The sequence below is a fragment of the Odontesthes bonariensis genome, chromosome 8 (assembly GCF_027942865.1).
Source record: "Odontesthes bonariensis isolate fOdoBon6 chromosome 8, fOdoBon6.hap1, whole genome shotgun sequence".
In the NCBI taxonomy this organism is placed as follows: domain Eukaryota; kingdom Metazoa; phylum Chordata; class Actinopteri; order Atheriniformes; family Atherinopsidae; genus Odontesthes; species Odontesthes bonariensis.
This window is the reverse complement of record NC_134513.1, coordinates 20,758,509-20,902,687: the sequence shown is the minus strand read 5'-3', so window position 1 is coordinate 20,902,687 and position 144,179 is coordinate 20,758,509. Positions and strand designations below refer to the sequence as shown.

Below are 144,179 nucleotides of genomic sequence, written 5' to 3'. Positions count from 1 at the left end.
AAAATATCCGTCCCTAAATGATTTATACCGCGCGTGTAAGAAGAGCATGTCATGATAAAAAAAACTAGCACATGCATGATATGGTCATGTGAGATTGGTACGGATAAAGAGTTTGGAGCCAGTACCAACTAGCTAGCTTACCTCTCCGGGTGTCTCCGCTCCAGGTGTCTGGTGAACGTTGATGTGGTCCCGGCTGTTTCGGTGAGAGACACTTTGCAAAACTTGCATTTTGCAGAATGCTTCTTCCTGGCCCCTGGACTGCAAATGTCTTTATGGTCCGTGAATCCAAATTTGATGATGGCGGAATTCGCTGACATTATTGTTAGGTTACTAGGTCTGACAGAGACTGAGCTACGACGTAAACCTAAAGTTTCGCGCTGGCTCTACACTTGCGTCTTTTGATTGCCTGGATGAGCGCCAGTTTCTTAATCACAACAAAATACATGTATGTCATTGATTGGTTGCATTTGAAGGGTGTGAAAGGCGAAATAATTTAATGTTGCATTATCGAATGTTTTGTTTTGTATCATGGACATTATTTGTTACAAATCTCCCGAGACCAAGACAGTGAGACCAAGACAAGACCGAGGGATCCGAGACCAAGACAAGACCAAGACCAAAGACGGTCGAGACTGTGACAAGACCGAGAACACGTAAAAGTGGTCTCGAGACATCCAACTCTAGGGCTAAGACAACCTCATGGCTTGTGTTAAAAGATACATGCACACCATAAAAATCTGTTCAGCAAATTTGTTGAACACAAAAAAACAAAACATACATGACTTTAAAGGAGAAAAAAATATGCACAAATAATGTCCATTACCATGAATACAAAGATTGTGGTTTTGGTTTCTCTTTTCAAATTTACCATAGTGCCAGGTTGTATGATATGAATGAATTTGGGTATGACTTAGGCTAAATTCAAATGTTAAATCTAAATGCTGGATAATGAACCTCACTGTTAAAGCTAAATGTAAAAGTATATTTCTTTGTTTCTGAAATGTCATTGTGTGAAGTACATTTGAGTAAATGTACCTCTGCCTGCAGTAGAGGTCAGAGCCCTCTCAGTTTGGAGAATCAGAAGTCTTGTCTTTTCAGTCTTGTCAGTGTCTTGTTTTTTGTTTTTCTCCAGCTTGATTTTTTTTGTATTTGCGGCTTTATATTTTAGCCTGGCGACGCCATCCTACGTACTTCCGCCCAAAGATTTTGGCTCCGCACATAGTCTGGCCAAATCCCCCTACCTCGGTTCCCTCAGTGTTTTGCCAATCAGCAAACAGTTGCGAGTGGTGACGCAGAACTCACGCGCGGAGTCCATTGTAGTCCATATGATTGTAGTTCAACCGCAGCGGAAATAAACATGGCGACGGAAGAACGCTAGAAGCTATCCATGAAGTTGTCTCAACCCTGGAGATCATTACACAATTAAAACGAGAGCAAGAGGAATGCCTCGTCAATTTTGTTAGTGGCAAGGATGTCGTAGCTCTCCTTTCAACTGGCTTTGGGAAAAGTTTGATTTATCAAATGGTACCGGTATAATGAAAGCGGATGTGGGAAGCGTGATTCGCGAGCTAGAGCCTCGCGAGAGTAAGCATGAACCTCGGCGCATAACCTACGTCCTTTCTAAACATTACTGATTGGTTAAGGGAACTCCAATGAATTTAAGTTGCTGAGTAAGGTCCCACCCTCCATGGAAACGGATTCCTCTTGGGTTTTCCCAGACTGTTTGACGGAGTCAACAGTCGGCTTTCGCCCAGGCTATTTATATTTGGCCCTTGTTTAAGAATAAATAGTTTCCTTTTACTTTGCCTCTTGGCTCTCGCTCTGTGTCCACACCTGGGTCCTCCTTCCTCGCCACCTTCAACCCGTCACAATTAGCTCAAGAGCAGTGCGTAGAGAGCCTCATGGAATGGGTTTCCATGACCGAGCAGCTGCATCCAAGCTAAACATCAGCAAGTGCAATGCAAAGCGTCGGTTGCAGTGGAGACGCATTCTCTGGAGTGACGTCTTCTGGTGGCCCTGTTCAGATTAACTATTAGCTTTACAGAAACAAACAACCATTCACTCAAGCTCACATCCAAGGTCTATTTATAATCAATAATCACTCGAACCTAACATGCATGTTTTTGGATTGTGAGAAGAAGCCGGCGTACATACAGAGAAAAGTCCCCATAGATGGGCCACCGCTGAGAATGACAGTGTAGTTCAACGTTAGAAAGTGTTTAAAGCAAAACTAAAAATGAAATCTAGATTTCAATGAAAATTAAAAAGCGCATATGTTCTTAATAAATTTAAATGACTTTCAACATTCAGGTAACTGGTTCAAAAAATGGTTAATATCAAACATTTCCACAAAACAGTCACTTAAAAAAAAATTTTATCCCACAAATCTAGGATTACAGAAAGCTTCTTTAAAAAGATGTTGACCGCTAAGGCACAGATGGAAAGAGGACTCTTACAAGATGCAACGTGGTGCAATTCTGTCGTTTTCCCTTTTCTGCGTGTGTTTTCAGCCTCTGGCTAATTCCAAGCTTGTTCTGATATGTCTCAACTCTTTCTCTCTGAGAAGTAAATACCCCAGCTTCCATTATCCCATACACAACAACCTTCTGTTCTTCAGCATCTGTTGCTTCTCATTAAAGCGCAACATTCATTTGGATTAAACTTCAAGTTTCAGTCAAGCACAGGTGAAACAAATTTCATTAACAAGGTTCCATCAAATGTCCCAGTTACGTACAATAGAGCTCCTATAAAACTAGCTCACCTAACTGGAATTCATTAAATTTGAATGTCACCAATTACAGTTACGAGTTACAGCACGTCGAAACATCTGCCACAGCAATGATCTGTGTCCAACCAACATAAAAAGGGAAATTCTGCCATGCTAATAGGTCTGGAAAAGAAAACGAGGAAGAACAGTCTGTTCACAGAGAAGGTGCGATCAGCAGAGCAAAAACACCAGTGTGAATTCATTTTGTGTGTGTGGATGAGAGCTTTAGGGACACTGAATGGTGACTTCAAACACTCACAGACAAAAAGGTAAACAGACAAACAAGCCATTATAGTGAGTAAATCAAATGAAGAGCTTTACTTGAAAAAAGGAAAACTGCCTCTTTCAATAGTGGATGTGATGACGTCATCCGTTATTAAGCACTTGGCAAAAGCCACGATGATCATGATAACAATTATAATCTTATTGGGTTGTAGAGGCATCCCCCACCCAATTCACATTCTTTGCTCTTGTTGTTCGACCCCATGTTCAGAGTTTAGAAAACTAATCGAAAGAAATTTGACCCAATTAGAGAACTGAGCTGCATGTTTGACAAATCAGCTTACTTGGTTGAAGCTCTAAAGTACTAGAGTGAATGGAACCGGAAATAAGACATGTTTAAGGCTTTCTTTTGTGCGGTCGATCACGAAAAATGACCAGGATTCTTTTTAAATGGCAGATAAAATTGAATTGTGAATATTTTCACACTAAATTGACTGCATGCACCAACAGTACTAATGACTTGGCAAAAACAGAGCAACTGTTAAAATTGGCTTTGTTCTTGGACATTCTGAATGAAATAGTCTCTGTACTTTTCCATGATGACCTAAAGTGATCCGGGTATAGTGAGAAAAAACAATTAGCCTGGGAAAGCAGGTGCAGGATTCACACACACACATTGTTTTGGGCTAATCCAGAGAAAATGACGGAGCATGTTAAACCTACTCATGTCCAATCATACTCGGTTGAGTGTGAGTCCATCCTATGTGAAATAATGAGGATATAAATACAAATGATACCCGGAAATCGAGGCTCAGTCTGACGGATTTCCCGTGGGAGCTCTGTTCCACTGAGCCCAGCGCTGATATGCTTGACGTGTGACGACCAATAAACACTTTGTTTAACTTGAGATTCCTCCGGCTTGTTCTTGAGCTTCCAATGAAAGAATTGAGCTAACAATCTGGTGCCCTGACCCGGATGGCTGACTCTGAGGACTGTGAGCTTCCAATGAAAGAATCGAGCTAACAGCAACCAAAAGGGGATGAGGAGAAATTGTCCACCACCAAATCCAAGGAAAATGAGAAACATCTTGTAAATGTTTAAAGTGAGAAGATTTGTGTTGTACATTGGGCAGAGACGGGGCACGGATGTGTTCGTGCTCACATACATCTGCGTTCTCAGGCTACTTTTTACTTTGCATTGAAAGTCACATACTTCTTTTTCCATCTGACATCCAGTTCCTCCGCGTCTCACCTCTTTTCGTCTCTTTCAACGTCTTTTGTCTTTTTAACATACTGATGAAAGACTGATGAAAGATGAAAGATTGATGTGAATTCTTTCATGAGTCTAATGGGCCCTTAGCCAAACCTTGAATGCACACACACGACCGGTCACCACACACGCTTATGACTAAGAATGGCTAATCGTGCATGTGGACAATATAGTACATTTGCACACTTGTAGAAGAATGTTTGCACATAAAGCAGGAACTTTAACACCCACACTCATTCAAATGCACACACATAGGTAGAGATCGCAGCTGGGACACACCCTATTGTCAGCCCATCTGTGTAAATACATTAACTTTGAAGTGTGAGACGAGGGCGTGTGTGTGTGTTACTGCAAGTCTTCTGAGAGTTTTGCCTTCATTCCTGTCTTTCTACTCCTTCCTTCCCTTCCTCACTGCGGTAAGTAGACATAAAACAACCCCGCAGGCATTCCAATAATTGTAAAAAGCTCATTTCTTGTGGGTAACACGGCTGTCATGTTTTATTTCAATCAATACAAAAGCACACATGTTTAAGATTACCTGCAGAGGCAAGTTGTTCGTAGAATAAATAAGTCGTGCTTGTGGGTGACGTTGACTTCCAATCAAAAGTGGTCAATCTAGATGGATGTCGAGACGCATTACAATACCAGGTGAAAACTTCACTTCACTTCACTCCACTACACTTCAAGACATCTGCTGTTGAATAATATGGCAAAGCTTCACCTTAATATCATGTGTAATATCTCAAAGCATATTTAATGCATGATTGGTTTATTTTCATGGGACAAAACTGAACATGTCTCATGAGGAGAGAGTTTAATCCGTTACCCATTCACACGGACAGCAATATTCCAATATTAAGCAATTAAGCACTAATCGAATTAAGCCACTTGGAGTATTCTAATTTTAGTCAAATTATGTAGACAAGTATAAAACTTGATGACGTCATATTGTCCTCCCTGGGCTTTTACAGCATTTCCAACATGTAAAAATCAGAGAAAACACCCGCAGAAGTCACATTTCTGAGTTGGAAGCTTAGACAAGGTTAGTCAACCCTGACACCCGTTTACATAATTCTCCAGAAACAGTGAACGCAGAGTATGAATTGTACAATGTACTTATTTTTTTGTTAAATGTATTGTTAATAGCAAAGAGAAATGGCTATTTATCTTCTTTTAACTTCCACTGACCGCACAAAGGATGCGTTTGGGAAAAAATAAGAAGACACCTTTTTAAAGTGAGGGACAAACAAAGGTAAAGCTGTGATTATGCTCAGCGTAATGGTCATTTTTCCAGTAATTTGTGACATCCACACAAAGCCTTAAATGTTTAAACTGACATTCAAGTACGATGGACTCTCTCAAGGCTTCATCCATGAAAGTCACACTGCTACAAGGCAGGAGTAGTGCAAACATAACCCAGTTTCAATATATCTGCTTTACTTTTAGGGGGTGTTTGTTTATTGTAATATTGTAAGTGTACTTTCTTCTGTATTGTTCTGGTCGTACAGCTTAGAAAGAGGGGCTTTGTAATTAATTAATCAAAATTGATTGTACTTTTATCCAATAGCAACATTTGACACAATAAGCTGCATTTTTCAATTAAAGTCAATTTTAGTTGCCTACTGAATCGATGAATAGACATATACATAAACTTGACTCCGAACCCCGTCATCTGGTCTTTTGTGGGCTGGTTGCACCGTTTGCCTGTACCAGAACTGTCATGGCTAACGTTAGCGCCGGTGTCCACACTCACAGCAACATGTTTTGCATTGAGGTGATACCATAGGGTTGAAGTGGAGCAGTGATAAGAAAACTCTTTGCTGCACAATTTGCACACAACCATGTTCTCAGCCAAGCTGCCATCGAAGCCAAGCAAAACGGCCTCGTCTTCCATCACTAAATACCAAAAGTCCTTGTGCGCTGACGTCACTCAATGACATCCTAGGCATCTTGGCAGTGGCTCAGTGGTTAGAGTCAGTCATCCAATAACCAGAAGATTGGTAAGTTCAATTCCCACTCTTGCCGCTCAAAAAAAGTGGAACTGACACCAATAAATCGGATCTTAATCTTCTTCGCAGCTGGCAAACAAACTTTAGGTGCATTACCACAACTTACTGACCTGCAGTGTGTGCATAGGAAGCTGTAATTAATACATTTATTGATATATATACACATAGGGCGTGTATACATAATACTAGTGGCGATTCTAGAGTCTGTGGGGGCCCCAAGCAAAAAAATCAGGCAAACGTTGCCAACAATCGCAAACACTCTGAGGGGCTAGTTCTCCGTGAACATAGCCTACAGTGAAACTTGACGTGAGTTTGACGAAGTCAACAATGCAATTATGGAATTATAGAATGGCATGTTAACTAGACAATCTTTGACTAAATCATTTAAATTTAACTGTTCAAAGAAAACATGTTCAACACGAACGTTCGCCACTGTTTGAGACAGTTTATAAAGTAACTAGACAATCTTTGATTGAATGCACCTCAGCTCTCGGGGGGCCCCCTAGTGGCTCGGGGCTCCAAGCAGTTGCCTTCCTTGCCTGTTGATAAGGTGCGCCTCTGCATAATACAATTAATACATACGTGTCATTACTTTGCCACAAACTTGTTTTTGGAGTTGAAGTTTTCTTGTCAAGTCAAGTGGATAAATCTGCTTGGTGAGTGATCTAATAACACCTTCCACCGTGCATAATACCATAATTCAATGTATGAGGAGGCATGGGATAATATATGTGTGGGTGTATTATGGAAGTTTTTCTGTGCCATCAGAGTTTGAATACGAATTTTTAATATTGAATTTTTACAGCATCAAAATCAGACTTTGAATTTGAAAAAACCAACAGTGTAAAAAAAAATCAATTTCTAAAAACAAAATTCAGTGGAAAAAAATTCAACATCTAAAAATTCAGTGGAAAAAGAACCAGACCCAACATGCGGGTAAACAGGGAGAAGCAATCGATCCCTGTCTCAATTCATCCAACGGCAGCCAATCAAGTTGCGCTCCATTGGACAGATCAGCCATGTCCACTGTTAGATCCGATTCTTTATATTGGAAGCCCAAGAAACCAGTTGGAGCAGTCTTAAGTTAAACAAAGTGTTTACCGTATTAGAAGTCACAAGTCAAGTATCAGCGCTGGACTTGGAGAGACAGAGTTCTCCCATGAAATCCGTCCGCCCAAGTCCCGAGATCTGGAAACATTTCATATTTATGTTCACCCTTATCTCAGAGGTTGTATCATTGAACACTTACTCATGCTGTGAGCAGGCCATCCACCGTCTTCGTCATGTTCTTTGGATGTGATAAGCGATGTGTGTGTGTGTGTGTGTGTGTGTGTGAGAGTGTTGTTTCAGGCGTGCATCTACTGTATCAGACCTATCTGTCCTAAGAGACGCTTTATCTGACCCAATTATTTTATCCCGCTATGTCATCTTAAAGTGTTGGTGTATGAGCAGAGTGTACCATACAAATTAGGAACATAGATTATCTAGAGAACTACAGAATATGAATACATAAAGTCTAAGAATAAAGCCAATTTATAACACCACCAACGCGGGTGATGGTGCTTCGGTGAGTGAGTTTACTTTATTTGCCATTTGTGTTAGTAAAATTGAGTAATAGATATTGTGACAGTTTTCAAAAGTATTTCATAAAAAAAAAAAAAAAAAAAAATTCTGGGGTGCCAGTCAGGTATCCCTCCTGACAAATAGGATAATTTAATTTAAATACTTTTGGTATATTATACGGCCACATAAGGAGCGAACACACAAAGGTGTCGACCTTTAATTGGTTAAATGACAAACAAAAAAAATGAACAATCAAGTCCTTAGAAAAAAAAAAAAAAACGTCTTTACGTGCCTTCTCAAAAGAGGTACAGGGTCTTGCACAACCTCTCTTCCGCTCCACAGCAAGAGAGTGTAGAATTCAGATGACATGGAAATACGAGATAGGTTCCTCCGTTTCTGTGCGGAGTTTCAGTGGTGAGGGATTGAACAGCCTCAGCGCTGTGCCAAAAATAAGAGTTCCTATCTGGAATGTACGCTTGTGACGGTTTGTAAGTATGTTTGTCCGGGTCCGGGTACTAAAGTATAATCCGTTTTTCTGTCAAAACGAAAAAACGAAAAACGGAAGTAGCTGTCCTTTTTCCTTTTTTCGTTTTAAACCAAAAACGAAAAAACGGCAAAAAAAACGGATTTTGTTGATTTCATAAAAAAACGAAAAACGAAAAAACCAAAATCAAATAACGACCCAAATTTGGTTTTTGGAAATTACTTTTTTCATTTTTCGTTTCTTACGTTCGAACATGACGGCAGGCAGACCGGAAGCGGAAGTAACGCCAAAATAAAATTAGCGTGCTAATTTAATATCAAACATATTTTCCGCTTTTTATACACCCATTGTAGGTAGTAGGCTGCATTTATTTTAGTTAAGTGAAACTACAACAGCTGGTTGTTTGGGAGAACGTGATAGCCTATATAAAATTATAATACGCTTAAAAAAAGTGACCACAGCCAAATATGACAAAAGATGAGGCTAGCCTTTCATTTCTAGCTGAACATTGCATCTACAAACCTTAAACAAAAACAACCGTCTTTTTTTTTCTTAAAAGATGTTTTATATTGTTTTCATATAATTTTCTGATGGCAATTATAGAATGCGAGTGCGTGTGTTATATTGAAAGTGAGGCTGTCTATGAATATAGACAACAGTGAGTTGTTGTTTTTTAAATGTGTTTAATTTTTTCAATAAGCAGACATACAAAAGACAAGACTAGAAAGAATAATAAAACGACGACAACAACAACAAGCTGGGAACAACAACAGAAAAATCAAAAACTCAAATGGAAGGATCAGTTTCAGATAGATGTGACAGGTACATTATACAGTATAAAGTGAGCTAGAGATACAGCGGGAGCTGAAAAAGAAGAGAGACACCCCCCCCACATGTCTTTATTAATATTTTGTTTACTTTGTTTACTCCACTTTGTCCGCACACCTGCAACATTTTGGCTTCAAAGGAGCAAAATGCAAGGTCACATTACAGGGTCTGACATGTTCACTCTTAACTGTAGGCTATGTCAGGGTGTATTTTACTGTAATCTCCAGCAATCCTGGCATGGGCCCACTGGGAAGGCCCAGAAGGAGAGAGACCGGGTCGAGATCGAGGTCCTTTTTCACAATCTTTTGCATTTCAAATAAGATATTACTCCAATAAATTTGTATTTTAACACAGGATCAGAAACAGTGAGTAAGATCACCAATTTCTGTCAGAGACTGTGGTCAGTAGCACTGGAACTCCACAAGGAACGGTGCTCTCCCCGGTGTTGTTCACCCTGTACACCACTGACTTCAACTACAACTCAGAGACCTGCCACATGCAAAAGTTCTCAGATGACACCGCCATTGTTGTATGCATTAAGGATGGGCAGGAGGGGGAGTACAGGGGACTGGTGGAGAACTTTGCCGGATGGTGCAGGTCAGGACCAACCAGCTGCAGCTGAACACCACCAAAACAAAGGAAATGGTGGTTGACTTCAGGCGAACCACCCCGCCCCTGGTGTCTGTCTCTATCGAGGGGGAGACAGTGGAGACAGTCTGCACGTACAAGTACCTAGGGGTACATCTGGAGAATAAACTGGACTGGTCTGCAAACTCTCACGCACTCTACAAGAAGGGTCAGAGCAGGCTCTACTTTCTGAGGAAGCTGAGATGTCTGCAACAGACTCCTGCTGATGTTCTACCAGTCTGTCATGGCCAGTGTGCTCTCCTATGCTGTGACATGCTGGAGGGGTAGCATTAGGAAGAGAGATGCTGGACGCCTTGACAGGTTGGTGAGGAAGGCTGGGTCTGTTGTAGGCACAGAACTGGAGGCTCTCACTACCACAGCTGAGAAGAGGACACTGAGCAGGCTCTTCTCTATAATGGACAACCACAGTCACCCTCTGTGTTTGCCAGCCAGAGAAGCCTGTTCAGCTACAGGTTCTGCGCCATCCCCTGCAGGACAGACAGGCTACGGAGGTCCTTTGTCCCCAGGGCAATCCAGCTATCCAACACCACACAGAAAGAGACTGCCATAGGTGATTGGACTGCATAATCCCCCCCCCCTCCCCAATAATCAGGAACAACTTCTCTGCACTAGGACTCTGCGCTTTTTCACTAGGACAATAGACACATACTGTGTGTGTGTGTGTGTGTGTGTGTGTGTGTGTGTGTGTGTGTGTGTGTGAGAGAGATCTGCCGTTTTGCTGAATGTATGGAAGAGCTATATGGTTGATATATGTGTAATGATGTGTGTATTGCCTTGTGTATTTTCTATTGATGTATGTTTGCTACTGGACACCTTAATTTCCCTCTGGATTAATAAATGATACTCTACTCTCTACTCTATGTCCTACTTTGCCCGGACTTCCAGTGTAGCCTAACTCCTGGCCAATTCCCACCTTCTCCACTCTTACAGCATAAGATGCCATCACTCACTTACCATGTAATACGCTGAACTACCCTAACTTCCGAATCAGTGTATTGAATGAAGCGCTGTAGCCTACACTATAAACAAATATGCTTTGCTCTTTGCTAATGGCAGTTGTGTATGTATACATGTCAGCGGACAAGCTTCACCCTTATTCCAGGGATTTATTATGTTTTGTCTTACAGCCTTGTATGATTCGGAATAAGAATATGTTGAGAAATGGATGAAACAAAGTGTCCCTGACATAAAATAACAGAGTTCCACTAATTTTTCTTATTCATGTTCAAGTTCATGTTGTTCCTTCATTTAGCTAATACTACTACTGCTTTGATTACCCACTGAAGCCTCTTCCTGTCTGCCTCAGTGCAGGTCCCAGCGGGCTCTCAATACAAGGTCTTCAGCAGTTTGGTGTCTAGATTGTTCAATCTGGACAATGTGGTGGTCCTCCTCACTGTTGGGCCCATGCCAGGATTGCTGGAGATTACAGTAAAATACACCCTGACATAGCCTACAGTTAAGAGTGAACATGTCAGACCCTGTAATGTGACCTTGCATTTTGCTCCTTTGAAGCCAAAATGTTGCAGGTGTGCGGACAAAGTGGAGTAAACAAAGTAAACAAAATATTAATAAAGACATGTGGGGGGGGTGTCTCTCTTCTTTTTCAGCTCCCGCTGTATCTCTAGCTCACTTTATACTGTATAATGTACCTGTCACATCTATCTGAAACTGATCCTTCCATTTGAGTTTTTGATTTTTCTGTTGTTGTTCCCAGCTTGTTGTTGTTGTCGTCGTTTTATTATTCTTTCTAGTCTTGTCTTTTGTATGTCTGCTTATTGAAAAAATTAAACACATTTAAAAAACAACAACTCACTGTTGTCTATATTCATAGACAGCCTCACTTTCAATATAACACACGCACTCGCATTCTATAATTGCCATCAGAAAATTATATGAAAACAATATAAAACATCTTTTAAGAAAAAAAAAGACGGTTGTTTTTGTTTAAGGTTTGTAGATGCAATGTTCAGCTAGAAATGAAAGGCTAGCCTCATCTTTTGTCATATTTGGCTGTGGTCACTTTTTTTAAGCGTATTATAATTTTATATAGGCTATCACGTTCTCCCAAACAACCAGCTGTTGTAGTTTCACTTAACTAAAATAAATGCAGCCTACTACCTACAATGGGTGTATAAAAAGCGGAAAATATGTTTGATATTAAATTAGCACGCTAATTTTATTTTGGCGTTACTTCCGCTTCCGGTCTGCCTGCCGTCATGTTCGAACGTAAGAAACGAAAAATGAAAAAAGTAATTTCCAAAAACCAAATTTGGGTCGTTATTTGATTTTGGTTTTTTCGTTTTTCGTTTTTTTATGAAATCAACAAAATCCGTTTTTTTTGCCGTTTTTTCGTTTTTGGTTTAAAACGAAAAAAGGAAAAAGGACAGCTACTTCCGTTTTTCGTTTTTTCGTTTTGACAGAAAAACGGATTATACTTTAGTACCCGGACCTGTCCGCCTCTAGCGTCAAAGGTAAACTGTCATTTAAAAAGAAAAATGAGGCGTCAACTTGAACACGGACCACTCAGGTGAGTACACGGCCGTGCTTGGGGCGTGTTCGTAATGGCATAACAATAAGAGAAACGAAAACTGTGCAACACAGCTTCAGAAATGAGCGGGTTGTCACAAGATAACTCAATATCTATTGAGCTGATCTGAAACTTCCATAGTGTGTGTGAGTACTTGTTTTTCCTATAGGAAATGAAAATACAACGTACATCAATTTATGGGGATATAAATATCAAGTTTGTCCCCAAAGTGATTATTGAGGATTAAGACTTGGTTTTGGGGGATCACTTTGCAGTTGGGACAGCAAGACATGTTGCTGCCATCAAATTCAAGAGGAACTGATGTCTTTCATAAAGTAGTGAAATGCCTCGCTTTCAACATCTGATATTTTCTATGTTCCATTGTGAATTGAATATTGCTTCATCCAAACGTACTTACACCAGGAAACTTTAAAAATAGATGTAGCCTGGTACTGCTGCCAAGTTCATGGGTGGAGTCGAGAAGTCCTTTTTTATGTTGATGAGCTTGAAGTATCTATGGTAAGAGCTTTTCTGATTTTTTTCTAAAGGCAAACAAAGAGAGCTTTGATGTTTCATTTATCTTCTTTAGCAGAGGAATACACTGAATCATCCTTTACAACAGGAAGGAAGATAATTCCATCCCACAGTTCATGCCACAAACTTTACATTGAAACTTTATTGTGGCTTCAGTACGATAGACCCACATCCCAACCTAGTTTAAGTTGAGATTCGGATCCTCATTTCAGCGTTGACAATTTTTTGCTGAGTACATCTAATTTTCTCCCACCTTTGCTTAACCCATTGAGGCCGGGAAAGCATTGCCGCATTTCTACCTTCAAGGCCGGGAAACCGTACACGTCTTTTTTCATGTATAAGGTTGTTTTGCACCAATTATTGTCCTCTGCGCCAATTAAATCTATTATAATAGACACGTGAGAGTGTCGTCATGTTCCTCGTGTCATTGTTTTGAAGTTAAGTTACATCGAACAAGCATGGAGGACTTTCAGTGGGAAGACATTTCAGACGGTAGCGATTGTGAGGAGTTTCTTGGCTTTGATGATGCTGAAGAACGTGCTGACCCAATTGATGGAGATTTATGGCTAGCACATATGTTTGAAGATGATTTTGAAGGGTTTGAATGTGAGTGGAAGACTGACAATTACCACCGTAATCGACGGAGAGATTTCAACCGCACACCAGGGGTGAAAGTCGATTTACCTGCAGATGCCACACCGTTGCAGGCATTTAATCATATTTTTACTGAGGAGCTTTGGGCGCATCTCGTTTCCGAGACGAATAGATACAGTGAGCAGGTACATCAGACTCCAGCTCGAGCAAAGATGGCAAGGTGGTCACACGTAACTGTGCTGGGGATGAAAACGTTTATTGGAATGTGTATGGGCTCCTTGTGCTGCAAGTACAAAGAGATTACTGGCGATAAAATAAATATATAAATAAATAATTTAAATATAAAATTTAATTTAATTTTATTACTGTTTTCTAATTGAAAATAGTGATGTTCCTGCACTTTACTTTTTATTTTATTTTATTACTGTTTTCTAATTGAAAATAGCGCTGTTCCTGCACTTTACTTTTTACATTTTCTATTTTCGTGAAGGTTTATGTAAATAAACTCAATATCCAAAGAAAGCCACAGGTGTAAGCTCTCAAATACTTTTTGAATTTGGTTTCTATCTGCTAGAGAGGCTGAGAAATCAATCATTTAGTAGGCGTTGACACAATTGCTGAATTTCCAGAAAAACTTCAGGTTTTAGGGGGTCTTTCTAAAATCGCCCATAGGTTTTACAGGCATTCTTTTCCAGGCGTCTTAGGCCTAAATGGGTTAAGCCCATGACATTCTCTGAGGTCAAGAAAAAGTACGGAGGGAATTATGATAGATAGAAGGTTTTTTTTTTACTCTCAGACCGAATGCTCTGTCTCCACAATCAAATTTTTGTGTTTTGTGCCACCCTGCATAATATATGTTTGACTTGGCTATTAAACGCAAACATGTTCGAGTGAATCGTCTCTGCTGGTCCAGAGACGAGATTGTTTACTGCCAGACCATCTCTGAGGATGTGAGTGAGTCTGTTATTCATATCCTGCAGACTGACCCTGAAACGTCAAGCTTCAAAGGAAGTTTCATACTTCCCTCTACCCTGATTAGACAGACAGACCCTCCTGTCATATGAACACAGGCAAAAGAAATCGCAGATGCAGGTGCAAGTGCAGCGCCACGATCACAGAAACACCCTTCCCACGGACGTATACACACTCACACAGCAACTGATCCACACGCAAGAGTTTCAGTGAGCGTGGGTGCAATAAATCCCTCACAGCCTCAACACATGTACCATTATTATTTAGACTGAATTCCAGTGAAAATATTGTTTAAATAAGGTTTTATGGCTCAAAAAGGGTTTACAGGCTTCATCCTTTTTTTCAACCAGGACAGAAAAGAACACATAAGGCAACACTGTGGTATTTCTTTTATTTATGTCTCATCGGTGATGTTCATCTGACACAGATTTTAGTCAATTTAGCTAGCTTATCTCCACTGTATCATCTTTAGAATACTTAAATGCGAAGAAGTATTTTAATATTACCTGGATGGATGAACTGTGCATTCCAAATTATTTAGGGAGTTTGGATTTTCTAACAGCTGTTTTAGGTTATACTTTTCTTCACAGTGTGAAGATTGTTAATGGTCTGCAACAATTTACACCCCAACCCAATACAAAAATGGCGGTTTCTGTGCTTTAATTGCTCCATTTAATTCAGCCAAATTAAAAATCCACAAGGAAATTTAGCTGGGCACACATGCTTATGTTGCAGTCTGAAGAACTTGATTTACATTCCCTCTAAACAAAATGTGCTATTTTAGTCAACTTTTTCTTCACGTTTAGTCCCGTTAAAAGACTCCAAGTGGAGACAGAAAATAAGAGTGGTATATCAAAAACTAATCTGTGGTCAGAACATGCCTTCTTATTCTCCATCACGGATAAAACCAAAAAACTGTTGCATCCTGCTCTTCAAACAAGTCCATCGCCCCCGACAGGTCCCGAGGAGGTAATTCCACACAGAGTTGGAAGTACAGACTTCAAAATACAAAAATGATTCAATTCAATACATATTCAGATGTATTAAATCTAGAGTGTTACATTTACCTTGTGTCTGTTGGCCTGTTAGTTGCTTGAACCGTAGGCCATAGATTCCTCAGACTAACTGTGAGGAACTGTGACACCGCCACAGGGGAAGCATGGAATGTGGAGTGGCTCAGGAGGAAGAGTGGTCATCTGTTAGATCAGAAGGTTGGTGGTTCGGTCCTTGCTTCCCTGGACCACATGTTGAAGTGTCCTTAGTCTATGGGTGTGTGAATGTGTGTGATATAGAAAGAAAGCACAGTGTAGCATGTACAATTGTATAGACTAAGACATGGTGAATGTGGATTATATTGTGAAAGTGCTTTAAGTGTTTAACTAGATTAGAAAAGCACAACAGTCCATTTAAAGCCTTTCCACACAAAATGGATGCTTGTCATCAGTACAAAAAATTGGTATGCATGAAGAATTTTATTGATCTTTCAGCAGTACGGTTATTTTCTTGCACTATATTGTGCACAAGTTCTTTCTGATGCGTTGTCTATTAAGCTTTGAACACAAGGAAAAACAAAGTTAACAAAATCTTGTGAGATGCAGAGCTCAGAGTGAACACCCACCAACGCCACCCCACCAACATGATAGTTCAGCAGGACCGTGCAAAATTAATTTAAAAAGAAAACCAAGCGGGCAAACGTAAAACAAAAAAAGAGATGATTCAAAAAGAAGAATAAAGCAACAATAAGTTAAGATCAAGTGAAATGGCATCAAGTAGCTTCTGAACCTCATCAATTCCAGTTGAACAGCTCAGTTTTGGGTACGTTTTTGCTGTTTAATTCTGGCTGATGATAATTCTGAATATGAGACATCTAACAATGTACAACCAGTGTTTCCCTGTAAGCTCATGGGGGTAATCTTAATATTTCTGAAGGACACTGCATCCATACATTTCCACTTCTTATTAATGGTTGTCCACGCCAGCCCTGCTCGGATCTCTAGTTGTGGACATGAATGAAATTAAGATAAATTAATAAATAAACAAGTAGAATTATACTTCATTTATTCCAAAGGGAAATCATGTGTCCCAAAGGTTTAGCCACATTTTCTTCACGGTTTAAACTGCTGTTCTGCACAACAAGAGGAATAAAAAGCTACCAGTTAGCTTCCAAGAACAAAATCACCACTGTGTCAACTTTAGTGCATCCTCTGTCACGTGAACAGTAACCTAACTACTGTTTCTAATTCCAAGCTTTTACATTGGGCCTCATGCAAGAACATTTTCGTATTTTTATTCTAAATTTCTCTTACTTTTTTCGTACGAAGGTCTCGTACGAACACGCCACGTCAGATTCAACAAGCGCTCTTAACTTCGGGAAAAGTGTGTAAACGACCTGCATAAATGATGAATCACACCTGTGCGTATCTTAAGTTCACGTGCACGAGGATAGTAGATTTGCATACTGCACGCCCTAAATGATACCATATAAGGCTGTGCTTCCTCTCTCCTGTGCCAGGAAGTGCTGAGAATACGGGCTCTGAGATTAAAGTTCTGCTTTCAGAGATCCAAAAAGGAAAATCTGTAATTTTTAGCAGTGTAAGCAGTGGACCGGACCTGCTAAAGTGAAGAAATGGGAAGCAATTACGAGTGCTGTTAATACCATGTCAGCGAAATAAAAAAATAAATGGTTTGATATGAAAATGGCTTAAAAAAAACGTCTCGCCATGGGCAGGCGCTCGATGACTGCAACTAAAGCCGTGCAATCAGTTGTTGCCTCATCATGATGGCACTTTGATGGGGGGTCCATGAGGGTCTTCTGGCACCACACCTTCTGGTCTGTTCAGGTAGTGGGAGACCCTCGTTCATGGCAATATTGCGCAAATCTGGCATGCCTTCTCTGGGCTATTTTGCCCCCCGCTGTATCGAGACACACCCACCTGGCCTTCAGCAGTGCGCTCCACAACAGCACGGGTGTTTTGATGCGTATATGTGTCTCGTGCTCCAATTATGATTGGCAGTCCAGCCACGGCATGAAAGTCCCTCTTAATTTGCACTTGTTGGACAGCGGTGTGTGGGAATCTGATGTACCATGGGTGATAAACTGATGAGAGCTTTGATGACCAAGGGGAGCGCACGACTCACAGAGGACTGGGACACCCCCGATCTGTCTCCAGTCTCCCTCTGAAAGGTTCCAGTAGCCAAAAATCCAAAGATGGACGTGTGGTGGAATTGGGTTTGATCAGCGTGTTTCTCTCTGGAGTTGTGGCTCTAGCAATTAAGCTGCATATTTGTAGCAGCACAGTCCTTGGCAATCTAAATCGCGATCTCAGCCATTCGTCTGTCTCCACACGCTCAAGTCAGCCGCTGGTTACGCTTCCCGTTATATACAGATTCAAATTAACCTTCGATTAGTGCATATTTTAAGTAAAACAGAATAATGTCAGCATCATTGTTGGGTATAATGTATATATTTATTTATGTTTTCTTCAAAGTAATTAAATATACAATCCATTAGTCAAGCAAACTTGATTGGAATAACAGCGGACTATTTTACGAAACTCCTACGACAGGTCTGGATCACTCGTAAATTCTGTTCGTACCTGAAAGAAAACGTAAAATACGAAAAGATTGGTGAATGCGCAAATTCTCTTATATCACTCGTACGGACGATTTAAGAACAAATCTGTGCGTACGAACGGTTGTTGCATGAGGCCCATTGTCTGCCATTAAGTGCTCCGTGCTGAGAAATTAAGCGATTCAGTTAGTTTAATTGGGAATGGTTACATTCTAACGTACCGTGGCTCTGAGCGATCAAACAACTCTCAAAAAGCATTGAACAAACCTTTTTCATTCTCAGTGACGAGCTGTTGGAAAATCTTGAACGGTTACTCATGTTGTAGCTAATCCTATGCTTACAGCAGTGACTGACAGTCTTGGCCGCTAAAACAAACGTCCACACATCTCTTTCTGTGTCCTGCGGGGCCTCTACATCCTTGTGAGGAGTTGGTCGGCGGCCTCGCCCTCCATCCCCTCCTCCTCTCCTAAAACCTTCCTTTGGAACTCCTGCAGGAGGAAAGAAGAGGAGTGTTGAGCCATGAACAGTTTATTTTGTAAATCATATCTAGTTTTAAGACACTAAACTGATTTACGGTGCCAGAAAAAAAACAGAAACTAAGGTCTGGGGCACCCTAAGGACACGAAACAAAAGCAAAGCCCAATGACGGTTTTTCAGTTTTTTCACTTTACCAAGACCAGTGGATAAACTTCAGAGAATCTATTGTTCAAAAACCTTTTGACAAGACTCTTTAACCAGCACCTGATGAATGAAACAAGATGAAGTCCATGATCCCTCTGTGACAGACTGAAAAGGCTCATCTGTGCCGCAGGAGCTTTGAAACACTAGACGTCTTGTGGCTGCTGAAGCTGACACACTGTTCAATCTCATATTGTTAACAGTACGCTTTAGCATGACAAGCATGACAAACAACCGCAGATGCTTGATTTGACATCAACAGTTGGTCTGCAGTTATGATACAGATTATGTGGAGGAAGGGCGCAGGAAGTAGAAGGGCCAAGGGGCCACTGGTCCTCCCACTCTGTGCCTCTGTTCCACATTCCTGTTAGTCACAAAAAACTGTATTCCTGTTTTGGTGATTCAAATCAACTGCAAAAAAATACGTTTAAAATAAAGCAATCAAAAACAAAAAAAAAGATATTCTTTCATTTTCAAGTGTGGTTGTTTACTTAAGGTGACCTTCATTGTTTAATACTTTACTTTTCTTTCTTCAACATCAATTCTATTCCCTCACTTTATTCCCTCACTGGAGATTTTTTCGTCTGTATAATCAATCAAAAAGGAAAACACCTATTAAAAGGGATATGTTAAAGGGATAATCCGGAGTAAAATGCACTTTAGATCAATTTACGGGATGTTCGGAGTACATACGTTCAGTTGACATCAAAATCATGTCATTCGGATGTGTTTTGAGAATTTCGATTTGACCGTTTTTAGCCAAAAGTCGTTAGCCTGGAGGTGAGAGGGGCATATGATGTCACCACTACAAAACGCTTTTTTTATACCTCTTCTACAGCTCGAAACAACATAACACTTACGTGGTAGTGAGTAGAGGGTCCCTAAAGCCAAACCGAAGTGTCCCGAGGTCTTCATGTGGTCGGATAAAGAGTCCAGAATGAATTTAATCAAGCCAGTACCTTTCCGGAAATGTTGCTGCTGCAGCTGCCGCTGATTGGTTTGATATTGGATATTCGACAGATATTCACAATAAGGAAATAAGGTGTCTTTTTTTTCAAACCAATATCAAACCAACTTCACCACAGTCTTTAGCGGCAGGCTAACGACTTTTGGCTAAAAACGGTCAAATCGAAATTCTCAAAACACATCCGAATGACATGATTTTGATGTCAACTCAACGTATGTACTCCCAAAATCCCGTAAATTGATCCAAAGTGCATTTTACCCCGGATTATCCCTTTAAGAAAAGAAAACTTCCTCTCTGCTTCAGAGCATTAGGTGTCTGAAGTTACTGCCAATTCAAAAAATTGGTTTTGTTTGGGGCACCCCAAATTAGACAATATCCCACCGAGTCAGATTTACAGTGGATTTCTATGTCCCCACTATAGCAAAAATATCTAGCCTCACCATCTGTATCTCCTACAAACCTCAACTTTTTTTGCGATCTCAAACTGTATCCTGATAAAGGGTAAAGTGTGAAATATGATTTTTTTTTTTTCTCCTCCTCTCACCTAATGTTGTTCCTTCCTTCTTATCTGGCGGTGCTCATTATGTGGGCTGCTTTGCCTTGGTCACTCATCTCCCTATTGTGTTGTTTTGTGTTGTCTGTCCAGATGGGTTGTACTAAAACTTGTAATTTCCCCTCGGGGATTAATAAAGTATATTGATTGAACTTAAAAAGCACACAGCATTTGCTGTAGCCCTGAAGTGAAAAAGTTGAAACTCTTTTGCTCTTTCTTTTTGTTTTGCTGTGAACAGCAAATTCTCAATAACTTTATTAAAGAAAGAAGTCGGATAATAAAACGTTAACCTGTCAGTGTCATTTTTTTTAAACTTTAAAAAAATGCAATGATTCTCAAATCTCATAAACCAATATTTTATTTACAGTAGAACATAGAACACCTCAAATGAAAGAAAAAATAACTCTTAAATTTGATGGCAGCAACACATCTAAAAAAAGTTTACCAACTTTACCATTGTTTAGCATTCCCTCTTCTTTTAACAATAGTAAAATGAGGCCTCTCATTTGCATGATCTTGATTTTTCTTAATTTGTTGATGGTACAGTGAACTGTGTTCTCTGACAATGATTCTGGAAGTGTTCCTGAGACCATGTACTGAATTAATGACAGAATCATGTCTGTTTTAAATGCAGTGCAGCCTGACCGCACAAAGATCATGGTCATTCCAATTTATTTATTTTTTGTTCATGTCCCATGCGTGCAGAGACGTCTTCAGATAATTTTTTACGGACTGCTGAACCTCTTCTGAGAGACTCTGCCTCTTCAAAGTGCTCTTTTTTTTACCCAATCGAGTTACTGTCCAGTTGCCAAGCTTCCTTCACCTTTAAAAGCGAGTTGCGGCCATCAAATTCAAGATGAGCGATTATTTTTCACGAAATAGTAAAACGTCTCACTTTCAACCTTCTGTTTGAATGATATATTGGTTTATGGTAATTGCAAATATTTTTGCTTATATCATACACAGCGTCTAAGTTTTCTTTAAATTGGGGTTGTATATTTTTTCTAGTCGGTTGTTAGAAATTCTTATTTCCAATTTGTCATCAAATGCACCCTCAGCGTCTCCGTCATTACTATAAAATACATTTTCAAACTCTGAGGACAAGTTTTCTGTATTAATTAATCTGAGGCATTAGCCACTAAAACCATAACAAAGAGGAATTTAACAACAGCAAAACCCAGGCTTTATGGAATCAATATGTGATGGAAGAATTATGATGAATTATGATGATATTACGGTCTGCGAGATCAGGCCGAGTTTTGGTGCAGTATTTGGTGCCTTTTTGAGTAACTCCACGACCTAAAACAGGTGAATGCAAATAGAGGTGTAAATTCATGGTGGTAAAAGGAGAAGCTGTACTGTTTGTGGTATTTTGGACAAAGCGTGTCTGGGACATTTCATCAAGTTCTCTGGGAATTGTGTTAACTTGTGGAACAAAGGACATAATATCTCTGCATGAAATAATAGCACGCCCCTTTTAAGAGCCATTCACATGTCAACTTAAGGAATTTAAAGCATTTCATTTCATTTCATTTCAAAGTGTGTTGTTTCCACTGCAAGAGATTAAGCATAATTACCAACGATTTCACTGTTTGCTGCCTTTAGCTTGACAGCTCAGCAATCAACCCTTTACAGCAAGATTAGGTGTTTGATTCCTAATCATAATTATTCCAGATAGCATGTTTGTATATATCATGTTAAGTCTCGCATATCTAATTCCAGAAATCAGTCCAGTGCCTTTTGTGCATGTGTGTGTTTGACATCCTCACCCTGAATCTCTGGAGTCTTGCCAGTCTGTCTTGCAGAGCCTTCTCTTGGCTGGAGGTAACTTCTGCTATATGAGTGCGCCACTGCTGCTCTTTCTCCTGAAACACCACAATTCAGTTTCAAAGGTGCATTCATCAATAAAATCATGAAACGATCGTCTATATTGTGCAGGAGGTCGCTTGTAGTAAGTGACACACAGACACAGTAATGTATTGCATCGTATACATCAACCCACGTGATCTAGTATATGACAAATATGACTGAGATGATGCTCCATATTAACAAGCACCATTAAACAGGATTCCTTTTTACAGCTGCAAAAAGTAAGTTGACATAGCAAACACCCACTGTCCTTCACACTTTATCCTCAATAATATGTTAAAGCCCTGTTGGATCATTTTGGAGGTTGCAAATTTCCTCTGATGCAATGATACAACAGAACATACATCCTGCTGGGGCCGCATCCAAGGGTCTCAATAGGGGTGTGTGTGTGTGTGTGTGTGCGTGAGAGAGAGAGAGAGAGAAAGATGAAAAGTCTTGGGGCTTTTGGCTGCCTATCCCTGACCTCAAATTGGACTCTCTTGGATCCAATTTCCAGCCGTGGATTTGTGTGTTTTGAAGGAAAATTTTCACATATCTCACAGAGAAAATGAGAAATCCTTTGGGCTTGTGTATAAAAGACTTGACACGGGGTACATATGAGATGGCCGAGGCCAATTGCACTAAATGAACTGTGTCTGTCATCAATTAACATTTCTGTCATACTTTGAACTTGTGAGTGTGGGTGCGTGTGTGGGCGTGTGTGGGCGTGTGTGGGTGTGTGTGGACAGCTGTAATGCGTAAGGAAGTTGATGTGAGCAAGGGACACATTTAGTTTGATGTCAGTCATTTTAAAGAGGAAGACTTAGATACAAATGGAGACAAGGTGAAAGCAATTAAACTGTTACTTCCCTAGTCAGAAGCTGAACTTCCATTTTGTCGTTTTTCTGCTATTATGGGAACCTGACATTGCCATTTATTTTCATTCCCAGCAGTAAATACTGCCATTTTTGTCAAAGCCCCTGTCTCTGAGATATACACAGTGTCTCTATTAGTTTCAATCCCTGATGCACGGGCAACAAAGAGCAAAGGGAACAAATGCCATGAGCAAGAGTTTACTTGTTTACAAGCAGTCCTCAAAAGGTAGCTGGGAAAGGGTGGAGGAAAGTCACAGGACCCCAAAACCTGAGAGAAGTGTTAACTAAACTACTTTGGGTCAGCTGAGTTTTTATGTACTACTTTTCATTCATTCAGTATTTACTTTCAATTTCACGCTTTCTTTGACTTGCTGTTTAATTAAGCTTAGGCATCACAGGTTAGGTTTAGAAGACAAACCTTCTTGTTTAGGTTAAGGAAAATACTCTATTTTCATGTTAATACAGCTCATTAGATAATGACACTGACATTCTTAGTTTCGACATGTGTACCTGGCACATGGAAATCATATATCATGGTGGATAGGGCCTGAGCCTATTCGGATGCCTGAGTAAGGGAAATGTCCTAATCCTAACCTTTACCTTAATCCCTTATCTAATCATAACCATAACTGTAAGGGCTCTCATACACCAAACCATTGATGTTCGTTTGGTGTATGGGAGCTCCTCATGTTTCGAGTATCTGGGCAAACAGAATAGTGCTTAAACTGCAACTTCACTGCAAAGACGACTTCAAACTGCCAGCCAAGACATACAATTTATGCTGTTGCAATAAGACGTTTGCCATTACAGAATGGGGCAGTAGTACGTAAGTTGTACAATAAGGGAAACCGCAAGACCACTAAGATGAAAAAATTCAAACATATCAGTGGGCGCGTAGTGTATTTCGGTACTGTCATACAATATCAATATCCCCTTGACTCATGCTTATCAGTTGGTCTTCAGTTTCTTTGTTGTTCATTTTGAAGAAATGGAGATGACAGTTGAGCAGAGATTGTGTATGACATGTTAAGTTAACTTTCGGTTGTCAATACTACTTCCCTTATCATGAACATGAGAGTGAGTTCTCTCACAATCTGACCAAACACAAACACTTTGAACTCGCTGAAAAGAGCCATTGTTAATGGAGCGATAAAATTAATGGTAGAAGCAATAGGAGAAAGACAGACACTTCAGACATTCCTGATGGTTGATTGTCAGCCTGATGTATATAGGACATTTGAACCCACTAATAGTTCCTTAAGCCCTCCATGACCCCTTAAAACTGGTGGGTTTCAGCTTCCCCACAAACCTGTTGGACCTCACAAGTATAGTGGGCTCTTTGTTCTTGGTTTTCACACACACACGCGCATACACACACTTTCAGGCAAACAGGTAGGACTTTCATTCCAAAAAACCTTTAACTGAAAATGAGCAATTGGATATCAAATTATCCCTTTTGCTCGTTTTCAGGATGCATAGTAGCACACTTTGAGCAAATTGCCTTAAATTGCTAATAACTTGCAAACTGATAAAATGAATGAATTGTTTTTTGCCTCCGAACCAGTGTTAATTTTGTCAGCTTTTTTTAATTTAGTCTTAGTCACGATGTCAAAAATCAATTTTAGTCTTAGTCATATTTAGTCATTGCCAGCCAATCTAGTCTTAGTCACAATGTTGAAAATCAATTTTGGTCTTAGCCAAATTTTAGTCATTTTGAACTAGCTACGGTTAAGTTATAGCTAGCTACCGGTTACGTTACTTGACATGGGAAGAGCCTAAACTCAACTGAACTCGACTCACTGAACTACTACTGATTGAGCCACGCGAGGCACTGTGGGACAGGCGCCGTGCAGGGACAAACAGGGCAACAGCGCGTAATCTTCTGAAGTTCAAGAAACATTTATATTAACAATTACAAATTAATTATAAACAATTACATTTTTTAATGTCCATTCGTCCGTGGCTGGTAAATTTCCTCTTGTCTTAGTCTCGTTAACGAAAATCATTTTTTATTCTCGTCATATTTTTATTTTCTGGAAGCAATTTTGTGCGTCATCGTCTCGTCATCGTCACGGGAAAAAGGGGCGTTAACGAAATATTTTTGTCATCGTCCTGGTTGACGAAATTAACACTGCTCCGAACCAGTCACAACATTATGGGACCAATTGGCCATCTGGCTTGCTGTGTATGCTGACCAGTGAAAGGGTCATCAGCATGAAAAGATAGACTGTTTGCAGGGGTTTAACCGGGATACTGGAATCCAGCAATGAAAAGCCTCGTTTCCACTATGCAGTCCAGTACGGGTCGGTTCAGAACAGTTCGCTTATTTCAGTGTTTCCACTACCACGAAAGCGTATCGGTCCCATGGTACCCGTTACCATTTTTGTAACCCTTCTGCTTGGGGTACCTAGCACACAGGACCGGTTCCAGGCTCTGCTCTCCATTGTTGGTGAGGAGGCTGTGCAGCCGGAGCTCGATGGCGCTGTGCGAAACGAAAAAGTTTTCCAGCTGATTGCCGCAAAAATTAGTGGTTTCAGCCGGACCGCGAGCCACTGTCGCATTAAGCTGAAGCAGCTTGGAGGTGGTTCTAAATTATGGATGTTATTTGTTATTTGCTGTTATTTGCTAATTACGCTTCGGCACGCACTCCGCCCACCCCTGAGGGTCCCCTTTGTACTTTAGGGAACGCAAGCTGACCCCAAAGACGTGGTGATTTTAAGGAAAAACCACTGCCTGTAAATGTGACAGGATGCCTGTTTGTACTAGCTGCGTGCTTCCATGGGCATACATCTGTCTGCATGTGTTAAAGGTTCATGTGTGTGTGTTCGAGTTGAGTTAGGGCTCAGTGGAAACTACATTCCATGCTGAGATGAGAGTGACTGTCCTCTCTGAAAACGTAAACAGTGTCATCGGCTTCCTGCCATTCCTATTTTTCTTTTTTTGTGCCGCAGCTGTATTTCGGACAGCAGCAGCAGCCCACTCCTCTTGTTGACGCAACACACTCATGTTAGAAATGGGGCGTCTGCTCAAAGCGTCCACAGCTGTTTTGTGTATGTGTACATTCCATGTCCATTAGGGTGACCATCAGTTTTGGCAACTGTGTGTGCACGTTTTTTTTCAATGAATCCACAGTATGAAGAAACAACTATTTGCTTTTTCAAAATGCCAAAGTGACCAAGTGTTTGAGTGAATGTGCGGTTCAAAGGGACTGACAAGCCTGGCAGTCTTGACATCGGGCCAGCGTTTCCATGGAACTGAATCTGATTTTGCCTTGAGCTATGAAGTGAACCTCAACAGTAAATTAACACTTATTGATCCGTAGTCACTGTACAGCCTGTCTGGTAGACTGTTTAGACTACTCCTTCCATCAGACTGAGTATAAAAGCCTGGTCTCACCAAACATTAAGCACACCTTCTTGAAATGTGAACAACAAGCTCTATTTTGAAATGTTTAACTGCTGGAAACATACACGGAGAAAAATGGGAGATTGACACTTGCTAATTGCTCAAAATTGAATAAAACAAAGTATTTCTACACATACAGTGAGTCCTGGCTTGGAACCTTGTTCTCAGGCGACAAACCACATTTTTGGCCCACAGAATGCCCCTTTAAATTTTAAAAAAAAAAACATGATATACAAAGTATCATTGTCCTGTAACCAATGAAATGCGAGTTGAAAGTGGGTTGTGACCTTTTTTCCAGGGTTAAGATAAACATCTATTTTTAACATGTTTACATCTAAATAATGTTCACATTTGTCGAAATAATATTTTGATGTGCCTAAATATGTGTCGAACCATATTTGATTACATTTTGCTTGGGCACTAACACAGATGGAGATGGATAATGGATGGAGATGTGTTGGGATGCATAATTATCACCACAATCAATGTTTTGCTTTCCTATCTACTATTACTCTCAGGAAATGGATACAAGAACATTTTATGAGTGAAAGGAACATGATCGAGCAGTGAGGCTCTTTCTTGAGTAGAGTGGACCCTAAAATAAGGTTTGAAGAACAATTAAAAAGTCAGGGGTCAGTCAGTAGAATAACATACTCTATGTAATCAACTTGTATGTATGTCAGCGTGCATCAGTGGGTGAAGAGAAGCATATGACATAATCTAATTCTATGCTTCCCGGTTTCTTTAATGGAGAAGGTCTATCTAATGATTATGAGTCTGTGGATGAAGAAGAAAGTGAAGATGTTAGTGAGGAAGATGTTCCACGCTTACCCCGATTGAGAACACCCACAATGCCAATACCACTGTTTATCAAGAATGGAAGGGCAGCATTCCAGAATCATCACGTCCCCCTTTGAATACTTCAAGATTTTTTTTTTTAAGACATTCTGGGAGTAGTTATTCTACACAGTGTGAATCAAACAAGCCCCTTAACCTCACTACTGAAGAACTGGACCAGTTCCTGGGCACTATAAGGTAATAGTACAAATGTCCCAGGTGGCTGACACCATGGCAATAAACAAATGGGAGTTCATTAAAAATAAAGGTGAAAATTTTGATCCACTACACAAGATCCGACCACTGGTCACTCAACTCAAAGCTGTGGATGATTCCAATGGGTGAGAAACTGGCTAGAGATAGATACCTGCCAGCAAAGCCAAATAAATGGGGATACAAGATACTCATCTTGGCTGGCTCTGATGGTGTCCCCCACAATTTTGAGATATATATATATATATACACAGGGAGAGTTGTGCAACCCCCTGAGCGGCCAGATGTGGGACAGAAAATACCCACACAACAGAACTACAAGCTGTTTTTGACAATTGGTTTACGGGTGTCCCTCTAATACTCTCACTTGCACAGCATGGAATTCCCTGTACCAGTATACTGTTTGTTGCAAAAGACTACCTGGTGTCAACTTAATGTGCGAGGCTGAGTCAAAGAGAACTGGACGTCGATCTTTTGAACAAAAGATGGCCATAGTTGGAGAAATCCCGCTGCATGCTGTGAAGGAGTGCGATAACCGCTCAGTCAGTCTTTTCAGTAATCACATTGGAGCACACCCAGTCACAGAGGTTGATACGTGGAATGGTAAGCGAAAAGAAATCATCAACGTCCCCTGCACTGCTGTGGTGAGAGAGTACAACAAGAATATGGGTGGGGTGTATCTGCTGGACTCTCTCATTTTACTGTACCACAACAAAATCAGGTCCAAGAAGTGGTACCATCGACTGATGTTCCAATTTTTCGACATGATCATGTTACTGCTGCTCTACATGAGAGATTGCAACAGCACTGGAAAGGAAGAGAACGGAGGACCAAATAAAGGTTTACACGTTCAAGTGGTGTGTTGTGGAAAGCTTGTGCAAAAAAAAAAATTGCTGGGAAGTATGAAAGAAAGATGAAAAAGAGGACCCACTAAACCAATTCCAGTCCCTGATGTGTGCCTGGATGCCACAGCCCATTGGATGGTCACGGATAAAAAGAAGGGGAGATACAAAGTACCAAGATGCAAAGGTACACCGAAAGCCATCCATCCATCCATCCATTATCTGCCGCTGGTCCGGGGATCGGGTCGCGGGGGCAGCAGCTTGAGCAAAGAGACCCAGACGTCCCTGTCCCCGGCCACTTCCTCCAGCTCTTCTAGGGGGGCCCCGAGGCGTTCCCAGGCCAGCCGAGAGACATAGTCTCTCCAACGTGTCCTGGGTCTTCCCCGGGGCCTCCTCCCAGTGGGACGGGCCCGGAACACCTCACCGGGGAGGCGTCCAGGAGGCATCCTAACCAGATGCCCGAGCCACCTCATCTGACTCCTCTCGATGTGGAGGAGCAGCGGTTCTACTCCGAGCCCCTCCCGGATGACCGAGCTTCTCACCCTATCTCTAAGGGAGAGCCCAGACACCCTGCGGAGGAAACTCATTTCGGCCGCTTGTATTCGCGATCTCGTTCTTTCGGTCACTACCCACAGCTCGTGACCATAGGTGAGGGTAGGAACATAGATTGACCGGTAAATCGAGAGCTTCGCCTTCTGACTCAGCTCCTTCTTCACCACGACGGGCCGGTGCAGAGCCCGCATCACTGCAGACGCCGCACCAATCCGTCTGTCAATCTCCTGTTCCATTCGTCCCTCACTCGTGAACAAGACCCCGAGATACTTGAACTCCTCCACTTGGGGAAGGATCTCATTCCCGACCCGGAGAGAGCATTCCACCCTTTTCCGGCCGGAGACCATGGTCTCAGATTTGGAGGTGCTGATGGTCATCCCAGCCGCTTCACACTCGGCTGCGAACCGCTCCAGTGAGAGCTGAAGGTCACGGCCTGACGACGCCAACAGAACCAAATCGTCCGCAAAAAGCAGAGACCCGATTCTGAGGTCGCCAAACCGGACCCCCTCGACGCCCTGGCTGCGCCTAGAAATTCTGTCCATAAAAATTATGAACAGAATCGGTGACAAAGGGCAGCCCTGACGGAGTCCAACCCTCACAGGAAACATGTCCGACTTACTGCCGGCAATGCGGACCAGACTCTGACACCGGTCATACAGGGACACCGAAAGCCAAATGCTGAAAAATGTAGCAGCCATCTCTGTTTCACATCCACCAGCCAGAAAAAGAAACACACAGCACACACAAGCTAACTCCTAAACCACTTACTGAGAAACCATTTGTGGTTGATGTTTGTTTAAATAAAACTTTTTATAATGTACAAATTACTGGTTTGCTTGTTGTCCTGAGGTAACAAAACCGTATCTGGTTTAGGGGGGCAAACTTTTTGACTGTTACATTAACAGTGACCCCAGAGCTCACGAAAACTAGGGAAAAAAAGAGGGTTAGGGTTAGACTAACCCTAACTGTTAGAAAAAAAACTGTCAGAAATATGTGTCTTTACACGAAATGATGAGGCTACTTGGTTTTGGATGTGAATAGACTTGTAGAGCATGTATCATCAGTGTGTATCATCAGTGTGTGTATGTTTATTTACCTTCTTACTCTCCTCTATTGCTCTAAGTCTGTCTTTTTCCTGCTTCTCCCACTCCAGTCGCCGACGAACCTGAAACACTTACTCATGAATATGCACCTACAGATAATAAGTGGGGTGACATATTGGTGTTGCTGTACTTGGCTAATCTCACAGATCTCTTACCCTTTCCTCCTTTTGGTTTGGCAAGTCATCTTCCAAAGCTGACCGCCCCTCTGTGGCGTATTCGGTTGTTTTCTTCGACAATCCCAGAAAGGCATAGTCCTCTTCTTTACACAAACCCCTCATTGACTACAACCAGAACAGTGGCTTGTGTCAGTATCACTCAAGAGATCTTATCTCAATAAGTCCTCTGAAATATGTTAGGCCTCGAAGGCAGAAGAATTGGCCAAGGTGGTCTGTAGACCAACAAAATCTCTTGGTAAATATCATATACGACAAATATTTCATTCACACATTTCTCTTTCCCCTTTTTGACAATACGTGGTGGTCATGGCTATTTACTGAAATACCAGTGAGAGAATGCAGCTACTGTAGTAAGACAATCATAACTACTGCTAACGTCAATCAAGTTGAGACACTACACAGGTCACTTTTTTATTTCAATTCACTTGTATTACTGAGGTGAAAAGAGATCAAAAACATCAAAATAGCTGTTTTTTTTTTAACAACACAAATTCTAACTAATTTAAACTATGGTTAAATTGACTAAAATTGTTGTCCCATACCGATTTTTAAAGTCACCACTAAAAATGAGGTTTGTAACCTTGGTAACATGTGCATAAGTTAGTTTCTATCTTATGGACAGGTGGTGTAGTGGGTTAAGCAGGTGCCCCATGTACAGAGGCTACAGTCCTCGCTACAGGCCCCGGGTCGAGTCCCGCATTAGCAGGCCCTTTGCTGCATGTCATTCCCCTTTTCTCTGCCCTCTGCCCCATGCTTCCTGTCTCTCTTGAACTGAACATTAAAGGCATTAAAGTCCAAAAAAGTTTCTATGTGTTACAAGAGCAAAAGCTGCTATCAGTGCTATCGCGAACCAAATGAGAGATGGTAGATGAATGGTAGATGGTGAGAAACTTGCTCATAGTGTAACAAACACTAACTGTAGAAGCCATTATTGGGCTGGGACAGAGCTGATATGAGCAAGCAGCACAAACTCTTATCCAGGCAGCAGAAGCTGCTAGCTCCTAGAGCAGGGCTACCCAAATCCGGTCCTCGTAATGAAATTCCAACATCACTGCTCCATACACAAACAGTGGGGATACCTTTAGTGTTTAACAGTTGTAAGCACTGTTTGTCTGTCGGCCTACTTTTCTTTGAGAAAATTAATTTATCACATGACACATCACATCAATGACATCTACACCCTCTGCGCCATCCGTGACTGGTTCTCACTACAATGTCTCCAGCAGAATGTTAGCAGGACTGTATTGACGTCAACAACAAGTTGTCATTTGGTCTCAGTGCAATGCTCTTAAAGAAACATAAATCCAACATTCAGGGATCTTCCCATTTTGGTCCAAAGGAAAAACTAACAACTTTTCTGGTAAAGCCTATATTTTTGATGGTAAGAAATATCTCGAGTTGAGATCATTCTCACAATTAACGTTTTACTCCCCTCTTTGCTTACCTCTGTCTTAGATAAATTACTATATAAGTGACTAGATTGGAGATTGGTTTGGTTAAATACCCTTTTGAAAATCAAGACTTCGACGCAACGCTTACGGCGAAAACAGGAACGGACTTGCTTTGAAAGACTACGCTGTTTTACGTCACATGAAACACACAAAAGCAGATGTAAGATTTTGACATATTTAAACAGTGCTGTGATTGTTAGAATTATTATTATTACTATTATTATCATCAAAGATAATTGGTGTAATTCAACTGGTGAATGAGTTCTGAAAGAAAATGCTATATCTGTTACAATTACCTCCTCTTTTATGAGCTTTCAACTCACTTAATTCCAGCAGTAGGCAACACACCTTTGACATTGGAATATTTTGAAACTTCTTCACATGAGTCATCTTAACCAAGGATGAGTCCACTGCCCCTGACACACAGATATTACACACAATTATGAAATCTTAGTGATATCTATACATTTGCATCAACAAGGAGGCAAATATTTCAGAGAAGAAATTACGTTTATTTTCAAAAGCTGCGGTGATAATAGTGACAATGAAAAGGAAAATGATCAGAACTGAGCTCAAGACAAAAAGAACATACTCACTTGCACTTTCACATAAATTGGGTCTTCACTCCAAAAGGTTGACCACGTATTAATGGACACTTCACTCTGAGATCTTTCTCTCTGTGTAGTCTTTTATAGGAGGTACAGATGTGTCCTTTCCCGGCCGAGTGTCCCAACACAAAGATGCAGATCGGCGTTATAGAGGCTCTTGAACAATGACAGCACGCACCTTAGACACTAGTCATTTCCACAGCACAGTGACAGAAGTGCCACTCTTCCACTAATAAAAAGCCAAGAGGCCAGTAGAGTATCTGTAGGCAGTATGTGATTGCATATCAACAATGCCTGGGTAGCCTTTTGGTTGCTGATGGAGAGTCTCAGGTCAGTCTTCTCAACAGTTTAGAAAAAGGTCAACATGAATTTTTCCCCAAAAAGTGAACTATCATTTATTAAACAGTTAAGAAAAAAGGAATTATTCATGTTTTCTATATTGAATATGGAGCAGTTGGTGCTGGGGTAAACATTATGATTAAATGCTGAAAAGTTCATCATGTCCTCCTATCATAATTGATGGCACTTTCAGGAGGCTGCTAATGGGGAGCCTGACAACCACACCAGCGGCTGGAGTGATGGATATTCAGTAAAGATAGTTCAGAGTGAACTCATTTTATCACACTGTTGTTACATAGATAGCAGGCTAAGCCACGAGAAGTTATAGCAGAGTGAATATTCTGAGTTCATTGACAGTTTCCTTTCTGTTTAAATTTAGCATTTGTACACCATCACAGCAGTCATAGTACAAGGATAAAAGCTACACAAACAAATTTAAAGGTAGGGTAGGGGATCCTGGATTTTGAGTCCAGCGAAGCTGCATTTTGAAAATACACAGGTCAAAAGTCCCAACCCCCGAAGCCACGCCTCTAGAGTACATGAACGCGCAATGCTTGTTCACGAGCACGAAGGTGCACGTGCACTGTTCTGACAGCAAGCATCGATTGGTTTGGCTAACTTTTGCTAACTTTTTCTCATGGCGGATTCACAGGTAAGAAAATACCTTTCAACATCATAATGAACCGTTTAATAATGCTAGGTGCTAGCCAAGCTGGCTCTAGTTTAGCTTCCTGCCAAGCTTCTGGGCACGCGTAATTCGTTCACGAAGAAGGGTACGCGCACAGGGAGAAGGAGGGGGAGGGAGGAGCAGATTGCAGTTTGATAGACGCATCAGAATCCAATCATCGTTAACGGTCCGTTCAGTATGATTGGATAGTGTTTTTCCTGGATTGTTCGTTCTAGAGGCCACTAAAAATTTTCATATTTGTGTCGAAACTTTTAATTAATTGGTTCCAATGGGGGTGTGAAGAGTATTTCAAGCAATATGTAAAAAAATGCTCCAGAAAAAGAACCCCTACCCCACCTTTAATGAAATGAATTCAAATGTTGAACACATTAAACACTTAATTACATACAGTCTATTATGTTTAATTCACATATTTAGTTGGAGCATGGGCCATAATAAATGGACCAAAGAAAAACAAGTATCAGATAACAGAACAGTACCATTTTCCATGTAGCAGCTCAAAAGAATTGTAAATATAAAAAAGCAATGACCGATTCTAATATTGGTGTAATTCAGCCATACATTTTTTTACACATAATGTGTCACAACTGTATGTTCAATAAAGCCCAGTTGTTAAAAAGACAGAAAGTCAGCCATAGATCTTTAAACCAGAGTGATTCTCAATAAAGCAGAAGAAATTATACAAGGTTCTGTGGAAGTATCATCATGGTAATGTGTTCACTTTCTATGCTTTCAACAATCGAGGTGCTGCTAGCTTCAGGAGCCAGGCTAACTAAAGCTGCTAAGTAACCTTGTGCACAGAGGAAGGAAAAGTCTCATGACAGAGAAGCAGCTGGCAGCTAGCAGCAAATACTCAGCTGGGCAACAATCTGAACCTAAAACTCACTCACAGGGAGCTCGCCCTGTTTCTAGGCCTTTCTAATCTTGCACTCCAGAAGCAAGCGCCTTTTGCAGCAAGCAGGTTTTGTGCTAGCTCCCAGTTTAGCTATGTTCCTGGTCCTATCGAGCATCGCATTTCCAGAGCTAGTAGCTTCTGTGGTTAGCACCTGTTTGACTAATGATTAGCAAGCAATTTCTCACCACCTCCCAGTGCTACAGTTCATTTTGCTGTGTTCTCCACCTAGGCTCTATACTTTCTTCTTAACTAGTTTCTACTCGAATCTGTTCCTCACAGTGCACACAAATGGCACTGCAAATTACACAAGAAGTGCACAGTTATGGCAACAAGAGCTGAAATCACATTTGACATTTTTTGTTTAAAGGAGACATGGCATGAAATTTTCACTTTTTAAGGTTGTTTAACATTAATATGAGTTCCCCTAGCCTGCCTGCGGTCCCCCAGTGGCAAAAAATGACGATAGACCTAAACCATGCAATGGAAATTATTCTCCGCCTTTGGTAATATGACCATGCAGATGGCCTGATCGGGAAAGCCGCCGCTTATGACGTGGAGGTCGTTTCCTCCCAGAGCCCATATACTGTATGGCTATGCCAAAACTGCCTTTCCCCGCCCACAGCTCTTTGGCCAGCTCATTGCGCTGTACATGGATGTAAAAAATCTGTTTAGAGCTCCTGCATCAGAACCTCTAAAGAGCCAGTGGACAGATTTAGTTTTTTCTGGGAATGTGACGACAGAACCGAAGAGATTTGTGTATGTGTGCGCCAAACATTTCACCTACGAATGTTTCCAGAACTTGGACCAATACCGAGCCCAAGGGAGAGCCCAGACACCCTGCGGAGGAAACGCATTTCGGCCGCTTGTATTTGCGATCTCGCTCTCTCGGTCACTACCCACAGCTCGTGACCATAGGTGAGGGTAGGAACATAGACTGACCGGTAAATCGAGAGCTTCGCCTTCTGGCTCAACTCCTTCTTCACCACGACGGGCCGGTGCAGAGCCCGCATCACTGCAGACGCCGCACCGATCCGCCTGTCAACCTCCTGCTCCATTCGTCCCTCACTTGGTGAAGGATCTCATTCCCGAGAGTAAGTAATTTAACGCTCTATTATTGTGTTGCTTTCCTGTATGTACAGTATAGTTATATAGCTTGTTACCACAAGAAAGGGTTTGTATCGTTAGCAGCTAACGTTAGCTAACGGTTAGCTATGCAGCTAATAGCATCAACTGGGCTGTTGGAGGTGTTTGCATGCCCATGAGATGGTTAGCTCGCTCATTTTAGACCAAAACCCCCTACTTCAAGCTTCCTGAAGAAAAATGAATCCGCAAATACAGTGCATTTCATCAGAATTTTGATTCATTCATGGTTCCAGCGCTAGCGCTACGTGCATCTTTGCAAACCAGAGCAATCAGATGAGAATGTCAAAATCCTCACTCCTGCTTTCCCCTTCACGCACGGCTTTTTTGCTGTGTCTTGTGTAGCACTTGTTTGATTGACTGTGTTAGGAGAGTTGTTCAGTAACTAGTTCGTCATTTTGTTAAAGTACGCTCATTTCAACAGGTTTCGCTAGTTTCACAGCATAGGGCTGCCGTGCCATCTACGTGCCATAGCGATTCACAAAACATTTGCGCAAGGTACCACGGGCGTAAGTAAGGCCACACCCCCACAAAACAGCTCATTCTGGGGATCCTAAGGAAAGCTCATTTTTGGGACTGGCTGTAATTCTGCACCAAGACAGAATTATCGGGAAAAAAACTCAGTTACAGTATTAGGGGACCACTAAAGCCTATAAAAATAAATAAAAGCCTCCATTTCTTTTCATGCCATAGGACCTTTAAGTTATTGTCAACATGTTTGGAGGAGGTCAGCATATATTTGTCTGAGTGTCTACAGCCATTTATTAAACACAATGGAGTCTCAAGCTTTGGGGCTGCATTTCAGCCAGTGGTATTAGGGATCTAGTCAGATTGATGGATTATGAATGCAGAAAAGTACCGTGAGATTTTGATCCACCCTACAAAACCATCTGAAAAAAAATTCGACTGGCAACAGCTTTGATTTGAACATTTTTATGCATTCACATGATCCCATACACACGGATAATGCAGGAAAATCATGCCTGGATAGAAAAACACGTGATGGGACAATATCAGTCGTTGATTGGCCTCCTAAGGACCTGGACCTCGATATTATCCAAGCAGTGTGGAATCATGTGACTGAAAATCAACAAAAAAGAAGCCCTTAAGAAGCCTGGAGAACTGTTCCCAAAGACTACTTAAATAACAAGAGACTTTAACAAGGGAACATGACAGCTCAGACTGTGTTGAATGATGAAGATGTTCATGCCAAGTACAAACTTTGAAGTTTGTCAGAATTGTACAAACTCTGTTATTTTTGTTAGACTTTATACTCATTTAAGTTTGCACATTTCAATTAACTATTGAACCTACTTCCCATTTTCTTGGCAATATATAAAGAAAGATAGGGTGGCTAAAAAACTTTTGCACATGTCCTAAATACTGCTACACCACAGTGTCAAGTCTGTGTGGCATAAACGTTTTAAAAAATACATGCAGCTCACTTTATTTTCTGTGGACCACAAGGAGGGACTGTTTCTCATTGAACCACACAAACAAGACTTACATGTAAATCTTACAAAATGATAGATATTGAGACTAAATAGGAAAATGGATTAGTTCTTGAGCCATCATGTTCATAGAGAGAGTGTGAATAGCTAAACTTAGTATCAAAATTCAATGTGAATTCAGTGTGTATGTTTTTGTGGGATCCAAAGGCTCTGAATTGAATGCATTGAAATTGTTCATGAGCCGCAACATGTTCATCCTCTCACTTGACAGCTGTTGTTCAGCACAGATCAACCTCGGAATCATATTCTTGTCAGACGCCACACAAAGGGTTTTGGCATTCACTTTTTCTCAAACAGAGACGGGAGCACATAGACTTACACAAGTTTAACTACTGTCTCACAACACATCACCTCGGTACATTACAGCAGCGAGCTAAAATATCTGACTTTCTGTATCTCACTGATCCTAATGCTCTTTTATCACTCCTCAACTGCTTCAGCCTTCGAATGCCTCCACCAGTGCAACAAATATGTAAAAAAAACATTAGTAAATCATAAATAGTCACAAAACATGTATTATTCTTGACCCGATGTGATTCATTCAGCCCATTTGCAATGATTAATGACCTGAATGTGTCCATCACCAATAGCAATTATATTTCATAATACAGGATTAAGCTCCATATATGGCCCATGTACTCAATCGCAGTCATTACTACCCTACTGGACTCCTTCATGCCACGGTAATCCATTTATAATAACATCGCTTTTCTTATGCCCTTATTTGGGCATGTTGTATAAAATACACAAACTACCAATACTTCCTTTTTGGCTTCATCTTTAAGCACCTGTCAAACCTGTGCAAACTCTGAGGTGCTACCACAGAACTGTTGCCTCAATTTACTCTTTTTTGATAAAACACCAATCCAAGAAATGTGCTTTTCAAAATGAGAAATTGCAAAAGATTTCATTTCAAAGTCTCTGTGTTTTTCTACCTTTAGTTATCATGTATCTGTCTGTCCTCTGCTTGGAGGGTACTACAGCAGCCACACGGTGAGGACATCGAGGGGGGTCACACACTTCATCAAGGACTACATGAACTTCTGCAGGGACACGGTGCTCCCTATGCACTGTGCGCTGCTTCCCAAACAACAAGCCCTGGATCACGAGCGACATCAAGGATGTCCTCAACAGAAAAAAGAGGTGCGTTCAAAGATGGAGATTCAGAGGGGCTGAAGCAGACACAGAAGGAATTAAAGGTCTGTCTGCGGGAGGCCAAGGAGTCCTACAGCAGAGAGGTGGAGCAGAAACTCCAACAAAACAACCTAAAAGCCCGAGTTTTAACCAGAACAAAGAGATCAGATCACATCACCCCAGTACTCAAGTCTTTACATTGGCTCCCGGTCAGATACAGAAGTTCTGCTACTCGTCTACAAATTACGGAATGGTTTACGTCCAGGATACATAAATTACATGCTAGCAGAGTATAAACCCAGTAGAGCTCTGAGATCTGCTGACTCAGGTCAGATAGTGGAGGCCAGAGTTCAAACTGGACCCGGTGAAGCAGCTTTTAGCTGTTATGCTGCACACAACTGGAACAAACTACCAGCAGAACTGAAATCAGCCCCAACTGTAAGCACTTTTAAATCCAGGTTAAAAACATTTCTCTTTCGGTGTGCTTATGGTTGAGTTTATATTTTTCTTTTTCCCCTCTTCTTTGATTGCTTTTAACTGTGTTTTTATTTTTATTCTATTTTTTTTCTCTTTAAATTTCTTGTTTTTATGCTGCTTTATGCTGTTCTTTTAAATGCCTTGTCTATATGTAAAGCACAGTGAGTTGCCTGTGGTATGAAATGCGCTATATAAATAAAGATGCCTTGCCTTGCCTAAAGAAGGTCTGGGAGGGGATGAAGACCATCAAAGGCTGCAAAAAGGGCCGCAGCACCGCAGAGGGGGACACAGAGAGAGCAAACCAGTGTAACCACTTCTTCAACTGATCTTCCCCGTATTGCTAATGTGTCTCCAAACCACCCTGCTCCCCTACCACTCTCCTCAACACCCATCCCCAGCAGTCAGTGGGAGGAAAGGGAAAACAACAGCACCCCTCTCCCCCCTACCATAACCAGACAGGAGGTAAGCCCCAGTAAAGGGCCGTGTATACTCTGGCAGCAGTGTGTCGCAGTGAGCTTGTCGCAGACATGACGCAGTTATTTTTGATTTATGCCCAATTTTGAAGCGCGGTCTGCGCTATGTTAATTCCACGCCACAACGCAAGAGGGACAATCACGAACAAGCTAGGATTGTGGGTGTGGTGGGTGGCGTGTTTCTCTTCCGGTTACGGAGGTCATTCAACAACAATGGCGACTGGACGAATGCGCACTTTGATTGAGATGCAGCTGATCGATCTAGAAATAGAAGAAATATTGCTACTACTGGAGCTGGCAGAGAGGCGAAAGAATCGTCACGGTTAGCACGGTTAGCGTCAGCCGGTTAGCAAACCGGAAATACGCACAGTGTAGAGCGGATGTAGAGTTGACCAATCAGAGGCCTCCTTTCTCTCCTCCCTGCGACGATATCTGCGGCACTGTCTGCGGTGAGTTACAATTTTGGGGAGGTGCACCAGAGTTTCTGCGGAAGGGGGGGGGGGCATGTCACGCAGACGACCTGGTTTCCGACCATAAACAGGCCTTAAAGCTGCAGGTCCGGACAGCGTGTGTCCCAGGATGCTTAAGGCCTGTTACGCCGAGCTGGGGGAGCCTCTGCAGCAGATCTATAACATGAGCCTGCATCAGGGGAAGGTGCCCTCCATGTGGAAAACATCATGTCTGGTTCGAGTCCCCAAGAAGCCACACCCGACCCAGCCAGAGCACTTTAGACCGGCGCCCGTGCCTCAGGCCCCAGGTCCAACACGCCCAGGATCCCCTCCAGTTTGCCTACCAGGAAAAGGTGGGGGTGGAGGACGCCATCCTGTACCTGCTTCATAAGACTCCCTCTCACCTGGACAGGGGGAGCGGCGCTGTGAGGATCATGTTTTTTATACTTCAGCAGCGTCTTCAACACCATCCAGCCCCTCCTACTGAGAGACAAGCTGAGTGGCATGGGAGTGGTCTCCTGGATTGTGGATTACCTCACAGAGAGACCACAGTTTGTGAGGCTGGGCGGCTGCACTTTGGACACCGTGTTCTGAAACATAGGGGCGCCGCAGGGAACAGTGGTCTCCCCTGTCCTGTTTCCTCCATATATCCAACTTACAGCACGAGTCAGAGCTCTGCCACATGCAGAAATACTGTGAGGACACTGCGATTGTTGGATGTATTGCAGGTGGACAAGAGACGGAGTAGAGGGGCCCAAGAGAGTCTGGCTGCAGACCTGCACTGTGAGGTGTCCTGGACTGTGAGGACTGGAGGTTAATTCGAAGCCTTTCAAAATAAAAGCAAGTGTACCGGAAGCTCATATTTTTAAACGTTACGACCACTTATAGGGTTATTCTACAGATAATCAATGGAGACTAGATGTTAAAACATTACTGCTCTACTCAGAATTAATTTCATTCGCAAAAACAACAGCTGTTTGTTCAGTTTGCAGCTGTCCCTGAGCTGCTCCACAAACAGACTCAAAAACTCTTTTGCCCCCTTGGCCATAAGACTGTATAAGTCTTCACTGGGTGGCCAGCGAGGATCATGATTACACCCATGTTCACATGCATATCTGTTTGCACATCAGCACATTTATTTCTTTTATACACTTACATCCTACTGTATGTTGTTACTCACTGAGTTTTTGTTTTTGTTTGCTGTTGTTGCTGCCTTCGGGCATCTATGTAGCTGCTGAATACTTTGAATTTCCCTCTAGATTAATAAAGTATCTATCTGTCTATCCTTGTTTGACCATCCAAAAAAAAAAAACTTGTGGATCCTACATATTTTCAACCGTGGTGTGTAAAGCACACATCTAATTCATAGTTCTCTGGGTTTTTTGTATCCGTGATTCTTTAGGGACAGACAGGAAGACAGAGTTAAGCTTAAAAAACACTTGACACAATACTCAGATGCTTGAACTCCTCCACAATGTGCTGCAGTTTTAGTTATAACCTGCTAAATCCAGTTCTTGATTGTAAGTTTGGTTGAAGAATGTAGACAGAATGAAAATTTACATGAAAGGGCTGAGAGGCTTGGCTCGGTTAGAAAGGGAGACAGACTAAAGCTGTCTTTGATTTGCCAACTAGTCCACAAGGAGTGCAATTTTTGTTGTTAACTGGAACTTTTCATTCAGTACAGCACAGTTGGAGAGTGACTGGTGAGATTTTGCAGCACTAGAGTGGCTGGTCTTTCTTTCTGTCTTGGAAGAAATTGGAAAATTATTCGTAATATACAGAAGCAATATTTTATACTCGTTTTTTCTGTGTAAACAGTAAACACGATAGGGAAATGCTGTATTGTAACTTGCTTTTGAAATATTGCATATGAGCTAAAATAACAGGGCTATTGTAGCTCTTTGATCTGACATAATCAATCACTTTTCATGGGTAATATTGATTCATTATTACTATATTAAAGATTGTTCTAAAGCTAGCTGCAGTCAGTGCTTATGTTGGTGTGTACAATGCAAATTTGAATAATACGGTGCTCAGAAATAGGTCTGAAAGTTTTATGTCAGTGTTGAGAAGACATGTTGATTGGGCTACAACTTGTTCTCATCCTACAAACACAAGCTTGCGCTGTTAATTGCCATCTAGTTGTACATTTCCTGCTGGCATATGTTGATGCAACATGTAACTGTGAATATCCGGTGAGTAAGTGAGCATAGCTGGATTCAAGCAGTGTTTGAAATACATCAACAGCTGGCTGTCCCATTCTCTAGTGAGTCTTCCATGACGCCAACACCATATTGTGAGTGAGTAAGTGAGCAGTGCTCTTCAAGGGGCTTGACTTGCCATTAGTATCCATCATCCAGCCTGGTTACATCCTTTTGGTGGTTCAGATTCAACCACGAGATACCTGTTTTGGTAAAAGTGCACAAATTCATAATGCTATAAAACAGGAGCAACAGCATTTACATCATTCTACATACATATGTGTTATGTCAACCAAAGGGGATTGATGTCTTAACTGTGGTAGAATGTGGGCATGACACTGTAAAGACAATCCCCTGACCTCAATCTCTGAGGGCAGGGTTTGTATGTGGGCGATTTGCTTGTATGCTGGATATAGAAGTCTTTGATAATCATGATCCTAAATCCAGCAGGGAATCTCTGTTTGCACTGGTGATGTAAATTGTGGGACAGATTTTTCCACTTAAGATATCTCATTACATTTAGAGACTATAGTTCGGGCTTAAAGGTTGCTTATTACTTTTCAGTAATGCCGTGGAAGGGCAAGACTTAACACAGCTTAAAATGCCTAAAAAATTATCCAGTTCTCCAGATTTATTTGCTTATAATCAGCAAGCAATATTGGGCACGATTTGAAGAAGAATTCCCAAGGCCATAATAAGCTCAGTGTTACTGATCTGAATTAAATGTGATAAACTTCATGTCAACAAGACTAATAGCTGACAAACTATATTTAGGAACTGTAGTGCTTTGGACTGGTGGCTATCATGAGCATGCCAACATAATTCTAACGATGCTGATTGTCTAATGTTTATTAGATAATTAGTTAATTATTAGTTGATTCCAGAATGGCGCCACCCTTGAGGCCGGCAGCCCGCTGCAGTAGCTCTGAACATACTGTGTCCTTCATTGAATCTTTCTATGAAAACACAGATTTGATACTGTGCTGCTGGTAACTCTAGCATCACAGTAACCAATAGCAACAGGAAAGTTGTTAACCTGTTGAATCAGCTAACTGCTAACAGATTTCCAAAGCCCAAGAAATGCCTGGAAAAAGACCTCAAACCAAGATGAGTTCAAGAGGAGATGACTAAGATGCAGAGCAGCAACAAAATGGAGAAAAAGGTGAAGGAGAGTTAAACAGATTCTCCCCTTGATCATCACAGTTCACTGGTAGATCAAATGGATGAGCTTGGACCCCTGATGAGGACACAGCAGGAAGATCAGGAGGAGACATGGCTGCAGGAACAACTCTAAAACCTCTCTGCTAAGCGTTCAGACTATATGGTCAGACAGAGACTGCAGACGAAGCGGTAACAGGGAAGGAGGAGGATTACAGTGCTTGTTAACAACAGATGATGTCATTCTTGACATTTCAATGAGAAGGAGCACGTCTGCACCTCAGATATGGAGGCGCTGGCTGTGAGTCCCAGTCCATGTTGTCTCCTGAGAGAGTTCACCTGTGTTACCTGCCAATGCTGCATGCGCACTCATCGGTTAAGTTGTTGTCAAGCTATAAAAACAACACCCCAACCAACTGATGGCTACACCTTCCTCTCTGCTACACTTCAACTTTCTACACATTTGTCAGCTGATTTATGCTTTATTTTGTAATCTCTGCATAGCAAAAGGATACAGTATCTTAGAAATAATACTGCCGTGATATAATTTCCCTTTGGGGATGAATAAAGAACATCTAACAAAAAATCCAACATAGTGGACAGAAAGCACTTTCCAAGCTCGTCTCTGAAAGTTACAGCAATGCATTTCACTCAATTTTTTTTTTATTAATCCAAAGTTTGTAAAAAGATAACCCTGAATTTCTGCTAAATCTACTGGTACGGTCAGTTTCATGACTCTGTTTCCCAGCCAATCAAACAGTCTGCAGTCATCCAGTCAATTTTCCTTTTGCCACTCAGCATGTCACAATGAAGTGAGAAGCTCAAATTTCTCAACAGTAGTCCACAAATTAATGCGGAGTCCCCCAGTGTCTATATCCATCTTTTATACAGTCTATGAAATTCCCAATTTCCCCTCAGTGCCTCATGAGCAGACAGTTGACAGATGCTGCAATTTACTAATGTGTCCTCAGTGTCTCACATTCGGGTAATCTGTGTAGTTGTGAAGGTCTCACAAACAACAACTTTTTTGCTAAAAAGCCCATCAAGTCTGAAAAATCTGTTGAGTAGTTGTCAATAAGTAGAAAGAACACACACAAACATTTTACATTCACACTATTTTGATCCTCCAAGTTTTGATATTGTCTCTACAAAAAGTTATTTGACAAATTCATCAGTGCTGTTTGGAAAACAGTTTAACTAGAATATAAATCTTCCAAGTTTGTCTGGTAGCCAGACTCAGTGATTTATTACGTTATCCCTATGTGAACTGAGGAAGAATTAATTACATTTTTTTTTATGGTGATAAATCGACCCCGAGAACCGATGTTGTCATTTTTTGTTTCTTAGAAAGATAAGCACAAGGTTTTATGACCAAAACTGGGGCACTGAAGCTATGAGAGAATCCAACTAGGTAGTATTTAGAGTTCCCGGGTCATGACTCCTCTTGAACATGGACTAAAATAACATTATGTCAGAGACTTATGGGAACAGGGGTGCTGTGGAGAGGATCTCTGTCTCTTCACTGGAGCTTAGAGCTCACATTACTCTCACTGTTCTGTGTGAGGGTGTGATGCCGCATGGGAAAGAGATCAGACACATAAGGCTTGACACACTGCAAAACCACCACACAGTCTTTCCAATTTGGCGAGTTCTCAACCGCAGAGATTTTAAAACAACATGTCCTGATGCCACCGAGGTTGAAAAATATCATAACAAACTTAAGGCAATGGAGGAAGGACCCCTGTGAAAACAAGTTACAGTTTGTAATGTCATTTTTCAAGGGAATCTGAGACACTGTATGAATCAGTGCTCTTGCTTTTAGAGATGTAAAGAAAACAAGAGTGAATTCCCTGTGTGCCATAAAGTAGCAGCTATTGCTGAAGTGCTCCCTGATGTATTAGCCTGCATTTATCCTGGATTCATGCTTTCAGACACTCGGTTCAAACCTGTCAGTGCAGCACATCTGCTTCTTGGGTGTATCTTATTTAGAAAATGGATTTTTAAAAGAATTCTTTTTCATTTCCTTCGGCAAAAAAAAAAAACGATTCACATCTCGTGTGCCGTTCTTCCATATTTGAAACGCACCAAAATGGTTTTGCATCACAACAACCAAGCACACACAGTTTTGAACATTTTTGCATTTTTTGATAGCTTATGCTTAGGATACAGCTGTTCTTTTGCTTTTGAAATGTTAACTTAGAATCTTGGTTGTGTGCTGAATGTGTTCGCACATTACAGATCGTAAAACTGTCATGAAACAAAATCTACTCATTTGTTTGATAGCATGGAACTTATATAATTCTGTATGAGTTCTATCAATGTGGATATGAGTACATTTTGAATTTCAAGCTTTTTCAGTTTTAGGAGGCATCAAATGTCTCTCAGTAGACCTGCATACATTTAGTCATAACCAGCTCTTACTAAACTTTAGTTGTTAACTTTAGCCTTGATATTCATTTTGGCCACATTAAGTTTGAGTCTGAAAACTTATGCTCAGGCATTAAAAACTTCATCACAATCATGGGTCCCACCCAGAGGTGGATAGAGTAGCCAAAAATTGTACTCAAGTAAAAGTACTGTTACTTTAGAATAATATGACTCAAGTAAAAGTAAAAAGTAGTCATCCAAATAATTACTTGAGTAAGAGTAAAAAAGTGCTTGGTGAAAAAACTACTCAAGTACTGAGTAACTGTTGAGTAACGTCTGATTTATTTGTTAACACAAGCATTCAATCAGACAGACAAAAATACTAAATAATCATCTTTAGGCAAATTAGAGTTCATCCAATTGATGAAATAAATTAAAATTAATTAATTAATAACAAAAAAGCTTCAATTAAAATAATCCAGGTAAATTCAAATACTTCAATAAAAAATAAAAGAGACTTAGGAAATGTTTAAAACATATGTAACCCATATGTAACCTAAAAAACAAACATTCACCTATCCACGGGGGAAACGAATTTCTGAATGCTGAAATGTGCGTTTGTTTTGGTTGACACAGAAGACACATAATGTAGCTGCTGTTTCGCACTTTTTGTAAGGTAAACATGCTTTCAGTATGAGGCCTCGTCTGCGTCTTCATTTCTGACCATTGATTCTGACATTTTTCATCTATTTCGTTTTTTGTTTGCTACGACTGTAAATTGTAAAGCTAACCCGTCCCCCCGCTGAGATCGAGTATGGTCACGTGACCGGAGCTATACTCTGCACATGACCAGACTGCACGGCTACGTTTGATTGGTGAAACACAGTCAGGTGGTAGAGCCTTTGGCGGAAGTCTCTCTCTCTGTCAAAATAAAACATTAAAATGAGGCGTACGCGGGGGGATAAAAATAATGAGGCGTAGAATACCAAAGAGGTATTACTCAAGTAAAAGTAAAAAGTATAGGGATTTGAAACTACTCCTAGAAGTATAATTTTTTCAAAAACTTACTCAAGTAAATGTAACTCGTTACTACCCACCTCTGGTCCCACCCCATCGTCATTCATACCAAATAGTTAATATATAGCTGTCTTGACAACTAGCAGTTACATATATTTTGATGGTCTATATAATTACTTATTTTATCAGTAAAATGTAGTCATGTGTTGTCTGTAATTGTTAGCATCTGAGGGTTTTCCAGTTTTTTGTTTTTCTTTGATATTCTTTATTCACACCACTGCTCCCTCCTTCCACGGCCCTGGCTTCCTCGGGTGGCTTGATTACTCATCTGACTCACCTGTGGCCGCACTGATGACCTGCTGCTTATAACCCTGGGTATGCTCCCCAGTCGGAGCTAGTTTGTCTGCTTTCATGCTGTACTGTGCGGCCAACTTTATTTAGTGTTGTGTTCTGTGAAGAGTTTTTGAGCAACCTTGTTGTCTCTCCGGTTTCTGACTTCAATAGCACCTGTATGGATTTTTGGAACACTCCTAGTTGAGGTGCTTCAAGTCTGGATCTAAGCAGCCCAGAGCTTCACAGTTTGCTTATAGAATTTAGTCAAGTCATCAGTCAGCAATTGAGTCTCTCACCAGTCTTCTCGCCACTCTGCACCGCCATTGCATTGCCACGGTTGTTAACCAAAGTTCGCTTGGAAAACCGTCCCCGGTCAGTACAATACATTTACTTAATTACATACAAACTTAATGATATATTCACCTGGAGACTGACCTGTGATCTTTACCTTTTTGTAGCCCTTTTCGTTCCATTCCCCAGGAGAATCATCTTATCAGCGTTTCAGAGTCATTTTCAACACATTCATGTGGTGGCTGTGGCTTAGGAGGAAGAGCAGTCATCTGCCAATTGGAAGGTTGGTGGTTCGACTCCCATTTTCTCCAGGCCAAGACACTGAACCCCACTTTGTCTACCAATGCGTCCATGGGTATATGAATGTGTGTGAATGCTTGAAAGAAAGCGCTGTGTACCTAAGACGTGCCCTGAGTGTATCTGTTCTCTCAATGTCTGAATGGAAAAATTTGATTGTTATTTCAACACCCTAAAAAATACAAATATACACAACAGATATTTGCACAATACAGCTGACAAAGAATTGACCTAAGTCAGTTTTCTAAACTTTTTAAAACTTTTTTTCCTACCACAAAGTTATGAATCAGCCACCTTTAAAATAAAACAACTCAGTGGCAACATAAGTGTAATTCGCTTCATTCCCCATCTCCAAAAAGCCAGACATTCTAGGTATTAGAGGATTTGAGGATTGTATTTCATAGTCATAAAACCCAACTCGATTCTCACATCCATATTTAACCAGGTCCTCATCTCATGTCTTTTTTTCTTAACATGTGTAACATCCTCTTGTTGAGGCCAGGTTTGGCTTTAACTGAACTCAGCCACCTTTGTAAAAGGAAAAAGCGTAACCAAATACCTTGAGAAACACAGTATCAAATTATGTTGATTATGGCAGGTTAAAAAGGAGAGACTCGGATAGCTGTATGTTTTTACAACCATTTCCCCCTTCCAAGTTGTAACAGACTGACACTTATCAGGAGGCGACGGCCTTGGTTTTGAATGCAGAGGGTACCCCCCAAAGCTTCGCTGTTGGATATGCAGGATTTCTCAAACTGATAACAAAACTGTTGTTGGATTTTTTTTCACCGCAGCAACTTGGAAAAAAGTCAGTTAAGCTATTTGCAACAAAATAAAACTCATTTTGCAAACCATGATATTTCCCTTACAATACACCAAGTACTTTTAGTGCATAAGCTTTATGCAGTCTTTTAAATGCCTAAACTTTACCAAGTACTTTTACTGACTGACGATAACCAAGTGTGCTAATACCTATCAACAACAAAATAAATACCAAAATGAAAAATAATTACAAAAACGGGGAGGCAAACAACCGCAGTGTCAAGATTTGACTAGAAAACTTTTCACATACTTCCGAATCTCCTCCACCCTCTAACCATCCCATATGGCTCCTTGCCTTGAGATGACATTTGTTGAAATTTGGCGCTATATAAATAAACTGAATTGAATATGATGAGTGTTAATTGTTGAAAAGGTAGCACAATTTTACTATTGGTGTCACCCCGGACGTAAAACTGGCAATATGCAGTTGTACAGCAGTTAACCTGCGAGTCGGAAACTGACTGGAGGGGCTCTTGACCAAGCGACAGCACAGACTGATTAGTGTCTTTGAATGACAAGCAAGAATTGTAGCAAATATTGGAAAGTCGAATTAAATGAATTGCCTCAGGCTTAGTTGTATTCTAAGTGTATCTGTATTCTTTCAGATCTTCATTTCTGAAATTTCTGGAATACACCATGTTCTTCGCTTTCGGTTTAGTGTTCCTCATTTCTCACCTCAGACTCTCCTAAAGACAAGGCTTCACAGAGTCTGCTCTTCTCTCCCGTGGGGGATCTTAGTAACACAATGAAGGAAGAAAATGAAGAAATATTTATACATAACTCTGAGCTGTACAATAAACCATATGACACACTTTTAGTCCCATCATCCTTCAGTCCCAGTGCGTTTGTGTTCAGAATAGTCTCAATGTGAAACATGAAATAGTCATGAAACTGAAAACTTTGTATTCGAACCAGAATGAACAACAATTCTTTCACGACTTTGAAAGTTATGTATTTTGGCTTGAAATCCAGCGAAATTGATATTTTGATATCCAAAAACAAACATGGTTTGGACAGTCATGTGTAACTCCACCACAAAACGACTCTGACCTTCAAAATTAAGATTTTGTTGCCTGATGATGGAACACTTATGTGAGTTTTTCATTAAAAAAACTGTGTGACACAACCAAATTAAATTCTTATAGCCTTGAGAAATGCCTACCATTTCTCAGATTAGTCAGAAAACTGAATCCTTTGGCTTGAAATGCTCATTGCAGAACTCAGAGGACTTACTTGGCTCCTTGAAGCTACCTCCCACTGTCTCCTCCACTATTCTCCTTGGGAAACCTTCATTGTGTGAGAGGTTATCCAACCAGTAGAATACTGTCAGATTCATACCAACTCAGTCTCTTGGCCAAGCAGCTCGCCAAGTTGTACTTAATCATACAAACTAGCTTTGAGGAAAACACTACTCACAGGTAGCAAGCTAGCTCTGCCGCTTACTGTCAGTGGACTGGCGCTTGTGGCCAACAAACTAACTTTAAAAATAATGCTGTAATAGCCTCATAAATAAAACAATGCTTATTTTTAATTTTGAAAGATAATTGGTTCGATTAGTGCAATGTTTTGTGAAGCCGCACAATTTCCAGGCACCCTTTTCCCATTCAATCTTGTAAAAGTTCTGATAAGTTACCCTGTACGATGTGCTGGCGACATCAACATATGATCCAGTGACTGGTGCATTTCTATGGTGGTGATAGTCAAAATTCACACCTCCTATTTACCGACTGCGGTGTAGATCCATTTGTGAAGCTTTGTTGATCATGTGGGCAAAGGTACTCTCATGATGTTGGTGGATGTGCCATCAAATCAGCTGCTGGTATGTGTCAAAACTACCCATCGTTCTCCTCACAGTTCCCAAATACAAATTCACGTTATGTGTAACAAACCATCTGGCATGTCAGATTAGCACCTCATTGATATTGCTGCTTTTTGACATCCTGTCTTCTCGTTAGTCGTAAACCCCCTCAAAAATCTTGAGTTTTGTAGTTGCCGAGACATGCAACTGCAAAACTCAAGAACAGAAGCAGAATTAACTAGATTTGGTTAGCTTTTGGGGTAAAAACTTCAGATCTTTCCATCTTCTGAGTGTTTGCTGCTTGTATACATTCTTCCTCTGGTTCATTGAGAGCATGTTTTAAACCTGCAGAATGGTTTCCTCACAATATTTCATTGTAGCTTCAAGTTTAGCTGAGGTGCTTCTGAAGCAACACAAAGATTTTCCGATTCAGGTTTTCGGCCAAGAAAACGTTCACTGACATGTTTTTGTGTTTCAAGCTGTTGATTGCACATCTGTCCATTTAAGTTGGGCTTAACAGAACAAAACTGCAACTCAAAGTTAGATTTTATAAACAGACCTGAGAGAGTCTATATGTGTCTGTGTTTGTGTGTACGTTCCCACCCCTCCTCTGGTAAGAACCCGGTGTGAAGGAAACCACACTCCTTATCGAGCCAGTGTGCTCCAAAAACATAGCAACTCTTTTCTCCCCTGTCAACTCTGCCTGCTCAAACACACACACACACACACACACACACACACAGAACATAGGCGAAGTGGGTGGTCAATGCTGCATTTAACTCCAGATGTTCACACTGTGGGCCAGCTACCCCGCACCTCAGGAAATTTCACCTGCCAATCTTTTTAGTGAGCAACAGCAACATCGCATTTCCTCTTTTTCCTCTTTTCTTGTCCGCTGATGTGTGAGTGTGCAGCAACATGCACTCACCCGCTGCCATTTTCACAGACTTCCCATTGTCACCTAATTAAATGTCTGCATGTAGCCTCTCGCAACCCCTGCCAGTGTCAATACCGAATGTACTGCAGCTTTAAAATGCTGTTTCCTCCCCACCACCAACTTTTGATCAAATCTTTGGCAGTGCTTCTGTTTTTCTTTCGCCTTCCAAAGTAAATGTCAGCCAGCGCTGACCCTGTCTGACATGCTGATTGGGAGAAAAACACATTATGGGCAAAGAACTGTATACACCCTTCGTATTGCGGTTCTTTGAAGGCTGCAAATGTTGACCATTAGATTTAATTGGTCAAAATTGCATAAGGCATAGAAAGCAAGACAATGCCACAGCAGATTGTTTGCCGTATTCCTACTGTAACTTTAAATGTGTTCACATTTGCAGATATGAAATGACCCAACTCAAAATGAGTTCTCTTTTCAAAACAATATTTTAAGTGTTTGAGCTCACGTGTAAGAATTACTGCAGAACACATCTATTCTTGGCAGTACTGTGATTTGGGAGTTTAAGGAGAACCATATAAGAACTTGCAACTTGAAATACAAGAAGTTTAAAAACATGATGTGACCAAGTTCTTCAAAGTAATTTTGTGGACTGTCTCTGTTTAACAAACTTCTTGCCCTGGGCAAGACCTGGCCCCTCTAATGCACTGTTCATTCCTTGGAAACTCAGAGATTTAGCATGGCAATTCACTGCACAGATGCAGCAGTTAGGGAATATGAGCAAATCAGCATGAGATACAGGGCATTGTGTCCTCATTCAAATTCATTTTTGTCATTCAAATTAATTTTGTTTAGGCTAAACATTTTAGGATAGAATGTTGAATTGAAGAATACCTAAATCTTTACACAAATTTGAAAGGTATTGTCTTTATTTTTGTCTTGAAAAATCCCTTCCTCCCTAACAAAAAATAAGGGCAGATTCTAATCATGCTGATGGTTCGCGGTAAGACGTATTGCATCACTTCCTGTAACCTTGTTTGTGTTCTGTGGAACTTCTCTCTCCTCTTGGATTATTAAATATCACTGAATTTCTTCTTTTAAGTGACACACTTTTGCATCACAAACCCTATCACACACTATTTGTTCTACTGTAGCACTCATTTTTGTATATCTTTGGGGTTTTGACAGACTTTCACTTTTCAAGCAGTGTCTAGTTCTCTAACATGGCTACCAGTTCTTTCCCTCCACTTCCTCCTCTGCGTCTTTTTATACTTTTGCAGGCAATGTTATCCAAATTGGCTGAAAACCATCCAATAGCTTACACAGGCATTATCAGTTTGAAGAGTTTCAGTCAGGATCCAGAGTGCATCATAGCACAGAAACAGCACTGGTGAAAGTTACAAATGATGTCCTCTTAGCCTCTGATAAGCGGACTTGTGTGTGTCCACAACATTCTATTACAAAGGCTTCAACATGTTATATGGACTAAAGAAGGCTGGTTTAAAGGGATATGCCACCCCCAGACCAAATTAAGTGTATCCCCGCATTCCCGAGACATAAATAAGTGTGTGGGAGCGTTTTCCTGGCGACCCAGGCATTGTCCGAATCTCACAACACTGACCACTGCTTGGTTGCGCGTAATACATACATGCTAGCGTCGCCAGCGTCGCCAATCGAAATATTTCGCCCAACGTGAATTAATTTACTTGATTTACCTTCTAATTACTGTGTGAGTGGTGTACTTTCACATCGAGTGCAAATGACTGTGTAAATCTACACCCACCCCCTGGCTGCTTCACGCTGGTTTGTTTGAGGAAGTCGGGGGGGGGGGGATTCCCAATGACGTAGAGGGGAGTGTGCTTCGGCTGTGTTTTCCGCACCGGAAACTAGTTCCCAAACCGACATGAGCAAACCAAGCCTTCTGTGTAGATTTACACAGTCATTTGCACTCGATGTGAAAGGACACCACTCACACAGTAATTAGAAGGTAAATCAAGTAAATTAATTCACGTTGGGTGAAATATTTCGATTGGCGACGCTGGCATGTATGTATTACGCGCAACCAAGCAGTGGTCAGTGCTGTGAGATTCGGACAATGCCTGGGTCGCCAGGAAAACGCTCCCACACAATTATTTATGTCTCGGGAATGCGGGGATACACTTAATTTGGCCTGGGGGTGGCATATCCCTTTAAGTCATATTTATTTGATAGATTCCAATTTGTTCATGTAAACAAAGAATCTTCCACCCACAGTAACTCATGGAGTTCCGCAAGGTTCTGTACTTCAAACGATTCGTTTCACTCTACATATGCTTCCATTAAGTAATCTTAATAGACAGCATGGCATACATTTCCAATAATATGCTGATGATACTCAGCTATACCGATGTATGAAACCAGGAAAAAGTAGTCAGTTGGTGAAACTATAAGTGTGCATTTAAAGACATAAAGACCTGGATGACCTGAATTTTCTGCTCCTAAATTCAGGCTAAAACTAAAGTTGTTGCATTTGGACCAAAGCGCTTCAGGGAGAAACTGTCTAGCTATATATTTACTCCAGATGGCATTTTCTTGGTTTTTAGTACTACAAAGAGGAAACTTAGAGTTATTTTTGACCAGAATCTATCCTTTGACTATCATATAAAGCATGTTTCAAGGACTGCCTTTGTTCACCTTCGTAATATTGCCAAAATTAGGAGCATCCTGTCTCAGAGCGTTAATTGGTGCACGCACTTGTTACGTCAAGATTGTACTACCAAAATTCTTAATCATAGGGCTGCCCCAAAAATTCTCTGAAAAGCCTCAAGTTGATCCAAAATGCTGCAGCCAGAGTTCTGATGAGAACTAACAGGAGAGATCATATTTCTATACTTTTAGCTTCTCTTCATTGGCTCCCTGTTAAATTCAGAATAGAATTTGTAATTCTTCTCCTCACATATAACACTCTTAATGACCGAGCTCCACCATATTTAAAAGATCTCATAGTTAGATATTTCCCAACAGAATACTTCATTCTCAGACTACAAGCTTACTTGTGGTTCCCAGAGTTTCTAAAAGTAGAATGGGAGGCAGAGCCTTCAGTTATCAGGCCCCTCTCTTGTGGAACCAGCTGCCAGTACACACCCTCTCTACCTTTAACATTAGGCTTAAAACTTTCCTTTTTGATAAAGCCTATACGGTAGTTAGGAGTGGCTCAGGCGAACCTCAAACATCCCACAGTTATGCTGCTGATTTTTTTTTATTTTTTTATTTCATCGAGATATTATTTATTTCATCGAGATATAATTTATTTCATGACATATTTATTAATTTCATTACTTTTTTATTTATTTCATTTTGATGGAAACAACTCTCCATAAACAAACAACTTTAAAATCTCAAACCTCAATATCAAGGTGTCTTTTTGATTGTAAAACATGTACACTAGCTGTGTGTTGTAGTCAAGCTTAACAAAATCCCCCTAATCACTAAAATAATGAGGATCCACCTGTCCCTGTGCATCTCGGTAGCTTAAAAAAGAACTTCCCTGGTAATCAATCTTACCAGCTTATTGTGTCTAAAACTCAAAGGTAATTATTTTTGTGAAAATGAAAATCTCCCTATATGCTTATCTATTAATCTAATAAACAGTTTATATATAGACAAAAAATAATAAGAATCTGTTATACCAGGTTGGTTTGGATAGCTTTTTTTACATTTAAAAATTATTTAAAAACTGCTTTTTGAATTTACTCAGGTTATCTTTGTCTGAAGCAAAAAATTGTTCAAAATTGATCTTAAACATTCTAGTGTGACAAAAATGCAAAAACCGAAGAAATCTGTAAGAGGGCAAATACTTTCCTCACAGCACTATAGCCAATAAAACTGGATTAAACTCAAATGTCTGCCCTTAAAAATATTCAGTTTATCTATGTATTTATTTTGATTTTACAATATATTATCATTATATAATTATTATGATATATTATTAATTTATTTATGTGTTTTTTATCTATTGATTAATTTATTTCTCTGTTATTTCCCCTTTGATTTTTCTCCCTTTATACATTTCTCCAAGCCCATTTATTGCAGTGTTTTTTTTTGCCATTTCTCTGTGATTGCACATTCCTGTATGCATTTCTGCTTCATTATGTAATGAGTCTCATGGGCTTAGCTTTTCAATTGGTCTTATTTCACAAAATAGCAGCCTGCAGAGATTTTTCTTTACCACTTCCAAGTAGCAGAAATGGTAAAAGCTGTATTTCCTATCAAGCAGCTATGATACAAATGGCTCATTTATTCAACGGACTATGACAGCTTGTGTTCTCTCAGTGACTAATTGAGCCTTTAAAATCAAGTTGTTCTTTATAGAGTTGGAACAAAAAGCTACACTGCTTGACAAACCGTTTTGAGCTGATTCACACTTCACTTGATACAACAGTATTGGATGCAGAATAATAATGGCAGCCAAAAGCTAAGATGTGATTTGGAAATCCCCACGAGCATCTAATGACCAGATCTACTGGCCATAGGCCATAAATTTGAGCCAAATCACTTCAGAAATGTTTGAGATGTCTTGAGAACAAACAGATAAGTTTGGGTAAAGCAAAACCTCCTTTGAGTTTGTCAAAGTTTTTTCTCTGTCTTGGCTTGAAAGCAGTCTCCTATACAGAATTAAAACAAGCGGTTGCGCCCTAGCCAGAAAGAAACTAACAAGAATGAGCTTTATTAGTGGTTGCCAGATTTTTTTGGACTGTGTTCATTGTTGCGGTTCTGTTGTAGGAAAACACTCTTGACGTGTGACCTCCAGGTTTTCATGAAAATCCCAAAAATAGCTTTCAATGCTTTAGTTAAATTCAAGGAACTCACGCACTACTAAGCATAAATAACCTGGAATGCCCTTACCCACAAATCCTGTTTTTTTTTGTTTGTTTTTTTTCTTAAGCAACTTTCTGGAGTCATTGTAATTCTTAACCCTTATCAGAAAGATTATTATTCCCTTAAACTTGTGGGATTCACTATTTTCATCCCAACAAAGCTGTTGAACCAGACAGTTGTAGTTGCCCCCCAGCTTTCGAACTCCAGAAATGGGAAAAAAAAAAAAAAAAAAAAAGACCACACACACATGCACAGGTGTCAATCAAGGACTGAAGGGAATGACCTCTCGAAGCCTGCATGCCCTCTTAACGCCCGCGTCTGTCAAGACGGTGTTACCACACACTGAAAGAATCCTATTTCCCGGTGTAATCCATGGTCTTTTTTTGTTTGTGAAGCAGGACACAGGGATATAAGTTAAGACCTTAACATCTAGGCCAAGCACCTATGCTACCAAGTACAGTGGAGAGAAGTAAAAAGAAAAAAGCATTGAGAAGTGGCTGTTGCTGGTTAAAAGAGATATTCTTTCAGAAATGCTCCAATCTATGCAAATACGTAAACACCCCTGCTGTTCTTAGAATCACCTTTACCATGATCCCCCTCCTAATGCTGTGAGGAGCTGTACGTTGGTGTGACAGCCCAGATTAGACAAGTTAGTGATGTATGCACTTTTAGCCGTGGCTATAAGAGCTAGTGGGAGTTTAATCACGCAGGTGTGACTAAATGTCACTGTATGGCCCTTGTAATGTCACTAAATGATGATAAACAAAGGCAAAACTGTTAATTGTGTTTTATGTTTGTGTCCGTGTGTGCTCCAGTATTTTCAATGTCATAAAGGAAAAAACAAGTGGAAAAAACACAAACGGACCAAAAAATGCAAAAAAAAAAAAGGAACCATGTTTCCATTTTTTTCTGTCGGAATCGGAAACAAAAAACTAAATACAAAATCCGATCTGATTTTGGTTTCTTAAGATTGCTTATTTCATTTTTTTCTGTTGAAACTGAAGAGTAGAAACACTTACAGATTACATGAAGGTGAACATTAACATGAACCAAAATTGAAATAAGCAAGCAAGCCCTCATATTAAAGAACATACAATAGTTTTCATTAAAGACTGAATTGATAACTAATGCACCAATTAATTAATTTTTCTTTTTTTTTGTTTTGTTTAGAATGCCCATTCTGTCCTCATTCTGTCATCTTTTTGCATTTTTCTGCTCTTTCATTCGAAGCAAAAAACTGTAGAAAGCAATTTGCAAAATAAATGAAAATTAAACACTTTTATCAACTTGGTTATCTTGTTTTGTGTTTATAATTCTGACAACAAAAATAGAAACCCAATTCTGTTTTTAGTTTTTTTTTTCTCGAATGATCCTTTATGGTTTAAATCAGAAAAAAAACAGTACTTCAGACAATTAATAGTTTCAAAGACAAAAAAATGAATTACCTGAATTTACACAGACCGTTACAGACATGTTTACTATATCAGTCGTACTGCTCTAAATCAGTCACTGAAATTTGCCTTTTACAATCAAGTGAACCTAAAGCCCTTTAAATGTAAGCACACATTCAATCAACACATTGGAGGTGTTGGTAATCTCTTCTCCACTGCAACCTGACAAGTGGTAAGCTCCTCTTAAAATAAGCGATTACAGCCTCAAATCCCAGCTCTGCCTGCATGTGCATCTCGTTAAGACAAGCTTTACCCCACTGTAGAATCCCTGCAGAATCCCTGGGTCATTAGAGGAAACAAACTCTGCTCTTGCATCGTGTTGTTTTCCTCCGTTGCCTCATATTGATAACTAATCAAACAACACCTGCATGGATGATAGGCCATCGCTACTCTTGTCTGATCACAACTTTAGGTGGGAAGGAGGGCTCAGTGTCCTCCCTGTGGACAACAGGAATACCAGAGAGGTCTTATGGTGATCACGAGAGGTCAAAATGATTTTGTCGCATTTTGTGACATGCTTTGGTGAAAGGTAATCAGTGGGTGACCTCATAACCAGTTGTACTCTCCGCATGGTTGACATCGTAATATGTTGATCATAAAGTGTAGCGTTGTAAATTTTTCAAAAGGCAAAAGGAAACTCATCCCAGCCTCATCTTGTTCTCATAAATATAAATGAGCATGTCTTTTTATAGGTTTATAACTGTGGAGTGACTTGTCATGGTGATTTTTTTTCAGTAAAACTGTGCCTCTTTTTACAGCTATGGGTTCACTCAGGGTTGTTATGTCAGAAGATATGCTCAAATATTATATTATAGTGTAATTTTGGGAGATTAAACAATTCAGTGAGTCAATATTATGGTTTTATGAGCCACATCTCAACCTTTTCCTAACCCTTTCTAACTGAACAGTTTGTTTTCTTTTAGTCTAAACCTAACCAAGTGATTGTGGTGCCTAAACTTAAACAGACAGGACGTGGAAATGGAACTAAACTTTAAATTAAAGTGAGTTCAAAGGAAATTAAAAACTGAACGACAGGAAGAAAGAAACAAGTCCCAGTCTGGTTTCGAACTTAGGTCTCATGATTTGAAGTACATGCACTCATGCTTGTTTGCTTTCAGAGCATCCTGTTTAGTCTCCAGTCCGATAACGTAGATAGAAGAAACATTTAAATGTTTACATTTTAACAATGAACAGAAATAACCAAGATTATATTAATGAAAATGTCCTTTTGCTCCGACACATTAAAATCCATAACTGCTCTCACTTCCAACAAGTGCATTAGACGATAATACATGGAAACATTTTCTGATCCTAAGTTCCTCTCAGCACTAAAATGTCTTTCATTTTTTTCCTTACAAAACTCTCACTAAAAAAATACAACCTCCGTCTGATCCTCTCGTTATGGTTTGGTTAAATTTAATGACTTGATCAGGAAAGGTTAATCGGCCTGATTAAATTGAGGACTTGGTTACCCGCAGGGACACTGTTTGGTTAAATTTATGACTGCTTTAATGTTTCATTTTATGGCATGATCATGGTTGTGGTTGAAAGAAACCAGGCATGTTTTGGAGATTTTACTCTGCAAAAGAAGACCGTCCCATTTCCATTCAGTGCTCCCAGCATGTTTTAATCTGGTAAATAGCCAAAGACAGACAAGTTTTTCAATTTGGATCACAACTGCCTGCAGGAAACATGTGCTCTTTGGTTCACACAGTTCAATGTGATAATACCAAAGGCTGAGAACAAACACTTACGCAGAAGAATCCATTAAAAGTTGCGTAAGAGCTTTGCTTCGACTTGACTTGTATGTTGTGGCACAGACATTTCCAGTCTTAGAGATGAAACAATCCTGTAGATCACAGATGCTGCTGTGGATTAGAGGGTGTTCAGGGATTTCCTGTCCTAGACACTGTCTACTGGAAGGGTTTACCCATACATTTGTTGTTTCCCATCATTTATTCTATTCTTTTTGACCTAACTTGCTTGAGTAGGGACAGTAGGCTGTCAGTCAGTCAAGCTTTGGTGGATGTACCATGGAACCATTTGATGAACCATTTCTTTGTCATCTTTAAGCCCAATTTGTATGGGAATATCTAGCGATACCTCCCCTCTGCATTTAATTTTCTCTCTCATTTTGAATTTTCCCACGAATTCCATTTCATTGAATGTCCCTAACTTTGTGTCTCTTCATAGTTTTCTCTACCATCAAGTATCTCTGGTTACAGACCCAATTAGGAACACTTTTTTTGTTAGTTTGTTGTTGTCATCATATCTCTCCTACTGTTATATTTCCTTCCCTTTCCTCACACCCCCAACCACTTTAGGCAGTTGACCATCCTGCTTGAGTTTGGTTCTGGGTGTTGATCTTTCCCTTATAGGATGATCCGATATGGGCCATTTTTACACAGGGTGATTCAGTCTAGTCTAATACATATGTTAACATCGGTAAAATGTAGAGATTCAGGCTGCGGCTACACGGAAACGTTTTTCACTGTAAACGATACTTTTTCTTATCGTTTCGCTGTCGCGGCCACACGGAGCCGGCGTTCCCACTACCCCAAAACGATAGTTTTTGAAAACGGGTTCCAGAGTGGGAAAGTTTGAAAACGGCCTCGTTTCGTTTCCATTGTTACAGCTAAAACGTTTTTGCGTCAGTCACACGTTGACGCTGGGAGCCAATTTTAACACTTCTCTATTGTCTCACAGCGTGGTGTGACACAGCGGCGTGTGTACTGCATCGTTTCATCGTTTTCATCTGTTCTCGTCTGGACAGCAGCGCGTTTCCGTGTGGTCGCAATAATTTTCGTACCCGTTTTCAAAAAAAACCTCGTTTCGTTTTCGTGTAGCCGTAGCCTCAGTTTCCATTCTAAATGAAAAGAAGCCATTTCTGTAAATGAGGTATAGCTTAACTGCCTTCAACTAGATATGTTTAATAAAAGAGTTATTACAAATGATAGAACAAGTACACTAAGGTACTGGTTCTTTATTTGGTTAAACTTTTACTTCAGCTCTTTTATGTGCTAATCCGTCACTCTCAACCACATAATAAGTGTGTAAATCTTTGGCCATTGTAAGCAATGTCAGCATCGGTCAGAAATTTGTTTTTAATTTGTAAGCAAACCATAGTGTGTGTGTATACGATGCTATCACCTGTAGATAGTAGACAGTAGAGAGTAACCAAAGTCAACCAAATTTTAAAAGTGGAATTGATACATTCCACAAATTTACGGAAAATTTAATCAAGGGGTCCACATACCGATATTCTTGCATCTTTAACATTAAATCTGAGTTCCAATTCGATTAGGTCAATCTTTACAGCCCCAGACTTTTTCCTTTCCTCATCGCCAAGGGCTTGCTCTGATAAAATTGCTGGGTTTCTTTTTGTAGACTGTCCTCAGATGGCTTTTGCTGTAAATTGGCGCTATATGATGCTGAAACACATTGTATTGATGTTTAGCAGCAATGTCAGGATAGCGAACAAATTTCAAATTAGATGTAAAAATGACAAAAAGTTTGTAGTCGTTCAAACAATGATTTGCACATGAATGGAGGCATCAGAAAGCATTATAGAGTACACTGCCAAGAGACTCTTGGAAACATCAACTTATGACTTCATATATTTGGCAAGTTCCATGAATAAAACATATTTTCATACGATACCAGTGAAATGTTTGGGCTCATTCAACATATATAAGTAGTGTCCAAACTTTTGACTGTTACTGTATGTGTTTTCCCTTCAGAAGCCAAGGAACACATGCTGAGTTTAATCCCTCCTAGATGAGTCTTAAAAGCAGCCCAGTGATCTTTTCAGTGAGCTGTGGATGGCTTTCTTCCCCCAAAAAATCCTAACATTAGTTTGTGAAAGTTTTCCTTCTTGGAAACCAGCCTGCTGCCTTACAGTACAGCGTAATAAGTTTCCATGTGTGTGAATAAATGCTTTGCCTTATAAACCACAGAATACACAACATACTGTTACTCTTATCGCAAAGATCTCAATCCTCAGCAGTAACCTCTGAGGAATTTGATAATGACTGATTCATATCAATATCAATCACGTTGTCCCCGATGGGTTTCTGTAGCTGGATTTAATTTAATTTTCTTGTTGTTTTACTGCTGTTCTGTCTCTGTTGATCTCCTGTTTTGTGCCAATTTTTTTTTTTTTTTGTCTTTTAAACAAGTCTTTGAGAGGACTGTCCAAATAATTAACCTATTAGTTGCTGTCTTCATTACTGCTGTCTCTCAAGCCCTTTGTCTGACACAAGCATTGTCTTTTGTTGTCCATGTTTTGGCTTGAAACGTACCTCCTAAGTATAGCAAATAAATAATGAGGAAAAATATAATTTATATCCCATTTATACTCAGAATAGTTTGGTCTTAAATTATGACTATAAGCTCTGGCTCTGCAGCTGCCTTTTTGGGGTTTTCCCAACTCTGAAAACAATGACTAAAATGAGATTATAGGGTCGCTACAGTGATAACCATCAAAGAGTTTTGATTTGAATTCATCCTGCATTCATGGTACACGCTGGAAGCCATTTTGTGGGTCCCTTGGATACTTCTAGCATCCATTCTGTATTAGTCTCACAGTTAGTTGAGAGTTAGTATTTAGTGAGAACTATACTTTGCAATTGAGTGAAAGGATATGAGGTATCTGGATAACTTTTTTGGTAATTATTTCATCCCGAGAATGTGAATTTTTTTCACCATTGATGCCCCTTGGCCTTTCTTTTTATGTTTTGTTCCGTATTGCAGCTGAAGTGTAAAACATCTGATCAGAGAGCAGAATAAATTACTATTGATTAGTCCTCTGATTAGACATCACTGTTGACCTCTCACCGGCTGAACTGTGAGCTCTTTGTGCTTCAGTGTAACTATTTATAGCAAATATAAGTAGATCTCATATGATTGTGATTAACTTGGAAATATAAAAGGTAACCATGTAAAGGTCTTTCATTCAGTGACTTCCTGCTTGGGAGATTCAATCCCAAACCCATTTATTCGTAGTGAAGGCACACAGAGGGGTGACAATTGATTCTTTTATAGATTATATTGATTCTACAAGACTGTGGCACTCTGCTTGGAAATGCTATTTTCTCATTTAGTGTTTTTATGTCAGTGGGTGAAAATCTTTCATTGCTGTTTTCCTTTGTTGAGATCTGGTGACTGTGAAGAACACAGGATTAATATAATTTTGATATCCATTAAATCATCAAAAGCAATCCTTTGTGTCATATTGGTGAGGGAATTTCAAATGTTTCAAAGATAAAGGTGATTACTCAGATCAGTTATGTTGATTGCAGTTTCACTTCCTCTAGAAGTACAAGTAGATGCAAATCATGCCTTCATGGTTTTAAGTTTTCCTTTAATTTTTTTACTCATCTGTAATATCCTTCGTGCATCAATGAGTGTTTGACAACACTTTCATTACAATCTGTACATTGCTGGTTTTGGTCATTCAAGCCATTCTCTTCATCGACTTTAAAGGTACACGGTAACTCTAAAGCATCACTTTTGGACCTGCAGCGTTTCCTGACCTTTAATGTAACAGTTGCAGAGTGTGTCTTCTTTTTCTTTTTTCTTTGTGGCCTTCATGAAATACAAACTTGCACGAAGAGAGATTGGAGAAAATGCAGCAGAGAGGCAGGGACCAGAACTAAAAACCCTAGGAACTGACAATGTAACTGACAGTATGCAGCTGTAGCATGAACACCTGTGCATCAGAAAGTGATGCTAAAGAGGCACCCAGTACCTTGAAAACTTACAAAAACGGCTCTTACCCAAGCAGCAGCATGTCACTAGTCAGGAATGAGAACGCGTTGCTCTTCTTTATAATACAACTTCAGCCCGTGGCGGTGTGTGAGCAATTTTCTTTTTGCACTTCTCATTTTGAGGTCTGGATTTTCATTCGTTCATTTATTTGCATTTATCCTATTCCTTTTTTTGTCAGCTTGCCGGTGTGTGTCAAATTTAACCAAGCTTCAGCTGTTGGACTGATGACCTCATATTTGACCCGAGAATACTGAATGCAATGTGTTCAGGTTCTGTGGCTACATGTCATGCTCAAATCATCACGCCCCCAGCATGCTTTACAGTTGGTATTAGGTGTTTGTGCTGAAATGCTGCATTTGGCCTTTGTCCAATGTGGCATGTGTGTCAGAAAATGATGGTACCCCTTTTGCTAAAAACTGACTCAAAAGGCTCTTGAGCAAGTGGCAGTGTGTGATGAGATGACAACGTGCTGGTTATGTTAGTAGGATTTTGTTGACTCTAAGACAAACACAGAATATTGCTAACCTTCTGTGAAGGGTTTTCTGACCGACACAGACGTTATCAATCTAAGCAGTAACAAAGCTTTTCACACAACAGCAGAAAAAAAAAAAAAAGTTCACTCCCTTTTATAAGAGTACGTTTTGATCTGTAAGCTGGGAAGATCAAAAGAGATTTGTAAAACGGGCTGCATCAGTTATTAAAGAAATGTGCTATGGTCAAACAACAAGAATCTTACCTTTGGCACCATAGTAATTTGAGATGAGTATTTGTTAATCAAATGTTTCCAACTTTAAGAAATATAGGTTTTTATTAAAAGGAAGAAACAAAAACAGCTCATGACACCAGGTGATAGTAAAACTTGGTGAACACGGAATCCATTTGGTGAGTGGAAAACCAAACAGTTGCATTTTCATGGATCTATGCCAGTCCATCGCAGGAGATTCCTTGAGAATATCTATTTCTATTTGTCAGAACTTTCTCCAAGAGGAGTGAATGGACCTGTTGTGCATCAAATCATAACAGTAGTGCCAATAGTGAAGACAGTGGAAAGGTATATGTTTGGTGAGAAATCTCAAATCTCTGTTTTGGTTGTACAGTGCGTAAAATTTGGACTCCGTATTGATCAGCAGGACAGGATTGGTCCCTGCAGCGCGATCACTTTTAGGTTCACATTCAAAACATTTTCGGCATCAGTGGTTAACATTTCTCTGCTCAGCAGCAACACCAGTCAAGGCACATATAAAGTCTCACTGTGAAGCACCTTTGCAGCCCAGCTCTGTATTATAGTCTCATAGCAAGTTCATAGCTTGTTTCATTCCTTTTTTTTATTTAACAATTTTTGCTTTTGAAGAAGACGTCTTTCAATAAATAACACACATATATTCATACATCATATATAGATAGATAAACATGTATAAACTACATGCATTTCATATAATTTAAATAATTTATATCTACAAATCTGCCTCACACTCCCACACCTCTAAAGACAGTTCCTCCGTCACAGCAGCGCTGCTCCATGTTGCAGCACAATGAGGTGAAATATCATTTAAATGGACCCATGATTTCTTCAGCGAAATTGTGCTGCTCGCCATGACACATAATCCTGCACTGGGACAAGAAATAAAATCCAATACAGGAAGTAGAATTCCATACAGGTAGTCCCCAGCAGAGCTCTACTGTTATGGTTACGTCCTACGACGTTTTCTCGATAATGCACAGACACAGGAAGTATCAATGCGTATCCACCTCCAGCCCACTGAATTGCGAATCTGTGTTAGTGCTCTGACATATGTTTGCGTTGTCTTGCACTGTGAGTTCCAGTTCTTTTCGTCGATGCCCCTGCAGCCCCCCTTGAAGGGCCTGGGAGTCCGACAGCGCGTCTCATAAAAGTACTGTTTGATATCCTGCGTGGCACTGGTTTTAATTTTGGCCAGAACAGTCACAGGTTCCCCCTTAGTGTCCACAGCTTGGGTTTTGTCTGTCACCCACTGGCTCTCGCTGTCACAAACAGAATACTCCCCACGGTAGCTCCTGTGCTCAGCATACCGCTTCTTTCGTGTCTTGTTCCCTGCTGCCACTCCATCTGGCCCACTGCTCACGAAATCATCCGCCAGGTACAATGGCGGTGGTTGCAGTGGGGGCCGGTCACTCAGCAGCACCCGAGGTGAATTGTATCGCTTGTGCTTACGGAGGAGGTCTGAGTTCAACAGCATCCCCTGCTGGTCGATCATACTATCACTGCGACCCCATGCCCCCCACTGCTCCGCATCACCCTGCTCCTCGAGAGGAAAATCTGCACTCAGGATAGGTGGCTGCGTGTCCCTGTCTTTCCCCTGCTGGCTCTGGTTCCCTCTGATTTTCCCTCTTGTCAGGTCAGCCTGAAGCAGCTGGATTATGAGAGAGTTTAAAGGGTCGGGACTCGGCTGCTGCTGCTGTTGTCCCTGGCGGCTGCTGTCCATGTTGGTTGCTTGAATACCATAGAGGTACACAAGGACCATAACATAAAGCAGGATGGACATCACTAGATTCACCTGTAAGATCTGCAAACAGAAAAAGAGACACTTTTAAAAGATGCTACACAGTTGGTTTATATAGCAAATAAAACCTATTTACCATGCTGATTGGAATCATAAGTCACTCAAGTATAAATACAGAACTACATCATGTACAGTCATGTGAAAAGAACTAATGGCAGTTCTAAGGTTGTATGTAACCGGGCGTAATGAACAGTCTGGTCCTCAGCAGGTCTTGAAGTTAAAGCCAAATCCAGAGGCAGTTTCTTCAAGAAAATCTACTATTACTGCTCTCATAAGAAAGTCTCTTGAAAAAGAACATGGCAGCACAGCTCAGGTTTGTAAAGTTACATCTGAACAAACCACAAAACTTCTGGAACAATGTCCTTTGGACAGACCAAAGTGGAGATGTTTGGTCATAATGCACAGCAGCACGTTTGGAGGAAACCAAACACAGCATATCAGCACAAACACCTCATACTAGCTGTTAAGCACGGTGGTGGAGGGCTGATGATTTGGGCTTGTTTAGCAGCCACAGGACCTAGACGCCTTGCAGTCATCGAGTCCACCATGAACTCCTCTGTATACCAAAGTATTCTGGAGTGAAATGTGAGGCCGTCTGTCCGACAGCTGAAGCTTGGCTGAAACTGGGTCATGAAACAGGACAATCATCCCAAACACAGCAGCAATTCTACAACAGAACATCTGAAAAATAAAAGAATCAAGGTGTTGCAATGGTCCAGTCTAGACATCAACCTGATTGAAAAGCTGTGGTGGGACCTTAAAGGATAAGACCGGTTTTTTGACATTGGGCCCTTGATTTCACATTATAACATGATGTTCTACTCACCCCTGCTTGTTGTTGGTAATTTGGAGCTGTTCCGAAGATATTCGCGAGGCGTCTGGCTGCTCTCTTGAGATATTTGGCCATGAAACGGTTTCCTATGGGCAAGTTTATACAGGCACAAACTATGCTGTTTATAATTTATTAATTACTGTACACTAGCACTGATAACGTGGAGGTGCGTCGCTTACTTAAAAAAATCCGGGTTACTGTAATTTTGATTTTTTTTTTGTCGTAAAGTGGGTGTTACTGACGTCCTCGTTGTGCTACTGCCACAGACAGCCCACAGACCTGCTGCCTATTTATTCATTCGGCTAAAATTCAAAATTAGTAACCCAGATTTTTTTAAGTAAGCGACGCACCTCCACGTTATCAGTGCTAGTGTAGAGTAATTAATAAATTATAAACAGCATAGTTTGTGCCTGTATAAGCTTGCCCATAGGAAACCGTTTCATGGCCAAATATCTCAAGAGAGCAGCCAGACGCCTCGCGAATATCTTTGGAACAGCTCCAAATGTTCAACAACAAGCAGGGGTGAGTAGAACATCATGTTATAATGTGAAATCAAGGGCCCAATGTCAAAAAACCGGTCTTATCCTTTAAGAGAGTTTTGCATAAACAAGTTCTGTAAACCTCAGTGCACTGAAACAATCCTGGCAACACTCTTCACAGGGCGCATGGCCATGGTCGCCTGTCTCCTGGATGGGTGTACCGGAACTAAATTTTGTTATGCTGTAAGCTGTAATGACAATAAAGTTGATTGATTGATTGATTGATTGAATTCTGAAAAAAAGAGTGGGGCAAAATTCTTCCACAAAATTGTGATACAGAAAACAATTACTTAAAGTTTTTACAGCTAAAAGTTGTTCTACAAGCTACTAAATCATGGAGTGGTGTTAGTTTTTACATACTGTTTGAGCATTTTGGTTTCATTAAAGACCCCATAAATAAAACCTGAGAACTGAAAAAGGATACCAATACAGAAGGTCTTTCTTTTAGATTTGTTATGTGTGTGGTTTCTTTTCTTTTTTTAAAGAAGCTGCCATTATCAGTCAGGTCAATCTTGAATGAACCCGAGAAGATACTCTCCAAATTGTAGCCACAGGTGTAAGGGCTTACTTATTGTCAGAGTTTGAAAATCTTAAATAGTTTGGGTTTCAACTATGTTTCCACAATGTAAACACCAGCAGTATTGTATATGTGGTTGTCCTTGCCAAAAAATGCATTTGTTATGGGAATAAACATGTTGCAACTTGTAGAAAATACTTCCAGACTCGACAAGTTAGAGACTGTTTGGGCAATTTAAAAGAGATGAATGAAAATGAAACCTTTATTATGTTCTTTTTGCCCACTGGCTCTTTAAGAGAGCTTGTTGACATTGTTGGTGACTATCTTAACTGCTTTACATAACTCCACTGGCTGTTTTCCATCCTTCTTTAAGCATGCAGTACTTAACTCGCTTCTTTAGAAACACACGGGGCACCATCTTGATTCCTTTGTATTTCTTTTGTTGATCAAGCTGATATTAAAATTACTGACTTCTGAGCAAGCCTACATTTGCATGATAGAACCTTTTTCTCAAACGAAGACTTATCTCATTATATTATGATATCCTGAAATCGCCATAATTAATAAATTAAAAAATTGGCTTTGGAACTTTAAAAGAAACAACAATAACAACAAATGACAGATTTGTCAGGGGGGTGTACGAAGACTAAAATCTAAATGATATTTCACATGTTTAGCAAATGCTTTGAATCAACTTACAATTGTGGAACACACTGACAGGTTGGGAAGTTGAGGTTTGAACAGGCAATGTTCTAATCTAATTGAAAGAAAACCACTCTACATTCAGAGCAACAGTTGACAAAAATTCTACAAAAAGAATATGCAGAATGGCTTGCTTGTTTGTCATTCAGATTAAATTTCAACATGGAAAGTTGACTGACTAATTTTAGTTCACACTAACAGCCTCCAACTACAGTCACATTCCTCCACTTTCGGCTTTCTATTTGACAACAGCTGCCTAATTGTGTTCGGAATGTTGTCAGTTCCTCCATCTCATCTTTCTAGAACCAAATACCTCCAGGTTTTTAATAAGCAATTCAATATTTGTACAAGTGCTTATTTCTTTTTTTCAATAATTGATTTTCACACATGGTCAGCAGAAAGGACAAACTTGCCACCATTCCAGAACCATCTCCAGAACATTTCAGGGACTCCAGTGCATGCGTGAAAGCGGCTAGGAAAACTGACACCAGGTTTCAGTCTGTATTGTATCCATAAAGACTCAGCATGCAGCCAGAAAACCAAGCATAAATATAAGGACCAGAAATGGGAGTGCACAGCACCCGTGTCTGCTGACGAAAAACTACCTCTCTTTCTCAACTTCACTGCTTCACTTTTATTGGAAACGTCATCCATCCCCTCATTATAGATGTATGGAATTCTACTCAGTTGTTAGTTGCTAGAATAACTCGACTCACATGCAAGTAATGCAACCAGGCAACATTCCCTCATAACATTTCAGGCAACCTGCTTTACCCTCCTTCAGTCCAATACAACTTGTGATGTGCTTATTCCATCAATAAACCCTTTGCATTTTATTTTATTTCTTTTAAAAAGCCTGTTTTTAACACAGACATGAAGCAAAATATGACATAATATCTCCAAGTGGACAGGTCAATAATACATAAATCATGGCATTTCAATGAATTAGGCTTATTTAAGACCTTTACTTAAAAAAATATATATATTTTTCTCTTCATGCGACAAATAGGTAGGTCCATAGCAAAATTGAAATAAAAAAAAAAGTCAGAAAGTCACATAAAGGCTAAAACGCCAGTGGTTCCACTGGCTAGTTAAGACAGGGTCCGTCGATGATGTTCCATTAACCGGCATATGCATGTACATGAAATTGCACAATACAGCATTGTAAGTGGGTCCACCAACACTTGGCTTGTACTGCTCCATCTTGGTAACTTAAGCAACAGCCTCATTCCATCATTATATGCTACAGAGAGTTTCCACATACTGCTTTTTCTGTAGCAAAGCCACAAATGGACAGTGTACATAGGGGTACAATATGCTTTAATAAGTGCAATCTTCACTGAGCACAGAGAGCATACTAGACTTATGTATAAGCACATTAGCTTGTGCACACATTAGAAGGCACTATCTGTAGATGTCCATATCATCAGTCAGGTCGTCAGTTATATAATGTCTGAGATATTTAATCACAGTGCACACTTTAAAAACAATACAAGATAGAGAGAAGTCAGGAAATGCTCATTTACTATCCTCCCTATTTCATATAATCATATTACTCTTCTTTGCATTGTAGTTGATATCAGACCCTCAATGACTGTTGAAGGCCAACACTATATGGCCTAAAAAAAAACAACTAAATCATCTGCATACATCAACTGGTTAATTATGGTACGACCAACTATACATCCTCTTCCACAGTTATTTAGCAGGTTTAATCAATTATCAATATAGACATTCAAAAGAAGATGAGACAGTCTCTTCTGTGGTTTGATTAGTGCCTAGTTGATTTACTCTCTATTCTGTGGTCTTGGTTGGTATTTTTGTTTGTACTTTACACCTGCATTCGCTCCCGTGTTTATATCCTGTAATTAACCCAAGATGTCCCCAGTTGCCTTAGTCTTTTCCCCTGTTTTGTCCTCAGCTCCACTTTCACACCTGTCTCCACTCAATCTGTCACAGCTGTACCCACTTGTCTCATCAGTCCCTCTGTATTTAAGTTTAGGTTAAGTTTTGTTTTAATCAAAGACTTTGGTCCCCATCTGTTTGCATCCGGGATGCTGTTTCCTACATTTGGGTATTCAATTGCCACTTCTCCACGGTGACAGTGTGAAAATGAATTCTAGTCTTATTAGCCGATAATTACGAAGTAAACAAGCTATGAGACCTCATTTGAATCCACTTGTGTAACATAGGGTGTGTTACCTTTTGAATTTTTCTTTTTTTTTTGTAGTAATTTTATCAAACGGATCCCAAAAGCTGACTTTACAAAAAAAGCAAATAAATAATCAAAGAGAATCAAAGAAACATAGAAGCGTTGAGTAGTTCTCATGTTTTGTCCAAGTGGAGCGGTGTAGGGGGTGAGGGTTGAGTAGACTGATAGGTGAACACAAAGAAAAATACATCACTTGTTCCAGTCAGCAATGTTCTGGTCGGATGGTGAAAATATTGAATGTGGAGAGGGTAATGGTGGTGTTGGTGCAGGAGATGGGGAGGAGGTGTAGAAGTATGCCATTGAAACAGAGTATCATTTTTTTTAAAAGCTGCTCAGCTTCATATTAGTGCCCCATCAATCAGACTGTACTCTGCTGTATACTGGACACAGTAGCAGTGTCCCTGTCATTCTCTGTTGTATACACTGAAGCCCAGAATTGGCCTTTTCCTTGTTCGATAGCCTATTAAAAATAGCTTGAATCGAACAAACTAACGCAAACGACCCCAAAAGCAATTATGCAACCATTTACATAAAAGAAGTCCTTCGGAGAAAAAAAAAATGCTGAACCTGGCAACACTGCAAGGAAACACAAGCACTTAATTGAAAGACAAAGTCAAAGCCAACAATAATATCACAAAGTCTAATTCGCATTAAAGTATGCAGCACAGAAGATACATTCTTAGTTTAGGAACCCACCTGGATTCATCTGGATTGAACAAGACATGAAGTTCTGACGATGTGACATTAACTGCTTTATATTAGAGTGAATTCACCTTTAAGTTTTCACTTAACATTAAATCCAAAAATGTATTAATAAACATATGTTATGGAGCAACACACTTAGCATTCCCAGAGTCAATCGTTTTCCCTTCCTGCTGCCATAATCACTGCCATAAAAGGTTTTATATCATCAAAGTTTATGATGCTGACAGTCTTGAAGGATAATGAGGCTGTGCTGGATAACAATAACTTTTACGGGTGGCAGGGTGGTAGGGTGGTATTCAGACTGTGCTTGCAGTGTATCCTGCCTTTAACTTCTTTGCAAATTCTAGGAAAATATGTCTGCATGCAGGCACTGTTGAGAATGCTGTCCTTAACACTACATAAAGACGGGGCTTGGGAATTGAGCCATTAGGTACCAGTAACACAACAGCTTCAAGTTGGGGGATGAATTTAGGCAAGTAAAAGTTTTAGTCTAAGAGAGATAAGTGAATAAAGGGTAAGGCTGAGGGATGCTAATGCACCAAAAAATCTAAATGCTAAATGATTGGTATGAAGCCACAGATTGTGCTGATGTTAGTCCACCCAGAAACCCTTATTCCTCTCTGACATAAAGTGGAAAAAGAGGGTAATTTACTAGTTTTAAATAGCAAATTATTTAGAGACTGTGTGGCAAGTACTGTTATTCACATGACTGTCATAGAGGAAACTCAGTTTTGCCTCCCATCTGACCCAAATTAATCATACACTTAATTTAATTTTTTAATTCAATTCAAGTTTTGCACTTCATTTTTCTGTTCTCACTCACTGTTTGGTTTGGCTTCCGGCTTAAAACTACTTGACTGGGTTTGGGCATCGTGGCTTGCCTTAAAATAGACCATCTTACAAAGACTTATCGACTAATCTATTGAAAACACAAGCATGCTGTAGGCACTGAAAAAGCCTGCATCTGAAAAATGTTGCTTTAAATTTCATGCAGGGTTTCATGGTAAAAAGTCCATCAGTGAGCACAAGCCCATTGATTTTTCTTTCATTACTGTGTTACAATTAACCATGAGACCGTGATAAAGGACTAGTTATGATCCTATAGTAGAGTGTGTGCCATAAAAAGACTTGGGATCCTAAAGGAACCGTGTCTGCTTATCGAGCCACACTGTCACAGTCCCATCTGTCCAGCTATTAATCCATCTGTCTCTTTGATCATCTATTCATTTCCTACCACTTAAATGAGGTTGGGTCGCATAGGCATCAGATCCAGGAGGGAAACCCAGTCATCCCTCTCTCAGGCTCCTCATCGTGGAGGCAGGGGCACTCCCAGGCCAGAAAGGATAGATATTCCCTCTCTAGCAATTTCTGTGTCTGCCCTGGGGTGTCCTCCTAATCGAAGCAACCCGGAAAACCTCCAATGGGAGGCAATCATGAGGCAGCCTGATCAGAAATTAGTTTTGATTTCTACCCACAACCAAACAATCTTATTGGCTAATGTGTTTAGAAAGTAGTTGTATGTTCTTGCCTGAACAAAAACTGGAAATGAAAAAAACTGTTTTCTTTCAATTTAAAACGTGGTTTGGAATAGTTCTAATCCTGGCAATAAGGACAAGAGCAAAGCCATCATTAAAGCAATACTAAGGAATTTTGAGAACCTTAAAACTACGTGCTTCTGTTTTGAAGCATTTGAACTTGTTGTGGACATTACTGGTCCTGAAACTATCCTAGAGTAGCCTGGGGCTGAGATACCACAGTTCACGACTTTGGATTCCAGCACCACACCACTTTTTTTACGGTCCCTTGACATTTTTTGGGATTTTGATTGCACGTTTATGGCCTCTTCAACCTGACAAAAAAAATGTATGCTTATGCTATAGACTTGTTGGCCTCACAAGGAGATTTATGGTGTTATATCCCACTATGGTAGTGGGGCCAAAAAGCAAAACAATTAACAAATTCTTCAGTGTTACTACTTTAAAGCAGCAGAGTACAATCAAAATGTGCAGAACATTTATTTGTCAATAGTCACATGATGAGAATTTTCATCCATGGTAACATAGATGTTTCAAAATACAACAGATATAGTATAGGTAGGAAAGTGATTGTGTTCAAAAGTTGCTAAAAAACACTGAAATCATACTTTCAATTTCAAAAGGCTGCTTAAAAAGTCCGATTGTGGTTTAAATCAGTGCTTCCCTTTAACTTTAGAAACAAATTATCTCATTGAAGATTTTCAAAAGAATATAAAAGTTTTTGCCAACTAGATCAGGCAATTCAGATCACAGATGCATTCCTTTGGTTTAGAGTAACCACTAACACGTCAACACTGATTCCGTCCAGGCTGGTTACCTTCATGACTAAACGCACGTTGTTCCAATGTAAATGATTAAATAAGCAGGTTCTGACAAGAAGAAACATTTAAGCCTTGGGGAGCTGTCAGGAGATTCCTCACATTCATGTACAAGTCACGAGATTCTGTGCTCTTTGTGTTGAGGTCAGAAAACTGTCGACTCTTGTCTGTTGCCAGCCTGTTGTGTTTTTTAGGATGTCATCAGGATTTCTTTAGTGAGCTTTACAGTTCTTCTTAAACCAACTTTCTCACTCATATGAGAAGTATGAAGAATGTTTTTTCAAAATTCACTGTGTCCCACTCTCAAAGCCATAATGTGTAATATTTCACGTTGTCTATTAACAAATTTGAGTCTTATCATTCACAAGCATTACCTCAATCGTTATTAATTACCTCCATCACAAAAGTATCGAAATGTGGAAACGGAAAGGGCGAAGCGGATGACATGTCCTTCTACAAATCCCGTAGTTTTAAAATGGCGGAGCGACATGGAGACATTCATTGGGGTGTAACACTGTTATGTACATTCGCATGCTGAATATAAATTATATAAGAACACTGCACTTTTGTGATGGAGGTAATTAATAACGATTGAGGTAATACTTGTGAATGATAAGACTCAAATTTTTTAATAGACAACGTGAAATATTGCACATTATAGCCTTAAATAGATAGTTCAGGGAAAACCTATTTTTCATGTGACTTTCAGATGGAACAGTGCCCTGAGGCGGCTGTAGCTCAGGAGGAAGAGCAGTCGCCCACCAATCGGAAGGTCGGTGGTTCGACTTTGGCTTCCTCGGGCTACATGTCAAAGTGTCCTTGGGCAAGACACTGAACCCCACGTTGCCTACCGATAAATCCATTGGTGTATGAATGTGTGTGTGAATGATTAGAAAGCACGTAGTGTGTGTATAGACATAGACGTGCTGTATGAGTGTGTGTGAATGGGTGAATGTGGCATGCAGTTAGAAGCGCTTTGAGTGGTCAGCTAGACTAGAAAAGCGCTATACAAGTACAGTCCATTTACCATATAATTACAGAAATGGATGAAACTATGTTGCTCGACACAACTACAATACTCACATGTGACTCGCATTAATTTACCAGCCAAAATGAAAAATGGAACAGTTAAAGTAAAAATTAATCTTTGCCATTAAGATCATACAGTCAGGTTCAGACTGGCTCCTTCTAACCAACTCCTCTTTCTAACAAGCACAGAAAAAGAGTTGAATAGGACCAGTATGTCTAGCCTGACTACGTCATACTCACGATTCTAGTCAGAATGTGAGTCTGATACCGCTCAATAGAGATTTGAGTATGGGGCGTGTTTCAACCGAACCAGGAGAAAAAATGCCTCTTCGCTCAATTGGATAGACCCACAACCAATCAGAGCAACGTAGTATGTGACGTAGATTAAGCAACACACACTTGTTGTCAAAGGAACTCAGCTGCACGCACGATAAAAGCCTTTATCGCGTTCCTCTGTTCGTCTTTCAAAATGAATGCAATGTGGAGATCCTGTAGAACAGACTCGATGGCAGAATCTACACACCCTAGCTCTCCAGCGGCAGCCATGTTTGTTTCAAACGAAGTCAAACCAAGCTCTCTTTAGTGACGTAGTCGATAATGTCCCTGTTGATCATCTGTCCATCACCGTATAAAGCCCGCCCTGGCAATCTGATTGGTCCGACCGATTCTTGGTTGGGCATAATGATTTCCCAACTGAGCAGAGCCAGACCGAACTTCCCGACCAAAACCTTTATGGGCGGGGCTAAGTTTGGCTGGCACCCAGGCTACAGTATGTCCACTTGAATATCTAAATCTATCTAAATATCATCTAATAGGTTTGTGCCTGTAGTAAAATTTAACCAAGGAACTGGTATGGATGGATAGCTATTTATGTAAGTTGATCTGAGGTAATTCTGAATTGTTGACCATTTAATTTGGCTTGAATACTAACAATCCTCAGAGTATGACACCTGATCCCTTTGGGGTAGCAGAAAAAAGCTTATTAGAGACCATGATGAGGTGGCACAAAGGGCTCATGCAAACGCCGTCAAAAACTTTGTAACGCTCTCATGACGGCTCACATGTAGACATGGGCTGCACAGTGGGTTCTATATCACAATTGTTTCCATGCTTATACATTTTATAACAAAAGTTTAGATAAAACGGATCTGTCTATACAACCTGAGGGTTGCTCGGGGGCTTCGCCATGGTATTTCTGCTGACAAAGCCAGACATTCAGGCTTTTTTATCTTTTCAGACTTTGACTTTGTGAATTTTCACAGGATAAAAAATATTTTCTGATGTAAATTGTGTGGTCTGAGGAGTCTTTGGTAGGTTACAATGATCCCAGTCAAACCCAGCAGCGTTTAATTCAAGATTGTATTATTTGCTTGACTCGCAGACCCACGACTAAGAGTGGCAGCCATGTTGACTGTTCTGCCGCTCAGGGCCGTCAATTCAGGTGCCCTAGGGGTGCCTAGATTGAACTTTGCATACCTTTTATACAGAAGCAGTTCAGGTTATGACGATAGGTTCAACGGCTGCCCACATTTCTTGCTACATGATGATGTTCAGTGTTCAGTGACCACGGTGCCACCCAGCTGTGTACAAATGTATCTTACTAGATTTCATGTTTTACTCTGGAATTTTTTTCCAGGTTGCAGAGCAAGCCATTGTGCACTTATAGGCAGCAGGAACAGAAATCCTATGAGCAGGCAACAAGCACAGGCTGCTGGCTGAGTATATCGAATTATGGCTGATCTGTTAAGTCAACATGGGAAATGAAAACGATGTGTTTTCCCTGACTCTAACCATGGTGTGACATACATGTAAAGACAGTATATCCCTTTAAGTAAAAGGTCATTCAGAGTAAATCTTAGACATACTAAAATTTGACTACTCTCTGTACGTACAATGATCCCAACTGTACAACTCAATGTTAAGGCAAGTGCAATCTTGATTATATTAAAAAAGTAAACATGGACATTATAGATGAAAGACTAACTACAAGACAAATGCAAGCCTCAAAAAGTCACCCTTTTTTATTTCTGTAGCAGAGATCACAACAATAATACCATATGTTTGACAAACTCATCAATCCACTCGTACATGATATAATCTTCTCAGTTCCTGCCAACAGCTCATGGCCCTAAATAAGCACATGACTGTGTATACTCAATACCAATGTATTGTAAGAATTGCCTTCCTTTTCCACAAATCCTGTCTGCAGGTGTTGCTTGAACTTACCCTCACCTGGCAGCATAAAACACTTTTAAGGAAACTTCACTTGACACTTGGGGCAACTGCGGAATTAAATCATCAACATAAAGCACAGATGAAATCCTTTAATTCTACCTGGACTCACACTGACACGCAAGCCAAAGATGTGACAGCATGTGAGGGCTTGATCAAGCACCGTTAGGAGAGTTTGCTTCAAAATTCTGGGATTATTGAAAAAAAAAGTTTTCTTCTTTAATTGTGGCCGTCATGATTTAATTTGGGAAGTTAGAGAAAGAGGGGATAGCCGAGGAAGGTGGGATTAAAGGATGAAAACAGAGGACAGGACAAAGCGATGAGAATTGATGGGGTAAATCTTTATATAGCATTCGTGAAATTTATTTTGGTATCCAGTTAGATGGTTAAGTTTACTTGCAAAGGCAGTGAAAAAAGATTTGGCTAAATTATGATTTAAAAATTCGAAAAGTATTTTCACTTTTTATTTAGTTTGTGAAAAGACAATCATGTTGTCTGTGTAGGAACGGAGGCTGTGTATCTGTTTCCTGTGGTTGGCTGTCTCAGTCTCCTTTTGCACCTCACTGATTTACCGTTCTAGATCTTTATTATTGTCACATTCATTTAAAACAAAATGGAGACGCCACAGTGAGCTGTAATGTTCCTATTCCTATTAATCCGCTATGGTTACCGTTCTAATGAAGATGAAACTTTCTCTACCAAGCAGTGTCAAAAAAAAAAAATCTATGAGATTAGAACTTTGAACCCCTACCTACAAAGATACTTATCGTAAACTGGTGATAATGGAAACTATGACAATACCTTTGAAATTATTTTTGACTTGCAAAACACAGCTACACACAGCAACAACAGTGTCATTGGCATGACATGTAACATTCCCTAAAAGTTAATCTATTTATTCATGTCCACGAGCACAATGGGTTTTTTTTCCATCCTGAAAGAAAAATATCTACAAAGAGGAGCAAATCCTCACCCCATTTTGTGAAACACTAACAAAAGCACGTTGTTTAACAGGCGGCAAAGTCTGCAGTTAGAAGAGGTTGATGGAGCTACTGTGATTGTCAAGATTACCAGCAGCTTCAAGTTTGAATCCTGTCCCAACCAGGGATTTAATAAATAAAACTTGAATTTAAATTATGTTTTGCTTGTTTTGGTAGCTGTTTCCTTGTTTTCAGTTATTGTTTCTTCTCAAAATATGCTTTTCTTTCTGGATTACTGGCTGAAAATGTCTGTCCCTGACACAAACAAAGTCCTTTGAAAATCATGCTGGGTAATATGAAAAAAAACAAATGGAGCACCGTGTTAGTTCTGGCAGACCACGTTAGTCAACGCGCCCTTTGCCTATTGGCTGACGCCGACCCAACCCTTATGGCTGTCACAACCAGCTGCGCTTATGGGTAATCAGCTGCTGCTCGCAATTGGATGCTGGCATTTGGGGCACTTCATTTAAACTTGGTTTGCTGTCACTGCTTTTTTTTTTTTTGCTTTCTGCTTGCACCCACCACCTCCCCTGCTCCACCGACTTTCCATTGCCAAACAATGTCATACTGTTGTTCATTGTTGCTTGCTCTGTTCTAGGGGGTTTGTTGCCTTTACAGCAAATGGAAGGCACTCCACCTGAGGATGCTGCTGTTCCCTGTCTTGGCTTCCATGGAGCTCATGGAAAAGTCGGGACCTTCCTCCGAACAGAGCCATACCGCCAAACATAAATTGTATGCATTCAGAATAAGCTTCTGAAATTTATCTGTTTCTCGTCTCGTTTTGACGAGAGTGGTTCTGATAGAACTGAATTTGTGTTCATCAGCACAAGGTTTTCTGTTTTGTGACTTTTTCTTGTTTTTTGGAGTGAATCCAGGGTGGTTTTTTATACAACTAAATCTGAAATAAAGTTACAAGGAATACCAATATCCAAGAAAGCATTTGTCCTAGCCCAGTTTACGTATCCTGCACAAGTTTAAACCTCATTAGAAAAGAAAAAAGTTTGAGACTAGGCCGTAATTTATTTTTTCGAGACCTTAATCACCAAAGCCATGCTTTTTCTTTTGGTTTTCACCTTGTTTCACAGTTTAGGATGTCTTTCAATACCGCTATGAGTAATTTATGAGGCCATTTTTCAACTTTCTTTCTCACTTGCAATTTAAATGGGTGTAGGCAACCTAAAAAGTTAAGATTTAAGCACGACACCTACTTAGTGAAGATTAATATAAAAAATTTGGCAATATAGAGACTTTTAAAACCCTGGATGTTTCCCATAAATTGTCTATATTTTGGCTGAGGAACTTTAAGATTATACCCATATCTAGTTTCAAGAAATGAAAAACGGCAATGTTATACTCTGAAAAGACTGGACTGGTTGTAGAACAATTTAATGGAATTTAGAGCTCATAGAACAGTTGGTCATTATTCAATCACCTTAATCCCATCAGCAGAGGAAGAAGCAGACAGTAAAATGCTCGGGCTTCATCACAAGATTGAAAACAAGGCTTTTAGGGTCAAATCTGAATTATTACAGAAGATATCTGCAAGAACTACATGACAAAATGAAAAGAAAAACATAAAAATTGGATTTTCATATTTGGTGGAATAAATGTTTGCAGATACACAAGTAGCCTTTTTCAACCCACGTCATGATCTTATAAGACTCCAGGTCACGGTCCAGCCAGATCTCCCTCTTCCACTCATCATCTCGCCCTATACTTTGCTCATATTCATCCTCACTTACCCCCTTTATCCCTTTTCTCCTCTCATTTTTGGCCAAAGCCCCATTCACACGCAGGAAGTGGATTATGTAGCATTTGCATAAGTTGAATAAGAAAAATCTGTCCCTTTATATCTATACTTATCCCCTGGTTTTAATGCTATGCTTCGTCACCTGCTGGTTCCAATACAATAGTCGTACTTGCCTCATTCTTAATTATTTTGTCATTCCCATTAATCTGTGCTTTTTAAAACTCTCTTTTTTTTCCATCTCTCATCGTAAATTCATCGTATGTACATCATTTAACTTTGTTCCATCCTTTCAACTGATCTCTCCTTTTTTTAATGGAATCTAAATCACCTCTTTGTCTATCAGAAGTTGCATAAAAAATGTGAGTGTCATGATTGATGACCAGTTTTTTTTTTTAGTCATGTCTCTTTGCACTTTACAACGTAAGAAAAATCGGGCTGTATGTGACTGAGTGTGCCATCAAACTGCTGCTACTGGCCCTGGTTATCTCTTTCCCTACCAACTGCCGAGCCCTTCAAGCAGTCATGTTTTCAAGTTTTTCCAGCAACCACTAGGAAAACCCAAAGATGGTCCAGAAAATTGCGGCAGGTCAAGTGTCTGATCCGCCACAAAGGGGCACACGTTACACTGGCTACTCATTGGTGTCTAAATCAAATACATGTCACTAATGCTGCTTACAGAGTGAGGGTTAGGGGATTAGGGTCTGCACCCAGCTATCTAAGCTCCGTCATACAGGCTTGTACTCCTTCTCGATCAATCGGCTCTTAACACAAACAAGATCTGATTGCCTTCCCCACACACAGTATATTCTCAATGCAGACTGTTGTTATATCTGGTTCCATGATGGTTTAATGAGCTACTAAATGCCATCAAAGCAGGGGTGTTCCTCTCTACCGCGAGTCTCTTGAGGACTCAGCTCTTCCGAGAACACCTCCTCCCCAAACACCTCTAACAGCCTAACTCCCACTTACTTTGCTCTTCTTTACCTACCCTTTAAATAGAGTTAATGCGTGATGCTTATGCCAGGGTTTCTTACTGCGCTGAAGCTTGAATGTTGTTCCTTGTAAGTCGCTTTGGATAAAGATGCGTTGTGTCCTTAATGACTAAATGCAAATGAAAACGATAAAAACAATCTTTCGCAAATTCTTAGCCTTGACTTTGTGTGTGTGTGTGTGTGGTACAAAATTACACTCGGACACAAAAGGAAAAAAAACTGCACCATGAAATCGATTTCAACACATGATGGGAGGCTTCAGAAATCTCTTTTGTTCCAAAAGGCTGAACCGACTTTCCAACATTAGGTCTGTCCAATACAACCTCCAGTGTAAACACAAGTACCGGTAACTGAAACCATTAGACTAGATGAGTCTAATGCAAACAGACTTATGTATCCGTCTGAGTTTTTCTGTTTCCACTCCCATTGCTTGTTCTCTTTGCCATCATCTCCTTAGAAAACAAAGCTGGATAAATTGCCAAGATCCTCTCTGCTCTCCATGCTCACTGAAGCCGATAATCCCGTACAAGCCTAAACTGAGAGCTGTTGCATGCAGAAATGCACGCCAAACCATATTCAAGCACGCAAAAGCATTAGAGGCAAGACAGGTGTATAAAAAGGAAGAACCATCATGTGGTTTTACTGCAAAAATGCATCTTTTGCATGTAATCTGTGAGAGGCTTAGGGCTTACATAGTAGCTGCAGACTAATGCCCTTTGAGCTTTTAACACCTGAGGGATTGATGCAGATAATCAGCTTCAGGGTGGCAGCATCTTAGCAGCAGCACACACAGGTTTCCTGAGCAGTTGCACTTGTGGAGATCTGTTCACAGGGACACATGCTTCCAGGCAATGTCAGTGTTTCTATCTGTGGTGCCAATGCAACCAGAGAAAAAACCTGGAGAGGTAAGTTGTCCTTAAGGGAACTCCCCGGTCCCGTTTCTTTCAACAGGCACCTACAATGGTTCAGTTCAAAAGCAGCTTCTGTTTTACTCATTTACTCCTTGTCAACTCTTTTCAACCTCCTAATAAATGTGTGTGTCTATATATGTGTATATATATTTGTGTTTCATTTTTTGCTCTGTCCATGTTCGACATATTGCAACATGACGACGTCCACGTCCGACACTCTTGATTTGGCCACAAATGCTTGTAAAAGTAAGGAGGGGCCCGTGTCACTCCATGTACTGTACCTGCATGCAAGCGACTGAGAGCTCAACACCCATTCCACGCAAAGTTTTCCACAGTTCTTTAACTTTTCTACTTCGGTCTCACTCAAGAATGGTTAGGGTAATGAGTTAAAAGTGCATAGTTATGTCCATCCATCCATCCATCCATCATCTTCCGCTGGTCCGGGGATCGGGTCGCGGGGGCAGCAGCTTGAGCAAAGAGACCCAGACGTCCCTGTCCCCGGCCACTTCCTCCAGCTCTTCCGGGGGGACCCCGAGGCGTTCCCAGGCCAGCCGAGAAACATAGTCTCTCCAACGTGTCCTGGGTCTTCCCCGGGGCCTCCTCCCAGTGGGACGGGCCCGGAACACCTCACCGGGGAGGCGTCCAGGAGGCATTCTCACTAGATGCCCGAGCCACCTCATCATAGTTATGTGTTTAAGTTAACATGCTTGGTTTAGTGTAGATGTTACAAAATTTGGAACAGTTTGTGTATTTGCTGTTCATTTGTCAAATCGGTGAGGACTGTGGCAATGTAAACTTTTCAATTTTTTTTTTTTTGTATTGTATGTTTGTGTGTACATACCTCTGTCTGAGGCTCAAAAATAAAAGCCCTGGCACTGTTCATGCTTGTCAATGTGCATTTACCCGTCACTGGTTGTTTGCAGTGTACTTCTCAGCTAAAAGGAAGGAAATGGAATTCAAACAAATAGGAAACCACAACACCAACCAAAATAGTCCAGGTAAAGCAGTCTGAAATCAAACAGGTCACATACTATTTTCCTACTAACTAACAAATAATATAAACTAAAATCTCATGAATATTTTTAACACTTTGCAGAAATGACACCAGAAATAGGTCGCCGCTTTATTTTAGATATTTATGAAGTTCAGATGAATGCAGACTGATTTAAAGCACTAAAGCACATAATAATTTTAGAAATGATGTTCTCTAAAACTGTTTAATTTACAGACAAAGAATGACGAAGTGAGACGTTTTCTTCAGTTCAGACGTACTTTAGTTAAAGGGATAATCCGGAGTAAAATGCACTTTAGATCAATTGACGGGATGTTGGGAGTACATACGTTCAGTTGACATCAAAATCATGTCATTCGGATGTGTTTTGAGAATTTCGATTTGACCGTTTTTAGCCAAAAGTCGTTAGCCTGGAAGTGAATGGGGCAAATCATGTCACCGCTACAAAACGCTATTTTTATACCTCTTCTACAGCTCCAAACAACATAACACTTACGTGGTAGTGAGTAGAGGGTCCTTAAAGCCAAACCGAAGTGTCCCGAGGTCTTCATGTGGTCGGATATAGAGTCCAGAATGAATTTAATCAAGCCAGTACCTGCTCTCAATCAGAGCCTCTTCCGTCAACAGGAGGCTATCTCACGCGAGACATAACGTCCGTGAGTCCATAGTTGATTGCAGAGTGTGGAGTAACTCGCTCTGGAAATTCACAATTTCGTTGCCGTTCTTTTTACAAACATAGTCCAGTATTTCTTTCGAAAGTGAAATGAAGTTGTATGCAACAGCAAAGCCTAACTTACTAACAGGTTGGAATTTTGAAATGTCACGTGACGTGATGTCTCACGTGAGATAGCCTCCTGTTGACGGAAGAGGCTCTGATTGAGAGCAGGTACTGGCTTGATTAAATTCATTCTGGACTCTATATCCAACCACATGAAGACCTCGGGACACTTCGGTTTGGCTTTAGGGACCCTCTACTCACTACCACGTAAGTGTTATGTTGTTTGGAGCTGTAGAAGAGGTATAAAAATAGCGTTTTGTAGCGGTGACATGATATGCCCCTCTCACTTCCAGGCTAACGACTTTTGGCTAAAAACGGTCAAATCGAAATTCTCAAAACACATCCGAATGACATGATTTTGATGTCAACTCAACGTATGCACTCCCAACATCCCATAAATTGATCTAAAGTGCATTTTACTCCGGATTATCCCTTTAATAACAAAGGGAAAAAAAACATACAGCGTGCGGGTTTTGCGAGTTACAACATGGCGGCCCAACAGACTCTGACGTAATCACGTCACGTTCACCTTTCTGCTCCCAGAACATCTTGGGTAGTGAAGTCCTTTCAATGTAACTACAAATAAATGAAATTCAGTCTCCTTTTAACCACATATTCATCGCATGAACTGGGTTTTATCAATATTAATGTTAACTTATATTTCAACTTGTATGAACTTATTTATTCTTCTCAAATACTGTCTTCGCAACAAATAAATTCTCAACAAAAACAACCCTTTTGATTTTAATCGGTTGTTTTCATGTTTGTGTGACTGGCAGATATCGCTGTGCAAGTGTAATCCAAGATTGCAGATTCAATTTAATATAAGCTCATTGGGTTGTGGCAGTGATAACATGCAGTTAATGGGCTAAAATAATTGAACCCACACCCCTCAACTCTATCCTGGTGAACTCTGGATAAGTTCATGAAAAGGAGAAGCTGCAGGCCATTTACTGACAACACAGCAGTAATGTGTTAGAGCAACATAGACACCAGCCCATCTGTCTGATTAACACAAATTAATGGAAAGCAAAGCAGCTTGGTTTACTTTTGGCGGAGAGGCAACACAAAGAGAGCCAGCCAGAGGAGATATGCCACAACAGGGAAAATAATTACAAAAATAGATCAATTATGCACAAATACCACAGCTGTAAAAGAAAAAAAGAATTTGGGAGCTCCTAGTCCAAATCTAGGCTGACGAGACCACACTGTGTCACACACGAACAACGCCAAATGTTAAGCTAACCGCGAACCTACAGTAGATTTTGTATTTTCTAAACATTAAAAAACAATAAATGGTCTTTAACAATCACTATCATATCTATTCTGCTATGTCTATTTGTGTATCAGATCCATAGCTGTGATGATTTTTGTTACCCCAGGTCATAATCTCAATGAAGCTTGCTTGGAACTTTGAGAGTAGTAGTGCCAAAAAAGTATCCCTCAATAATGTGATACCTACAATGCACCAGCCCCCTGTCTAAGAGAAAAACAGAGCCATACCGCACCATAGCAAACTATACTATGAAATAACATGTAAAAACGCCATTAGTTGGCTTTATTTAACTCAGTAGCTGAAAGAACCAGAGGGCTGAATGTGAATTTAAAGACTTTCCATGTACAGCTGTTGTGAACTTCTTTTCAATTTTATTTGTGTGAGGTTTGATTTGTGTCACTCAAGAACGTCCATTTACGTTAATCCAGAAAAATGTCAAATATCATGCATGAAATATTAGGCCTCATTTAGGTCTGCCATTTCTATCTTCCCAATCATACAAGTTCTGCTATATAAACTGATGCGACCAGAACATCTCCGCCATACCATTGTAGCAATTTCTGCTCCTATGATTGGTTTCCTGAATGGTAGCAACAGTGATAATAGCATCTTTCTGAAAAGTTCCAAGATTTTCTACTTCCTTAAAGCCCTCAGAGCAGCCGTAAAAAAAACAAAGAGCTAGCACAAGGCGACCTACAGTAAATTTACAATAACAAAATTATGCCTGTCTATGTACTGCAAAAGGATTCAAGATCACCCTGAGGAAACACAAAAGTAAAGCTGACATGTTAACCAGGAGCCTTCATGCTTTGTGACAACAATGTCAATGGGCCATCCAGACATAGAATATAATACTCATGATTACATTTTTATGAGCCTATAATCCCCTGAAAACAACCCTTTACATACAAAATTGTGAATGAGGAAAATATAACAAGGGAATAAGGGTGATCTTTATTACAGTGATGCTCAGATTATACTCTGGGGAACACAACTACCAAATCAATAAACAAGATCAGTCAAATGAATACCAGGACTGTCGCTTTTTTTAGTTGGAAAATATTGTTGCCAAGAATACCCATCAAATGGGCCTTCTGACCTTCTTCTAGACAGGAGCCTGCTAAAGTTAACTTTAACAGTCTGGAGTCTTAAGAACCTGTACACTCCATGGTTCTCCACTTATTTGCAGTGCCTCCACGGCCTCACTTGGGAGGCGAGCCAGCAGGTGAGTCCACAGATTTGTTGTCACGATACAGCGAGACAAAGTTAACGAGACTTGGAATTTTTACACAAACAGAACAAAAATTGTAATTTTGAGTAACAATTTACAGCCCCATTAGCAGACATATGGGGGGGGGGGAGCCAAACAAATGACCATTTGAAACTGTTGCTGGCAGGTAAAGAGTGGTTACGACTATGATAAGCACAGTCCTAAAATGTCTAACGGTTTTTAAGAGCAGTCAATTTTAGTTCACAGAGCCCAAGATTCCAGGAGTCTGCTGCCCGAACATTCAAAGCAGGAATTCTGACATAACTCCAAGCACAAATTTCCTTAAGTCATCAGACCGAGTCCAGTCAACTTGATAAGGATTTATGTCTGGTAGTTTTCCAATCAGAGCTTTATAGATACACCAGTATCAAAGCTTAATGTGTTTCTCAGTTAGAAAAGACTAACTGACCTTATTTTCAGTGAGTATTGTTGTAGCTATGCCCACTTTTAAACTAAAAGGCTCAGTGGCTAACCGTTTCTCACAATTTTCATATTGACCCTTTTGGAATGTAAAGAACTCATCGTGATTTGACCCTCACCACTGGTGCTGATTATTGTGTTTGTACAGTAAATCCTAGCACTTAGAATAAAGTCTTTGTGACTTTACTTTGAGCTAAAGAATAAACTCCCCAAATTGAACCCTTACAGCCTACTCGTTGGACTACCCCAGATTTTGCCCCATATGCTGTTGAGTATTCAGAAAAATACAAACGAACAGGGAAAGAAAACAAACATGACAAAGAAGGCTGATAAAAAAAGTGTCAGGGAGGTGCCAAATACTGTTTTGGATTCAAACTGAGCAACAGAAGTGCTATAGTAAAAAAAAAAAAAAAGACAAAAGAAAGCTCAAAAATTGAGATTGCTGTCATGGCTGTTGGGGAGGTTCCTAACATGAACACAAAGTAAAGGCATGTGCGGTATTTTGCTGCGATTACATTATCAGGGCAGACAATCTTCTTACATCAGTCTTCTTAAAATGTGAAAAGTTGACCAGCTGCTTATTCTCTACATTAGCTAACAGCGACTCAAAGAGCAATGGCAGCAGTAACATCCCTGTTTGTGTCCTGACCTTTCAGCTAAAAGCACATTCTACTCTAGCATAACACTCCTGATTTCTGAGTGGAAGCTCTTTTTGCTTTATCATCAATACAAGAAAAATGAAAACCATTACAAGAAGAATTGAATAGTATTGGAAAAAATCATAAAGAAATAAAGACAAAATGACATTGTGATCTTTAGATAATTGCATTAAGAATAATTTGAAGTGTGGCTCTTCCGTAAGGGAGTGTGGAAGAGGATTAAAGGACGAACGATGAAAAGGACAGTGAGCAACAAATCAGTGTAACCTCTAAACTGAGGGCTGCCAGCCTGGTAATCTTCTTGCAGCAATGCTAAATATTGAATGCCAGCTGTTGTCTAAGACTACAAGTGGGAAGGAATGCCGGACTGTGGTTTTGGCTCTTGCTTTTGGTCTTTATCACTCCCTCATTTACCTGATAAATTTCACCCGTCTGCTGTCTTAAAGGATTGCATTTTCTTTCACTTATTCTTTTCACCTTCACTTTGAGCAGCAGTTCTGATTTAACTGCCCACATGCGTTTCCATTCTCCTTTTTTTTGATGGTTTACAACTGCAATTCAGATTTGCTTGTTTGGATGAACAGTTCAAGTCCAAAAAAATGCAGTTCTATGGCGTCATCTAAAGCTCTAAAGTAATGAAAACAAAATGATGATTAAGATTAAATGCCAATTAAATGTCAAATTAGGGCAGAACAGCAGATATTCTGAAAGGTCATACACCAATTTATCCTCTTGCAGTGCAATTCTCCTGTCTTTTTGTCTCTTTTTCAAGGAAGTATGATAATAGATATTGTTTACTGCACTTTCCCATCTGTGAGCATTCTAACAACAAAAGAGTCATATGGTCTGTTTTATACTCTTCCTAGAACACGAGAGGACACCTGCTCCCACATATTGGCGATAATCTACTCCACCTGGAAAATCAGCAAGGCAGCACAGATTAGCCTCATTCAGCGGCCCCACGGGAGAACCATCCTCCCAAAATCGCTGTTCGTTGAGTCATCACGACTCAAGAGTTCTCAACAGCAGGGCAGTGGAGTGTAAGCTTAAATTCCACAACTAACAGCTTCAACAACTGGTAAATATCAGATGTGATTTAAAAAAAACAACAAAAAAAACATGTTCCTGCATGCCACCTAAATGACAAGCTGCTTTTGATGCCAATGCTTTTGCCTTTTAGCCATGCTCTATTTTATGGCACATCTTCAGGTGGACCATTGGCAAAGCCATCCCACTGTCATGTAACTGAAACAAAAGTTTCAATTGGTCAGTTATGCTTTCCCATCTCCTGACATAACTGTTTGTGAATATTGTAGCAGTACTGAATATATTTGTTTAAACACTACTATGTAAACCAAAAAGCAAGTGTTTTTTTCTTAAATGTTGTTGATTACACGGTGAACAGAAAATACTGATTTTAAAGTCTGGAGAAGCCCAAATGCAGAAGAAGGAAAGACTGGCAATACTTATGACAGTTTGATACAGTTAAGGTGCAGGAAAACCTTTACTGACAGGACTAGTGGTTATAGTGGCCAGGCCTTGTCTGCGTGAGTGGAATAGCTCACATCAGCCAATCTCCACTAACGAGAGAAAGACTTTTAACAAACTGTCCTGATAGCTAGCCAAGCTACTCCTGGAAAAAGTCTCTCAACCTGTGAATGACATCCTAAATGCACTGGAAGCTCCTTCAGATACAGAAACAGACTGCTGCACCCTACATGTAGCTTGAAGGAGCTATATCGCAGGTCCCAACAGGCTACTTAAACACTGAAAGTACTTAAATTGCTTCACATCCTGTGTGAACTGAAAATATGACACTGACTATGTCAAAGTAGTCGCTGTAACATAACGCTGTAACATTCACTGCACTGCAGGTTTTGTAGTTTACTCATGCCTCTATTTTTATATACAAATGTATGTATAACTTCCATCCATCCATCCATTTTCTATACCCGCTTAATCCGTCAGTCGGGTCGCGGGGGGGCTGAAGCCTATCCCAGCCGTCATCAGGCGAGAGGCGGGGTACACCCTGGACACGTCACCAGTCTATCACAGGGCCACACAACCATACGCACACTCATTCCTAAGGACAATTTTAGAGACCAATTAACCTCACATGCATGATTTTGGACAGTGGGAAGAAGCCAGAGTTCCCAGAGAGAATCTACACATACACGGGGAGAACATGCAAACTCCACACAGAAAGGCCCCGGCTGGGAGTTGAACCTGGAACCCTTTCGCTGTGAGGCGACGGTGCTAACCACCACACCACCGTGCAACCTGTATAAACATATTTTAAGAAATGTATATTTCATTTCTTATATCATGGTATTGTTATATACTTATCTAATTTTATATCATATTTTTCTATGCACATTTATAATTATTCACAGATTTTTTTTCAACATTTGGTCTCACCCTGTGTTATATAATCCAAATTTATTTCCCTGTTGAAAAACTAATAAAGGACTGTTCTATTAAATTCCGAGAAGTGACTTAAGCTGCTGAGAAAGACTTCTGCCTTTGAAAACATGACACCAATAGTGTGTAAAAATAATGTGGAGTAATTTAATTCAGCAATGGCAGTAGAGATAAGTATTGGTTTTCCATATAAGTAGTGTTTTGACCCAAGTCAGTTTTAATCATCATCAAGCAATATAATGTCACATAATTGCAATCTTCACCCATTTGTTAGAGGTTTTATTTTCCTTTTGGACTCCAAATTGGAACCTGTTGTTTGAGAAAAAACCTCGGCCGAATCAAATTTAACCCATGGCGAGTATGGTGGAGTTAGCATGGAGACCCCAGTGATGAAGCGGTCGGGGGCGCTTAGTGACAGGCTTAGCAGAGCAGTGTGCCAAACCAGCAAATCCTTCATAGGGATTTTCACCCAGTAATGTCTGAGCCCTAATACTGTCCAATAGACTCCAGATGTTTCAGCACATAAAGAGGGAGAGTGAGACGATCAAGGTCAAACTGTAGCACAATTTCCAGCCAAGTATTTGCTCTGCAAATTATAATCATTCGACACGGAGAAATCTGAAAACAAAACGTGAAAAGAAACATAAACATGGGCTTAAACACTTCCCAAATAAGAGACAAAAAGCTGTCATGAACAACAATGCTGGTCACATTTTATTGCAACTGTGCAGATGTGTTTGAGATTAGAGGTATGCTGAATAGCTTCACATAATTACTCAACTTTTTATAAATGGCCTCTGCGGTCCAACAAATGACTGGAAAATGGCAAAGAGCCGAAGAGTTTACCCACAGCTCAGAGAGACCAAAGAAAAAGAAGGAAAATGAACGTGTGCAGAGTTAAATTAAAACATGGCAAATGGGCAGCACAGGAAGCTCATTTTGTAGTATAGGAATGTGACTGCAACTCATCTATGTGGATTTCTTTAATCTCATACTTCCTACCATCTGCTCTGCCTGCACAGTGAGGGCAGGGGAGATGATAAAGAGCCATATAGAGTTTGTAGGCTGTCCACTGACACAGGAATTATTGAAATACCATGCAATTTTCAAGGGCTAGATTCCATAAAACAAAATGTATGGTCCATGGCCCAGATTATCAAGGTTGCACAATTTTGCCACGCCGGATGCCTCATTGAAAATTAACTTTAAAAAAAAGAAAATATAGATTTAGATTGAATAAATCTGCTTTGATATACAGTACTGTGGAGTCAGTACTCATTTTATTTCATTTTTTTTTCCCAAGCAGCCACACTTTCTTGTAAAGCTGGTCTTGAGCTACAGTTCACCAGACTTTCTAAAACTATTTTCTTTTTTTTCCATTTTCAATCCAGTCTTTGTACTTGAATATTTTCAAAAGATTGTGTTTTTTTCTCTTTGTTAAGCCACTTAACACTCACCTATGAATCATTCAAGCATAAAAAAACAACACCAAGCCCAAGGGATACACTAGCGTTGTGTCTACTCAAAGAACTTATTAACAAACCATGTTTAAGTTATATTTCTACTATAAGCCTGCCCCAATGTTTATCATTTGTTCCCATTTCTTTGATTGCATCTACCACAATTAACAAAGCTAATGCAGCTTTAGACTTAAAATAGCATTTTTGCCGCATCAAAATGGTCTCCATAGAAGGTGCCTGTCAGGATTTACTCAGCCTCAGCAAAAAAAAAAAAAAAAGGAACATATACTAAAACCAAAATTTCATGAATTCTGCAATTTTCGCCATATTCTCATAATAACCAACACATTTCAAAAATCCAAACTCCAAACCGCACTATACACACAGATGTAGGTTGCTGTGCGGCTTATCCTCTCCAGCCTTCCACCCTCGGGGGGGAATTTCACTGTCATAACAGTGAAATTTCCTTAGAATATTTTGATATTTTGCTGCCACGAGCTAGGTGAGTCACAATGATCATCTCGTGAGAAAAACAAGTTTGTACCCACTCAAAGGAAATGTTGTTAAAGTGAATGTCTGTGTACGTAAGAGAGTAAAGTATGTGTGGTTATAAATCATTTCAATTGTTGTAATTGTTGCCGTCAGGATGTTGTGTGGGTAAAGAGGTTTGATATCATTCCATTCTAATTAGGTGTAAATGTCAACTCCAAACCCATGTACATTCCTTTACCTATAGGAGAAGAACAAGTGAGGACACACACCTTGCATTGAGTCTGAGTACATAAAGTGAAGAAAGGGAAATTCCTGTTGACTCTAACCTCGCAGTATCTAATTATTCAGTTTATTTCAAATGTGCATACATAAAAAAATACTCTACAACTTTTCTGATTAAATGCCTAATGTTAAAATACATATAAACAAATTAGTCCTGCGGAGTGCATAACGAATCATAGTTGTACGAATTGGAACAACACACAAATTTTATTTGTTGCTCCATGTTCAGTTTGACTTAAACTTGTCTAGTAACAGAAGCTGTTAACAGAAGACGCTGGTAAAAACAGAAAATAACCATAAAGGTTAGCATGCAGGGAACGCATGCAGCATGAAGGCCACGAAATGTACAGAGCTGTCAAGCTGTCCAACTCACTACTGAGTGGCGACTACTACTGCCAAGTGGCGACAAAATCCTCTAGCAGGGGCGCCGGTTAGCTCAACTGTTTGAGCAGGCGTCCCATATACTGAGGCTGAAGTTCTTTCATGCAGCTGTCCCCAATTCAGGTCCTGGCTTGGCACCCTTTCCCCCTCTCCCTCTATCCTTATTTCCAGTCAAACAAGGCAACTAGTGCCGAAAACTTTCTTGGAAGAAAAAAAAAAAAAAAAAAAAAGCTCTAGCAGGCGTGTTTACGGAGCAGTGCAAAATACCAACACAAACCCCAAGACCTGAGGAACTTTCTGTTCTTTCTGTTTTGCATCCATGTTACAGCCATGTGCAGTGTAGTGTACACCACCACCTGCTCATGGCTCCACGCAACAGAGTTTATTCTCTGTAAACCTGCTAATGGAAACAGGCCAGACGGTACATTTTCTATGAAACAACATTTCCAAGGGTTTGCTGCAGAGTTGCTTGACATTAGGATGGAGATGCAGCTACTTTCAGCTTTGCAGTGATGTTGTGCTGCCGAACGTTTTGGTGGAAGTTCTGAAACAAACCGTTTGTGCATCTGGATTAAGTGTGTGTCCTAACTGAATAATGATTGAGCGACTGTCTATTTATTTTTTTTTATTATTCTGACACAATCCTAATTCCATAATCACACACTGAGGGAATCTGGGAAGGGTATGGATCTTGGATTCTTTGCCGCAACATCCTATGTCGTAGCTTGACGCACTGTAAACTGAGGCAGCAGAGGAGGAGATATTGAGACTTTGGTGGGTTTTTTTTACTTTGACTTTTTATGTGTGCGTCTTGAAGCTCAAGATCGCGCTTTGTCATTTTTTGATAGTAACCAGGTGGATAAACAACTCTGTCAAGGTTTTTCCAAGTATAGACACTTGTACTAGACAGAGTGCATCTGACTCTGGGATGAATTAGCACTTACCACAGTTTGAAGGGTACCACCATAAATGAGCATTGTGGTACTGAATCATGTTTTGACTGTCACACTTTAGATGAATTAGGCGCTCTTAGAAGTTGAACCAGCTGCAAAGCAAACCAGCACTCAGCTGAAATTCTGTGACACATGTTTGCCCCTGCCTGGTCTATTGGGTAAACAAGTACAGCAATGTTGACACGATCGTGTTTAGTCCTTGTGTGAAAAAGGCAGAAGAAATAGAAGAGGAAGGCCTCAATCCATCTTATTCCAGCACAACAGGCCAGACGGACACAACAGGAGTATTTAGTGTTGGATTTCTTTGGAGTTTTTGAACACAAAGGAAAAGAAGCCTGTTACTTTGTTGTGGTTTTCATTATGTTCTACGTCTGACAGGGTCCATCTTTACTTAAATTACACACCCTCACACATGGCAAAGTTTGTGGTCTTTCCTCAAGCTGACCTCTTTTAGAAATTGGATTTCTTCATCTTTAGCTGTTTCTTAAGCACTTTGTGAAACATTTGTTCATTGAAGGGACTCTAAAGTTACCTTTAAGTCAACCTCATATTACGCAAACACATTCAGCGCTTCCCAACTGCCATGGAGCATCATGAGGAACACAAACAAACACAAAGAGCACCAGAGCAAGTTGACAATTGGGAATTGTGGGTTCTGCGAACTAAGTATGACACTGTACTTGCTAAATGGACTGTCAGCAAAGGTTGTATGAGGGCATAGTAACAGAGACGGAGAGCTAATAGTTTACTAATCCAAGTCAGACGCAGAGATCAGGAGAGCTAATCTGGTGTCAAGCCTAATACGATCACTTAAACAGGAATAGACAGTAGGGCTCAACAGTGGCTTTGGTTCCTGTGTGTGTGCGATGGTAGTATTCACTGGATTGATGGTTTGAGCTAGACTCCTTACAAAAGTGTAAGGAGGGCTGGCAATAGGTAGCAAAACTGCATGACTTCAGGCCCCAAGACTATGAAGGACTCAGTTTTGCTTATAAACACAAATTCCTTCAGTCAAAACCAGTTCAAACTCCTTTGTCCTTCATATATATCCATTCAATGTAGGTTCCAACCATAAACCTCTTTAAATGACCTTGTTTGAGAAAGAAACACAGCAAAAGCTTTCCTTTGCGGAGTTAAGGCGAAATTGGTGTTTTTGTTATAAAATGAATTCCTTCAGTCAAAACAAGTTCTAACTCCTTTGTCCTTTATATCAGTTTTGTAGCTGTGCAAACCTAGTACTGCTCACAAATCATCAAAAAAGACATGACGAACAGTGTGGTAAAAGCTTTAAGATTCAAAATAAGGAAGATGCAGTATGCTGACATTGGTGACAATCGTGATATCAACATAATTATTTTATATCGATATCATGTTGATAAATCACTGATTATAGTTTTGTGTTTTGATCTCAGCTAGTAAAGTGAAACATTATTGAATAAAGTAGAATTTTTGCACATTTTTTAAAGTTCTTTACCTTGTATTTTGAGTACAAGTCAGTTGTCAAAAAGAATGAATTAGTCTGATAGCAGTTTTGTTTTACGTTTCTATTGATATGACAATAATATTGTTATTGTGAATGCCTCTGGCCATGATAACTCAGATGCACGCCACATTCAACCCAAATTCATGACAGAACATGAAGCTATGGTGGTCCAAAGCTCAAAATTTCACAGTTTGACACTAAAAAAGCCTTAAAAATGATACGAAACTATAAACTGTTTTTTTTTTCACTATTAGTTCCTTAAAGACACAAAGTTTACATTTACATTTTCCATTCCAGTTTCCATTCCATTCCACAATATCAAGTCCACTTTGCCCACTTTTAACACTTTGACTCTTCTAAGGTGGAAGGAGTGGGCGACAGAAAGGATTAATGTTTAGACTTCCATGCAACAGTCAAGTTTAATACCCCTCCTGCACAACCTTTTCCACTTTCCCTGACTTGCAAATGATTAGGGTGAGTACTTAAAAATCCATTAGGGTTAGAAAAATATACATGTTAGGGCAATACACATTTTCCTTTTTATGGTCCACTATTCCCATCATGGCACATCAACTCTGATTTAAATAAAAAAAAAAGTCAGATTATACAACCATGGATCATGACACTGCTATGTTTTGGAGAGTTTGACAAATGTACCTATTATACATTTTCTAGGGACTGGATTGGACTGGATGTTTACTTTTGTTCAAGAGCTGTTTTGTCAAATTTTGTCACATTCTGAGAGATAAAAAAACTCGACTTTCTGTCGAGTTTTTTTCTTCATATCAATACGTCCAACGTAAACTGTGCAGACCGAAGTGCAGACTGAGCAGTAAACACCGTAACAGGTGCGGCTATCGCTAGGTGGCTGAACGCATTGATATCAATGGAGGCAAAAATAGCGCCAAGCAATGTGAGGTCTGACTTTTTCCTGCACAATGATTTTGTGATGCAAATGTATTACTCTTTTGAACGCATATTGTTTTCAGAAGCAAGACGCTTTATTTGTTTAGCCCCAGCCAACTAGCCGGACTACCTTCGTCAGCGCCAAAACGAGGCCGGAACTCGGCTCACAGGACGCAGCGGGGGGTAAGTCAATGTTCATAAATGATATTGCTAATATGGGATGTCATACAGCTTCATGTCAAAAGAGGCGAACTATCCCTTTAAAGAGACCAGGAAGCAACTATTTCCTGTGACATAATTACCACACAGCTACAGTACATTTTCAAATGAGCTTTTTTCCAGGTTTTATCTTATGGAGCCTATTTTCCATGACTTATCAGCCAATGATTTATAAGAGGGGATGTCCTTTTTTCAAATGTGGTTAAATTCTGGGTAAGAAATAACTTTTTTCTGTCCAAACACTGCAGATGGCTGAGACTGCCCTTTTTGGACATTTTTGGACATCGGTCAAATATGCGACCTTTAGTGGCTGTTAGCGCAACAGCCTGTTAAGTATAAGTGTCATTAATTAAGATGACAATATTGCAGTACAAATAACCTGTTTTAGCTCGAGCCGAGATCTTTTAGCAACCATATAACAATAACCAAGTATTTTAATAGCCTAAACACAACCAGAAAGTGAGTGAAGAGTTTTGCTGTGAAGTGTTGTCATGTGTTGACGTGTCACCAAACTAAGCAACAAAATGGTACTTTTACTGAATAAACTCAGTGAAGATGTAAAATTGTGGTTTCAGGAGAATGTTTTGTGTTGCTGCTTAAAAAGAAACGTGTTATCGTAACAAAGATCTGAACTGGCGGCCTATTGGGATCAAAGTGCTGCGCTTAATCGCGACATCCATCACCACTCGCACCTTTTTATGAGGACTCTGTGGCTTGTGAAAGGAAACCCTTGAGAGTGATGTTTGCTCTAATGTGGAAACATTCATATTTGTCATGTTTGAGGGAGGGTCCGATACCCTATATAAGTTTTAAATTCTGGAAATCACAATTCCTCCTGCTGCCTGTAGGGCTGCCAGCATACACAGGGACATTTATAATGTTACGAATAAAGACTCATAAGTTTGTTTGGGTGTGATGACATGTTGTCACTTACGGTTCATTGAGCCAAATGCCAAATCTGAGGCTTTAAAACATAATTCCTGCCACGTTAAGATGTTGCACTACTTCCACATCATAGGAAAAGAAGCCACATGACTACGGTCAGGAATCAAATTTCTACTGTGTGTGTTTGGTCTGGTCATCCAAACATTTAAAACTACTAAATAAAACATCTGTACAGTTGAATATTTGTGGAATCCCTTTTTTTCCCTAAAAGCTGGCAGTTTCACAGCCATTCATAATACTCTGAGTCACAAGTGTTTGCTGTAAAAAGAAAGAAAAGAAGCTTTGCAAACACAAATATTCAACTAGCTAGTATTTACCCCCTCCCCACTGACCCCAGCACATTGAATTTTGCTTGCGGTTAGACCTGACATTGAGGCTCTCTCACACAAGTCATCCCATTTCACGCAAATATCACAGAGATCAATTGTACCTATTTTCAAGACAAGTATAATGGTAATACCGTGGTGCACAAGACAGTCATTGGCATGAATTTACTCAGTGTTTTTTTTTTGTATTTTTTAAATGAGCTGCAGAAAAGAAAATAATTATTTTCAAATTTCTCTGACATGTAATAGCAACAGATGGACTGGGGACCTGTCCAGGGTGTAACCTGCCTCTCGCCCAATGATGGCTGGGATAGGCTTGAGATTGTGGACTCTTTATTTTTTTCTCATTACTCATGCAATACTTGTTAGATATAACCATACAACACCATACCAGTCTGGTCTGGCTGACAAACTAAAACTGTGATGTGTTGGTCTAATTTTGTATATTTGCAGTAGTCTGCCAAAGTTCTACTACAGTGAACCTCCAGTAAAAGAAAAGCTGGTTTCCAAAAGTCATAAAGTTTTAAATGACACCAGCCTTGACACAGCCGTTTCTTACAATTACTCTTTTCCAGGTTCAAAATAGCAAGGAAAAAAAAGAAAAAGGTCCATGACAAAATTTGGAGCGCTCGTAATGGTCCAGCCCTTGTTAACACGACCTTCGGCAAGTATCACAGCTTATAAACACATTTTTTCTACCTGTAAATGCATTTAAGTTCCGAGATTCTGGCACGCATTGCTCTTAACTTGGGGAATGGCAAGAGGTTAAACCCTCAGCTTGGCGATTTGAACATTAATCTTTTGTAGAAGCCAGAATTTGCTGGTATTTAATTAAATCCATTCATCATTCCACCAGTAAAACACTCTGTACAGGTTGCAACACAACTCTCCAGACACATACAGTATCTTTGCTCATGGTGTCATAAAAATCATGAGCTCAGTCTTTAAGAACTGTTTCCGAATTGAAGCAGACTTGTGTCCTAGTTCATCTGCAAACTTCTGAGGGGATTTACCTAATTTAACCTAAAAACTCTGCCATCTTGTTATAGCCTTCATCTGTTTTGTTGGCACAAATTATTTGAATGTGATTATTTGGAAAAGATATAAAAAGTAAGTGTTTATAAAGATGAATTGCCTTTCTCAACAAGGATCATGAACAAGTTGAACAGGCTCAGCTGAGGTGTCAGACAAGGTGACAAGACTATTCATGTATTAATGTGAGAAGAAAGAAACAGAATAGTCATTCAGCAATGCAGTAGAAATGTATTAGCTTGTACAATGATTATATCGCAAAATTTAGATGTAAGGACCCATTTTACAACATGCAGTCATGTGAAAGGGAATATTACCTTTATTTCAGTTGTAAGATTTTGTATCGTACATGGACATAATAAAAAAAATTAAAAAAAAACACCTGGTCTTAAAATCTGCTAAATAAACTTTCAGCTGAACAACACATGACATATTACACTGTGTCATTATTAATTGACAGAAAACAAGTGCAAAACTGCAGAAGCAGTGTGTAAAAACCTCATAATTCAGTAGCTTCTTAGAACCACCTTTAGCACCAACAACTTGAAGTAGTCATGATGTCATCAGTCTCTCACATCAATGTGGAGGGATTTTGTCCCACTCTTCTTTACAATGTTGCTCCAGAGACTTGTGGTCATTTTTTTCATGAAAAGCCCGCTTAAGGTTCCACCACTCCATTTCAACCGGGTTGATGTCTGGACTGAGACTGAACCATCTCAACACCTTGACTCTTTTCTTTTTCAGATACTCAGTTGGAAGATTTGCTGCTGTGTTTGGGATCTTTGTCCTGTTGGTGACCCGGCTTCGACCAAGCTTTGGCTGTCAGATAGATTGCCCATTTGACTCAAGAATATTTTGGCATACAGAGAAGTTCATGGTGGACTCAATGACTGCAAGGTCTACAGGTCTTCAAGACATGTCCACATCAGCATCGCTCCACCACTTGACAGATGGTATGAGGCTTTACAAACCTAAGCTGTGCTGCCATGTTCTTTTTAGAGAAAAGAGGCTTTCTCCTGCAACCTGTCAAACAAGCCATACTTGTTCAGTATTTTTCTAATTATAGTGTCGTTAACTGTAACCTTTAAAATGCTAACTAGGGCCGGATGTCTGAGATGTAGCTCTTCGGTTGGATGAAGGTTCAACTGAGGGAAATTAAGTCAGTTTTCTAGCAAATAGGGTAGCCTGATACTATCTCTAGTTCTGTCAGAACCACTCTCGTCAAAACGAGACGAGAAACAGAGATAAATTTCAGAAGCTTATTCTGAATGCATACAATTGTGTTTGGCGGTATGGCTCTGTTCGGAGGAAGTTCCCGACTTTTCCATGAGCTCCATGGAAGCCAAGACAGGGAACAGCAGCATCCTCAGGTGGAGTGCCTTCCATTTGCTGTAAAGGCAACAAATCCCCTAGAACAGAGCAAGCAACAATGAACAACAGTCTGACATTGTTTGGCAATGGAAAGTCGGTGGAGCAGGGGAGGTGGTGGGTGCAAGCAGAAAGCAAAAAAAAAAACCAGTGACAGCAAACCAAGTTTAAATGAAGCGCCCCAAATGCCAGCATCCAATTGCGAGCAGCAGCTGATTACCCATTGAGCGCAGCTGGTTGCGGAGCCATAAGGGTTGGGTCGGCGTCAGCCAATAGGCAAAGGGCGCGTTGACTACGTGGTCTGCCAGAACTAACGCGGTGCTACATTTTCTCTCAGTTATTTACAGAAAGCAAGAGATAAAAATCAACAAACAGTTCCAGCTGAAAATGTTTTAAAAAGTCAAAACCATTTCAAATTGGATGCTGCCAAGCTTTTCAATTCCTTTTACCAGCGCCTACGTTTGTTTCTATGACCGGTGAGGTTGTTAAATCCAAATATGTCAAAGCCATACATCTGGAAGTGTGCCACAAGAAGGAGTCAAGAAACAGTCCAAAAAGTGATATCATTTCATATTACAACAGTCCAGGTTGTGATTAACATGAAACAATTAGTTATGGGTAGAAGCACCAGCAGCATGCTGAATAACTTCCAAAGAAAAATTGGTGTAATCTTCAAGAAAGCTGTGTAATTTACTCTTTTTATGTATCCTGTGGGAGATAAATGTTAGCCATAAATCTTACTCCTTATTCCTGCTCCCCTGCCATATATCGGTCAAATCTAGACACACAGACAATAAATACATATTGTTCTCATTCAGTTTGGCGTACAGTCAGCAGCTTTTAAGAGAAAATAAACATCCAGATATCCACTTTTATACTTCAAACAATCACAGGTGTCAAGTAGAATTTTAGGGTATCTATACTTTACTGGACTAATTATTTTTCAACCAACTTTTTACTTCTACTCCTTACATTTTCACGCAGTTATTTGTACTTTCTACTCCTTACATTTCATTATTTCTTTACATTACTTTTACTTTTATACTTTAAGTAGTTTTGAACTACTTTTATACTTCTACTTGAGTAAAAAGCTTGAGTTGATACTTCAACTTCTACAGAAGCCTTTTAAAACTCTAGTATCTATACTTCTACTTGGGTAATGAATGTGAAATTTTTTTTTTTTTCTTTTTGGGGGGGGGGTGAGGACTGTAGCCTCTGTACATGGGGCGGCTGCTTAACCCACTACGCCACCGACCGCCCCAAATGTGAATACTTTTGACACCTCTGCAAACAATAATTTATTTACTGTATCAAATTGATAGGTTGTACCGGTTATAATTATATGTTAATCCAAAAGTGCATTGCAAACTGAAACTGCAAATACTCTTGGTATTCCTTTGTACTTGTTGCCAATTTCTAGCCTGGGAATTCCCATGCTGCTTTGCACGCAATTTCATTCAATCACAGAACGGGGGGGGGCAGCAAGACGATGACGACGTCTATGCGCGACACCGAAGCTTGTAGAGTGTTAATCCAACATGGCAGCGGACACAACGTTACCGTTCGATGCAGCCTTAGAAAGTGCTTTAAGTAGCTTAGAACGCAAGTTTACTTTTAAAAAAGAGCAACGTCTTCTCATACACAGTAAAGCGTCTTCTTCTTCCTCGTCGAATTTCTGTCGCTCTACATACGTCATCTGGTACAAGTGATACAATTAGCTATGAATCGTGCACAAAACAGCATGGGAAGAACCAGACGCCATTTGATAGACATTCTTGGCGCCCAATAAACGGCTCTAGGCATTCGTAAACCACGCCTCAAATACGAGAAAATGCACACCTAGTTCCCAGACCACCATCTCATCGAGATGTGGACGCGTCAGCCAGGCTAGCCAATTTCTAGAAATACAGAAAAATTTAGCGATTGAAAAGAGAATACTAATCCTACCTGTACACAGGCATTGTAACAGCCCATTTCCTGAGCTTTTATGGGTTTGGCTCTTTGTGACTTTAATCAATATAATGCTTCCCCAAAAGAACTAAAGCAAAAATTTGCTTTCAAGAAATTAAATTATCTCCACGTTTTACACTTCTGAGGACATTTCTTTGAATAGTCCTCAGGTAGGTTGGTGGGTGTGGATCTTTTGGCTTCAGGGTGAATATTAAAGTTAGGATCAGTATTGCGTTAGGGTCTGGGTTAAACCAAATTCAGGGACATGTGTAAGAGATTGGGTTCGTGTGTGGTGAGTTTAAGAATGTGTTTCAGACAGCAGGCAGCAAATTTCACCCTCAGGCTATCTGAACATCTGTCAGGTCAAATATCAAAGGTACTCACATTAGTCCATGCAGATGTCACTTATAGGTATCTCATTCTATGAAGAGAAAATTAAGATGTCTCTCCCAAGTATTTGAGCTGCGATATGGAGCTTTAAATCTGGGGTTACAACTGTGAGGGCTCAGCTACATGAGACGAGAGGAAGAACCACGACAGGTTTTTCCAGCTTTGTCGTGGAGATGAAGTGAGAAAAAGCAAAAGACAGGAAAGTCTGCGGCAAAAACAACTCTTTCCACATTGTGTCTTGGCAAATAGACCAATACGTGTCACAGATTAACAAAAATCAACTCGGATTATCTAAATCTCTACTGAAAAGGGCAGCTTTCAGATAAATCTGACTTGACTGTGCCTGGAGCTTCATAGTTTTAGCTGGGAAACAATAATTGTCTTAATGGCAAAAGGTCCCGGCTCTTAAACTGATATAATCACTAAATTTAATCCAGTGGCAAATTGGATCAGTGTGACTTGTATAACAAATCTAATGTGTAAATGTCCACATCATTGTTTTAACTCAGTTCAACTCAGCACAATTTTATTTATATGGTACCCCATCATAAAGTGAAGTCATCTCAGGTTAATCTTTACAATATCATAAACGAAAACTTTTTAATGTGCTTCCTTCATTTTGCCATGTAATTCCATCTAAATAATGAGTCCGCAGAGAAGACTGGGTATTTTTAAAGGAGGGCTTTAAGTAGGGAGAAGCTAAAACGGAACATTTTAGACAAGATGCGCTGTAGGAATAGTTCAGTGCGAGTCTGATAGCTTTTACGTCACACTAAAACCTGTAAACCTCTGTTATGTAAAACATAAAACAACAATCCAACCCTGCCAATTAGAATTATAGAAACTCCTTGACTAGCAGACTTTAATCTGCCTTAACTAGCTAAAAGCACTTTGTTAAAATTTGTTAAAATCTTTCTTGACCACAACTAGCCACAATGAAATACCATTATGAATTATAAACTTATATTATAATTATAAATTATAACACGACAAATCCAATAAAATCATGCATAAATCAGAAGTCACAGACAGCACTGACAAACTGAAAGAGCACAATGACTTGGGATACTTTGCAGATTGATTCAAAACATGTGAAATCAACTGATAAAATGCAAGAACTACTTTTAAACTACTTTTAAACTTTTATGTTTTAAAATATTTCAAATGGAATCAAGATATTTTCTTATTTGGAGTCAAATGTGATATTTTCCTTGAAAAAGAAATGTTGATATACCTAAAAAGAGGCTTAAAGACTTTTCTTTTTAAGCAAGCCTATTGTGCCGCCACAGGATTTTTATGATGTTGATTTTATCCCTGATTTTAGTTGTACTTTGTAGCACTTTGAGATTTTTGCTAATGAAAAGTGCGTTACAAATTTGATTTATTATTAAAATATGCCATCTGACCCATATTAAGTGATGTCATGACCAGAAACTTCTAAATGTCTGCAGTGCAATAACACAAAGCAATGAAGCCCAGCAAAGAAAAAGTGCTTGTATTTGCAACTGACAGGCACTAATTGTTACACTAAGTGTCTGACATTATGGTGACGAGTCGACGACGCCACAGAGACCGGCCTTTTTACAAAAGGAGAATTATTTTAGCAACGGCCTCTGTAAGCAATAATTTATCCATTTGGATGGGGGCTTGGTCCACTTTGTTTAAGCTAGAAAAGAAGGAGACCTCCTATCAAGGACAAAGAGAAAATAGTGATGGGAGAATGTGTAATCTTTTTTCTGACATCAACCTTTTCAAAACAATACTAACACATCCAAATTAATGTAGGGGATCAAATCACTCCTGAATGTACTGGCTCTACCAGACTCAGCTCCAAAAACAAACTTTTTTCGTCTTTTTTGCGTTTGTTTTAGCTGTTCTTCAATGCGGATGTGATTGCAAAGATTTTTGTGCTGTCTGATTAAATTATGCCTCAAACGTTGAGCCCAGGAAGGGCCACACTGTTTTTCAGACTGGCAAAGGCCTAATTTAAATTTAAGTAAAGAATGCTATAATAGTTTAGGTGAAACTGCGTGCCAGCTTCTGCTACTTTGCTTTTTATTGCCTCAGTGTGGAGAAACTCCTCTTTCTTGTAACACAAATTCATTTTTCAATTATGAATGAAAACAACTGAAACATATTATTAATTATACTGAATCAATGAATGATAATATAGAGCTGCAATGCAGCACCTTGTGTTTATGCGAGTTAATTATGCAAAATGGACTCACAGGGAGCCTCTCAACATTCAACCACCATTCATGTGCTTTTTAGGTTAGTGTTCTCTATTTAACTGTAATTACTTATATTCAAATAAATTAAATACCACTGGTAGCCTATCATAAGTGCCCATTCAACAGTCAGATTCCTTCCAGGTCATAATCATTTTCAGCAGGGTTTTTGGGTTATTTGTTGTTGGAATAAAAAAAAAAAGAAGTGTTTAATGAGGGGTTATTTTCCTGCAGGAAAGCAAGAAACTCGTGTTTTGAATTTTGTTAAAGATCTTGCTTAATTTTCCTCTCCAAATGACATTTGAGGAACATTTGGTGACATTTTGCTTGGCAACATGCTAACAATGTGATATTCCACAGCCAGACTCATCATTTCTTTCTTATTTCTCAGTTCAGTGCTTGTTTGTCCTCTTGAAAAACATCTGCTCAAAAAAAAACATTTGGCTCCAACAGTTTTTGTTTGTTATACCTGAACTTTTTAACTTAACATCCATTCAAACTATTGCAGTCCTGAGGCTGTTAAGTCACAAGTGTAAAGTGAAACATGTCCATGTTGAGTATGTAAACTGGCAGGAGAGGAAAATAAAGAGCGCTGCTCTTCAGGAATGACTTTCTATCTCTGGGATTGTCTGGTTTATCAATTCATATATGGGAAGACATCCGTCAGTCAAATTAGTCTATGCTGTTCAGACTGGAAACTGCTGGTTCGTCACTTCATTTTAAGCTTTACAACTTTAACTGGGATGTGCAAAGTTTGTTTCCATTCCCCAGAGTTCAAATGAAGTGTTTTACAAAACAAGAAAAAAGAAGAACATCTCAAGTGAGTGCATTAACTTTTGGGTGCTTTAATGGAAGTTTTTTCTGTTATTGTCATTTAACTTTTCTGTTGCACATCTTTATAATGCAACTCAACAACGGCAAATGAAATCTGGCTAATGTGTGAAACCTTAATGGGGATGTAGAAAACATAGCACTCTGGGACATGGACCTGGCAGCAATATTTCTATCCCTTGATGGTGATGAACCTTTCCAGTGACTTTAAGCAAGTTTCATGCGAATCATGACCAGACACGTAGAAGCTTGTTAAATGTAATTGGTAATGATAATCCGCAATGCTAAAACATCACCACTGGAGATGAGGTGAATTAAAATTGTACTGCCTTAGAGCCTTAGGTAAATGTTTATCACTTATATGGACATGCATAATAAGTCAAAGTAGCTAACTTGTAAATCGAACAAAAACAGTCACTCACTTAACAGTCTTGATTAGTAACCAGCTTCCCATATGGGTACCATGAGAAAAAAACAGATCCATTAATGCATGTTACTGAACAATAAATAGGTTTATATGGGAATTTGTCCCAGCTGATGGTGTCAGAGATCAGCTGTGTGAGAGTCAGGACATCATCCAGTCACTGAGTCTCCTTTTTAATAAGGAAACGGAGAGAAAGAGAGAGAAAAACAGGCTGGGAGGGGGAGTTGGATGTAAAGACAGACAGAAAAAACGAGAAACATAAAGATCCAGGTGGTGGACATGAGGGAGCTAAAGAAAATCGCTAAGACAGAAAGCTAGATCACTGGATCAAAACGGAGATAAAAAAAAGAGGACGACTGAACTGTCATATGACTGAAGTGCCGGGAAGCCTCACCTTGAAAGATCATGACACAATCTATCTCTGCCCAGCCTCTCTGGGAGTTGTGGGAAAGAAAATAAAAAAGGGAAAGCCAGGAAGCTTTTGGTTACTGGCGCTGCTGAGGATTTAGAACTGTTTGCATCATGGTAAGTGTAAAGGTTACGGGTTAAAGGAATGAAAGTCCTACATGAATGCTGTGGTTTGTATATATGTGTCCACACATGCCTGCACTGTGTTGTTTCAGTTCTACTCAGAGAGAGCTGTCTAAACTACATCCTCACAGTATGTTTTGCTCTAACTAGCCATAAGAATGTGCAATGTATAAACACTCTGCTAAATGTGTAAACCATCTCAGAGCAGACAGGCTCTGAAACTAAAGCCATATAGGATCGAGGGAACAGCTTGGTGCACTGAAAATACCAACACAAGTATGGATAATAAGCTAGGGATGAACTCGACACTTTTCCCTGTCTGAAGTGTATTCACATTAGTTATAGTGCAGTTTTAATTTTAGGAATGTATCTTTATGAGCTTTAATGAACTTGAGTGACTAGAAATCTTATCACACCACGTTATACACTTAACTAACTTGCTACAAAAGGCCCCAGTCATAATTTAGGTACTTGACCCAAATAACCTCACAAACACCACTTTTAACGCAAATCTGATTTTTTTTTTTTTGAAAAGTACTTGAGCCCCACTTGACTTTAATTACAAGACCCTTCAGCGATGTGAAAAGCAGAGACAACGGACAAGAAACATTGCCGAGAGCTTTCAGAGTCGTGGAGTGATGGATGGAGTTTGGAGCCTCCGTTTGTCCTCCTGTAGGTAACAATTCTTTAATGAATTTAGGCTGCCTGATGGCCCACTTTTTGGTTTCTTTCCACTTGGTTTTGTGTGCATTAGCATTCATGCTTGCATCAAACTGAGCAGAAACCAAAAATAAGTCGTAAATCCGCATAAAAGTTTTTATACTTGGCCACGGTGGGAAATTGGGTGCGTTGATAAAAAGGCCACAGTGAAAAAAATGTTGAATTCCCAGATGAATGTCACCTTAATTCATGACATCCTTCATACCCTTGATACATTTAATTTGGCATCTTTTCATTATAGCGCCCTGTGATGCTTTAACCGGCAAACATAACTGTACATGCCATGTAAAAGTTCTCCTGCTCTGTTTTGTAAAGCCTCAGGCCATAAAACAAACAAAAAAGTTTTAAAAAAATAAATAAGTTTTTAGCAAAATTCTTTTCTTTTTCCTTTACTGCCATTAACAGCAGCACATACTTGTGAAAGTGACTATAAAGAGCATTATGTGCCAACTTTTAGAGTTAAGTGAGGACAGTGCCTTTCTTGTTGTGTTTTTTAAGTTAAATAAAGAAAAGTTGATGTTAATGTATCAATGTCCCCAAATTGTAGCTGAAAAAACATTTGATTTGATATACTATCAAATGTTTCCTTTAAATGTATGACTACATATATGTTCGACAGTATTTTCTAAAGAGCACTTAAATGTAAATGTATGGCTTGAAGCTACAATAAAGAATTGTGGAACTGAGGAGAAGGATGAGAAACTCACTGTTCATTGACAATTACAGTAGTTAATGACTATTTCCTCACAAATTTGATCAAATTAGAGAGGAATAATCCATGTCCTAATAATCTCAAATGGAGGACAACAGTATGTGGTACATGAAAAAGATTTACAAGACAATAGACAGGTAGATCTTGTATTACTGAATCATTAGATTACAGAATGCGAAACTGATGTCCATGTTGGTTTGTTTTAGATGCTGAGTTGTAATTGAATTCTCATCGGGGCTCTCTGAGGCTTCTTTATGCACGCACCCTGAATACTCACTTCTGGATAGAGTTTTTACGCTCAAACTGTAAGATTGGCCTCTAAAATCGTATCTCAGTCCATTTCTTTTTCTCTTAACCAAATTTTTAATATATCTGTCCACTGCTAAAAAAAAAAGGGGGAGGGGGACATCAAATTCTTAATGAGGCTCAATATTAAAATGCACCTAATTATCGTAATAATGACTCTTCAAATTCAGATCATAAACATACCGTTGAATCGGTCTAGAAATATCATATTTTGTACCTAAAGAACAGGGTTAGATTTAGCAAGGGATCAGATTTCTGTACAATGTGGTTTGTTAATTAGCAGATCTTGCATTCAGTGGTGGGATTTAAACATGCCCCGTAAGGTCCATCTTCTTTCTTCATATTTTATCTATCAAATTTGATTACTTTTAGCCCACCAAAACTGAATCAAATCAGACAACAACGGATGGGGTTCCCTGAGTCGAACTCAGGTGCTGTTTACACATACCCGGGTATTTTGATAAACGCATATTTTCTAACCTTCGTTTGCAAAAAAAAACTAGGTGCACACAGCCCCGTTTAAAATAAAAAACACGTCTACATTGATCCGCATCAATACGCTATCAAGAGCTGTTGAATTACGCCAAGCCTAAAAGGTGGCAGTGTTAGAACAATGAGAATTCCACACAAGCCAATCAGAAGCCTAATAGAGAACCGCTGACAGGAAGAACTTCCGGATCCTTTTTAAGAAGAAAGTATGGCGCCAGGCTCATGTGTGTGGACTGATAGCGAGACTGAGTTACTTTTACACGTTGAGCTGGACTATAAAACTTCTAAAGCCGTGGAAAATGTCTTTGTTGTTCAATACATTGTATGACTGTAATTTTCAAAATCACACAAGCGAGTATAGCTCTCAACAACAGAAATGCTGCTAGTACCTCCATGCTTGCCAGATAAGTATATTAAACTGGACCACTGTCATGCTGAATTCCAAATAATTCCACAGCTCTCTCCTTGCCTTCTACATCGGACATACCTGGTATTTACTGTTTTACTGGTGATAATTCAACTAATAATCTAACTAAACTAAACTTTTATTTTGGCAGCTGGGATAAGCTCCAGTCCAACCTGCAATCCTGAATAGGATGAAGCAGACATGAAAAATGAATGAATAACTGTATTTATTTAAACAAAGCATACTACTGGACACAGTAGTTGCAATTTTCATTGATTCTGGCAGTTTGCCCCCAGAGCAGCACAGATGCTGTCGTAGAAACGGGCCCATTACATCCTGCAGTTGCCCCAATTAATAAACCATGCATGTGCTTCATTATGTTAAAATGTGATTTTCTACTTTCCGAGGGGAAAATGGTTTGGAGTGATGTGATTCCCCCTGCACGGAGGAACTTGATCTTTTCATGATTCAGCTGTGAAGTTGTCTGTGATCTAATTAAACTGTTATTCTATTTAAAGAACACTCAATTGTACTTTTCTGGAAATGGGGAAATGTAAAGCTGTAAATTTGATTATTTCTAATGGCATGGCATGGGGAGAGGTGGAAAAAAAAAAGTGAAACATCACATGCCGAAGGAGGTTCACCACATCCTACAACTCAGCCACACTGAAAGTGTCATGAAGTCAAGTAAATGCAACTTGCTGACAGTCCAATTTACAAAGAATAAAAACGTATCATTTAGTGAAAATGTGTTTGTTTGGGACATCAGCGCATGATGCAGCTCAAACAACAAACACGACCTGGTGTGCTCTTCATTTTAGAGGTTGGGCTTATGTATCCAGAGATTTTATTGCAGAGGCAAGAGCTCCAAACAAGACATGTGACATTGATCAATCAGTGGTCCTCACTGTCAAAACTCCTGTTTGGATCCATGTATTTTAGTGTTAAACTATTTTACTGTCTAAAATCACAAAAATGTTTTTCCTTTCTCCTTTAATAATTTTATTTTCATCTCATTTTATCTTTAGATGAAGAAAACTCTGACGCTGAAACTTTCTCATTGTTTTCTACACTCCCAAGTCTGTAGGGCTGCAAACCAGCATGTTGCACTTGCCCTCCTTGACACAGCACGGGGGGGGCAAGAGCGACTTTACCTCTGGCCTGTCCAACATAAATCAACAAGAAGCCTGTTTAACAGATCAAGTGAGACTTTAATCATACCATTGCATCTGTTTCTTTGTTTTAACACTCTTAAAGTGACCGGGAGAAGTCGAATAAGTACACTCTCACAACAGAATTCACTCCACAGTCACATATATTTACCCCTGCAAGCGTCAACGCTTCACCAGAGTCATTTTAAACACGATATAGGCCTAAGTAAATATTAAACCATACGACACCTCAGACACTCCGAGACCGTTTCTTTTGAATTCAAGTTTACACTGATCTTGATCTTTGACTTTTGAGGTGTTGGCAGTTGTCGCGGTCGGTACAAACACTTTGATAGCTACGCGGATTCCTTTCTCCTGACACATTTTCGCTGAATTTCTGGAAGATTTAATCCAGCAAATTTACGTCTAGTGTTTTTCTAAACTTTCAACAGATTGATGCGTTTCATGTCTGGCATCTGAAAAGAAAAGAAAAATGTATATATAAAGGAGAAGATTAAAGCACATAAAGAGCTTAGTTGGATAAGAGTGAGCGCACAAACAGGCTGACGCCTTGTGCCAAGAAGCACAACAGGAAGTTTTGAAAGTATCTACTGTACCTTATGTACTTTCCACAAGCTCCGCCTATAATCTGCTGACAGTCCACTCCCCATCATTCTGTCCTCCTGCAGTAAAAAACCAAAGTGAACCTTGTCCAACTGAGCCACTGCAGCTGCACTGCACAAGGGGTGGCATGACATGCACGTAGCTCGCAGCTGTGGCGTCTCTCGCAACGCCCGGGAGGCCATTACAGACTCGAGCCTTGAAAGTAACAAAAGGACACGGGTCCCTGCCTTTCGCCTAATCCGATGGTTCCTGATTTTCCTTTTCGTGCTGTGTGCCTGCATGTCAAGAGAAACCCTGCGTTAAATCCGCCGCCGCAACAGCTGCTCCCACACAGACACACACACTCCAAAAGCAGCAGGGACGCGTCCACCAAAGGCTCAAGACGCCCACTGATGCGCACCATTACGCAAAAGCGGGTACACTGTCCTGCCACGCAACCACACAGCATCACTTCTACTTCATCCACAGCATTGGACCGCACACACGCACAGACACGCAATATGACAGACATGAAATAAAGTAAAGTTATTTCCATCTGCAGCTGTGTTCACAGCCCAAGTGTTCACATTTTTGGAGACGGAGTAGGTAATTCAGTTTTGCGCAGCTGTTATTAGCAAAGTTTGGAAATGTTCACATACAATTTGATCACTTCTTAAGTAATAAAGCACATTCTATGAAGTTTTAAGAGAGTTGAGGGCCTCGTGCGCAAAGGAGATTTCACCCTCTCAAGCTTGGAGTTGAATGCATTCACGACCAATTATGCGCAAGAAGCGAGGAACGCGCTGGAGGGAGTGCTACATTCAATGCATATAGTGTGTCTTTCTTTTGGGAGTCAATGTCTGTGACATATCAACTTTCACACCCACGAAACCGCGCGCCGAGACACAGTTAGCGCGTGGGTATAAATCCAAAGACATAATTTGCACCAAGTCGCTTTCGTGCGCATGTAGCCAGATCGCTTTGGAAAGGAACAGAACTCTCGAGTGTTTGAAAAGAAAAGAAAAAGAAAATCAAGAGTTTAGAATGTTTGAGCCTGGTTTGGAAATGCCCATCCCCTTTGTCTACCTGTGCGTACACAAAGAAAGAGGAGTAAAAAAAAAAAGTGTGTGTGACCATGCTGGTTTGCCCCGAGGGAGCGCACAGTTGTATCTACTAAATCTTAAACTGAATGGGGGGAGTCACAGAATACATAACGCAACTCTGAATTTTTGGAAAAAGTAAATATTCAACCTGCGGAACAATTAGACGCTTCTGTGGTGCCAATTTATGCTCATCTGAAACGTCAAAGCTAAGAACTCAAGTTGCAACTCCGGTTAAAAGCAGCTGACATAAAACATCTCTTAAAGTCAAGCCAAGTCGAACTTGTTGCACAGTTAGTGTCCCCCTCTGCGTCTTTTCTGGCGTCAAATTCCCCAATAACCAAAGAGTCTCTCAGCGACAAAAACCTGGCCCCGCGAAGCACCACACAATAAAATAAAATAAAAAACATAAAAGGGCATTCCTACCGTAATAAAAGTAACCATAGCATCGGCGGGTTAGTATCCAACAGAGTCGACATGAAGGTGATTAATTTTTACTCTGAATCCTTTGGCGAAAACTTCCCACTTGGTGAGGGCTGTCGCCAGCCTGTGCGCCACACTGGATCTGTGTGGAGAAGGTCGGGTGTGCGTAATTCTCTCGCTCCCTCTCTCTCTCTCTCTCTCTCTGGGCAACATAATCTATCTCTTTCTCTTACAGGACAGATGGCTCTTGGCGCAAGTCGCTGCAAAGACCTGCATGCATGCGGCCGCTGTATTTCCAGTGGAGCAAGCCTGCTGACATGAATTAGGACGCCGAATTAGAAGCGTGTATGTGTGCGTTGTGTTTGTGCGTGTCCGATGCAACCATTAGGTCTCTATCAAAAGTTAAGATTGAAACTTCTAGCTCGCCATATTTTAAAAGGGGCTCAAGTCATCCCATAACAAAATAAGCAAAACACTATATATTGATGAAATTAGGCCACGTTTACAATACCAGCCAACTTGTCCAATCCCAGTCAAGATCAGATTTAATAATCACACTCATAATAAATGTCTTGCATCTTCTTTCGAATGTGACTGACCACCACGTGCACCTGATACTTTTTAGCATTTTTAGAGTCAACAGAGAATTTCATATTTCTGGGAACTCTGGCTAGATTAGATGGAGACAGAAGCTTTGGCATCAAATTTATGGATAACATGTTGCCCCAGAAGATGGCAAAAATCCATCCAGCTATTTATAGAAAATTAAGCTGATGTCACTCTTGGTTTGTGTAGATGCCACATTGTATTTCTGCTTGCTCGAGGGGACGTTGGTTGTATGCACCAAGTCTGGATCCTAACCACACGTTAGTGTTTCTACTGTAGGATTATTAATTAGTATTCTTATCAAAAAGCAAATCCTGCATTCAGCAATGTAGATTCAGTTCCTCTGAGTTCCTTCTTCTCTCCCCTTTTCCTTTGGCAGTTCTTTGCTTAACAAAACAAAAACTGACCAGGCAACAGTGGCAGTAGTAACAAGAGACATTAGTTCTCACAAGAGAAGCATGCCCTCCCAGCATGCAACACTGGGTGACAAAGGCTACCTTCATAAAGTATGAAGTATAAAGTATAAAACTTAAAAAGCACAACAAAAGCTTAACGGTTAGCTTTGCTGTTTTATTCATCATATAGGCTATTGAAAAAAAAATCTGATGTGAGCCACATAGACTAAAACTAAAACTTTAGTTATTCTGAAATATGGTAACATAGTATAAAAAAAAACAATGGTACATTTTTCAGCAATTATTTACAGTGTCTGTTATTTCATGAAACATGGCTGAAAGGCAACCTTCCAGATTTTATTTGACATTTTGTACTGAACGTTCGTTGATATTACTCCGCCACCGCTAAGAAAATAGTGCGAGCATGAACGAGCTGCCAAATAAAACACGACAGAAGCAACTTTTCGCAACGAAATTTGATATGGATTACCAGTGCACACCAGTAACCACTCCGGTGAGTTGATGATTTTGAAAACGGACGTTTATGGTGCTTTTACGGACCTTTTTGGACATGCACATGACTTGCCATTCTGAAGCAGGTTGAGAAGAATCAAAATTAGGCAAATACCAGAGACAGCAGTAAACATCAAAAAAGCGGTGAGGGGGGTTCTAAAACATTGCAGACGACTCAGAAAAGAGGCTTAATGTTGAAAATACCGCAGTTCCCCTTTAACCGATACTATGAACCGACACCAATTTATTGCATGAAGACTGCGATTAGAGGATGGCTTGTCATTTCTGTTGTATTTTTTTAGATTGGAGGCTAGGAGAGATGCCGAGCTAATCAGGAATAGTGTGGTTAGGCTAGTGAGACCGAAACCTGTCTTCCAATTCATTGCATTTTTTTGTGGGAGAAGTATCGGCATCGGTACTCTGTATCGGCAAGTACTCAGATCCAAATATTGGTATCGTATCGGTTTGAAAAAAAAGTGGTATCGCTGCATCCCTAGTAAAATATATATAATCTTATTTTCCTACAAGTCACCATTTCATGTTTCAGTGAGTTCCGTTGGAGGACAATGCGATATAATATTCAAATTGTGTTCTCGTAAGTGTGAAATTGTTTAAATAGAAATCATGATTTTATTACCTCGGGTGTGGTGTTGTCAGTTGACTGTGAGAAGATGTTTTTTAGCCATTAAGTATAATTTGTCAAAATCAACATTTTAATGAAAGTGCAGTCCAGATTCTAAAAGCAAAGTAATTAGATTATAATGGGAAATTTCTGGGTAAGATTCTGACCAACCACAACCGTTCTTTATTGGCCAACAACTGGTAGGTCTGTACAAGTACATCACACTTCTGTCTTATAGTCCATATCATTGTCCATTGAGTTAATGAAGAAACAATGCTGTGCCTTTTTCGCTTGCATTTACATTAAAACAATCACCTGAATAAGATCATATTTTTTTAAATTCAGTTAGTGTTTTAAAGTAATGCATGGATGCATAATACACAGGAAAAAATAAAAATGCTAAGTTTGGGTATTTTGCTTTTTTTGTGCCCCTGTGGTGGACTGGCGACCCCTTTTCACCTAAAGGCTGTTGGTACAGGCTCCAGCCCCCCTGCGACCCTGAATTAGATCAAGCAGGTGAAGAAAAAGGAATAGAGTGATTATCATTTGTATAGCTGTGGGTACCCCTTGTGATAAATATGAGGAATGTTGCTACAGAAAGCTGTTGCCTCTTAATGGTAAGCCAGTTGGTTTTTGTTTTTTGTTTTCAGCAAGATGGATGGTGTTCAATTGGTTCCATTTTTTTGCTGCTGGATGTCACTATATATTATGCATCAAACCTTTCAAGGTTTATTTTTCAAAAGTTTCTTAAGAAGGAGCATGTCACTATTGCATTTTTTGGTTCCCAATTTTTATGCTTTATTCTCTGTATCAACCACCAACTTCCCATACCTCTGTGCCTATATAACGGTTTACCTGTTATTTTGTCTGCACAAGGTGCTACAATGACGTGCAGTTCACTACAAATATCCAAATGGTGTTGAGAAATTGTAATGAATTGTCTTCCTCACTGTAGGATTAGTTCTGTCAGTGACTAAAAATCCCACTTCGGCAGAAGATTTCAACAAATATGACCAAGATTGAAGAAATTTTATTATCAATAGCAAAAGGTGAACCAAAAAGAGGCCTGCTCTCGAAACTATACAAAAGTCTACAATATGAATCCAATGTTAATAACAAGGAGATTAGGGAGAAGTGGGAATTGGAGGCTAATATATTGATACTGGATGAGGATTGGGAGGAAATATTTAGCTCCGGGCATAAATTAACATGGAGGGAATTTGACTGGAAAGTCAAAATGCGCTACTTCAGCTCTCCAATTATTACATCTAAATATGGTAAGACATCTTGGTTCTGTTGGAGAAACTGTGGAAAGGTGGGAGACTTTACTCATATATTCTGGGACTGCCCAAAGGTGGTCGAATTTTGGGAAAAAGTGCAAATAGATATAAAGAGTATTTTGGGCATCTATTTAGACCTAGACCCATCTGTATATATTCTGGGGATAATTCCCTCAGATATGATCAGCAAAGAAAATAAATATCTGATTAGAGTCTTGCTTCTGATAGCGAAGAAATGCTTTACTACTGCCTGGTTAAGACCACAACCTCCCAGTATCAGCAGGTGGAGAGATAGAATCAGAAAGGTCTACATTATGGAAAAAAAACAACAACAAGACTACAACTTAAGATGGAGAAGTTTGAAGCCAAGTGGAAACCTGTAGCTGGATTCATATTGAAACCCTGACACCTCTACTTATGTTCTTGCAAGTTTTTTTTTTTTTTTTTTTTTTTTTTAGTTTAGTTGGTGTTATGTATCTTTATTGCCTTAGTTTTTAGTTTTCCGATGTTCACTGTCGTTCCTTACACCGTAATTAATGCGGATTTACATGGTCATAGATGTTGTTAAAGACAACCATAATCTCTGAGTGAGGTTAATGGATATTTGTGAGAAATATATTCTTGTTTACTTTTGCCTATATCGAGGACTTGTGTTAGTCGAAATAGACAGCCGGTATATTTACGGTAGGTTAAAATGTTTAAAATGGTCTGTGTAAATATGATAGTAATAAGATGTAAAATGTGAAACGGGACAAAGAGTGAATAGTGTATATGTTTGTACAAAATGGTTAATGGAAAATAAAAAAGTTCGAAACAAAAAATAAAAATCACACTTCATCAACTTGTAGGTGCACAAGTTGATCCATTTCAGACAGTATTCTGTTGAAATGAATGCATTTTGCAAGTGAAACCACAGTGAAGTATTGCATTTAAGTGTACTGTGTCCAAAGGGATAAACAGTAACACTTTTAAACTGTTATCTTCAAGATACGTCTTTGCAATCCTTCCCAGGATGGAGAAATTTCACGCCATGTATTGCACATTGTAACCGTTGATGTATGTATGATGTATGACTAAGCATAAGTCATGCACCACAAAAAGTCCCTTCACATCAGTCTTTTGTTCAGTGTGATCACTGGAGAAGACTTGTTAAATGTTTTATCTGTACAGTGGCAGTGCGCATCTCCAGCAAATCCTTCAGGCTCCCCACATGACATGGCAACTGTGCAATTATTACCCTGGACCGCAGTGAAATCATCAAATATGTAAGAAATAAGGGAGTTTAACAGCAGAGAGGAGGATGCAGAGGCAGAAGAGGAGAAAATGAATCAGTTGAGAAAGAATACTGCTATCTGGATGAGAAGATGGGAGGAAGTCAAGGAAGTAGAGGCTGAAGAGGAAACATGACAAGAAAAACGGATGAAAAAAGAATTTTGAGATCGATTAACTTTGGAAATGGTCCTAATTCTATCCATGCCCTAAAAGACGGGACAAAAGTCAACGTTTGGTGCAAGAGCAGTATTTTGTAATCTCTCTCCATGAAACCATCTTATAAATGTGCATAAAAAGTAGAAAGATGAAGAGACTAAATCTTATTGTGAAGGCTAAGCTCCTTGAATCACATTGATATCAGCATTAGATCAAATAAAGTGCACACATGTGGCCCAGATTAATTTCTTTGGGATTGGTTTGTGCAAGTGTGCCATTTCAGCTGCGGTGACTAACTAAATATGTTTGTTAGATGCTAACATGCAACATGTTTTTATTGGGGACCACCACCTGTCATGAGATCTTGATGGATTGAAAGCAAACTCTTCTCTCCTGCAGGTAAGACAAAGAGCTCCTATATACCAAGGCAACAGTCAGCCGTCAGGCACATCTGGAGCAGCGGTGAATCTCAATTTCTCTTGCGTTTTTGGTGCGCGTGCCCCGTTGCCATTGTCGACATATGTTTTTTATTTTTTAGCTGATTTAACTTCTTGCATTGGGTCTGTCTGTCTCGGCGCAGCGAATGGGAGAACAAGAAGTTAGGCCGCTATAAGAGGAGCAGAAACAACTCATTTAAATTTGCTAATTTTAAACAATCCCTTCTCGCTTATCGTCTTCATTTTCTCCATTTGTATATTGTACAAACTGCTGCTCCCTAATGGCCAGCTATAACTTCATTTGCAGGCATGGATTTTACATCCTGGCCAGCAGTAGCAAGTGGTCTTTGCAATGTGCTATTTAGTTTTTTCAGACCCAGCAGGGGTTTTTACGTCGATTCAGTGCATAGGAGTTCTAAATCGCAACCAGTAAACAAGTGGACAATTTTTTGCTCCCTATGGGAATTCCATGCCAAATCTGATGTTCTTGATGTTCCTTTGTTTTGTCTTTTAGTCTTTGTTTTCATTTTGTCTGTCTCTGATAGTTTTATATTTCCACATACATAAATATGTTTGTTTTTTTACCAGCCTCGATTACAGATATTAAGTATAGAACTGCCACACAAAGAGTGGAACACGACGCTATGTTGGTATACCCCAGATAACCTTAAACAAGAGGCTCAAGCTTCTTCTGAAAAACGCAATCCTAATGAGATCCGAAGCAAAATCTTAAATAATGTCTACTCAGCAATCTATATAAGCAAAAGGTGTTCGTATTGATAAGACAGTGTTTTTGTTACAGCATTTTTTGCAATGTGCTGCTCTTTGTTCAGTGGACAAATCAACAGCAGGGTTGATGGACACAAATAAATTAAAAAGTGATGAACGCAAGACATAAAAGCTTATTCAAACCCCACAGGAAAACAAACATTAACACAACGTAAGCACAGACAGATATGTTGAAGGCACATTAAACAAACACAACATGTTAATGACTGAGGATGAGGAGGTGAATGAAGGCAAGGCAATTTTATTTGTAGAGCACAATTTGTACACAAGGTAATTCAAAGTGCTTTACAGCTACATAAAATCACAAGAAGGCAATAAAATCATTAAAAAAAATAAAAAATAAAAAACCCATTAAAAATAATCAATTAATTAATTTAAAAGTGAAGAGTGCAGATAAAATACTTTCAGGTGTCATATGCACAGCTAAATAGAACTGTTTTCAGCCTGGATTTAAACATTGTCATTGAGTTGAGGCCTGTCTCACATCTTCTGGAAGGCTGTTCCAGATGTTAGGAGCATAAAACTGAAACGCAGCCTCACCTTGTTTAGTCCTGACTCTGGGCACCAGCAGGAGACCCCTCCCTGAGGTTCTCAGAGCCCGAGTTGGTTCATATGGCTCTAACATGTCAGAGATGTACTTTGGCGCTTGACCATGAAGAGACTTGTACACAAGCAGAGCTGTTTTAAAGTCTATTCTCTGAGCGACAGGAAGTCAGTGCAGAGCCCTGAGCACTGGACTAATATGGTCGTATTTCCTGGTTCTAGTCAGGACTCGAGCAGCAGCGTTCTGGATGTACTACAGCTGTCTTATAGCCCGTTTAAGGCCCGGTCACACATGTCCTCCACGGGCATATCGCGGCCGAATCACGGCCAAAACTGTCTGCCCGTGAAGCAGACGCTGTTAGACGCTTTGAGGTCGCGATTGAGACGCGAGACAGCCGTACTTCACCCGTCGTTACACGCGGTAAGAAATTCACACGCGGTTGGCCGCGCGAAAAAGTTTTGGGCTGCCCAAAACTTTAGACCGCGGGTAATCGCGGGCGGTACACGTTGTACACACGCGGTAAAGACGCGGTACAGACGCGGAACGAACGTGCTGGGACGTGCTACGGCCGCGGTTAAGACGTGGTTACACGCGGTAGGATCAGCGGGTAATCGCGGGTGGAGCACGGTCATAACACGTTTGTTCCGCGTCTGTACCGCGTTGTTATCACGTGCATTAGCGTGTGTACCGCGTGTAAGCACGGACAAACGCCTTTCTCCGCGATTTGCCGAGCATTCGTCAGTTGTGCTCCAGACGTCAAGGGGTGAACATGGATCCCCGTCACAGTAATGACCTCGTCTTGCTGCTCCAGCAGCATCAGAACCAAGTGTTACAGATCCATCAGCTCCTCATTGACCGAAGAAGACGAAGGAGGAGGAGGATGGTGGTCCGGAACATCTGGGTGCGCGACTGGATTGGCAGGAGACCTGAGCTGGGGCTGTACGGTTCGGCTGCTTTATTATACCCGTGGTAGGCCGCGGTACCGCCGCGCTTCACCCGCGATAAGGACGCGGAACAGTCGCCGGCGTCTGTTCCGTGGGCATACCACAGGTAAACCGCAGGTAAGCCAATTTTGCACATTTTCCACAGCGTCTGCTTCACGGGCAGAAATTTTTGGCCGTGATTCGGCCGCGATATGCCCGTGGAGGGATGTGTGACCGGGCCTTTAGAGAGCCCAGTGAGCAGGCCGTTACAGTAGTTTAACCTGCTGGAGACAAACGCATGGATCAGTCTTTCTAAGTCTGGTTTAGACACTATTCCTTTGATTATGGCAATGTTTTTTAGATGGTAAAAAGCTGCTGATGTCATTGATTTAATGTGGCTGTTAAAGTTCAGGTCTGAGTCCAATATTACCCCGAGATTTCTAACTTGATTATTAGGTTTTAGAGAAGAAGGAGAAGAGTTTGGAACAGGAGGGAGGTGAGAGGGAATGAGCGAAGGAGAGGAGAGGGAAAAAAGTCAAAGAAAATTGAGGACAGATGGAAGACCTGAATGACTGAAAGTAATGGAGGAGAGAAGTCAGTGTAAAGAAAAGTTAAGGGGGAAGAGGATAAAAAGAATGAGGCTGTAAAAAGGGTTAAGCCACTCTGCTCTGCTGCCTCCCAGACATGTAGACAAATATACAGCGGAAGAAGAGAGTGAAGGTTCTGGGTTACACACACATTCTGTGTGGCATGTGTGTGTACTAATGATCACGCAACCTGTGGCTTTGACAGAGTGGAACTTGTTCAACATGTCAGAGCAAACAGACCTCACATACAGAGGATGCATTCGTGTTGACACTAGCTCATAATGGACTACTGGATTTCAGGGACTAATGGGGATAGAGTTAGTGTCTGAGAGAGTGTGTGTATATCTGTGCTGCATAGTTCATTTTTCTCCTTGCTAGAATATGTGCATGTATAGGAGTCAATACTCATCCAAGAGACCTGAATTCTTCCCCCATCTAATTCAGTACCCTTGATGTATTCTTTACTTCAAAGCTTCATATTTGTTTTCACTCACTGTTTATTTCTGCTCTCCGTTAGTGTTTGGCTAGCTCTCATTAAAATATATTTGGTAAGGGTTAGCTATTAAAGAATACAAGATTAGGTTTAGGTATCGAATAATACATAGTTATGGTTTAGAAAACAAAGTCACAATGTTACGTCTTTCCCCACTAATGAAAACAATTATTCATTTCATGTTACATTTCTGACAATAAAAAACATAAAAAAACATAAAACATAAAAAATATGATCATAGATTGTATGGTTGTGCAGAGAGATATGACCTATAATTATGTTAGAAGAATATTTACTTCTAGTAGTTGTGGGAGCAACTGCATTTAAAGTGTATAAAATGGTGATGGTCCAATTGTAAAAATAATTATTATATGCCCTCATGTTGTTCATTTTCTATTTCCTTAGTAGTTTTGATTTCTAACCTTAATTAAGTTATGTTATTACCTAAATCCAACCAGGCAGTGACAAAGTTTTGTTTGTAATGTGTTGTGCTTACATGTAACCAAGGCAACTGGAAAAAATGGCATCCATGAAGCCGATAGCCGTGTCGGAAACAAAATGAGTTTTAACCCTAACCATGATCGGGAAGTCTAAACCCAACCAAAAAAAGGGACAAAAGTGTTTTCGGAAAGTGCTGTTATGCTATTGACTAAATGTAACTCAGAAGTTGACATAAGGGATGTGCATTTCAAGTGAAAATACTATCTGAAATCACAGGAAAATCAGTCAACTATTTTTCGGCTAACACATCCCTCCCCTCACCCCCTCAATACGTACATGTGCACACACACCCATGTAAAAATGAAAGTGCCATCCATGCTTTTCAGAGAACTTTTTTTATTATGCTGTCATGCTCTGTAGAAATTGTTCAATCTGTACATGCTTCCACTAGGCCAGCTAATACGCAGCTATAATGTGTCCTACCACAACTATGCAGATGACACTCAGATCTACGTGTCACTGACGGCAGGAGAACACGGGCCTGTAGATACATTGTGTCGCTGCATTGAACAGATCAGTGTGTGGATGCAAAACAATTTTCCCCAGCTAAACTCTGAAAACTCTGAAAAACTGAAATCATTGTCTGTGGCCCACAGAAACAAAGAGAAAGTGTTATCAGTCACCTTGAGACTCTCTCTCTAAAACCTAATTATCAGGTTAGAAATGTCGGGGTAATATTGGACTCAGACCTGAACATTAACAGCCACATTACAGTGCACAGTGAAAATGAGTACACCCCTGTTGAAAAGTAACATTTTGAATAATATTTTAATACACACACAAGTTATTCCCAAAACGTGCATAGAGTAAGTTTAATACAACATCTGTTCAGCTTACAACAGAAAAGAAAGGTCAATAATATAACTTAAATGACATATTTGTCCATTTTTGTGAAATTATGCTGGTGCAAAAGTGAGTACACCCCTATGTTAAACTCCCTGAGAATGGGCCGTGTTGGCCCGAAATGTCATGAAATGAAAAGGCATTAAAAGGGAGGTCATCGTTGTGCGTTTCATCCTTGCCTTACATTGAAATTTTACATTTTGAGTCTGCACCAGGCTAAAAGAGACGTGTGTGAGATTTGACTGAAATCCTATGGAGAGTATCATGATCTGCTTCATTAGTCACAGTACATGTTGACAAGCATGTTTCTTTTGGTGAAATTCAGCTTCCTACTGTTGATGGCATCCATACAGCCCCAAACCATGTCACTCCCACTACTATGCTTGACTTTAAGCATGGGGCACTTTTCTTTGTACAAATCACTTTTTACCACCACACAGGCTTGACACCATCGAAAGCAAATTTGTTTATCATTGTCTCATCAGAGACAAACAAACTAAGGATATGGATTGCTGGAACCATGTCCTGTGATCTGATGACACCAAGATGAACAAATTTGCTTTCGATGGTGTCAAGCCTGTGTGGTGGTAAAAAGTGATTTGTACAAAGAAAAGTGCCCCATGCTTAAAGTCAAGCATAGTAGTGGGAGTGACATGGTTTGGGGCTGTATGGATGCCATCAACAGTAGGAAGCTGAATTTCACCAAAAGAAACATGCTTGTCAACATGTACTGTGACTACTGAAGCAGATCATGATACTCTCCATAGGATTTCAGTCAAATCTCACACACGTCTCTTTTAGCCTGGTGCAGACTCAAAATGTAAAATTTCAATGTAAGGCAAGGATGAAACGCACAACGATGACCTCCCTTTTAATGCCTTTTCATTTCATGACATTTCGGGCCAACACGGCCCATTCTCAGGGAGTTTAACATAGGGGTGTACTCACTTTTGCACCAGCATAATTTCACAAAAATGGACAAATATGTCATTTAAGTTATATTATTGACCTTTCTTTTCTGTTGTAAGCTCAACAGATGTTGTATTAAACTTACTCTATGCACGTTTTGGGAATAACTTGTGTGTGTATTAAAATATTGTTCAAAATGTTACTTTTCAACAGGGGTGTACTCATTTTCACTGTGCACTGTAAATCAGTAACATCAGCAGCTTTTTACCATCTAAAAAACATTGCCAGAATCAAAGGAATAGTGTCTAAACCAGACTTAGAGAGACTGATCCATGCGTTTGTCTCCAGCAGGTTAGACTACTGTAACGGCCTGCTCACTGGGCTCTCTAAACGGGCTGTAAGACAGCTGCAGTACATCCAGAACGCTGCTGCTCGAGTCCTGACCAGAACCAGGAAATACCACCATATTAGTCCAGTGCTCAGGTCTCTGCACTGGCTTCCTGTCGCTCAGAGAATAGACTTTAAAACAGCTCTGCTTGTGTACAAGTCTCTTCATGGTCAAGCGCCAAAGTGCATCTCTGACATGCTAGAGCCATATGAACCAACTCGGGCTCTGAGAACCTCAGGGAGGGGTCTCCTGCTGGTGCCCAGAGTCAGGACTAAACAAGGTGAGGCTGCGTTTCAGTTTTATGCTCCTAAAATCTGGAACAGTCTTCCAGAAGATGTGAGACAGGCCTCAACTCTGACAATGTTTAAATCCAGGCTGAAAACAGTTCTATTTAGCTGTGCATATGACACCTGAAAGTATTTTATCTGCACTCTTCACTTTTTAATTACTCAATGATTATTTTTAATGGGTTTTTTATTTTTTATTTTTTTTAATGATTTTATTGCCTTCTTGTGATTTTACGTAGCTGTAAAGCACTTTGAATTACCTTGTGTACGAATTGTGCTCTATAAATAAAATTGCCTTGCTTTGCCTTGCCTAGAAATGCAATGCTATCATTAATATAGCACAAACTGTGCTTTCTTTAGCTTTGCATGTTTCTGTTGTCGGAGCTCCATCAGCAACAACCTTTATGGTTGTATCGACAGGAGTAGTTTTTGTACCATGAGCGCTGGATGGGCTGCTGCTACTTCACGTAGGTGCTTATTTCATCCACTTGTGGTTTTGCAGTTATTACTTTTCTTCATCAGAACCCTGAACAAAGGTCTTTTGAAGCGTTATTTTCTCTACCCCTTTCATTTTCATTGCAGGACCCATGAGATAAACAAAGTTTTGGGATAGATATTTTATCCTCAAAACCGGCACTGCTAGGTAGATCGTACTTTTGAGATTACCTGGTACCTTTAGGGTTGGACTTCCACCCCACATTGGTCTATATTCTCAGTGTCTCTCTGTCTCATTCAGGTCACATTTAATCTCTGCCAACAGACTTTGGATAATACAGCTGAATCGCACTTCTTTCTTTCGCTTATCTTTGTCTGTCTATTTTTGTCAGCGCTGCAGCCCCAGCAATCTGTCGAGGACAGACTTTATTTTTTACACTTAAGCAATGGGAAGTACAGAGAACCCAGGGTTACTTTATAAATGTGCCTAGGTGTTTAAATGCTGCCTGCTTTTGATCTTAAATTAGCTTGTGATTTTACTCAGAGGCAACTATTATACAGCACACATCTCTAAAGCTGAACAAAAAAATCCTATTCAGTCTGTGTGATAAATTTGATATAAATGGAGGTGTTACTGGGTAACACATTCTAAATTCCAACTTTTCACATAGGTGTACTAACGCTTGGTCAATAGCGCTTAGCGTCAATTTTTGAATACATCCGATAGCTCTTTAAAGTAACTTTTGGACAAACAGGGAACCACTGTACTGCGCCATATATACCAATTATCCCTCTGCAGTGGTAAGTGGCAAAACAACTGCTTCAATAGACGACAGGGTAACACAGACAAGCAACACAGGCCACATGCGTAGGTCGAATAGGTGGAGGGGGATAGACACTGAAGTCCCAAGCACAGAGCTCCTGTTCAAGTCCAACCTTGATCTTGATATTGTTGTTTTTCTCTACTTCTCCTTTTTTTTGTCTTAGCTTTACTTCTGCGCTACTTTGTTAAGCATTAGAACTTCTTGATTAAGGTCAGGTAAACATCATAGATGTTCCAATATACAATAAATTGTATTTTTTTTGTTGAAAGCTTTGTCAACATTTTCTACATGCCATGGTATTGCTTCTCACTAATGTTCCTTAAACAGCTGAGGTAACCATACGTCTTATGTCTCTCTCCATCCATTCATCCCCGATCGCGGGGGCAGCAGCTTGAGCAGAGACACCCAGACGTCCCTGTCCCCGGCCACTTCCTCCAGCTCTTCTGGGGGGACCCCGAGGCGTTCTCAGGCCAGCCGAGAAACTTAGTCTCTCCAACGTGTCCTGGGTCTTCCCCGGGGCCTCCTCCCAGTGGGACGGGCCCGGAACACCTCACCGGGGAGGCGTCCAGGAGGCATCCTAACCAGATGCCCGAGCCACCTCATCTGACTCCTCTCGATGCGGAGGAGCAGCGGTTCTACTCCGAGCCCCTCCCGGATGACCGAGCTTCTCACCCTATCTCTAAGGGAGAGCCCAGACACCCTGCGGAGGAAACTCATTTCGGCCGCTTGTATTCGCGATCTCGTTCTTTCGGTCACTACCCACAGCTCGTGACCATAGGTGAGGGTAGGAACATAGATTGACCGGTAAATCGAGAGCTTGGCCTTCTGGCTCAGCTCCTTCTTCACCACGACGGGCCGGTGCAGAGCCCGCATCACTGCAGACGCCGCTCCGATCCGCCTCTCAATCTCCTGCTCCATTCGTCCCTCACTCGTGAACAACACCCCGAGATACTTGAACTCCTCCACTTGGGGAAGGATCTCATTCCCGACCCGGAGAGAGCATTCCACCCTTTTCCGGCCGAAGACCATGGTCTTATGTCTCATTTATGTTCAACGGTAAATACGCAGACGCATACACACAAAGCCTTCTGTCCATCCTCTGCGTGCATTTCGTGCATATTTTGGTTTGTTTTCGGAGACCTTGTGGATGCCTACCCAAAAGCAGCAAACGGAACAGTACCGCCGGAACCCGTAGGGACACTGTTGCTCAGTAGCCTATAGCTCATGTGCTGCTAGCGAAAGGACCAAACCAGAAGAAGGCAAAAACAGAATTTGCAGAACTCTGTCCACATGCTGAGTTGTATTTCATGGCTACACAGACCATCGCCATCTACTTTGTTGCCTCTTTTTATCTCATCTCTATCCGAGAAGGTGCATTATTACGATCTCCTCCACTGTTGCCATGTTTGTTATTGGCTGAAATTGATGTCAGAACTTGAAAGTGAACCAGCACAACCATGCCAACGTGGCGAGCGTGAGGTGGGGATAATGCCCCAATGGTTTATATTTTTAATTAAAGAAAAAGGAAACAAAAAAAAAAACAACGCCCCACGTAACCCAGGGAAAGAAATGGAAATCTATGAATGAAGTAAATTACTAAATCTAAACAAAGGACAACACAAGTTCGTGACACTGAGCAGGCAAGAGACGTGTTTCCAAAAAAATATACAAAAGTTTATCTTGAATCAAGATTAAAAACAGTTAAAATCTACTCGCTAAAAAGGGTTACTTTATCTGCAGAGAATATTCGATCTTCCAGGGCTGGGGCCTTCGTGCTCAAGGTGAGTGAGGGGAGGGGTGAAGGTACGAACTCAACATGGGAGCACCACCACAATCCACATTTAACACACACACACACACACACAAGGGCAAATCAAAAGAAAAAGGAGTGAATGGGGCACGACACACGAAGGGACACCATCACCAAAAAGGGTTCACCAGTGAGGCCCTCAGCACCTGGAATCACAAACAGGGACAGTTAGTGGGAGACTGCAAATAAATGAAAACAAACAATAAAGAATGTCCCAACACAAAAATAATTAAAGAAAATCTCCCTTGCTGTCCACCTCCTTTTGCTTCAGGTAGCTACGTAAAACAGTTGATCCAGATTTAACAGCCGATCGTATCCCTGTAAAGCAGCAGCAGCCCTCGGTGCAGGTGATTCAGCTCAGGGTAGCCGGGTGCCGAGCCTTCAGCGTGACATAGTTCCGGCACCGAGAGGGGAATCTACCTGCCGGCGCCTGCACATAAACACGTCATTAATTAGCGTGCACGGATAGTAAAAGCAACGCACCATAAATGAACATACCTGCGTGGTTGAACATAAATTGCACAACACCAGAGGAGAAGAATGCAGAGCGTCTGCACAACCTGCAGCCAGGTAACCGGGAAGACGCACCCGTTGCCAGAGAGAGAGAGAGGAAGAGGGCAGATCTACCGATCCCTCTTAAAGGCTGGGCAATTAAAGGGAACGATACTGTGGGCGGGCAGAACTACAGTGAAAGCAGTCATCCTGCTACACCAACGTAAAGCAAGCACAGGAGTATGTTGGCAGCAGCCGCGGCTATTCAGAGACAACAGGGGAAGCCGGGCAGCCTCTCCCATTCTCTGGCGAAGTTGCTACATCTTCAATGTTAAATTGACGAGAAAACAGTTATTCACAAAACACAAGATATGCTCAATACTGCATTTACTTTCATAACTACAGCATGTTGTCCTGTAGCTTAATGAAGTGATTTGTTCTGAAATCGCCGCCGTTCGCTGAGGAAATCATGTTATGAAGCCGCCACTAACAGCCAGGCTTCCGAGCCGGGGACGCCCGGCTTCAGGAGGGGGCGGGAGAGTCAAGTTTTTTTCTACAATTCTAGGTCATCATTGGCTAAATCGACAAAAACTCATCACTTCCGAGGCTGCTCGGCGTCTCTGGGGGTAGATTAGACGTGGGCGTGTCAATATGAGGGGCTGTGTCGTGATGATTGGAGTTAGTGTTTGTCCATCATGTGAGATTCTGTGGAAGCCGAATTTTTAAGCGGGGAGAAGCACGCTGGAACTGCAGTCCCAAAGCGGATACGAAAGAGACTGGTTGTCTGTGAAAGTGCTGTCGGAGTTTCACTCATTTCCCATGGTTTCCATTTCCATCCTCACACACATACACTTTTGTAAATATTACACTGTAAATAAGAAACACATCCTTGTTGTTTAGAAGTTTTGTCAATCATATTCCTGTTGTGCATTTGTTTGTCGTGTTAGCTAGTAGTTTTGTCACAATGGCGTAATATGGGCTTCCCCTGTTTTAAAAGTCAGCAGCCGCCACTGGTTGGCAGTGACATTTGACAACGTTTCAAACGGACGTACCGATTTACATAATCGAGTACGAGTATAAATGAGCCTTTTAGCGATGCTCTGGAGGTGCCCTTTTCATCAAAAAACTGAGCAGCGTCAGTATGGGATGGGTTGGGAGGAAAAGTAAATTGGATTGGATTAGGGCTGGCCTAAACCTTAGCTACACTGTAAAAAATGTCCCTGTAAAATAACAGTAACATAGGGACGCCAGTATTTTACTGTCATTTTACAGTGCAACTACTGTTATTTATTTTAACAGTGTATTACCGTTTTTTGGATTACAGTATATCAGTCGGATATACAGTCGGATACTGTTGTAAATCCACCGTAAATATACAGCAATTCGTTACAGTGTAGGATCTTACTGTATCTGAGTTTGCACATTCTCCCAATGCCTCTGTGTCTTTTCTCTGCTTGGGATCCTTACAGTCCAAACGCATGCATATCAGGTAGATTAAAGAGTCTAAAATGACCTAGCTTTACATGTGTGCTGCAAGTTTTACTTGATGTTGGGATAGGCTTCAGTCCCCTGCAAAGCGATTATAAAGAATAGATGGATTGGCATAGTTAATTAGCTTGTAATACACAATTAGTGAATACAGTCTTCCCTTATCTTGCAAGATTATTTTTCCCTAGAATTTAACTGGAATTTGATTTGTGTGGCTATGATGTCTGAGACAGATAAGAAAAATGGAAATGTATGCTTGAATCACAAAGACATGTTTTCCCCATAACATCATCAACAGCTTGAGTACAGCTCTTCTTGGTTACAGAAATGCTGTTCTAACAGAATGAAAAGAGAATTTGGAGGAAAGACCAGTGATCCTGATTATCAGAGCAGAACGCTGCATTATTCATCCTGCTCCCTGTGGAGAGAGACTTCTGTCAGGAGGAGTGATGGAGTTAAAGAAGGTTAAAAAGTAGGTGGCAGCAGAAAAGTGGGGAAATGAGCAAAAAGCAGACAGTGTGAAAAAGAAAATGAGGGGTGTAGAGGAAGAACTGGAACAAGGTGAAGTGTGATAGAAGGTGAGTAATTTCAGAGAGCGACATTGAAAGAGCTACTGGCGGACAGAGGCAGAAGGACAGACCAACATGTAGGAAGTCAATGAAGATAGGGAGAGGGCAAAGGCCTCATTTTCAATTCTTCTCTTCTATGACATCATCCTTAGACCCAGAGAAGTGCAGTGCGGATTTAACCATGTAAATCTTTAACCTTCAACAAATGGCTCGACTTGCCTAAACACAACCAAACTTTACATCATGACCTTATGGATAAATGGCACATTAAAATTACTCTACATTTCTGTACATGTCTTTAACACATGTGGCAGTGGTAAGCTAACCACTAACACCTTAGTCAGCATGGCCCAGTAGTCAGTCATATTGATATGAAGAGTTTCTCTCTGCTCTCTCTGTTAAGCTGACACCTTTACAGTGGTATTTTGTTTGCTAAAAAAAAAGACAAAGAAAGTTTGCAGTAGCAAAGAGTTACTGGAAATGGAAACTAAAAGTCTCCAAGCAAATGATAAAGGATAACGGGAAGGATGTTAACGTATTAGCTTGGCTTAGTTTTACAGTTTGTTCAAAACTTTTTATTTTTGGATTGATAGGACATCCAGCAGTACGGCACTTACCTGGGAAACCATATCATCACTGAAGTTCTGTAGATAGGAAACTGTTTGGGACAGTACTTTTTCAGTTAAAGTGGTGTAAAACACTTATAGAGAACAACATGCTCACAACTGATATGAGGTTACTGTCTTTTCAGTAGACTTCAAGCAAGAGCTGCCTTATTAGTTAAAGGGGAACTGCGGTATTTTCAGCATTAAGCCTCTTTTCTGAGTCGTCTGCAATGTTTTAGAACCCCCCCCACCGCTTTTTTGATGTTTACCACTGTCTCCGGTATTTGCCTAATTTTGATTCATCTCAACCTGCTTCAGAATGGCAAGTCATATGCATGTCTTAAAAGGTCCGTAAAAGCACCATAAACGTCCGTTTTCAAAATCATCAACTCACCGGAGTGGTTACTGGTGTGCACTGGTAATCCATATCAAATTTCGTGGCAAAAAGTTGCTTCTGTCGTGTTTTATTTGACATTTTGTACTGGATGTTCGTTGATATTACTGCTAAGAAAATAGTGCGAGCATGAACGAGCTGCTTAGAAGGATGTCTCAAAGGCTGAGCAAAACTGCTGACAACTGCTTATCCTCACCAAAGTAGGAGACCAGCAAAGGAACTAGCAAAGCATAGGCTTTCCTGAAACATTTTTTTCTCTGTTTAATATATTTAAAAGGCTTGAATGTAAATCAAATAAATGTCAAACTTAAGCAGTTCATCAGCTGACCTTGTTGTTGCATCATTTTGTCTGTTTGCACAAACCAAACATAAGGTACCCTTATCTGACGGGATCAGGCCTTTAGCCTTCAGACAGTGTTTGATAATTGTTAGGTGTATAAATATCATAAATGAATATGGGTGAAGGTCTCTCGGCATGTAAAAACATTATCTAATAGGTATAAATGACAAAAAAAAAAAAAAAAACTCCCAGTGTTGAATTTCCCAGAAACAAATCTCCATAACATTTTCAGAAACACTGCTCCTACTGTTGGTTACCAATGGAGCATAGGCGCTACTCTAACCATGCTAACTTTCCCTGCATAAACAAAGGGTTGTTTGATTAATATAGGCATACAAATTCACATACTGTACACAAAGGGTGAACCAGAGATAAGAAGAAAGATGTTGCCAGATATTGCTATGATAATTCTGTGCTCTGAAAAACCACATGATGGACAATAACTGTAATTGTGTATATTGTGATGGGTAGACATGGTGTACTTTATATGCGCATTGCCTATTTTGTAAAATTCAATACATGCCTTTAGTCTGTTAGATTGTTACTGTATCAACAGTGCTTTCTGCACACCACTATCCTGCTAACAATGTTCTCTTGCCTTTCACCCAGTTCAAATCAGAAGAGTTGCCAAAGGTATAGATAGGGAGTGAATGTATGATAAACCGGTTTATCTTAGTTGTACTGATTTTTAGCTAGTAATTCAAAACTAGGTGGTTTGGCTCAATCAATAAAAAGTAATCATTTAGGTTTAGGTATTTAAAAACCAGGTGGTTAGCCTTTGGCTGAGAAACATGGGCTTGGAGTCCTTCCCATTAATTGAGAGGTTAATCTCCCTGCAACTCTGAGGCCCTGATTTATAGTAAAATCTCAGATTAAGCAGAAGCTCTTTGTTTTCATTCAGGTTGTGGAACACTGGACCAGATCTTTACCCTAACAAAGAACCAAAGGGGGTAATGGGAGTCAAGACCATCCATTCTACATTCTTTGAAGGTTATTATGGTAATATAGGCTTCCAGAGTCATCGTTGCAGGCTATTCGGTACCTGTGTAATCAAGGCAAGAACTGTGTCCGTATCCTCAGGTCAAAGTTCAGCTCCTTTCACAAATCCTGTTTATTGGTGCTCATGGACAGGATAACGAGGCATACACTGGAAAAAATGCCCCTCAAAAAATAAGTAAGAAAAACAACAAATACGAGACGTTTTTGCTTGAAATAAGCAAAAAAATCTGCCAATGGAACTAGTGAAAATCGGCTTGTCAAGACTTCTTGAAATAAGATGTGATATTTGGGACTTTTGAGATAAAAATGATCTTGAAATTAGCTTAAAAACCTCTTCAAATGTAAAAAAAAAGCTTGTTTCATATGAAATCCGACCTTTTCATTTAACAAGATATTCAAGATGTATTGTCTTCCAACAAGTCCCTATATCTGGCTGAAATAGTGCTTGTTAGGCAGTTGTGTCTCATATTAAGTGTAATGAGATATTTTGACGAGAAATGAGACAAATATACTAGGTAGGACTTTGATTTTTTTCCAGTGTAGCCTATTAGAGGAGGGCATCTGGTTTGGTAACATCAGGACTGCTTCTTTGTTCTTTAAGAATGGTGTGGTTCTGTTGGAATCCTTCAAACTATTTCCTTTAGCACACACTGGAGCTGTTTGCTGCAGAGTGTGAAGTGGCCAGGATGGAAAAAACCCCTCCAAATCTGAGACCATGGTTCTCGACCAAAAAGGGTGGAGTGTTTTCTCTGGGTTTTCTGGTCATCTAACTCAGGTGAAAGAGTTTAAGCATCTCAGGTTACACATTCTGGAGCAAGAAATGGAAAGATGGATTGGGGCTTCGTAAGCAGTAATGAGGACATTGCACTGGTCCATTGTGGTGAAGAGAGCTGAGCTGAAAATCCAAGCTTTCTTTTAACCGGTCCAGCAATGAAGCAACCCTATGGTCACAAGATTTGGTTAGTAACCGAAAGAATACGATACAAAAGGCTGACATGAGTTTCCTTTGGAGGGGTGCAAGACTTACCCCTAGAGATAAGGTGAAGGGCTTGTGCATCTGCGGAATTCTTGGGGTAGAGCTGCTGCTCCTTCACATAGAATTAAGTCTGCTAAGGGGATTTGTTCATCTGATCAGGGATGCCACTATGTAGTCTGTTTTGGGAGTTTTTTTAGGCCCGTCCAACTGGGAAGAGAGTGTTGCTGGGGAGAGAGGTGTCTGAATTCCTTTCTCGGACATGTCACCTCTGCAATCTGACCTCAGATAAGTGGAAGAAATTAGGTTGATGGATGGATACATGGAAAGGGTTTAGACATTAAAAACTTGGTGGTTAGGTTTAGGCAATTAAAAGTATTAGGATAGGTTTGGGCATGAAAAACTAGATCATTGGCTTTACGCAATGAAAAGTAATTGGTTAGGTTTAGGCATTAAAACTGACATGTACCATCTATGAAAGGGACACACAAAAAAAAAAAACCTTTCCATTACTTTAGAATTTGTGCTGGGTGTCTGTGAGCATGAGTCCAATAATATTAATTTACTTAATCCATGTTAAAGACCTGATAGAACAAAATTTTACATTTGGTATTAACATACTGAATTATCAAAGTTTTTACTGTATATAAATTGGAATTTAACTGGTTGCTAGAGTGCAGGTCATACTGGAACATCAATATCTTCAAGTTAATCTGTCGCCGTTTAAAGAAAACTAAGAAAACACGGGTAAAGTTACAACTTTAACTCACTAATCAATAAAATCAAGAGCTGGAAATTTTCACAAACCTGACATGCAGAGGCAACTAAAGTTGAACAGAAAGTGAAGTAAATACATTCCTCCTTGCTCAATCCTCCTCTTTATTTGTCCAGTGAGACAACTTGGTTTAAGAGACCGAGCAGCTGCCTGCGTAGAAAAACTCTTTGCTTGACAGAACTACTTTATTTGTTTTGCTAACTCACATGAATGTGTGTACTGGCAGAGTATGTTTGCTTGTGTTTATGTGCCTGCTATGTCATGTGTCTGCGTATGCTGCCTGTCAACACACTTTGTGAGTCTCTTGCTGAATGACACAGAACACCACTTTCAGATACTGTTCGTCTGCTGTCGATAGTTTTCTTTGGGTCTGCTAATTATTCCCTTGCAAAATTATCCCTTGCGTGAGGGTCCCTTTTTTATACTGGAATGATTCAAAGATCAGTGTTTAGTTGCTCAAAAAAAACCATTGCTCTGAAAAGGGATAACTACAAGGATTGGGTTGAAGAAGTATTTCACCAAATCATTTTAAAAGATTTCAGCAAAGGTTGTACATAACCTATAGATATAAGGGGTGGGAAAGGATTGTATAGTAAATCGTTGTTGACGATACACAATGATTTACTATACAATCCTTTCTAAAAACCATCAAACCATCAAAAATCATGGCAAATCTCACCCCAAAACATGTTACATATCCACCAATAGAACATACTGCTTTAGTTTTCTAGGGAATTACATGCAGTTGGTGCTCTTGCAATTTTACAGTTTTGGATTTAGGGCTTCACGCAGACTCCACGGAGGGTGGCCATCAGCCGTCACAAAGTGGTGCAGGTAACAAAACTAATTATTCAAGGCTGTAGGGAAAGCCAACCATACACAGAAGCAATGAACTGGCCCTCAATGTCCAGTCCGTTTTCATTGATGTCTGCTCAGTGCAGGAGATCGAATGAAATGAAAACCCTCCCACCTGTTGGAATCCAGTCACAGTAAGAATTCTTTGTTATGCACTTTCTTCCAAAGCCACGTTAGAAAATGTTTTAATGCCAAGACATTAGGTTTCTGAAAGGGAAACCCAGCTGCGTTAACTCGGTCTTTCAAAATCACTTAACGCACTCAATGAAACCAGGTTTCTGACATTTAAAAGATAAAGTTACTTCAGAAAGCCAAAAATAGCCCAGCTACTTAATTGCATTTAGACACTGCCAATTAAAACTGAGACAAAGGGATTTGAGCTCAGGTCACTGATATTGTGGGAGAGTGTTTATCCTGAGCACCACCTGTGCTGTGAGTTTGGGAGGATTTAAGTCTACATTGTAACAGATCTGTTGTGAATCAAGATTCAGGCTATTGCCATGAAGCTGAGCGCAAACAGCTGAGGTCAGATAAGTCAAATGACTATTTACAAAAGCTTTTCATGTTTTCCTGACAGCAAATATCTTTCAGTCATTGTAATTTGTAACAGCAGCTCTAAATCTTTTTTGTTTTATATATTTTGTCCCCCCCCTCTCTAATGACAAGCCAAACAGAATGATATCATAGCAGCATTAAAGAATGAAAGTTTACATTTAAAGCTAATGATTAAAAGCAAGGCCACACTGATAAACGGAAAACAAATAAATACAAGTGAAAATATATCAAGCAGATATATTTTTGAAGTGAATGACATTGCTTGGCATTGTTGACGCTTTGCGGAAATTTAGGGAGAGCCATAAAGTCCAAAATAATTGAGGGTGTCGTGTAGCACCCACATCAATAACTTGTTTGTTTGAAAATATTTACCAAACCACAGGAAGTATACTATGTGAGGGAGACTGGAGTCACTTTTCATATCTGAGAAAAGTAAAATTCTCTCAAACAAGGTTTCCATGATAACACATTCTTTTTACACAGTTATTGTGGCCAAAGATCTTCACAATAACAATATTATCACAATATCTATTGAAAATCTGTAAAATAATCTTCCACTTTTATTGCACATGTTGTCCTTCTCTCTGCCAAAGTATGTTTACTGAAAATTTGAGTATGTGGAAGTGTAGGCGGTTGTTGACCATAACTCTACAACAACATGAGGTGGAATCATAGTTTGTGTACAGTGAGAAAGGCTGTAGAAACAAGTGAACTGCTAAACAAAAGATCCACAAGGCTCAATTATCTGTAGAGTGTTTACTGAAACTAAACCAATTAATGTGGAAATAAATTTTGGAGGAACTGTTCATCAATAAACGCTGGCCTCTTCAAGTCTAAGGATAATAACATAATTTATTATGAAGTCGACCAATGATTTATTTAACTCTTCAACCTGTTACATGCAGTAACCCTATCTTCTTTTCTTTTCTTATTCATTGTTTCAGATAGTATTAACTGATTCAGATTTTTCTGCAACCTCTTTGACAATACTTAACACATAAGAACCCATATGCAAAAAACATTACAGTGTTTTCTACAATGTTTATGCCAAAAACCGAGCTAATTGTTTAACATAAACTTGGCTTTTGTGAAAGTAACTGTGCTATTGTGCGGCGTGCCCAGCCCACACATTATAGTCAGGATGATCAAAATTAGCACATGTTTTTTGCTATATGCCATTTTTCTTGATGATTTTTCAGTTTAAATGAAAGAAGCCAGTTGTAACCATCAAGCAACAGAGCTGATGAAGAGGGTTTTTGTTGCTTGTTGCCGCCCATTGGCTGGAAAAAAAAGATTAAATAAATAAATGAATTTAAAATAGGAATGGAAATATACATCCTAACTGGTAAAGCTGTGCCCTCTGGTAGTCAAGGTCTCGTTTATTTATAGAGCACCAACAACCTGGGTTGACCAAAGTGCTTTACATGAAAAAATAACAATAAAATCCAACAGATAAATTTAACAAAGAAATTCAGCAAAAGATGAAAACAATCGACACACAAAGACAACATTGGTTTCACACAGGTCCGAAAGCCTGGGAGAAAAGTTTAAAAAATTTCCAGAGTTTCTGACGGGCGGACATGCAGCGGTAACCCATTCCACAGCTTAGGGAAAACCACTGAAAAAGCTTGATTGCCTTTAGTTTTTAGCCTGCATTTAGGCACTTCCAGGTAAAGTTTGTTTGCCGACCTCAGAGCTCTGATGGTAGTGATCATTTTTGAAGACCAAAGTTACAAAACCACTTTTAAAACTACAAAGCTTATAACAGTAGTAATATGACATTTTTACTTGGCATGTCAAAAACAGTTCCAATTTGTTTAGTTTCTTGGATACACATGGTGGCTTGCTTTGCCCACTTATTCAGTTTTTCACATTCTTCCGTACTATAAGAGTGGCTAATTTATTAGCATTTAGCTTCCCACTAAATTAGCTTCACTAATGGACCTCATTACTATTATTGCCATGTTTGTTATGCAAATGCCACCTCATGTCGATGAGATAATTGTGTCCCAATATGCTCAGAAATGAAAGAAATGATAAAGGAGACAGCGATACAAAATAATAATGTAATAAAACAATTTTACACAGAAAACATTACAAAACCACACAACCAGCTGTTACATCTGCAAAGAGACTTGAAAGAAAACATCCTACGGTCTCTTGTGGAGAACTATCTGGAGCACCTTCAGGAAGAGAAACAGAGAAAAACACAAACATCAACAACAACAGCAGAAAGTATATGAAAACATAACTGTGGATACTGATGCTATGACACAACAACTGTATAATAAGTATGTGAGTGAGAGAATGAGTGTGTGCGCACGTGCCTATATGGTATATAAATATGGTATAAGTGTTACATGATTTGTGCTCAACAGTGAGCACAACTCATCCCCCCTGTCAATTACAATTACAAAAAGGGCAGACCCACTATCTGGGAAACCACCAGCACCCACAAAGCATGGAACCCAGGCACGTCACCCAGAGAGAAGACAGCAGGGGCAAGCACTAGACAGCCTCACATCAATGGACCACGGAGTGAGGACCTTGTCGACGCTTCCACCCGTCTGTATTAAAAAATTAAATAAATTATAGTGTGCGATTAAAATGCGTTATTTTTTTTAACGCGCTAATATGTGTGTAGTTAATTAATCGAAATTAACGCGCTATAGTCCCAGCCCTAATTATAATCTGGAAAAACAACTTTATTTATGCAAGTTCATGCGAACCCAGGCCAAAAACAGCTGGCGAGCCACATCATTCTAACCTAAAAATGGCTATGGAAACCTGACTGTTCAAGTTCTTGCTCCTTTTCAACAGCATTGAACCACGTACCAATGTTGTTTGAATATACCTTTAGTTGTCTTTTTGTTTTGTTAATAAATTTGGAAGTCCCAAATAGTCCCAGAATTCCTACTCTGTATTACAGTCCAGTTTTCCAGCAAAAGATAAAAATAAACATGAAGCAAGAAAGTATTTATTCAAGCTTAGTGGGAGTCATCACCTAATAGTATAAGTTAAGGAACAGTTTGATGCAGTTCATCAGAGTACTGTATGTTGTAGGCTAATGCATGTTTATATATATACTGTGGGTACTGCAGACTAAAATGCAGACTCTGTATACAAGAATAAATTCAGTTTCAAGTAATCTCATGGTACGTTCATGAGTACGTAAACAAGTTAAATCCAGTCTAAACATATTCCTATTAAATCCATCCATCCATTTTCTATACCGCTGAATCCGTCGGTCGGGTCGCGGGGGGGCTGGAGCCTATCCCAGCAGTCTTATTAAATCGAATTCAATCCAATATCCAATTCATTTTAACAGTGTTCATATTAAACCAATCAATTAAAAGTAGCAAGCTAAGGAATCTAAAGGAACGTGTTAAATCTTTACTTTGTTCATTCCCCCATAGTAGGCACACACGGGGCAGTGGGCGACAGTGGAAAGTAAAAACTGTCTTGACTAGTTGGGGAGGTGAGTTGACACTAAACCAGAAAGAAGATCAAGTGAAACAACAATGGCACATACATACATGGTGGGCAAAGAGGCAAAGGTGAGGATAGATGTTCACTACATCAGGAGAAGCCCTCCAGCAGCTTAAATTGATAACAGATTATCTAGGGGTGGCTCAGTCGCCAGAGCCACTCCATCAATAAGCTTTTTTTTTTAAAAGTGAGGTTTTAAAAAGTAGTTTGAGTATTTTGAAGTGGGGTAGCGAGATGTACTTATGAATAGGTAGTACCTTCCCTGCAGTAGGCAGCGCTCAGAGCACTCTGTGTTTAGAGAAGCAGAGAGGAATTCCCATGGGGTCCTAAGCCAACAGCTACTGACAGTGGGGACAAAAGAAGAGCAAACCTTTGCCTTCTTAAACAACTCAAACATAAAAAAAAACTGTCTTACCAGTTCATCGAACATTGTAGATTTTTTTACGTGTGACTATTGTATCAGACTTTGTTCTCTTTTCTCAACCGGATAGCATGTATGTGATCCGCAACTGCCTAACGTATCCCACCACCTAGTTAAAACATGTAAACATTGTCAAAATGTTTGCTGGTCAACAATATCCTGAGTGCGTAAATAACTGTTGCGGCTCTGAAACCGGTTTTCCTGGCTAAGAACCGGTTCTAAGGCAACATTCAAGAACTGGTACTCTGTCCCAATCAACACTGAGAATGCCTCAATTGAAAGGGGCAAAAGAGACATTGCTTGGTTATGCTCTTAATGAAGTGTTCTGATATGGTGTTTTTTGTATACTTGTACTTGTATTGTTGGTTTGTGTTTTCTTTGAGGCCATTCTGGGATTGAACTGTACATTTCTAGTATTGTGTTTCTTCAAACAATAAATGGCAGAAAAAAAGCTACACAATCATGATTACTTCACACAAGTTACAATACAGATTATTTACCCCCATCCCTCTTCTCTTGTTACCACATTCCTCTATGTGTATAAATGTGACAGCGATCCTTCGCCTGAAGCTGAACAGGACAGGAGGAGTACAAGATGAGGTGACGTGAAGGAGAAAAAAAAAAGAGAAGGACTGGATTAAGTTAGGAAAGTAAATTAGGGTACAAAGACAAATTAGAAAGAGAAAAGGGGAAAAGGCAAGAGAATTAAATGCAGGAAAAGAAAATATTAAAACGGGAGCGGTGAAACGTGTGGTAAGGACCGCAAGAGGTGCAGCAGAGCATCTTTTCCTGCTGTCTGGATCAGATTTCCACCCGGTTTCAAGGGTCGTTGCTTAGCTTTTTAACCCACATACGTTCAAATAAAAAACACACTCCAACAACCACCCCACAAAAAATACTACTAAAAAGTCTACTTTTTAATACATGAGAATCTGAGAAAGCTTAGGTGTGTTGATAAACATGTATTTCATAAGAAATGATCAAAATAAATACTTTCAAATAAGAATAAAACTCAGAGAGCAATTAAATGAAAAAAGGGTGACCAAAGGGTGATCAAAATGAGTTTAGAAAAACAAGGAAATAAATATGGAAGCTTTGCCAGGTTTGTAACTTCTCCCTCGGGGCCTCTCGATTCCTCGGCTCAGTTGTTGGCTCAGTCTCACATTCACAGTCTTTCAACACACGCAAACTAACTCACACACTGCCTTTTATTTGTCTCAGCCTTTCTTTTGCTTACACACCAGCTCACGATAACATGAGCAACATTTAATCTGTGGAGAAAAACACTACGTTGCTATTCAATTTCCCGCCTCATCAAACCTGAGACTAAATGAATCTGATATTGTTTTTTGGTAGTATCTGGCAAACACACATAAACACAAATACTCCAAAACTAAACTTGTGAAGCTGTGCTTCGCCACAGTGCACGTGCTTTAATTAAACTGTACAAACACATTGATCAGCACCCACTCACATGAACTTGTCAGATAAATCTTCCCTTCCTGTAAGGATGGGGGGGGGGGTTTCCAATATGCACATCTCATTTGTAACACTTGCAAATTGAAGTTCTGTTTGGACTTCAGGCCAATTGGGATGTATGCAAGAGGGAAGAAAAGTTAGCTCTGGTAAAACAAATTCTACCACCATCTGTAACCTTCACAACACAAAATACACATTCAATTCCATGATAAGAAAGACCATTTTACCTTATTCATTTATTTGAACTTTTCAATTTGCTGCAAACTCTGTCAAAAACTGCTCGATGACCTGCTTCTCTTCGTGCAAATATCTTTTCCTTCTTTCACTGTTCCTCAAAATTCAGGGCCAAATCAGGAAACGGCTCTTGAATCTAAGAAGCCAGAGACAGATTATTGGATGTATCATGAGATAGTTGTGAGAACAAATGTCACAAGAGCTTTGACAGAAGAATTTTTCGATAATACCCCAGACATCATAAATGTTGCGTACCGAAGCTACCAGACAGTAACATGTGGAACGCCAGCTGGGTTTCCCCTGAATGACCAGGAGTGAATCATAGAGAACAAAAAGGCAATAAGCAGGGACACGGAGCATTATGAATAAAAGGAAAAAGCATATCAAAATGATCAATGCTGCACACAGAATTCACGGTGAGGGTGTTTCAGTTGTTCAACTCTCCGATCATGTGATCATCTTGAATGTTATCTTTATTGTTTGCAAGTGCAGAAGCTTGCATCATCTTTGGCACTGAGATTGTGGAGTTCAAGTATCATTGTCAATAGTTACTAAGTAAATACCTGATGCCATGACACCACTCGATGCGCAGTGTGAAAATTTCCATTACAAAGAGACCTGCTAAAACTCAGCTGATCTTGTTGTTATCATGAACATTGTACAGAGCTCCACATTGTGACTTGTGGCGCTTTTCCACCAGCTCGCTTCGGCTCGGCGCGCTATTGCGTGTTTCCACTAGCACGCCGTACCTGCAACCGGGACGATTTTCCGTACCGCCTCAGCCCTGGTTCCAAGCGGGCCGAAACGTTACTAAAACGTGACATCAGCTGACTGCCTTCCACTGATTGGGCGATGAGTGTCGTCACTGGGAGCGTCATAACGCGGATACTAAAAGCTAGCGTTAGCAACCGTTAGCTTACCTCCAAACGTCGTCTTTTTGAAGCTCGCAACAAAACTCTCCAGTACTTTTCAATACTGTTTTGTCTGGCGGCCAGGAGTCTTCTCTGGCTCTCTTCTCTTGCCTTCTGTGCGACAAAAAGCCACAGGGTGAGCAGCAACACGTGCAGCCGTGTTACGACGACCCCGCCCATGTCGAGGAGGCACGAAGTATACTCGTTTGTAATGGAAACACAACCAACCCGAGCCGTGGCGAGCCGTGTAGAGGTAGTGGAAAAGCGCCATAAGTTGGTCGCGCAAGCAACCAAAAGTTTGTGGGTGCATTAAGTTGGTTTTTCATTTTCCCCCTATTTTTTTGTAGGTCTACTTCTATGTGTCCATCCTCCATCCCCATAGGAGGGAACATCCAATGCAAGTTAGTTCTGACTAAGCAAAAGTGTTACTCACATGACCAGTCACATGTGAGTATCTAAGTGCCTTGAGATGACATTTGTTGTATTTGGCGCTATATAAATAAAAATTAATTGAATTGAATTGAATGAATCTTGTTGGTCATCAGCTGTTTAAGCTTCCAGAGAATAAAAAATAACGCTCTGACATGAAGGAATAAGCAGAACATAATTAGCTAGAATGAAAACCCTGAAGACTTCTCTCCATCGTAAATGGCCAAGTTCATAAGTTTTGTCTGTGTGGTCCTTCTCACATTTGTCTTTCCGGGTTTGAAGTTATTACCAGTGTTGTGCAAGTTCACACAAGAACTAATTCAAAGTTTAGTTTACATAGTTAAACGGAGAAAGTTCATGTTCACAGTTTACCAATTGAAATTGTGAACAAAGTTCAGTGTAAAAATGGAACATTGGCTCCTCGACTCGATGCATGCACGTATCTGCATTTAGGATACTCAAAATCCAACAATGATATGTGTATATATATATATGAACTACATGTTTTCAGTGCATAAAACTACTTTATTAGATTTCTTTTCACGCAGTTTAAAGCTTACGGCCAGCAGAGGCCTAGAGACAAACAATCAACATCATATTCAATGAAAACAACAACTCTAACAGTAAAATTTCATACACCATCAAGAAACTAAGAAACCAGATGAGCAGAGTGTGTTACATAATCTGGTGTGGGGAGCACCACCTAAGATAAAATCATACTGAGTGAAAGTACATGACATAGATCAGACAGAGTCAGTGAGTAACGTCAAGGCCGAAGCAAAAGCTCACTTTACATTACAAGTGCTCTCCACTGGCCGTCTGCTGGGCAAAGTTGCCTGTTAGATCCTTCAGATTCAACTGGAAGGCCTTTTTTCCCCCCATTCTTCATAGCTGTCTTCTGAAACCTCCTTTTGTTTTTTTGTTTTTGTCAGTTTCTGTCTTACTGTCTGCTGTGGGAATGTCACTGCGTAGTTCTACCTGTCTATAACTACACGTCTGTAATTATCCTAATGTAGTTGCATTAGTTGTACGTCAAAGTCAAAAAGTCAAATTTATTTGTATAACACATTTCATGTACAAAACAGTTCAAAGTGCTTTACATAAAATAAAAGCATTGCAGCAGGGAGTGTAAGAAACATTAAAAATACATAAAGAATATAAAGAGAAACCAATAAAATGATTAGACTAAATTAAAAAGGAGCCACAGTCTAGATAAGTTAAAAGATACTGTGCATAGACGCATGAGAAAAGAAATGTTTTTAACCTGGATTTAAAAATGAAAGTTTAATCTCCACTGTGTGGTGGAAGTTTTTCTTAACTTCCTGTTTAAGTTTTGCTTACCTTCCTATTACATCTGATGAGAAATGAAATGGAGACCTTTCTATTTTCCTGCCGGCCGGCCACGTGTTTATTTTCTTCTGCAAAAGGGTCAGTCAACACCACTCACCACTTCACTTATGGTGAAGAAAGACCCCGGAGGAAGGGGCTTTGTTCTTTCAGGTGTGTATTCTTCAACCGTCAGCTTACCACACCCCCCCAGGGGAAAGTCTCACACTTTGGAGAAGGGTGCGGGATCTGGTCTCATTGACCATTGAAAGATAAATAGTCTAAAACAATTATTGCCTGGGTGTTTCTTAAGAAACAAATGGTTTGCAGACACTGAATTTACCATTACACTTCTCTCTTTTGATTATTATTAATCACTAACAGAAAACAACCTTAACAAAAAAAGGAAATAAAATTAAAAATAGTCACAACTTAAGTATCTGATACACTAATTCACGCAGATTGAAAACTGTATCATCCTGGCAGTTGTTTACAAAAGAGATAATCATAATGAAAAAACAACACACAAAATTTTTTTAAAAAAGCATTTACAAAATGTTATCAGAGTCTGACACCTCATCCTGACTGAACGCGAGCGAGCGATTGATAAAAAGTGATCAGAATGCGTACTTTTCAATCAGCCTGTCCTGACATGCCGCGAGCGATGTCGCACCGTCTAGCGATCACGCTGACCCCTTATAAAATCGCTGTCTCCATCTGGACAACATTTCGCGGCGGCGTCCCGCCCCTAAACACATCTTATTGGTTGAAATGAACACGCTGCTTCCTGTTGACAAGCTAGTTAGCAACAGGTCAGCATCACTCAGGAAATAACGGACGAGAAGAAGCTGATCTTCACCGTGGAACAGCACCCAATGGTTTATGACCCCAAACACCCGTACCACAAAGATTTGAACCGAAGGGAGCCAGAGAACTCGGTGTTTCAAGTTAGTACTTTCTGAACCAATAGAATCACTCCCGAGAAAATCGTCACGCTGCATATCAGGACACCCTCGCTAAATTTTTTCGTATCGCGTCAATGTCGCCTGCTCGCTCTCGGTCAGGATGAGGTGTGATCTGGGGTTATGATAGGGGTCAGGAGTGTGAAGAGAAGTTGAATTTTGATCAGCATTATTGGCGTTCACATGAACATACGTGGAGGAGTGAATCATCTTTGTCATGAGCACATCAAACAGACATTTCAACACACATGGAATTAAGATGCAGAGCAAAAACATTACATTACATTACGGTCATCCTTATTCAAGAAAATCCTTATTAACATTGTTAAAAAAAAACATGCTGGCCATCCTTGGCCCTAAGATTTTAGCCTAGAGAGTCATTCACTGCTGGTGGGGGTTGAATGGCATCTTGCATATGTTTGTTGATGTTGGTAATGTTCTCATATTCATCAGAGTGGTTGTCTTCAGTTCCAGAGGTCAACTTGACCATCTTAACATCTGACATCACGTTGAGTGGGGAGTCATGTGGGTTTGGTGGTCCATTGACTATAACTGTGAGTTGTCTGTACATATCAGAGCTTGGATATTTAATTCCACACCAATACGTGTCATGGTGTAGTTTGTTGGAACACGTCTAGTTGGCGTTTATTGAGTTGATTCCTCGCGTCGTACTCTTTGGCGTCTGCTCGTCCTCGTGTCGTTCCGGTTGGCAGCTTGGCTCCTCCGTTGGCTCGGGGATCTTCCTGCAGTTGTTGGCGTGAATCCGCTTTGTTCTCTGCCATCTTCACAGCGGTGTGCGTCATCAGAAGTCCCTGGAATGGATCTCACCACCGTTTGGAATGCCAGTGCTACCTTCTAAGGTCCTTCACCACCACTCGGTTGTCTGGCTGGAAGTCATGGCGTTTTGTGGAAGCTGATGGTGATTTTACCTGCTGACAGAGAGAGAGAGAATAAGTTTTGCAATATTGTTGTCAGTTTGGGTGGTGGTGCGAGTCATAAAAGGACACGGATGCGGATTTCAAAAAGGATACCAAAACTAGACTGTGATTAAACAAAAGACAGTCATGACATGACGAGACATGACATGAGACATGACATGAGACATGACATGAGACATGACATGAGACATGACACATGACATGACGGAGTGATAGGTGACTGAGTGCAGCTAAGGGTAGAAACACAGGCGGTGTGAATGAAGGTGATGGCAGGGCAACAGAAACTGGAAAACATGGCAAAACTAAATACTGGACCTGGACTAGAAAACTAAGGCATGAGAAAAAATTAAAACATGACAAAACTAAAAACTAAACAGGAACTAAAAACATTGCCAAAACCCACAGACATGACAATTGTAACATATTGTCCTCACATGAGTGGAAGGGAGTAGCCTGGTTACAGACTCTGCATCTAAAAGAATTGCAAAGCGCTTCATGTGTATTTTAGATGTTTTCCTCATTCTCATATGCATAAGAACAATAAGCTTTTGTCCATGGCAGTCCTGTTTCCTCACAACACTTGGCTAATTTGATTTTAGAGTGTCATTTTCTGGCAGCGTGTTATAAACAATGTT

General features: G+C 40.1%; 1 protein-coding gene across 1 annotated transcript; it reads right to left on the bottom strand.

Moving 5' to 3' along the window:
• Nucleotides 1-63,323: 63,323 nt before the first annotated feature.
• On the bottom strand, nucleotides 63,324-110,810 carry ntf3 (neurotrophin 3). Its single transcript, XM_075472560.1, has 2 exons — nucleotides 110,700-110,810; nucleotides 63,324-64,998 (listed from the first exon to the last, which is right to left on the bottom strand). The coding sequence occupies exons 1-2, from the start codon at nucleotides 110,715-110,717 to the stop codon at nucleotides 64,144-64,146; spliced, it is 873 nt and encodes a 290-aa protein (XP_075328675.1). The 5' UTR covers nucleotides 110,718-110,810; the 3' UTR covers nucleotides 63,324-64,143.
• Nucleotides 110,811-144,179: the final 33,369 nt, after the last annotated feature.